The 144,179-nt window shown below is 37.8% G+C and overlaps 1 protein-coding gene across 2 annotated transcripts; it reads left to right on the plus strand.

Moving 5' to 3' along the window:
• Positions 1 to 23,052: 23,052 nt before the first annotated feature.
• On the plus strand, positions 23,053 to 106,817 carry PKP2 (plakophilin 2). 2 transcript variants are annotated; one of them, XM_061204150.1, is made up of 13 exons: positions 23,053 to 23,382; positions 35,504 to 35,616; positions 35,966 to 36,639; positions 43,810 to 43,945; positions 61,823 to 62,030; positions 69,867 to 70,044; positions 90,563 to 90,680; positions 91,545 to 91,709; positions 92,623 to 92,796; positions 97,887 to 98,040; positions 102,321 to 102,503; positions 105,168 to 105,255; positions 105,387 to 106,817. In XM_061204150.1, the coding sequence occupies exons 1-13, from the start codon at positions 23,169 to 23,171 to the stop codon at positions 105,445 to 105,447; spliced, it is 2,466 nt and encodes an 821-aa protein (XP_061060133.1). In that variant the 5' UTR covers positions 23,053 to 23,168; the 3' UTR covers positions 105,448 to 106,817. The 2 variants fall into 2 exon arrangements, with proteins under 2 accessions (XP_061060133.1, XP_061060132.1); XM_061204149.1 differs by having other exon boundaries at positions 23,054 to 23,382; positions 102,321 to 102,510; positions 105,387 to 106,816.
• Positions 106,818 to 144,179: the final 37,362 nt, after the last annotated feature.

Here is a 144,179-nt window from a genome sequence, read left to right on the forward strand (position 1 = left end):
TTGAACCATTGCTATAAAACTCCTTACCAAATCCTCCCAGGTGGGACACACAGTTTTCGAGGGCAGGAGCCCACCGTGTCCCCCTTTGCATGGCAAAGCACCCAAAACCCTGTTTCCAAGAATTGATTTGGCACTGGTGCACAGAGACCAAGTTTCAGCATCAGTAAGGATTGGAAATCTCTGTTCCACTTTGCCCTACACCTCTCCTAATTTATAACATTAGAGAACATAAGCTGACCTGATATTCTATTTAACTGAACAATTTTACGTTTTCACATCCTCATACATCACTCAAAAGGAACTTTTTGGTTGCACTCCACTTCTCATTCAACCTTCTCTAATCTTCTTTTTGTCATATTGTCTCTTTATTTTTCCTTTCTTTAAATATTACATAGCATACATTCCCTTAATAGCAATAATTTTATATTTTGCTTTACTGATATATCTATTTTTCAATTGAAGGAAAGCTGAGCTGTTGATCCTCCCTTTTATGACAAGCAATAAAAACAAACTCCCTTATTAAATTTACACAATGTTATATGTCAAATATATTTTTAAAGCAACAACAACAGTAACACTCCCTAAACTGGCCAATTACATACCTAATCCTAAATAAGACATTTTACATACATAGGTACATTCTCTCATAAAACATTGTGTGAATAGTACCATTAACATATCTTTACAAATGAAGAAACTGAAGCCAGAATATTGCTTCCTCCACCCCCACACCCTAATCTGAAGGTCAGAAATTCTAACTCAAACACCTTCTCAGGTTTTTGTACTCTCCTTTAGATGCTGCTTTGTCTTATCAGATATATGATCACCTTGCTACTGACCAACTTATTAAGTGCCCAGTGTGCAGACCTCAAGGAAAATTAGACTACAAGTTAAATACAAAGAGCCCTGCATAATGGTATAATATGCAATCTTCTTGATGAGTCGTATTGTTTCTGGTTACCAGGGAAGAAGGGCTGATGGCAAACCCGAGAACTGTGAGCTGAGAACTATCCAACTACTCAGAACTATTCTGAGTATAGGATATTTTTCAAAATTTTGCTAAGCGAAGGACAGAAGAACCTATCCCTTGGACAAAGAACCTAATTAGTAATCCCACCTTTGGCTGATAAAATGAAGATTATGTTTTCTTGTGTTCTTTCTGTAACACTCTGTAACACTCAGTGCATTTCTACAGCCCTCTTGTTAAAAAATGTCAGCAATATCAAGTTTCTTGCTTGCTTTTAGACTTCAAAGGAGATTTGTGACTAAAAACAGAGTTGCCCAAACCAATCATTTACATAAGAAATACTGATTTGATTTTAGCATACTGCCTAATTCTGCCTTTTTCCTGAAAAAACAACTAGGAAGAATATCAAAGAAAAAAATTGCACTGCTAATTCTGATAATAGCCAAAATACTGATTACACTAACACCAGATACTCGAAATACTGCCAACAGAAAGAAAACAGATATCATTAATTATGCTTACATGAGTAAAATTGAAAAAGAGATTCTGAATCTATGCCAAGTGCCAGGTTTTGTATCTGGTGATGACCCAGCCATGATTTTTTTCTTTTATTAAGGTGATATTCACATAACATAAAATTAACTATTTTAAAGTGAACAATTCAGTGGCATAAATTATATTCACAATGTTGTATAACCACCACCTCTAACTAGTTTCAAAACATTTCCATCACCCCAAAAAGAAACCTTGTACCCATTAAGCAGTTGGGTTGGCCAATAAGTGCCTTCGGTTTTTAAGTAAAAATAAAAGACACATTTATCATTTTCACCAAGAAGTTTATTGAACAACATATTCACCCTTTTGTTCCCTACCTTTTGCCATTTTTCAAGCAAATTCATAATTCCATCTTCCCAAAACTTTTTATCATTTTGAGCAAAGAACAATTCCAGGTGCCTTTTACAGTCTTCCAGGGAATTGAAATTTTTTCCATTAAGAGAATTTTGTAAAGATTGAAATAAATGGAAATCTGAAGGTACAATGTCTGGTGAATATGGCAGATGACTCAGAACTTCCCAGCCAAGCTGTAACAGTTTTTGCCTGGTCATCAAAGAAACATGCGGTCTTGCGTTATCCTGATGGAAGATTATGCGTTTTCTGTTGACAAATTCAGGACTCTTTTTGTTTAGTGCTGCTTTCAGTTGCTCTAATTGGGAGCAGTACTTGTTGGAATTAATCGTTTGGTTTTGCTGAAGGAGCTCATAATAGAGGACTCCCTTCCAATCCCACCATATACACAACATCACCTTCTTTGGATGAAGACTGGCCTTTGGTGTGGTTGGTGGTGGTTCATTTTGCTTGCCCCACGATCGCTTCCATTCCACATTGTTGTACAGTATCCACTTTTCATCACCCATTGCAATTTGTTTTTAAAATGGAGCATTTTCTTTATGTTTAAGTAGAGAATGGCATGTGGAAATACGGTCAAGAAGGTTTTTTTCACTTAACTTATCTGGAAACCAAACATCAAAGGGATTAACATAACCAAGCTGGTGCAAATGATTTTCAACACTTGATTTGGATATTTTGAGTATGTTGGCTATCTCCAGTGTGGTATAATGTTGATTGTTCTCAATTAATGTCTCAATTTGATCGCTATCAACTTCAACTGGTCCACCTGACTGTGGAGCAACATCCAGCGAGAAATCGCCAGCATGAAACTTTACAAACCTCTTTTGACACGTTCAGTCAATCACAGCACCTTCTCCATACACTGCACACATCTTTTTTTTTTTTTTTTTTTGCTTTTCAGTTGTGTTTTTACCTTTCTTGAAATAATAAAGCATAATATGCCAAAAACGTTGCTTTTTTTCTTCCACCTTCAATATTAAAATGACTATACAAAAATTCACCAATTTTGATGTTTTTTTTTAATGCACACTGATATGACAGCTGTCATAATACAATCAACAAAATTGTTTCAAATGAAGTTAAAGACAACTAAGTGCTACTAGAGCCATCTTACAGAAAAACCCGAACGAACCTTTTGGCCAACCCAATGCTCCCCATTTCCCTCTCTCCCAGGCCCTGCCAACCACCAGTCTGCTTTTTATCTCTATGGATTTACCTATTCCAGATATTTCATATAAACAGAATTATACAATATGTGACCTTTTGTGTCTGGCTTATTTCATTTAGCATAATGTTTTCAAGGTCTTATCTGTATTGCAGCATGTATTGGTACTTCATTCCTATTTATGACTGAATAACATTTCATTGTATGTCTATATCACAATTTGTTTATCCATTCATCTGTTGATAGGCATTTGGGTTATTTCCACCTTTTGGCTAATTTGAATAACACTGCTCTGCAATGAACATGTGTGTATTGATACATTTGTTTGAGTAGCAGTTTTTAATTCTTTTTGGTGTAGTTAGGAGTGGAATTGCTAGATCATATGGTAATTTTATGTTTAACTTTTTGAGGTACAGCTGTAATACTTCTTGTACCACATCCCTTCTCCTGCCATCAGCCTCCGTTAAGACAGAAAACTAAAGGAATTGGTGAGACTACTTCAATTAAACCAGCAGTTCTCAAACTTTTTGGTCTTCATAACTCTTTACACTCTCAAACATTTTTAAAGAACCCAAAGAGCTTTTGATTGTGTTGGCCATGTCTATCAATATTTATTGTATTAGAAATTAAAACTGAGAATTTTTTTAAAAAAATGGAGCCATTATATATTAACATAAATATGTCTTAGAAAGATAACTGTATTTTCCAAAATGAAAATATTTGGAGACAAGTGGAATTTTTATATAGTCTCAACTAATGTAAGACTGCTGGATTCTCATACCTGCTTCTACATTCAATCTGTTGTGACAAGTTGTTTTATTGAAGTATAGGAAGAAAATCTAGCTGCACACAGATATGTAGTTGAAAAGGGGTGGTGTGGTTTAATAGCTTTTTCAGATATTTATAGGCATTTTCTTTGATACTACATGAAAACGTAACAAATGGTAGAATCTTAAAGGTTAGTTATGATGTGGAATCCAAAACTATATTAATGAATTTTTCCTAGTTGGTAACATTAAAATCCATTTTTCTATTTAAGCACTTTGAATAGCTCTTTCATCCATGCATGATTTTAACATTATAAATGTTGGTTTACTGAGCTATATCTCCCCTCAAAATGTTGGTACATCAGATTACACAATAACAAAAAAATCATATTTGTTAATATCACCATAAATCTCATTAGAAAAATATGGGAAGCTTTCAAGGTCACAATGGTGGCAGATACATGTTTTCTAAAATTCTAAGTTTTGCTTAAAAGCTTGAATCTTTGCAACAAATACTTGTAGCTGGTATCCTTGAATTGGCAGACTTACTCCACTTATTTTCAAGAAAATACCTGCCAATTACCAAACCTGAATAATTATTTTGTCAATCCACTTCTTACAAGTTGGTGGCAGTTTTCTATGATTTTCCACAGTTTTCTATGATTCTATGACTCCTGCAGTTTTATCATAGAGTCCCCAAGGATATTCTTTCCTTTTAAAAATATCCATACATTACTAAATTTGAGAAGTGCTGTTACATAAAGGGCAAAACCTACTCTTAATATTCAAGGCCTTTGGAATTTGGACCTCAACTAAATTTCTTGCTTTATGGTTCACTAATCCTTCTTACTTGTGGTTCCCAAACCTAGCTGTTCATCACAATCACCTTGAAAGTTTTTTCAAGCTACAGATTCCAGATGCCACACCTCAGAGATTCTGATTTAATTGGTATTCTAAAAGATTAAATTTTAATTGGAATCTGTATAATTTTTAAAGTCCCCTCTTTGATTATAATGCCCAACTGGATCTGGGAACATGAGCTGAAGTTACTCTGGTTCAGACTACTTTCCTAGTCAGGCTTCCAACTATCACACTTTTCTACCTCCAAACATCTGCTGCCCACTTTCTTATACCCTCTGCCCACTTCCCACCTAATCAAATCCTACCCGCCCTCAAGATGTGGCTCAGTTAATACCTAGTCACAGTCTCTACAAATATCCTTCTTGATTGCACCAACTGGAAAGCAATCTCTTACTCTTGGGACTTCAGGAATACTGTTTATCTTTCCAATTTATTTGGGACATCATACTGTACCACCTCCTTTATTGTTGCCTTGAATAACTTTTGACATGCTATTGTTATTTAAATTTTGACATATTTTTGTTTTATCTTCCTATCTACAATAGAAAGGCCTCCAGCACAAGAATGTGCCTTATTCTTTTGGATACCAAGTTCCCAGTTACTGTCTTGCATATTGTTAGCTTTAACACAATCTGTTACTTTGATGGCACATATCAAACATTCTAAAATACGCAAGATAATATTTAACATTCACATAATGCTTTATGATTTATAAAGAATTTTTATATCTGTTATTTCACTTGTCACATTAGCCCTGTTAAATGTGGTATTATTTATTACCCCTATCTTCAAGCCAGAAACTAAGGCTTAGAGAAGTTTAACAATCTGACCAAGATTAAATAAGTATAATGTGTCAGAGTATGAAAAATAATCCAGGTTTATATAATTCCAGAGGCTAAGTTCTGAATTATTATGGTATATTTCTTTATATATCATACACTTGCTGGTTATTTTTTTATCCCTTAATTTTTATCTTAAGTATATTACATAAGCAAACAAACATAAAACTGTCATCTTTATTCAGGAACGCGTCTGAACTCTTAAAAATGCCATCTCGTTTAACTCCCAGGAGCAAAAATAAATGAATCTAAGGAGTCTGGAGGGTGGGGCAAGGGGAAACCCATGAGGGCAAATGAAATCAGCTTTACTAAGGAGAGGAAGCATGAATTGGACCTTAAAAGATGGTTAGAAATAAACTAGGCAGCCACTGAAAATCAGAGGAAATGAGCACCAACAATTTTTAGGGTGTGATAAGAATTTGAGCCTGGCTAGTTCAGAATGTTTGTGCTGGAGAGTTCCATTCTGTGAGGTAAAGTCAGCTTGGTACAGTGAGGTTGATGAAAAAGATCTTAGAATGCCATGAAATTAATGCTCTCTTGATCCCTTATGCAACCAATCGTTAATGGGGTCATTTCCTCACTTAAGTGCTTTCCTGATAACATTTTTGAAATTTCACTTGAGTCAACTATTGCCTTGTTATTTATGGCCCCAAAGCTTAACATTTCTGCTGAAATTTACAACATTGAAATATTAGCAGGGTCAGTCAAAACACCCAGCAAATCATTCTGAACCATTTTATCAGAAGCTGTTGCCACAATCACAACTTCAGAAGGACTACTTTCTTACCCCTTCTTCTGTCTCACAGGGCAATCACTAGGATTCCTATGTGACTTTGGTTCTATGGCCAGAATATTTCTTCAAAATGTTTCCTGCTATCTAAGATACAACACTTAAAGCTTAAAAAGAGCAGACCTGGACATGTTCTAAATTTGGACTAGTTTAGTTCAATCCAGTGAAATAAAATTAGTATCAATAAATAAGTCTAGAATCCCATCTTCCCTTATAAACCTTTTTTTTTTTCAGAAAAACACAAAAACATTTGACCCAACACTTAAACTCTATTAAAGAGTGAAGAACTAAAATTAAAATGTATTTCTATTATGCATTCATTTAACAAATCCCATGAGCTTACTATATATTGGATTCTAAGAACTTCAGATGAATTGGCGAACAAGAAAAACTTTCTGCTTCCATGAATCTTACATTTTAGTAGGGAAATAGCACATATGAATACATATACTTCTGTAAATAAGAAAACTATCAGGTCCTGTAAGTGCTTTGTACAGAGTGATAGGATAGGTACTTCAGACTGGTTGGCCAGGAAAATTCTTTCTGGGGAGGAGATATTTAAACAAATCTGAATGACAAGAAGTCAATCCCATGAAAATGTGGGGAAAGCATCTTCCAGGAAGAGGAAAGAACTAAGGCACAAGTGTATTTCATCAAGAAATTAAAAAGGTTACTACCCCCATTGCTCAACCTCACCTGGACAATTTTTAAACTGGGGTCCATTCTTCAGACCTAATAAAAGCGAACAGAACAGAATTGCTTTTGTCTGAATGTTTGTGTCCCCCTAAAATTCATATGTTGAAACCTAATGCCCAATGTGATGGTATTAGGAGGTGAGGCCTTCGGGAGATGCATAGGTCATGGAGGTAGAGCCTTCATGAATGGGATTAGTACTTTTATAAAACAGACCCCAGAGAGATCCTTTCCCTATCTGCCATGTGAGGACACAGTGAAAAGATGCCTTCTGTGATCCGGGAAGTGGGCTCTCACCAATCACTGAATCTACTGGTGTCTTGATCTTGGATTTCTCAGACCCCAGAACTTAAGAAATAGACGTTTATTGTTATTAAGCTACTCAGTTCATGATATTTTGTGTAGCAGCATGCATGGACTACGACAATAGTGGAAAAGCAATGTGAAATAATGGGGTTGCACTAACAATTGTCTACTTTTTCTCATCCACATGTTCTCTTGGTAATTGCTCTTCTTTTGGACTACAGCAACGATATTCCAAGTGAACAGTACACTGTCCTTCTTATTATTGTAAAGATGTCATGTATTCTTCTTTTATCATTATAAGTAGGAATGCCACAATAAAATTATACTACTAATCACTTTTGAGGTTCAAATTTGCATTTTTAATAATTTTTAAAATTATTAATAAGTATATATAAATATAATCCAAGATGACGATCATTGGAGCACCAGTGACATCACTGAGATGATGAAAATACTGGAAGTCCATACACTTTTGAACCAGTAGAGGACCAGCAGGGAATCCTTTACATCGAGTGAAATATGTCTGGATTAACTGCACTTGATTTCTAAGGGTATCCAAGCTTCCTCTGAATAGAGTTTAAACTGCTTTGATGTAACAGGCAGAGAGTTACATGTATCCACTATCTTGGGTAAATCAAGACTGCTTTCCTTTAGATTCATTCCTCCAGCCATCAAAAGGTAATAACAACAATCCTGCCAACCTTCGAGAGATAAGCCAATTCTGAATAATAATGATAATAATAACAGCTACCATTTATTGAGCAGTAAGTATGTTAGACAGTTTGCAAAGATGGCCACAAAAAACTTTGTGATCACTCCCTTAAGAAGTGGCTCTTTCACTGCCCTTTGAATCTAGGCTGGTCTTGTGACTTGCTTTAACAGACTGTGGTCAAATGACATTGGGCAAGTGTCAGAGCCTAGGCCTACAAGGTCTATTGCCTCTGTTCTTGCTCTCTTAGAATGCTGCTCAAGAACACTCTGTAAAGAAGCCGAAACTAGCCTACTGGAGAACGCGAGGCCACATGGAAAGAGAGGGTCAACCGTCTTAGCTGTTCCAGCCATACAAGTTGAGGCCCCGGATTCATGAGAATGGCTGTCCTAGACCATCCATCCGGCCCCAACCAAGCCATCAGCTGACCTCAGCCACATGAATGAACCCAGGCAAGACCCACAGAAGAATTGTGGAGTCAACCACAAAAATCATGAGAAAGAAATCATTGGGTTTTTTTTTTTTGAATTTTATTTTTTTTATACAGCAGGTTCTTATCAGTTATGTATTATTATACAAATTAGCATATATATGTCAATCCCAATATCCCAGTTCATCCCACCACCACAAACCCCTACTCCGCTTTCCCCCCTTGGTGTCCATAAGTTTGTTCTCTACATCTGTGTCTTTATTTCTGCCTTGTAAAGTGGTTCAACTGTACCATTTTTTTAGAGTCCACATATATGCCTTAATATACGATATTTGTTTTTCTCTTTCTTTTTATTTATTTATTATTTTTTTAACGTCTTTATTGGAGTATAATTGCTTTACAATGGTGTGATAGTTTCTACTCTATAACAAAGTGAATCAGTTGTACATATACATATGTTCCCATATCTCTTCCCTCTTGCATCTCCCTCCCTCCCACCCTCCCTATCCCACCCCTCTAGGTGGTCACAGAGCACCGAGCTGATCTCCCTGTGCTATGCAGCTGCTTCCCACTAGCTATCTATTTTACGTTTGGTAGTGTATATATGTCCATGCCACTCTCTCACTTCGTCACAGCTTACCCTTCCCCCTCCCCATATCCTCAAGTCCATTCTCTAGTAGGTCTGTGTCTTTATTCCCGTATTGCCCCTAGGTTCTTCATGACATTTTTTTTTTTTCTTAGATTCCATATATATGTGTTAGTATACGGTATTTGTTTTTCTCTTTCTGACTTACTTCACTCTGTATGACAGACTCTAACTCCATCCACCTCACTACAAATAACTCCATTTCGTTTCTTTTTATGGCTGAGTAATATTCCATTGTATATATGTGCCACACCTTCTTTATCCATTCATCTGTTGATGGACACTTAGGTTGCTTCCATGTCCTGGTTATTGTAAATAGAGCTGCAATGAACATTTTGGTACATGACTCTTTTTGAATTATGGTTTTCTCAGGGTATATGCCCAGTAGTGGGATTGCTGGGTCGTATGGTAGTTCTATTTTTAGTTTTTGAAGGAACCTCCATACGGTTTTCCATAGTGACTGTATCAATTTACATTCCCACCAACAGTGCAAGAGTGTTCCCTTTTCTCCACATCCTCTCCAGAATTTATTGTTTGTAGATTTTTTGATGATGGCCATTCTGACCAGTGTGAGATGATATCTCATTGTAGTTTTGATTTGCATTTCTCTAATGATTAATGATGTTAAGCATTCTTTCATGTGTTTGTTGGCAATCCGTTTATCTTCTTTGGAGAAATGTCTATTTAGGTCTTCTGTCCATTTTTGGATTGGGTTTTTTTGATATTGAGCTGCATGGGCTGCTTGTAAATTTTGGAGATTAATCCTTTGTCAGTTGCTTCATTTGCAAATATTTTCTCCCATTCTGAGGGTTGTCTTTTGGTCTTGTTTATGGTTTCCTTTGCTGTGCTAAAGCTTTTAAGTTTCGTTAGGTCCCATTTGCTTAGTTTTGTTTTTATTTCCATTTCTCTAGGAGCTGGGTCAAAAAGGATCTTGCTGTGATTTATGTCATAGAGTGTTCTGCCTATGTTTTCCTCTAAGAGTTTGATAGTGTCAGCCCTTACATTTAGGTCTTTAATCCATTTTGAGTTTATTTTTGTATATGGTGTTAGGGAGTGTTCTAATTTCATACTTTTACATGTACCTGTCCAGTTTTCCCAGCACCACTTATTGAAGAGTCTGTCTTTCCTCCACTGTATATTCTTGCCTCCTTTATCAAAGATAAGGTAACCATATGTGCGTGGGTTTATCTCTGGGCTTTCTATCCTGTTCCATTGATGTATATTTCTGTTTTTGTGCCAGTACCATACTGTCTTGATTACTGTAGCTTTGTAGTATAGTCTGAAGTCAGGGAGCCTGATTCCTCCAGCTCCATTTTTCGTTCTCAAGATTGCTTTGGCTATTTGGGGTCTTTTGTGTTTCCATTCAAATTGTGAAATTTTTTGTTCTAGTTCTGTGAAAAATGCCAGTTGTAGTTTGTGTTTTTCTCTTTCTAACTTACTTCACTCTGTATGACAGACTCTAGGTCCATCCACATCTCTACAAATTACCTAATTTCGTTCCTTTTTAAGGTTGAGTAATATTCCATTGTATATATGTACCACTTCTTCTTTATCCATTAGTCTGTTCATGGGCATTTACGTTGCTTCTATGACCTGGTTATTGTAAATAGTGCTGCAATGAACATTGGGATGAATGTGTCTTTTTCAATTATGGTTTTCTCTGGTTATATACTCAGTAGTGGGTTTGCTGGGTCATATGGTAATTCTATTTTTAGTTTTTTAAGGAACATCCATACTGCCCTCCATAGTGGCTGTATCAATTTACATTCCCACCAGTAGGGCAAGAGGGTTCCCTTTTCTCCACGTCCTCTCAAACATTTGTTGTTTGTAGATTTTCTGATGATGCCCATTCTAACTGGTGTGAGGAGATACCTCATTGTAGTTTTGATTTGCATATCTCTGATAATTAGTGATGTTGAGCAACTTTTCATGTGCCTCTTGGCCATCTGTATGTCTTCTTTGGAGAAATGTCTATTTAGGTCTTCTGCCCATTTTTGGATTGGGTTGTTTGTTTTTTGATATTGAGCTGCATGAGCTGCTTGTAAATTTTGGAGATTAATCCTTTGTCAGTTGCTTCATTTGCAAATATTTTCTCCCATTCTGAGGGTTGTCTTTTGGTCTTGTTTATGGTTTCCTTTGCTGTGCAAAGCTTTTAAGTTTCATTAGGTCCCATTTGTTTATTTTTGTTTTTATTTCCATTTCTCTAGGAGGTGGGTCAAAAAAGATCTTGCTGTGATTTGTCAAAGAGTATTCTTCCTATCTTTTCTCTAAGAGTTTTATAGTGTCTGGTCTTACTTTTAGGTCTTTAATCCATTTTGAGTTTATTTTTGTGTAAGGTGTTAGGGAGTGTTCTAATTTCATTCTTGTACATGTAGCTGTCTGGTTTTCCCAGCACCACTTATTGAAGAGGCTGTCTTTTCTCCTCTGTATGTTCTTACTTCCTTTGTCATAGATTAGTTGACCATAGGTGCGTGGGTTTATCTCTGGGCTTTCTATCCTGTTCCATTGATCTATATTTCTCTTTTTTTTGCCAATACCATACTGTCTTGATTACTGTAGCTTTGTAGTATAGTCTGAAGTCTGGGAGCCTGATTCCTCTAGCTCCGTTTTTTTCCCTCAAGAGTGCTTTTGCTATTCGGGACTTTTGTGTCTCCATACAAATTTTAAGATTTTTTGTTCTAGTTCTGTAAAAAAAATGCCATTGGTAATTTGGTAGGGATGGCATTGAATCTGTAGATTGCTTTGGGTAGTATAGTCATTTTCACAGTATTGATCCTTCCAGTCCTAGAACTTGGTATATCTCTCCGTCTGTTTGTGTCATCTTTGATTTCTTTCAACAGTGTCTTATAGTTTTCTGAGTGCAGGTCTTTTACCTCCTTAGGTAGGTTTACTCCTAGGTATTTTATTCTTTTTGTTGCAATGGTAATTTGGATTTTTTCCTTAATTTCTCTTTCTGATCTTTTGTTGTTAATGTATAGGAATGCAAGAGATTTCTATGCATTAATTTTGTATCCTGCTACTTTACCAAATTCATTGATTAGCTCTAGTAATTTTCTGGTGGCATCTTTCAGATTATCTATGTATAGTGTCATGTCATCCACAAACAGTGACAGTTTTACATCTTCTTTTCCAATTTGTATTCCTTTTATTTCTTTTTCTTCTCAGATTGCCATGACTAGGACTTCCAAAACTATGTTGAATAATAGTGGTGAGAGTAGACATCCTTGTCTTGTTCCTGATCTTAGAGGAAATGCTTTCAGTTTTTCACCGTTGAGAATGATGTTTGCTGTGGGTTTGTCATATATGGCCTTTATTATGTTGAGGTCGGTTCCCTCTATGCCCACTTTTTGGAGAGTTTTTATCATAAATGGGTGTTGAATTTTGTCAAAAGCTTTTTCTGCATCTATTGAGATGATCATATGGTTTTTATTCTTCAATTTCTTAATATGGGGTATCATATTGATTGATTTGCGTATATTGCAGAATACTTGCATCCCTTGCATAAATCCTACTTGATCATGGTATATGATCCTTTTAATGTGTTGTTGGATTATGTTTGCTAGTATTTTGTTGAGGATTTTTGCATCTATATTCATGAGTGATATTGGTCTGTAATTTTCTTTTTTTGTGGCATCTTTTTCTGGTTTTGGTATCAGGGTGATGGTGGCCTCATAGAATGAGTTTGGGAGTGTTGCTTCCTCTGCAAATTTTTGGAAGAGTTTCAGAAGGATGGGTGTTAGCTCTTCTCTAAATGTTTGATAGACTTCACCTGTGAAGCCATCTGGTCCTGGACTTTTGTTTTTTGGAAGAATTTTAATCACAGTTTCAACTTCATTACTTGTGATTGGTTTGTTCATATTTTCTATTTCTTCCTGGTTCAGTCTTGGGAGGTTATACCTTTCAAAGAATTTGTCAATTTCTTCCAGGTTGTCTATTTTATTGGCATCGAGTTGCTGGTAGTAGTTTCTTAGGATGCTTTGTATTTCTGCAGTGTCCATTGTAACTTCTCCTTTTTCATTTCTAATTTGATTGATTTGAGTCCTCTCCCTCTTTTTCTTGATGAGTCTAGCTAAAGGTTTATCAATTTTGTTTATCTTCTCAAAGAACCAGTTTTAGTTTTATTGATCTTTGCTATTGTTTCCTGCGTTTCTTTTTCATTTATTTCTGATCAGATTTTTATGATTTCGTTCCTTCTACTAACTTCTGGTTTTCTTTGTTCTTCTTTCTATAGTTCCTTTAGGTGTAAGGTTAGATTGTTTATTTGAGATTTTTCTTGTTTCTTGCGGTAGGATTGTATTGCTATAAACTTCCCTCTTAGAACTGCTTTTGCTGCATCCCATAGGTTTTCGGTTGTCGTGTTTTCATTGTCATTTGTCTCTAGGTATTTTTTGATTTCCTCTTTGATTTCTTCAGTGATTTCTTGGTTATTAATAACGTATTGTTTAGCCTCCATGTGTTTGTATTTTTTACATTTTTCTCCCTGTAATTTCTTTCTAATCTCATAGCATTGTGGTCAGAAAAGATGCTTGATATGATTTCAGTTTTATTAAATTTACTGAGGCTTGATTTGTGACCCATAATGTGATCTATCCTGGAGAAAGTTCTGTGTGCACTTGAGAAGAAACTGTAATCTGCTGTTTTCGGATGTTATGTCCTATAATTATCAATTAAATCTATCTGGTCTATTGTGTTGTTTAAAGCTTCTGTTTCCTTATTAATTTTCTGCCTAGATAATCTGTCCATTGATGTAAGTGAGGTGTTAAAGTCCCCCACTTTCATAGCTGTTAGCATTTGCCTTATGTATTGAGGTGTCCCCATGTTGGGTGCAAAAATATTTATAATTGTTATATCTTATTCTTGGACTGATCCCTTGATCATTATGTAGTGTCCTTCCTTGTGTCTTGTATCATTCTTTATTTTAAAGTCTATTTTATCTGATATGAGTATTGCTACTCCAGCCTTCTTCTGATTTCCATTTGCATGGAATATCTTTTTCCATCCCCTCACTTTCAGTCTCTATGTGTCCCTAGGTCTGAAGTAGGTCTTTTGTAGACAACATACATATGGGTCTTGTTTTTGTATCCATTCAGCAAGCCTGTGTCTTTCGGTTGGAGCGTTTAATCCATTCACATTTAAGGTAATCATTCATACGAATGTTCCTATTACCATTTTCTTAATTGTTTTGGGTTTGTTTCTGTAGGTCCTTTTCTTCTCTTGTGTTTCCCACTTAGAGAAGTTCCTTTAACATTTGTTGTAGAGCTGGTTTGGTGGTGCTGAATTCTCTTAGCTTTTGCTTGTGTAAAGCTTTTGATTTCTCTGTCGAATCTGAATGAGATCCTTGCTGGGTTGAGTAATCTTTGTTGTAGGTTCTTCCGTTTCATCACTTAAATATATCGTGACACTTCCTTCTGGCTTGCAGAGTTTCTGCTGAGAAATCAGCTGTTAACCTTATGTGAGTTCCCTTGTATGTTATTTGTCATTTTTCCCTTGTTGCTTTTAATAATTTTTCTTTGTCTTTAATTTTTGTCAGTTTGATTACTATGTGTCTCGGCATGTTTCTCCTTGTGTTTATCCTGCCTGGGACTCTCTGTGCTTCCTGGACATGGGTGGCTATTTCCTTTCTCATGTTAGGGAAGTTTTTGACTATAATCTCTTCAAATATTTTCTTGGGTCCTTCTCTCTCTCTTCTCCTTCTGGGATCCTTATAATGTGAATGTTATTGCGTTTAATGTTGTCCAAGAGGTCTCTTAGGCTGTCTTCATTTCTTTTCATTCTTTTTTCTTTATTCTGTTCCACAACAGTGAATTCCACCATTCTGTCTTCCAGATCACTTATCCGTTCTTCTGCCTCAGTTATTCTGCTATTGATTCCTTCTAGTATATTTTTCATTTCAGTTATTGTGTTGTTCATCTCTGTTTGTTTGTTCTTTAATTCTTCTAGGTGTTTGTTCTTTAATTCTTCTAGGTCTTTGTTAAACATTTCTTGCATCTTCTCAATCTTTGCCTCCATTCTTTTTCCAAGGTCCTGGATCATCTCCACTATCATTATTCTGAATTCTTTTTCTGGAAGGTTGCCTATCTCCATTTCATTTAGTTGTTTTCCTCAGGTTTTATCTTGTTCCTTCATCTGGTACATAGTCCTTTACCTTTTCATTTTGTCTGTCTTTCTGTGAATGTGGTTTTCATTCCACAGGCTGCAGGACTGTAGTTCTTCTTGCTTCGCTGTCTGCTCTCTGGTGGATGATGCTATCTAAGTGGTTTGTGCAAGCTTCCTGATGGGAGGGATTGGTGGTGGGTAGAGCTGGGTGTTGCTCTGGGGGGCAGAGCTCAGTAAAACTTTAATCTGCTTGTCTGATGATGGGTGAGGCTGGGTTCCCTCCCTGTTGGGTGTTTGGCCTGAGTTGACCAAGCACTGGAGGCTACAGGCTGTCTGGTGGGACTAATGGCAGACTCTCGGAGGGTTCATGCCAAGGAATACTTCCCAGAACTTCTGCTGCCAGTGTCCTTGTCCCAGCAGTGAACCGCAGCCACCCCCTGCCTCTGTAGGAGGCCCTCCAACACTAGCAGGTAGGTCTGGTTCAGTCTCCTATGGGGTCACTGCTCCTTCCCCCTGGGTCCTGATGCACACACTAATTTGTGTGTGCCCTCCAAGTGTGGAGTCTCTGTTTCCCCCAGTCCTGTCAAGTCCTGCAATCAAATCCCGCTAGCCTTCAAAGTCTGATTCTCTGGGAATTCTTCCTCCCATTGCCGGACCCCCAAGTTGGGAAGCCTGATGTGGGGCTCAGAACCTTCACTCCAGTGGGTGGACTTCTGTGGTATAACTGTTTTCCAGTTTGTGAGTCACCCACCCAGCGGTTGTGGGATTTGATTTTATTGCAATTGCACCCCTCTTACCATCTCACTGCTGCTTCTCCTTTGTCTTTGGATGTGGGGTATCTTTTTGGTGAGTTCCAGTGTCTTCCTCTTGATGACTGTTCAGTAGTTAGTTGTGATTCCAGTGCTCTCGCAAGAGGAAGTGAACGCACGTCCTTTACTCTGCCACCTTGAACCAATCTAAAAAATCGTTGTTTTAAGCTCTTAAACGTTGGGATGGATTTTTTGCAATTATAGATAAATGATATCCTTATTATGGACTAGGAGATCTAAGTGTTTTATATTTAGTATCTAAATGAATTTTCTTAACAATACTGTGAGGGCAATACTATTAAAGACACCACATTACAAGTAAAGAACTTGAAGCTCAGTGAATTTAAGTAACTTGCTCAAGGTAAAGCAACAAATTAAATCAAGCTCTGGCCTCAAGAAACTATTTATTTCACTCTACCATTCTATGAGGATGTTTTAAAGTATTGGGGTGGCCCAAAGTTTCATTCAGTTTTTTCCGTAAGATGGTTCTAGTAACACTTAGTTGTCTTTAACTTCATTGGAAACAATTTTGTTAGATTGTATATGACAGCTGTCATATCAGCGTGCATTTAAAAAAGACTTATCAAAATTGGTGGATTTTTGTGTAGCCATTTTAATATAGAAGATGGAAGGAGAAAAGCAATATTTTTGGCACATTATGCTTTATTATTGCAAGAAAGGTAAAAACACAACTGAAACTCAAAACAAGATTTGTGCAGTGTATGGAGAAGTGCTGTGACTGATCAAACATGTCAAAAGTGGTTTGTGAAGTTTCATTCTGGAGATTTCTTGCTGGATGATGCTCCACGGTCAGGTGGACCAGTTGAAATTGATAGCAATCAAATCGAGACATTAATTGAGAACAACATTATACCACACTGGAGATAGCCGACATACTCAAAATATCCAAATCAAGTGTTGAAAATCATTTGCACCAGCTTGGTTATGTTAATCCCTTTGATGTTTGGTTTCCAGATAATTAAGTGAAAGAAACCTTCTTGACCGTATTTCCACATGCTGTTCTCTACTTAAAGAAAACGTTCCATTTTTAAAACAAATTGCAATGGGCAATGAAAAGTGGATACGGTACAATAATGTGGAAAGGAAGAGATCGTGGGGCAAGCAAAATGAACCACCACCAACCACACCAAAGACCAGTCTTCATCCAAAGAAGATGATGTTGTGTATATGGTGGGATTGGAAGGGAGTCCTCTATTATGAGCTCCTTCAGGAAAACCAAACGATTAATTCCAACAAGTACTGCTCCCAATTAGAGCAACTGAAAGCAGCACTAAACAAAAAGAGTCCTGAATTTGTCAACAGAAAACGCATAATCTTCCATCAGGATAACGCAAGACCGCATGTTTCTTTGATGACCAGGCAAAAACTGTTACAGCTTGGCTGGGAAGTTCTGAGTCATCTGCCATATTCACCAGACATTGCACCTTCAGATTTCTATTTATTTCAATCTTTACAAAATTCTCTTAATGGAAGAAATTTCAATTCCCTGTAAAAGACTGTAAAAGGCACCTGGAATTGTTCTTTGCTCAAAAAGATAAAAAGTTTTGGGAAGATGGAATTATGAATTTGCTTGAAAAATGGCAAAAGGTAGGGAACAAAAGGGTGAATACGTTGTTCAATAAAGTTATTGGTGAAAATGATAAATGTGTCTTTTATTTTTACTTAAAAAACAAAGGCACTTTTTGGCCAGCCCAATATCATTCTATGATAATGTTTGTGAAGGAAAAAAGGTGGGTGATGAGGCCTTTAAAATCCAAGCCAGTATTATTTTTCTACATGGAATATAATACTTCAGTTTTTGGAATTGCAAAAAAATAATAGTATGTATGGAAAAAGGAGACAAATCTAAAATACAGATAATTTATTTGTCACTGAATATACATACACGTATATGAATCAGTATCATATATTCAAATAATTTCCAAACAATTCAAAAAGTGTATAGTGCAATAATTTTTAAAATTTAAACAATGCATGATGCTGAGGTGCTAGATCCTCTACAACAGTGGTCCCCAACCATGGTACCGGTCTGCCTCCTGTTAGGAACCGGGTCGCACAGCAGGAGGCGAGCGGCGTGCAAGAGAGCAAAGCTTCGTCTGCTGTTCCCCATCGCTCCCCATCCCTCAAATTACCACCTGAACCATGCCCCCCACACCGTGGAAAAATTGTCTTCCACGAAACCGGTTCCTGATGCCAAAAAGTTGGGGACCGCTGTTCTACAAAGTTACAAAAAATCAATTCTACCAACTTTCTCTGATACCGTCATAAACTTAAGCTTCATAGCTTCATAAGCTTAAAAAACACTAAACATTGTGCTCCCTTGGGCACTCAAGTCACTTTGAGATTTTTGTTCCAGGTCAAGCCACCACCTTCAGGATCCCCAGCTGCACCTGGGCCCCCTCTGAGGCAAGCTAATTAATCAAAATGCCCATAGGTGAGAGGTTACATTCAATTAACTATTTATTGAGCACCTGCTAGTAATCTCATTGCTAGGTTCTGTGGCAGAGACAAAGAAGTAAGAAACATGGTCTCACATGAAGCCAAAAATGTATGGTGGAAATCCACCAAGTTGTTCCCTCCCTTCAGCCTCTTCGGCCATGAGATGGAAGATCTGACAACCATTAATGTATCAGCTGTAGTCATCCACCCAGAAGGTAATCGTTTTAACTGATGTACCGAAAGCATACAGGCCCATGAGTCATGAAAGGAACTTTTGAAAGCCTCCGTATGAACAGATTGCTCATTGCCAGCCCTCATGGTTGCCCACCTGGTTTCCATCTCCCACATCATATTTGGGGTCTTTTAAAAAGAATAATTTTCAGACCTACACACTCACAATATATCCAAAATAGCAGATAAAACGAACGTCTGCATTAAAGATAAACACTTTGGGGCTTCCCTTGTGGTGCAGTGGTTGCGAGTCTGCCTGCCAATGCAGGGGACACGGGTTCGAGCCCTGGTCTGGGAGGATCCCACATGCCGCGGAGCAACTGGGCCCGTGAGCCACGGTTGCTGAGCCTGCGCGTCTGGAGCCTGTGCTCCGCAACGGGAGAGGCCGCGATGGTGAGAGGCCTGCGCACCGCGATGGGGAGTGGCCCCCGCTTGCCGCAACTGGAGGAAGCCCTCGCACAGAAACGAAGACCCAGCACAGCCATAAATAAATAAATAAATAAAATTAAAAAAAAAAAAAGGATAAACACTTTAACCCTCACTGCTGTTGAAAGTCCCCATCAGAGAGTGATGTTCAGCATCTACATGTTCAGAGCTTCCTTTTCCACTCCCGATCCAGCCTCATTATATGTGGCTAAAGATAAACCCGCTACCATTGCCTTGGCAACATATCCATTTGCTAAAACAGGAAATGAAGCCCGTGGTTTATATTAAATTTTCTATCTGCCAGGTCTCTTACACTAATTTAGGAAATACGTTTTATTTATTTATTTATTTATTTGTTTGTTTGTTTATTTATTTATTTATTTGCCCGGGCTGCGAGGCTTGCAGAGAATCTTAGTTCCCCAAGCAGGGATCAAACCCGGGCCCACTGCAGTGAAAGCACCAAGTCCTAACTACTGGACTGCCAGGGAATTGCCGGGAAATAGGTTTTAAAAGCAATAGATATTAGTAGCCTACAAATAGTAACAGGAAAATATTTCATAAGGGAAGATACTCATGAAAATGTTAGAGTTTATTTTTAAAATCTGAACCAAAGAGTTTTGGTGCCATTAATGTTCTTTAATGTTCCCTACTAAAATATTATTTCTGCTCTAAAATTTATACTATGTTTAGTCTTTTAGTGACTTCCCGGATTTTTCATATTGGAATTTATATATGGTTAAAGAAAGTAGAGATTATGCTGAGGAAGCCCTAACTAAAGATTTGAAAACAATAAAAGATTAGTGTTTTAAGGCTATAGTGTGTAAATCAGATAAAAATGCAAGTTTAAAACTCAAGAATTTTTGAATCCTTATTGTAGGTTTCCAGCAGAAGGAACTGTAGGCTCATAATTGTTGTCTGTTATTTACATTCCACTTCAATCTTCCTGTGATTTTACTTTTTTTTTCTTTTTATCAGATTCTGTTGGTAAATGAAAAAAAAAGAGATGGAAGAATTTTCAAAACTGAACCTAAACACTAAAAAGTAGCAGATTGTAGAACAGCAAAACACCACAAAAGTATTCATAGTGTTTAATTTCCATGCTTCAATTTGTTGGCTAGAAACTACGATTAGCAGTTATCTCACACGTATTGCTCACAGTTTACGAAATCGGCTAGGCAGCTTTCCCAGTAAATGCAGAGAAAATGACAAGCCTGCACTCTGTTGGAACAGAAGTACATCTAGACTATGTTTGGGGGCACAATGCCAGAATCTGCATTTCTTACCTTGTAAATAACCATTGCTATTGCAATAGGATTCTCACCTCCAAAGGTATTCTTCTAATTAATTTCTATGTTTATCTTATTTTCAAAGGGATTATTCTAATGAATCATCGAATCCTGAAAGCATTCAAAAATTACCTCAGTTTAGTTTGTTTTTTATTTACAGGGACTATTACATAGCTAATTAGTAGAATACCTAAATACTAACAGTTGTTGAGTACTCATGTAATGTATGTGTTTTTATATATGATTCATTCATTCATTCAACATATCTCTATCTTCTACTATGCGCCCTATTCTAGGTCCTAGAGACAGCTGTGAACAAAACAAAGTCCCTGCTTACATGGATTTTACAGTCCAGTAGGGAAACAACAAATAAATTAAATATAAAGCATGTGTATGAAAATAAGTCTATGAAGAAAAATGAAGCAGAGAAGGCAGATAGTGACTCTGTGTGTGTGTGTGAGAGAAAGAGAGAGAGAGAGAGAAAGCATCTCATCCAAATGATAAGTTGACATGTGAACAGAAACCTGAAGGAGGTGAGGAAATCCAAAACTGGATCTCAGGAGGATGTTTGTTAAAGAGTATTGAGCAGTTATTCATTGGATGTTTCTTATGAACCACTTATTTAATCCTCACAGCAGCACTTCATGGTAGGTATTTTTATTACTCCCATTTTACATTTAAGAGGATTGAGGCTTAAAAATGTAAAGAAACTTGCTTAAGGCCACACTGTATACAAAGGACAAGCTAAGATTTGAACCCAGATCTGCCTCATTCACAAGCTGTGCTTTTAACCATCCTGTCAAATCACACAACTACCCAATACCAAGATGTCTACGTGCTCAATAGGATATTAGGTTAGTCAGTTAAAACATCACACTTGGAAAAAAAATCAATTTGAGAGGAAAAAAGTAAATGAAGTTTGGCTCAATCAAATAAATAAATGAGAAACATTCCTCTCCACCCCCGTGGTGAAGGATCTAGATGGAAACAGAGCTGACCTTGTAAGTTATGGCTCTCCAGGCACAAAAAACAAAGAATGACCCAGCTGACCCTGTGGGGCAGGTACTGAAATTGTCTTTCAAAGCAGCATTCACAGAGCTGCCAGAGGAGGCCAGGAGTAGGGAGGGGGGAGAGGAAGAAGAAGGGAACAGGAATGGAGTTTGACGTTGGAAGTCTCTATATCACTTCCCCTTCAGTTCACCCTTCTCTTTTCAGTTGAATCTCAGCACCAGGTTTGGATGTTTACATCTGGCTATATAACTGAGTTCCTCACAAGGTATAATCTACCTCAAGACTGGTCCTGCAGGGATAGAAGGAATTGCATCCAAGATCCACCATCCACATGGCTTCACTTAAGCTGAGAAAGGGTGGCAGAGCTATCACCGCTCCAGCTGTCCAGGCTTTGGGCCCCTTGATTTCCACTTCACCCCCTGGAAGGCCTTATACCTGTGCATTAAGTGTGTGTGTGTAAAGATAGAAGGGTATGCTGTAGGAAAATGAGGACAGGGGAAGCTGTGTTCTCCAGCCACTGAATAAGTGGGGTTCTGCAATAATTGAGTGATTTTAGGGAAAGTGGACATACAATCCCAAGCAATCAAAGGGAAGATTATCTTAATACCAGGGGTAGATGTTTTTCTTTCTGCCTCTCAAGTCCAAAGAGGGAAAGCAGGACGAGTGGCTTGGTTGTAAACTTTAAGGTCAAGGACTCTTTCTGTTGAGCTTAGCTCTCAAGTTCTCAGAAGTCAACTAAGTGTGAAACATAACTAATAGCCGGGTAAGTATAAGTTGTGGAAGATAGGACTGAAAGTCAGAGGCTGCTTCCATGGGACCCCTACAAAGAGCCTATCATAAAGAGGACTTCATCATCGTTAGCAGGGCTGTTAGAAAGTATCACCTATAGAAAGTGTGCTCTCTTATTGGAGTTTCTCTGTGTGGGTGTGTTCCTAAGAGAGGAGTGGGTGAGCAAGAGTGTACTGGGTACAATTTGAGTATGTGCAAGAGAAAACAGAAACTCTCAGTGAGGAAGAACATAGGTTTCCGGGACTGCATCTGTGCAAAAAGGACACAGTCCCTGAAACTGTACTAAAGGAAAAACAAAACAAACAAACTATTTTAAAATGTCTTATTTTACACAAGACATCTTCTTGGCACATTTCCCTCCTACTTCCTTTTCCGCCTGACCAAATAGCCCCTTCTCACCCCAGGTCCACGAAATGTTTCGAACAGTCTGACAGAACCTAACCAGATAGACTACTCACTCCAGGATCCCAGAGGCAAACCCCAGCCCAAGAACAGAAGTGACTCTCCAGGGTGCACGTGCCTGGAGGTCGGCCCTTGAGCAATCAAGCGGAAATCACATCCTTTTCGAGGGCTGGGCCGAGGCCGGGCGAGGCAAAGAGAGCGGAGCGCGGCCCCGGCCCACAGGATCCGAGGTGACTCGGAGAGTGTGCACGCCCTGGGGCGGACTGCGCCCCTCTCCCGCTTCCCTGCAAGGAGTTCAACTCGTCAGGTGTCGGCGCGCGCGGCCCACCCGGCCCCGCTCCCTGGCGGATTGCGCTTGCCGCGCTGGAGCCGCGCCCCCTCTCCCGGGGTAAGGGCTGGCGCCGGGATTCCCGAGGCCTCGCTCGCCGCTGCTCTGGCCTCTCACCGGCGCGAAGGCGGGGCCAGAGGCGGGGCCGGCGCGGCGGGGCGGGGCTCGCACCAGTGCCCGGGGCTCCGCCGCAGCTTATCCCGCAGGTCTCGCGGCAGGAGCGTGGCTCTGTCGCCAGCTCCGGCCCCATGGCAGCTCCAGGCTCCTCGACTGAGTGCGGCTACATCCGTACAGTCCTGGGCCAGCAGATCCTGGGGCAGCTGGACAGCTCCAGCCTGGCCTTGCCCTCCGAGGCCAAGCTGAAGCTGGCGGGGAGCAGCGGCCAGGCGGTCAAGAGCCTGCGGATCCAGGAGCAGGTGCAGCAGACCCTGGCCCGGAAGGGCCGCAGTTTCGTGGGCAACGGTGAGTGGAGCCCCGCTGTGCCCTGCACCGCCCCCACCCTGCCCCTTATCCCTTCCCTCCCCCTCCCTCCCCCTCAGCGCCCAGTTGCTTCGACTCGCTTCTTCCTGAGGGTGCGGGACCTGGTGTTCTGCCCACCTGTGCGTCGCCGGCCCTTTGTACGATCTGTCGCGCCTCCGGACTCAGACCAGCTTACTTTGGGAAAGCACTGTTTTTAAAAACAACCTCTTACTCAGATGTGTCATATATGTATCTACGTATATTAAGTGCATATATATATATATGAAAAGAATTCAGTCCAAGATTCCCTTCCTTAACCTGTTCCCCTAGGCCCCCCGCCCCCACGCCCACCCCATGGGACTTCATCTGGAGGCTCCGGGAGTCTGTAAACACTTTGAAATTCTCTGCAGAAATTTGGTAAGATCATTTTTCTGGGAGAAAGCGCCCCTAGCTTTTACTAAAAATTTTAAAGGATCTATGACCTCCATAAATATTTTTAAAAAGAAAACCTGAAAGCACTGGCGCTCCTACAACCTGTAAATTGCGATTGTGGTGCCTTGCCCAGGTACTTCGGGACACTCCACCCAGTGTACTGAGCGAGTGGTTGATCTAGGAAGTGAAAAGATTGGGTAGGAGGCTTTAGGCTGGGGAACAATCACCCCACCCCGCGGGTGACAAGGAGGAGGAGAAAGAAGGGAACTTTGGCCCCGCCGGCAGCAGCCCCGCCCTCCTTGCTGCGCCCCGCCCGCCTTGCTGCGCCCCGCCGACGCACTCGTGAGCACAGCGCTGGTATCTACGAAAAATTAAACTTGGAGGTGAACAGAGTTAAAACAACACACACACACACACACACACACAGAACACTATATTAGTAACTGATAGTCAAAGGAGGTGGAAGGGGAAGAAGATGGCAAACCAGTTGTGAAAATTAGAGAACGTGAAATATCATTTCTCGCCTTCTAAAAGTCAGATGATCAGAGCCACTCAGTAATTCTTTTACTAGTTGTTTAATTTATTTTTTCATTATAAAAGTATTCTAGGCTTATTATGGAAACCAAAAGAAAGAAATTAAACTGTTAAGTTGGGTTATCAGTTGTTTCCTCCAATGTTGAACTGTTTCTCTAGGAAGTTAACTTGAGAAATGGCAAATGTAGAACCCATTAGGAAAAAGAAAAATGCTTGCAGACCAGATCAGAGATTTAAAACAGCAGACCCTGCGAAGCTGTATTGTTTTACATTTATGTAAAAGAATTTTAAAGGATCAGGCAATCAATATTTACATACTTGAAAGGTAAAGAGATGTTTAATAATTACAGTTGATGTAATTGTGTACCTACTATGTGCCAAGAATTGAACTCTGTGGTTTGCATTCATTATGTTACTTATGTTTCCAGAAAGAAAAAAAAAAAAAGCTTGTGAGGTAAGGTGCTTTAATCCCCATTGTACAGATGAGGAAACTAAGCAGTTAAGTAACACTCAATTTCCCACAGGTAGTAAGTAGCAGAACTGGTAGTACTTAAATTCCCAAGCCTGAATTTTTAAACCACTCATCAGTTATATTGTTAAGCTTTTTGGTAATTAATAGAAAGTGGGATTTTAATTAAACCTTAAGCCTCTCTAAGCCCCCATCCCATTTTCCTTTAAATAAAACTGAGATAATTCTGAGAGAGTGGGGAGGTCTCAGTGACACAGAACTGCCACAGCACATGGAAAAAAAATAACGTATATTTACATTTAGGAGTCTGACTAAAGACCCTAGGACAACTGAGGCCAATTTTTGACCAGTGGGGTCATTGTACCCCTTTAGTCTGTGCAGGTCCAGTGCCAAACTGGAATCAAACTAGCTGCTTCTGCATAGGGGAACACAAGGGATGCACCTGAAATATCCTTTCTTACCCTCTGAGAATGGCTGGCCAGGAAGAGCAACCAGACATCAACTATTCAATAAATGCAGGGAGTGAACAGACGGAAAGGGAGCATTGCCGAGCATCTGCTATGTGCCTAACCCTGTTCAAGAATATGTTTGCATTTTATTATATCCTTAAAACAATTATATGAGATAGATATGCAGATCCATTTCACATATGAAGAATGCATCAGTCTCTCAATATTTATTGGACACTTAGTCCCAAACCCACACATGATTTGTTCTCTTGACAATGGCACATTCATGTTGTTTGGTGAATTCAAGAACTATCAGGTGAGTCTGTTCTTCATGCAGGGCACTATGCAGGTACTGAATTAAACATTCACTCTCCTTGCTTTAAAGCAAGGAGTTCAAAGTCTGTAGAAGGAAAATGCTCTCTCTAAAAAAATGCGTTATCAAATAAAAAATGGTAAGCTACCCAAAGGAAGAACAGCCAACGAATTATGGAGTTTAGAAGAATGAGTTAGACTACTAGCTGAAGGGAATTTTGAAAAGCTTCTTGGAGGAATTGGGATTTTAGGTCTCAAAAATTCAGTAGGATTGGACAGAGGGAAGGGTTTGGAGGAAGAGCATTCTAGGAGGGAACAGCAGGAATATTACACAGTTCACAGAATTGATATGGTAGAACAAAGGGCACTGTCGTGATGCCTCTGCTCCAATGCTTAGGGCAACTGCTTGAGTCCAACTAAGGAACAAAGTGTTTGAAATATTTTTATTGCAACAGGAGCTTCCCAACAAGCTGAAATATACTCAGCCTACACAGAAGTGCAAGTCAGGCAGAGAGATAAGGCAACAAACAACACCTACTTACTCTAAACCTCAGCTTTCTGAGACTCAAAGAGGAAATCAGCTTCAAAGGAATTTAGCATTAACACACCATGGAACAATAACCAGGGGTGGTTTGTGTATGTTGTTTAATTAAAGTTCTTTGAAAAGGTTTGGGGGGTCCTTATGGTTGTGAGTATTGTTTTTATTATTTCCGTATTACTATCCTGTCTCTAAAGTTGAAACAGACAGGCAGTTGTTGAAACAGTGCTGGTCTGGAAAGAATCCTGTATCAACATAAATTCCGGGAAGAAATGACCCTGGTGTTAACTGCTGTTAGCTCCAGGGACCTGGAGAATTCTGAATTGTTGACATACCTGTACGATTGAGGCAGCAGATAATCTGCTGAAAACAGAGATGAGATAAATGTGACTGATTTGTTGATAAATACCCTGCAAGGGTCTTTAAGCTGTCAACTTCTCTCTAATGCCTTTATATAAGTGAGTGGTTTTCATTGTAAATTACTCTAACTTTTGTTATTTTAAATTGTGTTGAACATTTTAAAATTGGCTGTAACTCTTGGGGGCGGGGGGGGGGGGCAGTGTGGAACAGAGGTGTATAGCAACATTGTGAGATGAGTCTGTATTGTAGGAAATTTTAAAAATTCTTTTATAAAAGTCACATAGAAGACATTTAAGAATTGCAAGTTCAGTATTAGCAAAGGGAAGAATTTTAAGTTTCCATATCCTATTTATTACATTTACTTTGAAAGTACTACTACTTTACTTATTACAACAGTTCCCCCTTGGGTGCCTGGGTAAGGAAGAAAGTCATGTTTTAAATTGTTGTATGTATACAATACTTATAAAACACAATGAACAATATCCTAATAAAATTTGCAGCTTCTTTGGAAATCAGCCAAAGGCATGCTGTTTACTTAAATGGTTTTCCTGGCCAAGATGTTTTGAATATCTGTGATCAGAAGGAATTTTGGAGAAAGGACTGAAAATTGGCTAAGGTAGCAAAAAAGGCAATTAATAGGTATTATTTGTGGGGCAGAGGCCCGGGGCGGGGTGGGGGGGGGTTAGTTAGACATTGTTTAAATCCTGTATGAATTATTTGTTGCCAAAAAAAGGAATGCCAGGAATGAAGCAATTCTGGAAGTGAGGCGACTAGTCATTTAGAAAGTAGGAGAAATCAGGAGAGAAGGAAAAAAGGTTAGATGGTGGGGTGGCAGGGACATGGCCATGCTGCTGTGATTGTAAAATGTCAATAGTGCCACATGATTTAATGTACTTCCTTGTCTGCCAGTGTCTAGCAGATCAATTGCAATGACTTAAAAAAAAAAACTGCATTTTTTTTTTTTTTAGAAATTCTTCTGATTATAATAAGTCAAAGGAAATAGAATGTTAACAGCATGGTGATTATAAAAAAATTAACTCCCCTCCCCTAGAAATGGTGAAAACACATCTTTTATGGATAAGGTCTTGAGTGAAGGCGTGAGTAGAGGTGCTTCAGAATCAATGGAAGTACTAACAGTGTTTGATGATAAAAGTACATTGCTCTATGTGTCCCAGATAAGGTGCAAGAAATCTCCTTAAGAGAAAACAACTGTTCACTTAGGCTTTTTAAAAGACTGCATTAATGTTATTTATGCCCTGTGTTAGTAAGTTCCAATCATGGGAACAGCTCACTTGAATTAGATATTCTAGGTATTTGTTGTTCACATTGGCTTATTCTCCTAAAGTTTTGGATATCAGCTTTAAATTTTTTTCCTATGTGTTAAAATAAGGTCATACATATTTACTTTATCTTCAAATAGTTAACATTAATTTTACACTCATTGAGTTTCTGGTCTGATCAATAGAAATTATTAAAAGCTTTAGTTTTTTCTTTTCTGAGAGCAAGCATATATTATTGGCAACCTATCTATGATAATAATGTATAACAAATATGTTGCTAAAACCTCTGGAATTTATATATCAGACTTGATTAATATTGTCTGTAATAAGATCATTTGATACTATCTCAGATGACATTCAAGAATTTTAAGTCATACAGTTCTGAGGTAAATGTTGGACTCCAACTATTTTGTGCCTGTACACAAATGTATGAAGACATAAATATCATACTCCTTCTGGGGAAGTAAACAGTAAAAGGCGTGTTGCAAGTGGGAATAGACACAATTAGTAGAAAACTTAATCTTTGTGCTAGAATGAACCATCTCACTCCCCTGACTTATTAGGATAAGAACAATAAGCAGAATTTCAGGTCCTCTTATAATAGAATGATTGAAAAATCTATTGTGTATATTTTGTGTTATGCCATTAATGGTGATTGGATATAGGACATAAAAACAGTTGCTCTATTCTTAAGTAAAGTGCTTAAAGATGAGCTGGGGAGCCCAATCAATATGTAGACTTAAATGAAAAGGCATATTTAGAAAAAAGAATCTTGAGCATTTGAAAACACAGCTCACCATTACCATTAAAAGAATTCACATATTTGTTTTCGTGGAATAATCAGCTTTAGGCTTAACAATATTAATTGGCCAAAGCATCATAATCGAAGTTCTGCAATTCCTTGATATCCAGAAGAAAATACTGCTCATTAGAAGCTTAATAAATTATTCCCACTTTATCTTAAATCTCACTAATATGTTCACAGGATAGGGGTGAGGAGGATCACATCCGAATTATTGTATCTTGATTACCTTTTTCTTTGAAGGAGGAAAATAAATGGAAACTTTTCTTGACAGATCATAGGAACTTATTATAGAATACCAAAATATTGCAGATAAAACACAAGCCATACAGATAAGAGAATGACAGTAAATATATATTATGCAGATGTAGAATCAACCTTGCCACAACGAACATAGTCATCTTTTCTAATCACTTAGAGTCTGTCTGCATTTGGGGGAAAATTTTGTTTCTTTCTCTCTATATTCCCAGAATGACAGAGAAACAGTAGGAAGTATTTGAGCACCTTCCATCCACTCCAAGACAAAAGCATACATGCAACTATCATCTTCACATTTTTGCTCCACTGTGCTAATCCACAGGATAGATGTAGGCCTGAAGGATTAAGTGCAAACTGAATGTGTATAACTAGGATATTTTTAATGTACAAGGAAATATTGACTAATCAACCGTTAACTTGTCAAGCGCTGATGAAAGACTGTGCCAGAAATGGTAGTAAAAGATGTGATTCTTTATATCAAGAAGGTAAATCTGGCCTCACTCCAATTCATTCTTCACCTAGGTAGTAAACTTTCTAAAATCTCAGCACATCATTTCCTGATTTAAATTACTTCAGTTTCTTGCTGTTCTCTACAGGAGTGAAATCCTTATTCAGCATGGCATTCCAAGTTCTCCATGATCTGATGACTGCATCTTCTCAAACTTGGTCCTATCACCACTACTCCCACACCCAACCAAACACCAGCGATTTATCTTGCTCGATTCCTATCCCTACCCCCTACTGCCCTCACTCCTCTCTCCCTTCTTTTGGCTGGGTTAACTCTTACACGCCCCTCAAAACTCAGTTCAGTTGTGCGCCTGTATAGGCAGCCTTCCCTCATCCATCCTGATCCAAGTTAAAGATTTGAACACTGTGAGGCACACAAGATGTTTCAGTAGGGGAGAAACATGAAAAAATGCAGGGGTTTTCTGAAAATACATTTGGCAGATTTGGTGGATTTAAAGAAGGGACAGCAGTTATGAATCAGTTGGGAGAGAAGAGGTTAGTACTAGCAAGTGAGGAGCAGTGGAAATATCATGTCTTGAGTCATTACAAAAACCTATAGCAAGTTTTTTAAAGCAAAAAGTTCTTTAAATTCATCTTTTTGACTATTAGTTGCATCATTGTGAGTACAATGTGCTATTTGTCATTGTGGTTCTAAAGTTTTACAAGTGATCATTATGAGGTATCTCAGCAAATGAATTGGCAAGAATGCCAAAGTAAGGTGATAAATTACAGGAATTCATATAGATTTAGAAACCTCCAGGGTGTATCAACTTAGTGCTTTACTAGTGTGCTAAGTTACCAGTTTATAATCACAAATTTTATAATCACATATTCTGGCTACTCAAACAAAATACATGATATAGACACCTGCAGTGTAAAAGGGCCTTTTTTTTTTTTAAAGGGCCTTTTAAATATGTGTTTTGTGGTTATCTAGAGCAGTAATTTGAGGATTACCCCACAAATGTCATAAACTGATGTCTTAAACTGCGTAAGAGGCTCCTGAAAAATAAGGACTTCTGGTGGCTGGTTAGTATATTATTAGTGGGTGATAGCCATTGACTTAGTGACACAGTGGCACATGGAGTGTGTGGCCCTTTTGCTAGGATTGTTGGTCTGTCCCTGGCATATTCAACTTTGTTTGAAGCCAGCTCTGCTCACCACTGTACTACCAACACTGACTCCTGGCATATTCCACTTTGTAAGAACTCATAGCCAGTACTTTCCAACTGTACACTCAATACACTGAGTTGTTCCTCATGGTTGATTATGTGAGCTTTCTTAACTGGTAAGTTACAGCACTGCACACTTTCTGTTAATTTTTCAATAATGCAAAACACTATTAGGCTTTGGTCTGCTTTAAAACAATTTTTCACCATAGTTTTTTAAACCAACAAATTCCACTCCTCTTCCAGCCTGAGCAAGTGCTTACCTGAGTTGTATACAAGGTTGTAGAATTGCGGTTTGCATGAATATCTGATCATTTTTCTTAGAAAGTAAAAAACAGGAAGATAAAAGAAATAATTTTTTTTAATGTTAAGTCCAGGAAAATGAATTCTATGTTATATGCCCACACAGGCAAAGGAAAATCCTTCACCAACTCAGGAGTCCTGATGTATGGTTCTTGATGGGTCCTTACATATTTTGTGTTTTCTTTTAAGTACCTACTTTTGTTAGTAAATTATTTTAAGGACCCATTTAAATATGAATTGCTATACAAATTCCTTCTGATAAGTTTCAAGAGGTCATGTAGTTAAATCTTTTTAAGGTATAAGGAGAAAGAGAGCTGTTGTTACCCAGAGGTTGCTGTGAAAAGACCAAATACAAGAAAGTGAAAGCTTTTAGAGCTTTTAGACTTCCAGAATCTAATCTCTTTCCATCAAAAAGACCATTGTGAATCCACACAGTGAAGGCAACTGCTTGTGATTGTGAGCACAATAAATTGTATCATTTAAATCAGTACTGGTAGTGAACACATACTGATTTCTATGCATACCTGTTTTCATGGGAATTTCTTATACCTCCATCTCTACACATTCTCCTTTTAAAGCTCAGTGTGAACCAAATCAGTTTTTCACCTATGCTCAGAGAGTGCTAGACGCTTGAAAGAAAAGATGCTTCTCTGAATGTGAATGCTACTCTCTTCTCTCTAATATAAGCAGGTTATTTAAAGGTCTTGTTTGTTTGTTTAGCAACTCTCTATCATCTACTTACCATAAGGGAAGCTGTATTTTTAAACGTGCCCAGATACCGGTAATGGAGTCACAATAGAGGCTTGTCAATTTGATTTCATAACTATATTAAATTTAACCAATTGGGTAATAAAGCTGGTCACAAAATCTACAAAGAACTGATTATGGAAATTAATTTTCTATTTTTAACCCTAACAATATTTTATTATTTTGGACAACACTTGCATAGATGACCAGAAATCAAGATATTTTCCCACGAACAGCTGCTTAGGGATCACATCATTCAGATTAACATTCAGAATTGGAAAGAGAGAAAATTACATTTCCTGTGAGGTCTGCACCTCTGCAGTCTTCTGAGCAATTTGGAATCCTTCCATCAAAACCAACCCCCCTCGTTCTCACCCTCCCACCCTGCCCCCACAATTGCTTTGACCTGAATTGCTTGTTATTTGAGGAGGATGGAGTTCTGTAACTGCGTCCTTCATTTCCTTTAAAGTGGGCTCCATAGATGTCCACAGTGTTCTTAGAAGAAAAGGTTTGGATAACGTTGCCTGAGTCAGTATTATTAATAATTTGAAATAGTCCCTAGAAATCATTGCCTTCTTTAGGAAACAGCAAAAGCACATTATGCAGTGTGTAAGTGAAATGAATGACCAGTTAAAACCACAAAATGCCATCATGATCATCCTCAGTGGCTGGGTCAATCAAAAATAACCAGAAAAAGCCAAAATCAGTACCCGAATAAAAACTCTTAGATACAACACAGTGTAAATTAAAGCATGCAAACTAGTTTATCCCTCTTTCTACAACAGATTAATTCATGAAAATGTGTGAAAAACAAATTTTGTGACCCAAATTCTGTTTTTAAAACTGTATCTCATTTTTGCATGTTGCTTTACAATTTTAAAAGTACTTGAATGTATGCTTTCTCGGTAAACCTCTCTCTCAGCAACTCTGTTAGTAGGTGGAATTATGGGAAATAAATCTAGGTGATTTGTCCAGACACACGGAAAGGAGTAGAGTTGGAGGCTCCAGACCAAGTCTACAGATTTCTTCAGTTTAGGGAAGATACCTACATACTTCTGTGATGTAAGGAAGCCCTTTGAAATATAGTCATGCTCTAATTTTCCATGTTAGAAAATGTGGATTTTTATGTTGGATTTATTTAAAGCAGTATGTGCCTGTATGTATAATATGTTTTTGTTGCTTTCTTATTTCTGTTTTTGGAGAAGGGCATGGCTGAGTTATTTTATATGTTTAACTGTCATATTATTATGTGTTTTATTCTCCGATTGAACAGAAAATAATGACTTGCCTTAAAGAGATTAGTTTCCATTCTGATTAATATTTATTTTTTAATTCTACCATTCAAATTTTCTTTAAAATCTTAGAACACAGCTGCTAATTCATTAATCCACTATACTGATCTCAAACTCACGACTGCCTAGGCAAATTAATCTGCATTATTTGCTGTTTAAGATTGGCATTCCAGAGAAACCATCTATTGAGCCGTCCTGCAGGTTGACTATCAGGAGTCACAACTTTTCTTGAACAGGAGGAGAGTCTGTGGTTTAAAGATCTAATCTTATTTTATTCCCTGTTACCAACTACCTTGTAGTTATTTTGGGAACCAGTAAATCGGTCTCAATTCTTTCATCTGAAAACTGAAGGAGAAGCTTCCTTATAAGGATTTATGTCAGCAAATAAAGAACTTTTACAGAGTATTTGGAGTTGCCCAGGTAAAGGTTCTAGAGGAAAGAGAATGACTGTTTTTGGTTCTCATAAAAAAAACCTATGATAATAACAATCTCTCCAGGGTTTTGATAAATGGCAATTTCAGAAGAGCCACAGTGCAGTCAAATAGTAGAGATCAGTGGAAAGGATGAGCCCAGAGTTCAAACCCAATATTAAATCTCTTCACAATTTGAAGCAAGTAATTTGTTTCCCTCTTTTTTAAGGGACATGCTAATAGCTAACTCTGCATCACAAAGTATTGAAAAATAAAATAATTTGAGCTCCTTAAAGAAAAGTAGTATTGAAGTGTAAGGAGTTGCTTTAAAATGCTACCAGCCCCAGCAACAATGTGAGTTAAAGAATGTAAACTAAACATTTAGCCTCCCTTCCCACACCAGCAAGACCCTTGCAGCCCTGCCTCCCTGATAGCCTGGGGTGGGGGTGGGTGTGAGAGAAGGAACAGTGGGGCCCGAGTTGGGGACTACAGACAGCCTGGGCAGCCTCAGCAGGAGCCTCAGGCAGGCATTGAGAGCTAGTACTTAAGCCTCTCACAGCTTTTGCTCTGGGGTGGGACAGAAGATTCCTTTCCCTTATTCAATGTCCAGGTTCCAGGCATCCTCTGTCATTGAAGTTAAAAATTAAGGGGCTGCCTGACCTTTTGCTAAACCATGAGAAGAAATCAGGCCCCTGGAAACAGGAGATGACTGGCTTAGCTCAACTCTCGTGGTCTTTAGGGTGACAGTTACAAGCCTGCAGCTGCCTCCCCCAGGACCCCTTGAGGCCTGAAACTTGTTTACCAGCCAGATTATTTGGCTCCAGGAAATAAGACACATATACAAACATAATTTGGGATGGATTCATACTTTTTAGCTCTCTGGCAACAACACTCTCCATTCCCCCTCTCCCTCAAAATAACTTGTGAATCTATTGTCAGTTAGACTCTATAACAATTTATTGGAAAAGTATGTTGCTATGTTCCAATTGTACTGGAAAGGGTCTACCTGTGTTGTTTTATTCCCAACATCTTTCACGAGTCTCTCAAGCCTGCAAGAGTTAATTATTTTATTTTTTTCCTCTGATTTCTAAAAGAATGCTACGTGACACAGTAATTTTGGTTAAAGTTAGGGAACTAGAAATTACCTAGGTTTTAGAGATCTTTTATTATTTTGATTAGGCTTTTTTTTTTTTTGTAGGGCAGTGGGAGATCGAAAAAGAACAAACAAAAAGCTGGGAGCTTTTTAAGCTCAAAGAGGAGCATTTTAAGACTTGCCTCAGTTGAGAGTCCCTGCAGGCCCCACAGAACTGAGCAGGAAGGGCTGCCTCCTGTGCAGTGTCTGCAGAAAGGGCTGACTTGTTATACCCCAAACTAAGAACTAGCCGGCAATTCGTTTGTGGTGTAAAAGTTGATTCCCTCTTCTGCCTAACTCTCATGTTGCCAAATGCCTCAGGCCCAGGGTTGGCATTTTTCAAGCTGATCCATGTTTTCTTTGACCACACCAACCCATTATATTTATTGCCTTCACCTACATCCTCTCAGGAAGCTTCAGAGTTCCTGCCTTGGGTATTCCTCTGACTTACCGAACTGTTAACTGTAATTAACATTTTTAGATTTTTGTGAAAATCTCCTCTCTCCTTTCTTCCCTTTTCTCAAAAAAATATTTTTAAATAAATATTTTTAATTTTAATTCAACTTTTATTTTGAAAAGCTTGTGGAGAATGTTGTCATAACCTGCAATCATTTGCCATATCCAAGGGTCCTGTTAACCTAGCACTTAAAAAACACTAATGTAAATCTAGTACTTGTCATTGACCTTAATTTTTTTTTAATAAATATATTTATTTTTTTGGCTGTGTTGGGTCTTCGTTGCTGCGCATGGGCTTTCTCTAGTTGCGGCAAGTGGGGTCTACTCTTTGTTGTGGTGCGTGGGCTTCTCATTGCAGTGGCTTCTTTTGTTGCAGAGCATGGGCTCTAGACGCGAGGGCTTCAGTAGTTGTGGCACGTGGGCTCAGTAGTTGTGGCCCGCGGGCTCTAGAGCACAGGCTCAGTAGTTGTGGCACACAGGCTTAGTTGCTCTGCGGCATGTGGGATCTTCCCGGACCAGGGCTCAAACCCGTGTCCCCTGCATTGGCAGGTGGATTCTTAACCACTGTACCACCAGGGAAGTCCCGACCTTAACTACTTAAATTTAAAATATATTATTGTTATATAATCTTTACTGATTGGCCCACTTATATTATTTTAATATATGCTTGATTACAGGAAATCTTCACCGAACTAGCAGTGTTCCTGAATATGTCTACAATCTACACTTGGTTGAAAATGATTTTGCTGGGGGACGTTCCCCTGTTACTAAAACCTATGACATGCTAAAGGTAGGATACCAAAGAATATAACCCTAGTTACCAGGTTACCAAGAAAACATTTTTAAACTTCTGTAGGTTATTTTTTAATGTTTACCGTTCTCAAGTATTACCATTTCCTAAATGAATTATGAGAAGTGGACACCATGGAAAACTGGAAACTTTAAACAGTATTAAATCCTGGTGCAAATAACTAGACAACCAAGTCTTGTTTAAAAACAGATTTACCCAGAAAGGAGCTGACTTCTCCGTGTGATTCAGAGAAACCAACACCTTGTGTAATAGTCCTAGAATAGTTAATCTTCAACAAAGATGAAAACTGATTCATGCCTCATTTAAACTTTATTTCTCTCTTGTGCAGACAGGCACAGCTGCCACTTATGAAGGTCGCTGGGGGAGAGGAACTTCGCAGTACAGCTCTCAGAAGTCAGTGGAAGAAAGGCTCTTGAGGCAGCCTCTGAGGAGACTTGAGATTTCCCCGGACAGCAGCCCTGAGCGGGCTCAGTACGCACACAGCGAGCACCAGTCCAGCCAGAGAAGCCAGGCCGGGCACACCTTGCGGCAGCAGGAGAGCAGGAGGTCCACGCTTCTCGTGCCGCCTCGCTACGCCCGCTCAGAAATTGTGGGTTTCAGCCACTCCGGGGCGGTGGGCAGACAGCGCCACTACGACACGTACAGGCGCTACCAGTACCGGTCTGTGAACGACGCCGTCTTTGACGGCGCCCGGGTCCACCCGGTGGTGCTCACGTACCCCAGGCCTGGGACCAGCCACAGCCTGGGCAACCTCCTGGAGAAGGAGAACTACGTGACTGCGGGGCCTGCCGCGGGGCAGGCCAGGCCGCCGTCCGTGCAGCGGGGCACGCAGGGCCGGGCGGCGCGGTCGTCCTGGCATCAGAGCTCCTTCCACAGCACCCGCACACTGAGGGAGGCCGAGTTCGGCGGGAGGAGGACCCACATGACCGTGGGCCAAGTGGCAGCAGGAGGAAGTGGGAACGTGCTCGCGGAGAGAAGCACTTTCACCGACGCCCAGGCTGGGTGAGTCCCCTTCTCAATCTGCAGCACAGTCGGTGCCAGCACATTCTGTTCCCACAGCTCTTACCCGTGTGAGCTGGCGCTCCTGGTGCTGCAGAGAAAGGCTTCCAGAGATAAGTGATTAAAACAATGACTTCTCAGGCAGCTGCCTAATTGACAGATTAGCCTGTTTGCCTCAGGGGCAGGGGCCAAGCTACCTGCTTGTATGGCAGCTCTGTGGGGGAAATGTGACTTTTAATCCATCTGTTCCAAATTAGATGCTGGCTAAAGGGATGGCTGCCCCTTGGCTATATGAAAATCTACTTTGAATGAGAGCTAACTCGAGAGTAGACCAAGAAATGGATAATTGCATGCATCAGTTATTCTCAATCATTCCTTGAAATAAAGGAAGGAAAAAGGCAAAAGTGTTTATTCCTGCTGCTAAGAGTGAACCTCAAATGCTGTTTTGATAACACTACCACAAAAAGATGGAGCTAAGCAAAGGCAGCTAATTTCTAGATGTCTCTTTCCTTCCTTTTATACCTAATAATTTTACTTTTTGATTCTGGTATCAGTGATTGGAGGGGTTTTGTTTTGCAATACTGAATAATTAAAATAATTGAAGTTTCAAATTCATTCCTTTGCCTCTCCTATTTACTTTATACCTTGACTAATCTAGTTTTTGGAACTTTAACCTTTATTCAAGTTTGATGCTGGAGCACAAATTTCATAAACTGAGGAACTCACTAAGAGAAAGGTTAAGAAATGGATGGATGATTACATCAGTAACTCCCAAAATAATGATGTGGTATCATTATGGTAAAACATTAAGTACATGACTTTTAAAAATTTCTAATGGAAGTTGTTACCTTTAATCATCCCTTTAAGTGAAATTGTGCAGTATACTCATTGATTAGGTAGGCACCGGTGAGAAAAGATGTTAGGGCTAATCTAATCTTGAAGCAAGAAATATTTTTTATAAAGCAAAATTGAGCATCAGACTTCTAACATTTCTTGTAGAAAGCAGATCTTTGTCAATATGGACACACTTATAAAGAAGAAAAATACATGAGGTAATTATTTATGGAGGAAAAAGCTGATCAAGTCTTTTAAATGGATAATTCAAGATGTATTAAATGCCTACTGTATTCTAGGATTTGTGCCAAGCACAGTTTTTAACAAAATGATTCTAACAATAACAAAACTATTGTGCCACGTTCTCCAGCAACTGGCATTCTTCTCTTCCTACATCTCTGTGTCCCCACACTGCTTCCACCACCTTGTCACTTCCCAGCCTGTCATCAACCCACTGCAGTATGGCTTTAGTCCCCACCATTTCACTGAAATAGGCTCCCCACAGATCTACCAATGACTGCCTTAATGCTACATCTGAGCAGTCCTTATATTACTCAGTCTATGGATAGCATTTGACAACACTATCTGTGAAATTCTCCCTTCCCTGGGTTGTCGGGGCACCAGCTTCTCCTGGTTTTCTCTAGCCATGTCTTAGTCTTCTCTGAGAAGACTTTTCTGCATGCCCAAGGAAGTCATCTTCATCAACCCTTCTCTTCTGGTCTTGGTGCTCTTCTAAAGAGGCCCTGTGTACTGCACTTGTATCCTGTGATTCCCAGTGTTTTATTTTCAGCTCTGTCCTCCATCCTGAACTCTAGATCTGTATGTATTTCTAACAAAGTCATGGACTCAGTATGTTCAAAACTAAATTTATCAGCTCTTCCCTACCCTCTACTCCTATCTTCTCATACTAAAGTCCTATCTTTACAAACCTGGGAGTCACTCTTAGCTTTTCCCTCCATAGTCACATATCACCAAGCCACATTTTATTCTCCTTAATGGGTCTTAAATTTTTACCCTTCTTTCTGTCTCTATTGCATAGGTCTCTCTGCCTCTGGTCTTGCTCACTCAACCATTCTCTAGGACCATTAGAATGATCTTCCCAAATCTGATGATTCCTCTCTCCAATTTATAACCTTCCCATAATTCCACCATATTTTTGTGCTTTTTACCATGGCACACAAGGCCCATGTTTTCAGCTATGCTTATCACTCTAGTCTCATCTCTTTCTACTGTCCTCCACCCATCATCATCACCTTCCCCAAACACATCCCCAAACAGTCAAACTACCTCGAACCTCTTTTACTTCCCTTAATGGAAAATATTAATTCACATATTTTCTTTATTTTTCTCTTTCTGCCTTCCCTTCTTCTTTCCTTCCTTTCTTTCCTCCTTCCTTCCTTCCTTCTTTTCTTTGTCTGTGTGTCTGTCTATCCATCTATCTCCTCCCAGTAGCTTTGGCCGGCTACTCATGATTCTGTATTTATCTGTTACCACCCTTTCCCTGACCACTCCCCTCACAATCTAGTTTATGAGCCCCAGATAGCTGTACTGTGTGGGTGTCTCTACCAGAATAGTATATTGTGGTTATTGGTTTTCTTATCTGTTCCCCCTCTAAATTCGAGTTATTGTTTTAATAGGGTGGATTTTATTACAATAATTGATCATATTTCAAAGACTAGAAGGAATACTTAGGATCAAGAAATTTAAAATAAAGGGAAAGAAATCTATTCTTGATGATTCCCAAAGTTGCCATCCTAGAGACCAGAAATCATAGAAATGAACACTTCTTAAAAATTTTGCTATGTATGGAAAGGAAAGGGCGTCAGGGATATTTCCTATAATGATCAAGGTGGCATCCATATCTGATTCTCTTCCTCCTTTGGTGTGCCCCATGGCTCATTTCAGTTCCCCGGGCTGCCCCCTGAGAGCTCTGCCCTTGAGAACACACACTCTGCTCTCCTTTGCCTTGCAGTATCTCACATTTCAAACTCTATCCAGTCCCTATATTTGGAAACTGCTTTTTTATGTCTAGTGAAAGTCCCACAGGTAAAGAAGTGTTCTTTCACATTTGTGGAACACTCCTATAGAGTAGTTAGATAAAACTATCAACCTACATAATGACATAAGGTATTAAACAATGGATCTTTGTTTCTAAAAGAAGAATGGCTGGTCAGTTTCTAATGCAGCTGAAAATCAAAACATTGGAGTAAAGAGAGATAGTGAACAGCTGTTCTAAATCAGACTAATGAAAAAGGTTTAAGAAATCACCAAGTAAAACACTGTAGATCAGTTTTACTGAAAATATGATTTCTGTACCTATGGAAGACTGGTGGTTCAGCAAATGAATATTAGGTTGCTCCAGTGTACCCAGCACTGCAGTAAGCACCATAGAGGATCCGTAAAAAAGAAAATAAGACACATCAAGTGCTAGATTGTACTATTGTCTATAGGAATTCAGAGAACAAAAGAGTGATGTATTAGTAGAGGGAGAGAAAAGTGAGAGACTTTATCTCTGGTAGGATCACCAGTCAACTTTGTGACATATAGCAGCACAGAGTAGAAAAGATGTCATAATAACTTCCCTTCACATCCTCTTAATTAGCAACCTCTTTAGTTCTTTGATTCCTCAGGTATCTTTTAATTATATCTTTCTTTCCATTTCCATTTTTAACAGCCCAGTTCACAACTTTATTGCTTCAGCTAAGACTCTTGTAGTGCCCTCAAAACTGTGTCTAGAGACACATACCCACTCCAAAGTCATCTTTCCAAAGCAGTGCTTTCATCACGCCTAAAATCTTTGTGAGGTAGGGCAATTTGTATTTCCTAAGCATCTGACAACACGAGGGAGCTCTTCATTCATCATCTGGTGTTTGCTTGGCCTTCAGAGCTGTTCTAATATCTGGGAACCAACCTAGGGCAGGGCTATATTGTTATTGGCAGGAATGCGGTTGCTAAGGGATTGCACACCTAAAAAAAAGGACCGTTTTTAATTTTTTCATATAATATCTCATATTCTGACCAGTGATATTTTACACTGCTTCCTCTTTACATTTTTGTAAAATATATATTGATATCATATTAACATATTAACTAAAGTTGTTGAAAAGACTCACTTCTGGAGAATATGCTCAGTGGATAATGGGGCCGAGGAACAACTGCTCATCCTGATGCTTCCCTCCCCAACCCCATCTCCCAAGCCACATTTCTACAGGCTTCAAGAAATGTTTTGTGAGTGAGCAGAAAGGGAAGAAAGAAGGAGGAAAGGGAAGCAGGGAAGGAAGTAGGGAGGAAGAGAGATTGAGGTGAAACCAAGCAGGACCCTGCAGTGCCTTGCCTGGGTGCAAAATTCCCTCCATATCCCAAGTTTCTTGTTTGAAGAAAGGCTTTTATCTCCTAGGCCCTCTCTGAGTTCCAAAGAGCAGGCTCAAGTAGTTAATGATTAGAACAATGGAGTCACAGGACTCCTAGTTCATCCTGAAGGGATATAGATAACAATCTAACACATATCTCTGAGTTGTTCTGCAGAAACTAGGACTGCCACTCATTGTGGATAGTGACTATATGCTGACCACCAACACCTAGACCCCATACTGATTGGAACCAGAGGTTGATTGTTGAGATTCCTGGAACATCATCCTGTTACCTCACCACCATCAGAAGAATGTCCACAAGCTGATCAGGCACCCTGCAACGCTCACTCTTAATTTTGCCTTTAAAAACGCTTCCCTGACAACCATCCGGTCTTCTGAGCATGAGCTGCCCATTCTCCTTGCTTGGGTGCCCTGAAGTAAATGCTGTACTTTCCTTCACCACAACCCTGTGTCATTAGATTGACTTTGCTGTGTGTTGCACTAGCAGACTCCAATTTTGTTGGGAAACAGGGGAGGAGTGCTGTGGGAGAATAGAGGAGGAAAACAATAGCTCTAGCTGGGGGTAGGGATGCAGGAAAGATTTCACAGAAATGATGATATTTGAATTGAGTCTTGAAGAATTAAGAATTAGGTAGAAGGGTGGGCTTTCTAGAAAAATCAGAGAGAGTGGCTTGTGAAGAGGCATGCAGTGTTTAGAGAAGGATTAAAAGTCTGGTGTGATTGGAGGATGGGTTAGTCCATCAGGGGAGGGAGAGGAGATGGGGTGGAGGATGGCAGGAGATGGAGTCAGACTGAGGTCAGAACATATGCCATGTTATAGAGTTGGACTTTACAGACAATAACAAAACAGGAAATTGATGCCCTGACAGCTGTGGCAGACCTTCTTGTTGAGGAGGTCTTCGTTATGTTTGGGAATTGTTTTTAATGATAAAGTGAAGTAGCATTAGGTTGGCTGGTAGTGAATGCAGAACTTCTTTGTGAATCATGTTCAGGAATGGAATTATTTGTTGGTGTTAGAGACTTGGGAATTCAGACTTTCCTGAGTCATTTATGACTTATGAAGTACATTAATGGCTGAATCTTAAAAAAAAGAAGTGTTAAACAGGAGGTTATTCTTAGGTTATGAATGATCTTTCATTAGTTTAAACACCTGTAGTGGTGGATGGTAAAAGACTTAAAACTAATTTCACTTTTGATTTTCCTGTAAAGGAATTGGAGTCCATGCATATGAAATATTTCCATCTCTTTTTTTTTTAAATAGATATTAATTGGAGTATAATTGCTTCACAGTACTGTGTTAGTTCCTGTTGTACACCAGAGTGAATCAGTGACTATGCATATACCTGTCCCCATATCCCCTCCCTCTTGAGCCTCCCTCCCGTCCTCCTTATCCCACCCCTCTAGTTCATCGCAAAGCACCTAGCTGATCTCCCTGTGCTATGCTGCTGCTTCCCACTAGCTAACTATTGGAAAACAGGATGGAGCTTCCATCTCTTTTTAAAAGGGTGTTTATATTAAATAAAAGTGATTCAAATTCTAGTTTTAGTGAAAATAGCCTACATTTTTACCAATTAACTTGATTGCTAAGTCCCAACAGTTTAAAATATGAGATCATTATATAATTCTCAGTATAGATGCCAGAAGTGCTTCATTTTTAATACCCTTATACTCATGAGGTAACACTTCTGTGTTTGAACATGTGTTTCAGAAGCAGTGGGAATTAGTTTTTAGTCATGAGGCCCATTACTCTTATCCCCTCACCTGTGCCACACCCACTCACACACAGCCATTCTTAACATACACATGTTCACCTCTGTACACAGGTGCATGTATTGGTGGGTTAGCCAGCTATAAGAGAGAATTTCCTCACTGTTCTTGCTAGCAGATACTGGAAAATTCCCTCCCATAATGTCTTAGGAGTCTCCATTACCTGAAATGAATCAGGTGTAACCTTCTTTGAAGCCAAAAAGAGTCCTAGGTTACCTTTAAAGCATGTCTTTAGCCACAGTCCTAACGTGTTGCCATCCTGAGTATGGTTTCTCTGAGGCGATACTTAAGGAAGTGCAAATGTGCAAATGTGCAAAAGAAAAAAAGGAAGTGCAAATCCACCTTGGTAATAGGCTGTCTAACCTAGTCACCTTCTAGGCAGAAGTAAAAGGGGAGGAAAAAAATGCCACTTCTGTGAGGCATTTGGGAGCTATTGTTTTACACATAGCAATTTTATTTGTTCTCTGTAAATTATCCTGTCAGTATCAAACTGAGTTGGATTTCATAACACTGTACACACCTGCAATTAGTAGAGGACAAAGTATGCTACTAAATAGACGTAAACTGAATGTCATTACAATGGCAAAGCAAATGGTAACAGAATGTTTATAAAATTGTCTTTAAAAAGGGCTTTTTATTGTTGCATGTAATCATTACCTTTCCTGATGGATTCTGTCACACTAGCATGACTTATTTTAACCAAACAAACTCAGTTTTCCTGGCTTGTACTGTTTACATACTACTATATTCATCAAATAAGAGCACTTTTAGAATGCTGCTTTTAAAGCTTATTTTCAGGTGAAATAACAGATTTTGAGCAGCTGTGAGAAAAATCTAATGATTTTTGAGGGAAGGTGTTTAACTTACAGGTGTGACATTACCAGGGTAGGAATAATTTTTAATTTCTGTGACCAAATTTCTTTTAAATTTCATGTAAGATATATACTTTTCTTAAACAGAGTTAAGTTTCTTCTCAATTCAGTGGTATCTTCAGAGGCTAGTCTGACCAGAGCTGGAGTGTTTCTGCTGCTAGCTTCCTATACCTTCTGGCCTCAGAGGCTGATTATTCCTCTGGCTGAAGAGGAGCCAAGGCTCAGACATTCTAGGTGCTTCCCGATAGTAGCCAAGTCATCTCTGGAGGATCAAGTTGACAGGAGAGGGCAGGTTTGGAATTTTGCTGAATCTGTGACTGTTTGTCTAGGAATGCAGACACGGAGATGACTCTGGAGCGAGCAGTGAGTATGCTTGAGGCAGACCACACACCGCCGTCCAGGATTTCTGCTGCAGCTACTTTCATACAGCATGAGTGCTTCCAGAAATCTGAAGCGCGGAAAAGGGTGAGCATATCATATTAAGTCTGATGTAAAACTAGCACACTTTCACATCTATTACGGTGATACTGCAAACTGAAACCAATTTTAATTTATTTTAATTTTTGAAAATCTTCATTGAGTTATGTCAATCATAGCTCAATTTTTTTAATTAATTAAATAAATAAATAAAAATAAATCTTTATTGAGACCTTTTAAGAGGAAATATACACTGATTGCCAAAAAAAATTTTCCTGCAATCCAGAACTTAGAATGTAAATCACTAATACATACCTCTCCCTTCTTTGTCTGACCCTTTAGAACCATCCCCAGAGATAATTGTTTGTATCAGTCTGTGTAGTTTCAGATTTTTCTGAGAGAGAAAGGCGGCGAGAGAGAGAAAATGAGTGTACATTTTAGGCTATTATTTTCTACGTTTAAAAAAACATATTAAATATAAGCAATGTGTTCCAATTTTTGTTTTCCTTAAACAATTTCTTTAACATATTACAACAGTGGTTCAATGGATAGCTTTGTACATGTATCTTTTGGCATTTCCACCAGTGTTGCTATAGGACAGATCCTCCAAAATGGAATCAATGTTCGTTTTAAAAAGTGGTACATTTGTGAGGGAAAAAAAATCATAGTTCAAAAAGGTATGCAGTGAAAAGTAAGTTTCTCTCCTACTCCAAACCCCAGTCTACCCCCCATTTCCCTCTTTCTCTATCAACCTCCCATTCTCACTCCTCCTCCCTCCCTCCCTCCTTCTCTCTTTGTCTCTCTCATCAATTTTGGGGTATCTTTCCAGAGATAGTTTATGCTTGTAGAAACAATTATTGGATGGGTTGGTTGAATATCCTTTTTTGTTTAAAATAAAATCACAAATGGTAACAGGTTATTTACAGTACTCAGTACTTTATGTTTTTATCTAACACTATATCTTGGAAATCTTCAGTATTTATTAGCCCTACTTCATTCTTTAAAACTGCTACATAGATTTCTCTTGTATAAGTGCACCAATTTTGTTTGTTCAGTTTTTTAACAGACTTATTAAGGTTCAAAATGACAAAGTTTTGACATATGTTTTGATACTGTGAAACCATCATCACAATCAATATAATGAGCATATCCATTACCTCCAAAGTTTCCTTGTGCCCCTTGGTAATCAATACATCCCACCCCTACACAACCCACTTCCAGTCCCCAGGCAACCAGTGATCTGCTTTCTGTTACTATAGGTAAGTTGAATTTTCTAGATTTGTATATAAATGGAATCATATAGTAAATATGCATTTTTTGTCTGGATTCTTTTACTCAGCTTAAATCTTTTAAGATCCATCTGTGTTGTATGTATCAAAAGATGTGTGTGTGTATGGCTGAGTAGTATTTTGTTGTATGGATACACCATAATGTGTTTATCCATTTACCTGTTGATGCACATTTGAGTTTTGGCTATTACAAATAAAGCTGCTATGAACATATGTATACAAACAAATGTTTTACTTTCTCTGGGGTAAATTCCTTAGAGTGGAATGCCTGGATGATATGGAAGTTGTATGGCTTTTTAAGGAGTTGCCAAACTGTTTTACAAAGTAGCTGTACCATTTTACATTCCCACCAGCAATGTATGAGAGTTCCAGTTCCTCGATATCCTAACACTTGACATGGTCAGTATTTATTAGAGCCTATAGGTTTGTAGTAGTATTTCATTGTAGTTTTAATTTGCATTTTCCTAATGACTAATGATGTTGAACATCTTTTCATTTGCTTATTTATTTATTTTTTTTAATTTTATTTTTATTTATTTTTATTTATTTATTTTTGGCTGTGTTGGGTCTTCGTTTCTGTGCGAGGACTTTCTCCAGTTGCAGCAAGCGGGGGCCACTCTTCATCGCCGTGCGCGGGCCTCTCACTGTCGCGGCCTCTCTTGTTGCGGAGCACAGGCTCCAGATGCGCAGGCTCAGTAGTTGTGGCTCACGGGCCTAGTTGCTCTGCGGCATGTGGGATCTTCCCAGACCAGGGCTCGAACCCGTGTCCCCTGCATTGGCAGGCAGATTCTCAACCACTGCGCCTCCAGGGAAGCCCCATTTGCTTATTTATTATCTGTATACCTTCTTTGGTGAAATGTGTTTCCAGATCTTTTGCCCATTTTTTTATTTGGGTCTTTTGTTTTCTTATTGAATTCTGATATTTCTTTATAGATTCTGGATATAAATCTTTTTTCATATATATGATTTGGAAATATTTTCTCTCAATTGTGTTTTGTTTTTTCATTCTCTTAACAGTTTTTAATTTTGATGGAGTCTAATTTATCAATTTTTTCCTTATGGGTCATACTTTTCATGGTGTATCCAAGAAATCTTTCTGTACTCCAAGGTCACAAAAATACTCTTCTATATTTTCTTCTAGAAGTTTTTTAAGTGTAATATTTTATAGTTGATCAGTAGTCCTTTGGGGGTTAATTTTTGCATATATTGCAAGATGTGGACCAAAATTCCTTTTGTTAAAATATATGTATATGCAATTGTTTAAGCAGGATTTGTTAAAAAGACTAGCCTTTTGGTACTGAGGTTTTTTTGCACTTTTGTTGAAAAGGAATTGATCATATACATATATGTGAGTTTATTTCTGGACTATGTATTCTATTCCATTGATCTCTGTCTATCTTTATACAAATACTGTACTGTCTTGATTACCATAGTTTTATATTAAGTCTTGAAATTAGGTAATGTTAGTCCTCTGACTTTGTTCTTTTTCAAGTTATTTTGGCTATTCTAGGTATTTTGCTGTTCCATTTGAATTTTAGAAATGAGCTTGTCAATTTCCATATTTTATAGAACTGCTGGGATTTTGTTTTGAGGTTGCATTGAATCTGTAGATCAATATGTGGAGAATTGACATCTAAACAAGTCTTCTGACCTCTGAACATGGTATACTGCACCACTTACTTAGGTCTTCTTTAATTTCTCTCAACAGTGTTTTGTAGTTTTTACTCTAGAGATCTTTCATTCTTTTGTCAGATCTTTCCCTAAAGATACCATATTTCTAGATGCTTTTATAAATGGTCAACTTTTTCTTTTCATTTTCAATTTTTGGTAGTTCAATGATAGTAGATAGAAATGCAGTTGATTTTTATATGTTGATTTTGTATCTGTGTTATTACCTACTTCACTTATTAGCTCTTGTAGCATATTTGTAGATTCATCACATTTCTACATAGAAGGTCATGCCAACTGTAAATAAAGACAGTTTTGTTTCTTCCTTTCTAATCTGGATGACTTATATGTCTTTTTTTTTTTTAATTTAGTACTGGCTAGAACCTCCAGTACAATGTTAAAAAGAAGTGAGAGTGGACATGTCCTGTTCCTGATTGTAGGGGAAAGCATTCAGTTGTGCTTACACTATTAAGTATGATGCTACCTGTAAGTTTTTGTTGTTGTTGTTGTTGTTTTTTGAGGAATTTAATCTGGGGTATTTTTGTGGTTTTTCTTTTTCTTTTTTCTTTTCTTGCTTGCTTTTTTTTTTTTTTTGGAAGAAAGGGAAAAGGCTTATACTTTAGTATTTTTAACAACAGTTTTTTCCAGCTTTTTGTTTTGTTTTTTTAATTGAGATGTAATTGACATATAACATTATATTAGTTTCAGGTATACAATATAATGGTATGATACATGTATATATTGTGCAGTGATCACCACAATAAATCTGGTTACCATTTATCACCACACACGGTTACAAAATTTTTTTTCTTGTCATGAGAAGTTTTAAGATCTACTGTCTTAGCAACTTTCAAATATACAATACAGTATTAGTAACTATAGTCATCATGCTGTACATTACATCCCCAGGACTTATTTATTTTATAGCTGGAAGTTTGTACCTTTTTTTTTTTAGTTTTTTTTTAGTTTGTACCTTTTGACCCCCTTCACCCATTGCACCCTGCCCCAAACCTCCTCCCCACCTCTGGCAACCACCATACTGTACTCTGTACCTATGATTTTGGGGTTTTTTTGTTTTATTTGTTTCTTAAATTCCAGATGTGAGTGAGGTCATAGGGTGTTTGTCTATCTCTGTCTGACTTATTTCACTTAGCATAATGCCTTTAAGGTCCATACATGTTGTTGCAGTGGCAGTAATTCCTTCTTTTTTATAGCTGAATAATAGTCCATATATATATATTTACACACACACACCACAAGTTCTTTATCTGTTCATCCGTCGATGGACACTTAGGTTGTTTCCATGTCTTAGCTATTATAAATAATGCTGCAGTCGAGCTTCCCTGGTGGCACAGTGGTTAAGAATCCGCCTGCCAATGCAGGGTACATGGGTTCGAGCCCTGGTCCGGGAAGATCCCACATGCCACAGAACAACTAAGCCCGTGCGCCACAAATGCTGAAGCCCGTGTGCCTAGAGCCCGTGCTCTGCAACAAGAAGCCACCGCAATGAGAAACCCACACACCGCAATGAAGAGTAGCCCCGGCTCACCGCAACTAGAGAAAGCCTGTGCACAGCAACGAAGACCCAATACAGCCAAAAATAAATAAATAAATAAAATAAATTTATTAAAAATAATAATAATAATGCTGCAGGGAACACGGGGGTTCGTATATCTTTTTGAGTTAGTGTTTTTGTTTCCTTCAGATAATACCTATAAGTAGAATTGCTGCATTATATGGTTGTTCTATTTTTCATTTTTTGAGGAACCTCCATACCATTTTCCACAGTGGCTGCTCCAATTTACATTCCCACCAACAGTACACAAGGGTTTCTTGTCTTTTTGGTAATAGCAATTCTAATAGGTGTGAGGTAATATCTCATTGTGGTTTTGATTTTCATTTCCTTGTTGATTAGTGATGCTGATTAGTGACACATCTTTTCATGTGTTTATTGGCAATCTGTCTGTTTTCTTTGGAAAAATGTCTATTCATGTCCTCCTCCCATTTTTTAATCAGGTTGTTTGTTTTGATGTTGAGTTGTATGAGTTCTTTGTATACTTTATATACATAAAGTATATAAAGTATATATATATATATATACTTTATATATATCCCTGATCAGGCATATGATTTGCAAATATTTTCTCCCATTGTATAGGTTGCCTTTTGTTGATCTATTCTTCTGCTGTGCAGAAGCTTTTTAGTTTGATATAGTCCTACTTGTTTATTTTTGCTTTTGTTGCCTTTCTTTGGATGTCAAATCCAAAAAATCATCACCAAGACCAACGTCAAGGAGCTTACAGCCTATGTTTCCTTCCAGGAGTTTTATGGTTTCAGGTCTTACGTTCAAGTCTTTAATCCATTTTCAGTTGATTTTTGTGTATGGTGTAAGATAGTGGTACAGTTACATTTTTTTGCATGTGGCTGTGCAGCTTCCCCAAAACCTTTTATTGTGTATTCTTGGCTTCTTTGTTGTAAATTGATCATAATGTGTGGGTTTATTTCTGGGCTCTCTAATCTGTTCCACTGATCTATATGTCTGTTTTTATTCTAAAATCATACTGGTTTGATTATTATAGCTTTTAAATATAGTTTGAAATCAAGGAAGCATGATGCCTCCAGCTTTGTTCTTTTTTCTCAAGATTCCTTTATCTATCAGGGTCTTTTGTGGTTCTATATAAATGTTAGGATTGCTTGTTCTACTTCCATGAAAAATACCGTTGGAATCTTGATGGGGATTTCATTGAATCTGGAGATTGCTTTGGGTAGTATAGACATTTTAATGATATTAATTCTTCCAATCTATGAGCATGGAATATATTTCCATTTACTTGTGTCTTCTTCAGTTTCTTTCTTCAATGTCGTATAATTTTCAGTGTACAGGTCTTTCACCTCATTGGTTAAATTTATTCCTAGGATTTTATTCTTTTTGCTGCAATTGTAAATGGGATTGTTTTCTTAATTTCTCTGTCTGATAGTTTGTTATTAAGTATAAAGAAATGCAACCGATTTTTGTATATTAGTTTGGTATCTTACAACTTTACTGAATTTGTTGATTAGTTCTAACAGTTTTCTGTGACGTCTTTAGGGTTTCCTGTACATAATATCATGTCATCTGCAAATAGTGACAATTTTACTTCTTCCTTTCTGATTTGATGCCTTTTATTTCTTTTTCTTGCCTAGTTGCTCTGGCTAGGACTTTCAATACTATGTTGAACAGAAGTGGTGAGAGTGGGCATCCTTGTTGCTTCTGATCTTTGAGGAAAAGCTTTCAGCTTTTTACCATTGAGTATGATGTTAGCTGTTGGTGTAGGTTTTTCATAAATCACCGAATCAAGTTGAATAACTTCCCTTCTGTCCCTAATTTAATAGATTTTTTTTCCCCCTCAGGAATGACTGTTAAATTTTATCAAATGCTTTTTATACATCTATTGAAATACTTCTCTGGTTTTTATTTTAATTTTGCTAATATGATATATTACTTTGATTTTTAAATGTTACCCCATTCCTATGATGAAACCCACTTGGTCATGATGTACTGTCACTTTTTATATTTTTGAATTAGATTTGCTAAAATTTTGTCAAGAACTTACAAAGCTAATTTACAAATGATATTGACCTGTAATTTTCTTTTCTTGTAATGTCTTTGTCCAGTTTTAGATTGAGGGTAATACTAGCCTCATAGAATGAATTGGAAAGTGTCCTCTTCTCTTCAATTTTCTGAAAGATTTTGATTGGACTTGGTATTATTTCTTCCTTAAATGTTTGGTGGAATTCACCAGTGAAGCTATTTTAACCTTAAGTCTTCATTGTGAGAAGGTTATTAACTATAAATTTAATTTCTTTAACTGATATGGGGCTATTTGGACTATCTATTTCTTCCTATTGAGCTTTGGTAGTTTATGTCATTCAAAGACCAAAGTCTTTGTTCATTTTATCTAAGTTGTTCCAGTGCTCTTCATTTCTTTTTGTAGGGGGTGTCATCTGATGTCATTTCCCTTTGCCTGAAGAATTTTTTAAAACATTTATTATAATGCAAATCTCTGATTAACTATTTCAGCTTTGAATATCTGAAAAAGAATTTCATCTTTGCTTTTGAAAGATATTTTCACTAGTAACAGAACCCTAGGTTGATGGTGTTTTAATTCCAATACTTGAAAGTTGTTGCTCCATTGTCTTGTCACCTGCATTGTTTCAGACAAGAAATGTCCTGTCCTCCTTATTTTTGTACTGTACATGATGTGTCTCTCCCTGCCTACCCAAGCTGCTTTTAAGATTTTATCTTTATCATTGGTGTTGAGCAGTTCGGTCACGATGTACCTTTGTGCAGTTTTCCGTAGGCTTCTTGAGTTCATTAGACTTCTCAAAATTGTTGATTTCTGCTTTTCATCAAATTTTGGAATTTTGTTTGGGAAATTTTCTTCTGTCCCACCTTTGGGAACTACGGTTACATATGTATTAGGCTGCTTGAAGTTGTCCCACAGCTCATGCATACTCTATTTTTCTTTTTTAGTTGGTTTCTTTTTTCTGTATGTTTCTTTTTGGATAAATTCATTTTCTATGCTTTAAATATACTAAAATTTTCTTCTGCAGTGTTTAATATGCCATTAATCTCATTCAGTGTACTTTTTATTTCATAAATTATAGTTTTCCTCTCTAGAAGTAAAATTTGAGTCTTTTTTATATCTTCTGTGTCCCTACCTAACATGTTTCATCTTTCCTCAAGATATCTGAACGTAGGGAAGACTGTTAAAATAGCTGCTTGAATGACCTTGTCTGTTAATTCTAACATCTGTGTCCATTCTAGGTGGGTTTCATTATTTTTTAATTTATTTTATTGAAGTATAGTTGATTTACAATGTTGTGTTAATTTCTGCTGTCCAGCAAAGTGATTCAGGTATACATATATGTATTCTTTTTCATATTCCTTTCTATTATGGTTTATTACAGAATATTGAATATAGTTCCCTGTGCTGTACAGTAGGATCTTGTTGTTTATCCATCCTATATATAATAGTTTGCATCTGCTAATCCCAAACTCCCAATCCTTCCCTCCCCTACCTTCCCCTCCCACTTGGCAACCACAAGTCTGTTCTCTATGTCGGTGAGTCCGTTTCTGTTTCATAGGTAAGTTCATCTGTGTCATATTTTAGGTTCCACATATAAGTGATATCATATGGTATTTATCTTTCTCTTTCTGACTTACTCACTTAGTATGATAACCTCTGGGTCCATCCATGTTGCTGCAACTGGCATTGTTTCATTCTTTTTTATGCCTGAGTAGTATTCCATTATATCTATCACATCATCTTTATCCATTCATCTGTCAGTTGTTTCCATGTCTTAGCTATTGTGAATAGTGCTGCTATGAACATAGGGGTGCATGTATCTTTTCAAATTATAGTTCTGTCCAGATATATGCCCAGGACAGAAGTTGAGACACAGATGTAGAGAACAAACGTATGGACACCAAGGGGGGAAAACTGCAGTGGGGTGGGGATGGTGGTGTGCTGAATTGGGCGATTGGGATTGACATGTATACGGTGATGTGTATAAAATTGATGACAGATTAAAAAAAAAAAAAAAAAAGAACAGGTATATGCCCAGGAGTGGGATTGCTGAATCATATGGCAACTCTATTTTCAGTTATTTGAGGAACCTCCATACTGTTTTCCATAGTGGCTGCACCAATTTACATTCTGAGTGGGTTTCATTTGATTGTTTTTACTCCTCATTATGGATAATATTTTTCTTCTTTGCATGCCTGGAAATTTTTTATCGAATGCCAGGTATTATGAATTTTATCTTGTTGGATGCTGGACATTTTTATATTTGTAGATATTCTTGAGTTTTCTTCACAAACTCAAGGATAACAATTAAATTACTTGAAAACAGTTTGACTCTTTCAAATCTTGCTTTTAAGATTTGTTGGTGGGACCAGAGTAGCATTTATTCTAGAACTAATTAGTCCCCACTTCTTAAGGCAAGACACTTCTGAGAACTCTACCCAATGTACTATGAATTATGAGGCTTTCTGGCTGGCTAGTGAGAATAGGCCCTGTTCACGGGCCTGTGTGAGCATGAGGAGCAGTAACTTTTTTAGGCAGTTACTTCCGTGGCCTCAGGCAACTTCCTCACAAAGATGAACTGATTAATACTCTACTGAATACTAAATGGGGACCCTCTGCAGATCTCAGGAGTTCTCTTTCTGTGCAGCTCTTTTCTTACTGTTACTCCTCCCTGCAAACATTAGCCTCTTTGTTCTTCTTGGATTCTTCACTCTTTCTCCTCAGCTCTGCTTGTTGAATTCCACTTAGGTTTTCCCGCATCGCACCACAGCCTGGGAACTCTCTCAAGACTGTGATCTGAGGCAGCAGTAGGGCTGTCCTTGCTTGTTCTCCATCTCTTAGGGATCACTGTCCATCATTGCCTCACGTCCAGTTATTGAAACTATTGTATGTTTTGTCTGGTTTTTTTTTTTTTTTAAATACTGTATGTCTCTGTAGCTTTTTCTCTTTTTTTTAATTTTTATTTATTTATTTATTTATTTTTGGCTGTGTTGGGTCTTCGTTTCTGTGCGAGGACTTTCTCCAGTTGCAGCAAGTGGGGGCCACTCTTCATCGTGGTGTGCGGGCCTCTCTTGTTGCGGAGCATAGGCTCCAGACGTGCAGGCGCAGTAGTTGTGGCTCACGGGCCTAGTTGCTCCACGGCATGTGGGATCTTCCCAGACCAGGGCTCGAACCCGTGTCCCCTGCATTGGCAGGCAGATTCTCAACCACTGCGCCACCAGGGAAGCCTTGTCTGGTTTTTAAAATTGTTCAAATGGTAGGTAAATCCAGTCCTCATTACTAGTTAGTCACTTTTAATTTTGATAAATAACCTCCTATAAATCTTCCCCCAAATTATACAAATTTACACTCCCACCAGCATGGTGTCAAAGTGCCTATTTACATGTACCATTACTACCACAACATATTATTCTTTTTTGTTCATTTTTGTTAATCTGATAAGGAGAAAGAAAGGTATCTCTTTATAGAAGAAATTCTCCATTTCTGGAAATCAAGACGAATAACTGATCAGGTAATCAGAGTTACAGAGAAATTCTTTTAAAAAATTATACACACACACACACACACACACACACAGAATTTGTCATTGTCTTTCATACATAAACTATGCCGATTATGTTTCATTTGCCATTTTTAGTTTTTTTGGAGTGAGATGGGAACTTAGTGGCGCTTATTCATCTGAGTTCGTATCCTTCTAGATTCTTATATTTTTACCTAGTCTTTTAGGTTAATTTCTTCCACAACCAATTACAGAGCTTTTTAAAGCTCTTCACCTTTCTCTAGTCTTTCTAAAGCATTCAAATTAGTTTTCAGAGACACAGAGCTTTTTCAGAATAGGTAAATAAATTACATAATTACAATAACAAGTATAACTGACATAAATGCATTGGGTAAGAAACCTAAGTTATTCTTGGTAAACTAGAAGAAATAAGAATGCAAAGGCCAACATATACTAACCTACAGCTTTGATAGTACTCAAAATCTGTGGATGTCACAGAGGGAAAAGAGAATGTGATTAATCCTGCAGATCAGTTAGTAAGTCAGACAAATGAGCTTCCACTGATTTTTTTTTTCACTTGCATTTCATTAATTATTCATGAAGATGAGCATTTTTTGATATTTTTTTGACTTTGTATTTATTCAGTCAATTGTCATTTTTTAATTCATTGGCTATTTTTTCGAAGACGTGTGTCTGTTTCTTTTTTTTTTAATATTTTATTTATTTATTTATTCATTTATTTTGGTTACACTGAGTCTTAGTTGTGGCAGGCAGGCTCCCCAGTTGCAGCTCTCGGGCTCCTTAGTTGCAGCTTGCTGGCTCCTTAGTTGTGGCATGCGAACTCTTAGTTGCGGCATGCATGTGGGATCCAGTTCCCTGACCAGGGATCGAACCTGGGCCCCCTGCATTGGGAACGCAGAGTCTTACCCGCTGTGCCACCAGGGAAGTCCCAAGACGTGTGTCTGTTTCTTAATTATTTGTAGGAGTTCTTTACCTATTCACGTTAATCCATTGCTACATATGTGACAGTGTCGTTTCCTAACTTTGCTTATGATATCTTTCATTGTGCATGATTTTAAATTCTTTTTTTTCTTAATTAATTAATTTATTTATTTTTGGCTGCGTTGGGTCTTTGTTGCTGAGTGCAGGCTTTCTCTAGTTGCGGCAAGTGGGGGCCACTCTTCGTTGTGGTGTGCGGGCTTCTCATCGCCATGGCTTCTCTTGTTGCGGAGCACAGGCTCTAGGCGCGCGGGCTTCAGTAGTTGTGGCACATGGGCTCAGTAGTTGTGGCTCGCGGGCTCTAGAGCACTGGCTCAGTAGTTGTGGCACACGGGCCTAGTTGCTCCGCAGCATGTGGGATCCTCCCGGACCAGGACTCGAACCCGTGTCCCCTGCACTGGCAGGTGGATTCTTAACCACTGTGCCACCAGGGAAGTCCCTAATTTTAAATTCTTATGAAGTAAATTTGTCAGTATTTTTCTTCATGATATCTATTTTATGTATTGCTTCAAAAGACCTATCCCATCTATTTTTACTTTTAAAAGTTACGTAAGTCTTGGGTATTTCTCACTGACCCTTTGCCTATGTTTATTCCATGGAAAAAATAAGTAAGCATTTTTTAAAATAATACATTAGCTAGTAATAAACCTTCTTTATACACAAATCTTTTTTTATTCCCAATTTTGAAAACTCAGCATTTTTATACATGCTTTCATTTTATAATGTGGAATTACATGAAATTTTCTCTTGTTACCCAAGTTGGGCTAGATTTCCACTATCTCTTAAATTACTAATTTGATTGTAAATATCATTTTGCTTGCATATAGGATTAAACCTATGCTTGCCTTCTTAGCTCTTATTCATTGTAATAAAGCTAGAACAAAGACTGGTTTTAAAAGTGATGAAACATGAAAACTGTATGAAACCTATACACGTATATGCTTGGTAGAAAATCTAAGAAATGAAAATATAACCCAAGGGCATTAACAAAATCCCATTAATATTAAGAATGGTACTATAGTTTTTTAATGTTATTTACAAAAAACAGTTACAGTTTGAATATAAAGATCAAAATTTTAAATCATAAACTTCAATGGCAACTTTTCAGTTATTATTTTATTTGATTAAGACTCAGCATTTAACACTGTCAATCCCTCATTCCTTTTTGAAACTTTCTTCTTTTGGCCCAGAGTCTCCTGGCTCTTTTTCCATTTCTCTGACTCCTTCAGGTTTCTTCTGTTAAAAAAAAAAAAAATTATCTGCAACCTGTACCTTAAATGTTTATGTTCCCTAGATGCTTTCCTGGGACTTTTCTTATTTGACACCATCTCCTGACCCACCTCATCTACTCCTCTGGCTTCCACTAATGTGTGATCTGAGTGCTAATGACACAGCATCTCCAGACCTTATCTTTCCCTGGGTTCCAAACCACATGTCCGTCTATTTGCTAGACATCCCACTGAACTCAATATCAACTTATCTAAAAATGAACACATTATCTTCATTGCTGTTTTTTCTCTACTGTTCAGTCAGTTCTCCTTCTAAACTTGTTCTTTCTGCTGGGTTGGCAGGTAGGGTATGTGGTGGTTTAAGCATTGACTCTCAAGAGTAGCCAGGGGCTGGGTGTGAATCCCAGCAACCTAATTACCTGGGTGACCTTGGGCAAGATATTTTACCACTCTAAACCTCAGCTTTCCTTTAAACTGGAACTAATAGTCCTACTACAAAGAGTTGTTGTGAGAATGCAATCAGATAATCATACTATGCTTGCCCTGAAATAATAACTCACTCCTCTGTGAGTGGTAGTTCACCCAGGTAGTTTGACACCAAAATAGGAACAGAGACTTTGAACCTTCTTTCTTCCTTACTTCTCATGTTCATGCAGTCTTCAAGTCCTATTAATGCTGCTCTTAAAAGTGTCCTGGGGACTTCCCTGGTGGTCCAGTGGTAAAGAATCTGCCTTTCAATGCAGGGGACACAGGTTCAATCCCTGGTTGGGGCACTAAGATCCCACATGCCACGGGGCAACTAAGCCCGCATGCCACAACTACTGAGCTCATGCACCTCAACGAGAGAGTCCGCGTGCCACAAACTACAGAGCCCATGTGCTCTGGAGCCCGCGTGCCGCAACTGGAGAAGAGAAAACCTGCATGCCACAACTAAAGAGCAGCCCGTGCACCACAACGAAGAGCCAGAGCGCCACAACACAAGATCCCACATGCCTCAACGAAGATCCCGCGTGCCACAACTAAGACCCAACACAGCCAAAAAATAAATAAATAAATAAATATTTTTTTAAAAAAGTGTCCTGAATCTGCCTACATCTTGCTCTCCCTAATCATGATGCTGATCCCTGTCACCATCATCCTTTTAATCCAGCTGCCTCCTAATTAATCTCTCTGCCTCCATTCTTATCCACTCCTAATCCCAGTCTCTTCACAGCATCCAGCAAGACCTTTCCAATATCTGCCCTGCTTGCCTGCAGTATAAAGGACAAATCCCTTAATTTAATCTGCAAGACCCTTCTTAAGCTGGTTTTGTTTCTATGCCTGCTTCAAATCTCATCACCGAAGCAGTGACTGCCATAACTGTCTTGCAAAATCTTACTGTAAAACTAATACAAACTCATTATAAGAAATTTGAGAAATTAAGAAAGAAAAAAGGAAAAAAGCCCACAGTCCCTCTATTGTTATCATTTGGTTTTACTCTCTGATTTTTTTAATGCATACATGTACATAGCTGTCATCAAATTGAATATGTAGCTTTATGGGGATGTTTTGTTTTTAAAAAGCATGCCTAAATACATGCTTGTTGTTTAAAAAAATACAAAGTGGCATGCCCCATTCATACATTATAACCCCACCATTTCTCCCAAACCCCCTAGTTTCATTCCCTTCTTTATGTCTGTGAGCAGAAATGCATTAGATATTTTATTCAACTTTTTCAATAACATTGCCTCAAGCATTTTCTCATAACATTAAAAATATTTTGTAAACGGAACTCCCTGGTGGTCCAGTGGTTAGGACTCCACGCTTCCACTGCAGGGGCACGGGTTTGATTCCTGGTCGTGCCACTGCATGGCCAAAAAAAAAAAAAAAAAATATATATATATATATATATATATACATATTTTGTAAACTTCATTTTAATGGTGGCGTATTAATGGTCACAGTAGTAGCTATCATGTGTGGAATAACTACTCTGGGCCTAGCACACTGCTAATCTTGCACAATCCCCATTTGACTGATGAGGGAACTATATGACAAATAAAATGTCAGTTCAAACATTGCTGTGCCTCTCCTGTGGACACCTCAGTATATGGATATGTGACAATTAATCATTAACCAGTCTTCCCCCATCTTTGGACATTTATGGTTTCTTATTTTTCCATATTATAAATAATGTGGTTACTATTATCATGTTAGTTTGTGTCTGCATTTCAAATTATTTCCTAATGAAGTTTACTAAAAGTGAATATGTTTGAAGTTTTTGACACATATTGACAATTGCCTTCCTGAAAGGTTATACCAATTTGCAAGGAGAGATTAATTCTAATGGGAGGGAAGGGAGAGAAAGAAGGTGACACTTCACAGAGGAGGTGACATTTGAGCTGGCTTATGCAGGATGAGTAGGACTTTGCCAGAAGAAAAGCAGAGTGAGCAGAGCATTCCAGATAGGAAAGGAACTGAGAGCAAAGGCACCAGGCATGAGGGGGCCAACAGAGTTTGTTCCCTCAACTTATTTGCCACCAGAAACCCTCATCATTTAATTCTTTTAGAGTTGGCAGGGAAAAGAATCAGAACAGTCAAGGAGAAAGTTAAAATTCTAATATACGATTTTCCCCTTTCACATATTTAGAAACCATCTCAAATGAAGCTTTTTTAAAGTTCTGAGATGTTCGTGTTAGTCTGGTTGTTTCCTTTCCCAAAGGGGGAACAAATCCCCTGAGGATTCAGTATAACAAACATATGCAACCTCTCTGGTCCCACCTGTTTCCCTGAATTCAGAGGGGCAAGAACAGTGCATTTAACGTTGGACCTAATGTGAATAGGAGTCACTACCAACTGCCCTAGTTATAGGCAATGAGCAGAATATTATCACCTTCTTGTATTTGATATGATATATATCTATTTGATAAAATGGATAAAGGTAACTAAAATCTATTTTTAAATATGAGGTAGGTGCCAGATACTAGGGGGTCACATTCTACAATGAGCAGAGCCGTAGCTGGATTTCAGCATTTATCTGAGTATCAGGTGTCTGCAGTTCCTTCTTTCCAGACTGGAGCAAGTGCTGAAAGCCAAGGGGATAAAGGTGACAGGGTAAGGGAATGGGTTAGAGGGCTGTTAGCAGAAGACAGCCATTCATGCCACCCAGGCAGGGCAGTGGAGGCTTCCACTAGCCACTTCTCACTCATGCTATCATCACAGCTGGAAATGCAATTTAGCCAGGAGGCCATTTCACATCATATTTTGAAGAAGGCAACTTATTAGTTGTAAATTAAGTAATAAAATATTTCTATCGTCTAGCTGCCATTTATGAAGTCTAGAGCGTACGAATTCAACCATCATAAAACCTAACTATGAAATAGAAATTGACAGAATTAGTGAAACACATGAGTTACAGGCTGTTTTCAAATAAGTTGTGCCTTTCTGCTTTTAAGGAAGTGTAATAATAGGAATAGATGAAGTGATCAAATAGATGATCTGCTGGACCAGATCTTATTGGTAGCTATCATTATTAGCATTTTCATACAAATACATTAGAATGGCTTTAGACATAGCCCAACAAAATTGGGATAGCCAGTCTCCCAGTTGTTTCCTGTTCTGCAAATGTCTCCTCTGAAGGGAGCCAAAAGTGGAAGTATTCTTCCTTACTGCTGCCACTGAAGCCTTAAAGGGACCAAAAGAGTACTTTCCTCTTAAGGTTCTTGCAAGTTATTGATTAGAGAATGTACATAAAATTCTTAACACTATGCCTATACCTCCTAATGATAGAAGTGGGAGGAAGAGTTGTTATTTTGTTATTATTGTGGTTATTATTATGTTTATTATTTTTACTAGATTATTTTACAACCTTGACTTTTATTCCTGACTTGCTAGTCTACTCCCCAGTCCTAACAAAGGAAGATGTAAGATTGGAAGACAGTGTCTTAAATTCCATTTGTCTGTCTATGAGAGACATAGAAAATGTGAAATGTGCCACTGGACCAGGTGTGCAGCTCTCTCCTGAGTGGGAACTGTTGTGCAGTTAGGGCATCATTCATAAGTGATGAACATCATCTGAATGGGAAACTTATGTTCATTCACAGCAACTTAATTCCTAAAAATTTCTGCATTAAGATGGTGAAAATGACTGAGATCTTTACCAAAAGCTCTTACCAACTTAAAATTTTAATCAGATGCTAGTGGAACCCTCTGAGAAAGAAAGCCCTCAGTCTGCAACTTAACATTTCTCTTCAGCAGTGCTGCATCCTCCTCCTGATTTCTTTAGGTAACATTTGCAGCCTAAAACACAAAGTCACTTTATTCAGACTCATTATTTGGCCTCTTCTTAAACAGCCTTAGGTTTCAGAATCAAAACCTTCTATTTTTCTTTTTTATTCCTAGTTCTGACCCTCTGGTTCTTTCTCCAATATCATGCCCTTTCTTGCATATGTGTATAGAAGAAATATTTTTAAAATAGCACATTAAAAAGTGTAAAGTTATGTTATTTACCTAAAATGCTTGCATAATTTATTTCAATGTTTTTAAATACTGAAAGCAATTGATCATAAAAATAGCTTGCACTCTTCCAATTATAAAATAAATAAGTCATGGGAATGTAATGTACAGCATGGTGACTGTAAAAAGTTGCTAAGAGAATAGATCTTAAGAGTTCTTATCACAAGAAAAAAAATTAACTATGTGTGGTGATGGATGTTAAATAGACTTATGATCATTTTACGATATATACAGATATCGAATCATTATGTTCTGCACCTGAAACTAATACGTTATATGTCATTTATACCTCGATAAAAAAAAAAAATAGCTTGCATTTAAGGTTAGTTTTGCATTGCTACTACAGTTGCCATGGTAAATGAATTTTTATTTCTACTACTGATGGGAGTGATTTCTATTATTTATATTGACTGTATAGGACTTCCCTGGTGGCGCAGTGGTTAAGAATCCACCTGCCAATGCAGGGGACACGGGTTCAAGCCCTGGTCTGGGATGATCCCACATGCCGTGGAGCAACTAAACCCGTGTGCCACAATTACTGAGCCTGCACTCTAGAGCCCACGAGCCACAACTGCTGAGCCCATGTGCTGCAATTACTGAAGCCCGCGTGCCTAGAGCCTACGCTCTGCAATAAGAGAAGCCACCGCAATGGGAAGCTCACGCACTGCAACGAAGAATAGCCCCTGCTCGCTGCAACTAGAGAAAGCCTATGCGCAGCAACAAAGACCCAATCCAGCCAAAAATAAATAAATAAATAAAATATTATATTGACTGTATAGTTCTGTCCTGGAAAAAAATTCATGTAATGTAGTATTCTTCCATAAAACTTTATTTCTCTGATTCCCAGTTCTCTTCATCTTCATTATGATTAAGGCTTTTATTATTCAACTCTTTCTATCCACTTATCACTTATTCACCCTTTATCACTTAACTTTGCCCTTTAATTTTTTCATAGGTTTCAGTCTTAATTTCGCAGATTTATTCTAAGCTCCTTGATGAGAGATACTGCCTTAGAGCAGGGGTATATTGAACACTGGAGTCCCAGGTTGTGCCACACATTGATTGGTGGAAGTTATCAACGAAGTCGGTGAACTTCATCTGTTCATATTACGTTGAAGATTTTTAATGCCACATCAAAATTAATAAATATCTGAAATATGCATCTACTTCTTCCCCAGGTTAATCAGCTTCATGGCATCCCCAAGCTTCTACAGCTCCTAAAAATTCAGAATGAAGATATCCAGCGAGCTGTGTGTGGGGCCTTGAGAAACTTGGTGTTTGAAGATAATGACAACAAATTGGAGGTAGCTGAACTCAATGGAGTACCGCGGCTGGTCCAGGTGCTGAAGCAAACCAGAGACTTGGAGACTAAGAAACAAATAACAGGTAGTGCTTACTGACTATTACAGGAGGTAACGCAGTGCACCCCAGCCAGATGTGTTAATATCATCTGTTTTTTCTGAAGTTTCCTGGAACAAATGATTGATGGGCTCATTGTTATCTGAGAGGGCTTTCAAGGAACATTATTACTGCTGGCTTAGACCCCAGATTCGAGTCAAGTTTGAATTCCTTTTTTCTGAAGGGGAAATTATTCTGAGGCTTTTGGTTAATATTTTTAATTAGAAATTCTATGCAGCTTCCATCACCTGGACCTCTCTCAATACGAGCTTCCTAGCTTACCTGTCCCTCTACACCCCCAAAAAAGAAAAAAGCATGACTGGATATGTTTTTCAGTTCTCCATTTTATATTTCTACTCAAATACTGATTTGGAAAAATAAATATCTCCCTTCTGTGCATGGATTGGAAAACTAAAATAATCAGATAGAACTAAACTAATGGTTTTGATAATTCTTGAAGCATGGAGAAAGGAGGCCTAGTTTCATTTAAATGAATAGTACGTATGATAGAAGAGAAAATAGTTCATTGAAAATGAAATGAAAATGGTTCATCAGCTCTCTGCTAAAGCTCCATGAACACATTACAAAGAGTGCAAGAAACATCACTGAGTGTAATCATCAGTAGTATTGCCTTGGGGAAACTTTTAAGTATCTTCAGTGTCCCAGGTAGTAGACATTTTTAATTTATTCTCACAAAAACCTTAGGTTTTGAGGTATTTTTAGGTATTATTGGATATTAAATCTCAGTTTTACAGATGAGGAAACTAAGGTCCAAAGAAGTTAACCCTTTCTAATATATCATATAAAAGTTTTTTTTAATGATAATAGTTGACAGTCTTCATACTTATTTAAAAGAGGTACTCTATAAATATTGTTTAAGTTGAACTGAATATATGTTGCACTTTTGCCATCCTTTATTATACAACAGTATTCTTTTTTTCTATAAAAATGTTGTCATTATATCCTCTCTATCCATTTATATCTCAAAATATCACATTTTTCTATCTCAATATATTTTAATTTTATAAAACTATATGAAGGGTTGCACCGTACTACCCTTCTGCCAGCATGCTGTCATGTCCCATGAGAGATTTCCTTTCATATCCACGACTTACATTAAAATACCTACAGAAATTAAGAGTGATATCACTTATTCATTCATTCATTCATTCATTCAGCCAACATTTAGAGGGCAGCCTTCAAGTGCCAACCAGGGTGAATCACAGTCTAGAGAGATTGTGAATTTTATTTTCCATCTACTAAAACGTGAACAATTATGTGATGGTTGGCATTAAAAAAAAAACAAAAACAAAAAAACAGCAACCAAACCTCATGTTTAGAACCTAACATTTTCTTTATTAAAAAACAGTTATGAACCACGAAAGAGAATCAAACAGATTATTCTGTTTTACACTCAGAAAAGACTTCATGAAGGAGATATATTTCACCGTGGACCTTAAAAGAGGGTTAGGCTTTGGACTAGTGTTTTGAAGGAGTATGAAAGTTATTCCCAGCAAAGTGAAAATCACTAGCAAAGCAAAGAAGCTGCTGGTCATTCAGAGGAAACTTGGGTAATAGAGTGATAGAGGTTAGGGTGCGTGGTAGTCAGAAAGCTTGGGAGGATGTGTGGCTGTGTGTCAAGGAAATAATCCATTGTTTATGAACTTCCTCTTCTTTTGTGTAGGAAGAAGGAAACTAAGGACAGAGAATGTTCTGTGGTATTGATGCCACAGAAACCATCCAGTCTTCTTTAGATAATCTACAGAGCTGACAAATGGAGTTTGATTGTGCAGTTCCCAGGATTTCTAGTATAAGCTAAACATCCCTACCAGAAGGTGTTCATTACATATTAATTGAATTGAGTTGATAGTTGAATGTTTGATACAAATCCTACTAAATAACTTCCTTTAGCTCTATTAATGGAAGTGCTAAATAAGTGCTTTTTGGGCCTCAAAAATAAATTGTTGACTGATTTAGACATGTTTATATCTTTGTTTAGAAACACAAAGCGATACAGTAGAAACTAACACAACATTGTAAAACAACTATACCCCAATTTAAAAAAAAAAAAAAACACAAAGCGAGTAACCATATATGTAAATCTTTTCTTGTCTATTTTGTAAACATCTTTTTATCGAGCCTCTATTACAGGCTAGTCATAAGCTTGGGCTTTCCATTTTTTATCTCTGTTCTTCCTGACAGCTCCATAAGGTATGGTATTATTGACTTTTTACATATGACCAGTGTGAGGCTCAGGGGGTTAAGTGAGTTGCCCAAGGTTGCACAGCTAGCAAAGAACAAGGCCAGATTTGAACCCAGTATTATCTGGGTGTTTTGGTATATCAAAGTGGCTCCCACCTACTGTTTTGGGGGCAAAGAGTGACTCATTTTTACACTTCTTTGGGAAGGGGCTTTGTCTTTGAGATCTTGGATCAGAGAGCTCTCCCTTGCTCCTTTTCGGCCCTTCCTCTCTCTCCTCTTGCCACTGCCTGGATTCAAACCCTCTTCATCTCTCTGGTCTACTCTTGCAGTAATCTTGTGCCTGGCCTCTATGATTCAGTATTGCGCATTCCCAGTCTGTCCACCACTCTGCTTCTAGTGATTTCTTTCTAAAATAAAAATATTGTCCCTTTATTTTCTCCATTACCTATGTTGAAGTCTGTACTCTGTAGCATCTCACACAAAGATTTTATGATGTGAGCCTGGTGACCATTGGCAGCAGTGTCTCTTTTCATACCCTTTTAGCCCAGGCTCCGAAATCCTAAAGAATTTGCTGCTCTGTTCCATGTCTCATCTGTCTCGATACCTTTGCTTCTGCTGTTGTCTTGGAGTGGAATCCTTTTTCATACCTAGACCACCTGGTATAAACCTTCTCATTCTTCAATAGCTACTCAAGTATCACTTCTCTCTCTGAAGCACTTTCAAATACCATCCTTCTGTACTTTACTCTCAGGCCCCTCCTTTCCTCTCCGCAGAGTTTTGAAGGAAGGGGCTTCTCTGAACTACCTTTGTGTCCTTTCATATTAAGTTGCCACTTATTTTGTGCCAGTATGTTATTGCAGTAACAACTGTGGTACTCATATAAGTTTCTCAACAGCTGTGGATGCCTGACCAAATATAAAAAAAGAGTTTTATGGCCTGGGAATATCTAGATTACACACAAATGAGAGAATCAGGTGTGTTTTCAGATAAGACCCTGACTTTTCTGGCCAGGATATAAAAAACTAAACCATCTTTTTCTATATATGCATGAGAAGTTCAGCACCAGAGCTTTGTTCGCTGGGAAAGAAAGTCAACTCACTTAACTTTTCTGGCATGTTCAGTACCAGCCTAGGAGGGAAGCTCTTCCCTCTTCTAAAGAAAAGACTTCAGGATCAAAGACTTTCCTCCCATGAGTGTGTTCCCCCTCCCTTACCAAGTGAGTGTGGTTGTGTATTTAGTTGAAATGAAAACAGTACATACTAGTCGCAAAAGTTCATCTTTAAGGTCACTGAATAATGAGCACTTAACTGGAGTGAGTAGGGCTCTGCCTTGGGTTAAAACAGGTCATGATAACAATGAAGTAGGGTATTGTCCCTCTTCTGCAAATTACATAAGGAAGAGTCAGGGGATGATTGTCAATGAAATATGTTGAAAATGCATATTGATCTCTGCAAATTTTATGAAAATATTTAATTGGATTTCTGTATTTTCATAAAATACGAAAACATTTTACTATATAAAATATTCATTATGCACGTTCTTTAAATGTATAATTATTTTATTCTGCATTTGTAATGGTGCAACAAGGTACCTTGGGTTTATTTATAGTTTTGAATAAATGACCTTTGCTATCATGTGATATTCCATGTAAGACTTACAGAAGTTAGGTGAAAGGAGGAGTAGATCCATGCAAGGGAAATTGCAAAAACGTATATTCCTCCTGCTCTGTGATAATTTTGAAAAACAAGTTTAAAAAGAACCACTTCTCCTCCTCCTGCTCCTCCTTGAAGATTTAATCTCAAAATTTACAAGTTTTGCTACTAAACATTATACAGATTTAGTTAAATAACTATATTTCCAGTCCTAAAGAGCAATATTAATAAAACATGGGTTTCAATATCTATTAAATCCCTTTACTAGGTAGCTGCATTTTGTAGATATCAATTGGCAATAAGTTTCTGGATAATGCAGTTATCATTATCTTTCTTATAATTGCTAATTATTCAAAGTATATCCCTTACCAGAATCCAGTTCCCCTTCTTTTTGGCTAGAATGAGAACTTAGTGATAGAAAATTACAGACAGAACAGCTACAACAAAGAACTATAATAATAGAAATTTAGGCACTATGATTAAATTGACCGGAAGTTAAAGGTGAAACAAATGAAAATCCAAACCCTAAATATAATACAGTATCAGGGAATATAGAATCTAATCATTGAAAGGGACATCTATTTAGGGTCATCTAAACCATTAATTTCCCAATGTGAGAAATTGGAATCATATTTAAAGTATAAATTCCTGGAATTCATCCTGTGAGTCAGGCTTAGTAAATTTGTGGTGTGGCCCAGGAATATGTGATTCTAATTTGTCACTGGGCTCATTTGGTGACTGTTAGTCTCTTCGAACACTCTAGTTTTAAGATTAAACCCCCTTGTCGATATTTTGATAAAGGATGAGCTCATTTTTTTTTATTGGCTCCAGTGATAGTGCTGGATCTTATAAGCAGATCTTTCTGTTTTCTTCAAAGCTCTCTTAGAAGTTTATACTTTCACTGAGCCAAAATCTCCTTCCTCAGAATTTCCGCTCATTGGTCTGGTTTTGTCTTCTATAGCCACAGAAAATGATATGTAGTTGTTGAATTTGCATTTCTTTAGTTACTAGAGAGCCTGCATTCCTATGTATATTAGACTCTTTTAGCTTTGGGTTAATTTTTCTACTAGTAATTGAATTTTTAATGATTTATAAGAACTCTGTATATTAATGGTATTTAACCCTTTGTCCCATATCGGCATGCACATTTTCCCAATTTGTAATTGGTCATTTATTGATTTTGTATGTATGTGTGTGAGGGTGTGTGTGTATAAGTACAATCCCGAATCTCTAGTGAACATTTAAGCTCTTCCTTAGCTTTGTACCATACAGAAATTTGGCAAGCATGGCATTTCTGTACAATATCCTACATTAAAAATTCAAAAATTATACTAAAACTCCCCAAACCTTATACTTCTGTAGAAATAGTACAGCATGACAAGCTACAAAGGACATTGACTGTTGGAGGAAAATTCCACTCCCTTTGTTCAAACTAATCCTCTCTGGTTTTTATTGTAAGGTGTACTTTTCCTTTGAGTGCTCTGTGTGGTCCTTTTTAAAGAGAGAAAATATCATTATGCTTCACATTTTTAAGCCTCTGACAGGCAGAGACTGTTAATTTGTTTGCTTATTTAGGACAGGAAGCTTGTTTTTTTCTTTTCTTTTTAGCTTTCTTTTGTTGCTTAGTAACCAAAACTCAACCTCAGACCTGCCTTTCAATTGTTTTCAACCACCTTAGGAGTTTTTGGAGTTTTAATCTGTCTGTCCCCCTCCAGGGCCTCTTAAGATGAGGTGTGACCCATGAAGTCATTGTGTTGCAAAACCTGTGGCGGAGGGACACTGCTCATGACTAACCCCAAATGCCAGTTTGATCAGGAAAAGACCTTCTCATCAACCAGAATTCTAGTCCTCACGAAGCACTAGACCCAGCATTGTTCTGTCTAATGGCAGCTAGATGTAAGCTATGGTGGAAATTTGGTTATTTAAAAAATTAGTTACTCGTACACAAAATAAACTGTTTAAGCCCAAAAGACTACATTAGGCCTAGGGTGTGCTAATTGATGGGCCAAATACAAGTATGGTTGATTAACTACTAAGCTTTAACCATACAGACTATTATTTCAGTCGTTAATATCAGGGGAGGTGATATCACCATGTAATTCTGGCAAGACCACCTTGTTTGCTTTTTTCATAAAGTGGACTGTCCTGTATATCTGTGCTTCCTCTGACCTTCATGCAGATGAAGCAGTAAATTTAAGAGGTAAGAATTAACTGACTGGGCGGTGGGGGCATAAATAGGAAGAAAATGAAGATCCCTCCTCTTTCTGTCCCCTCTCTGTTTCTCCTTTCCTGGATGATAGCGAGTTAGAGTAACTTACTGAAGAATGAATGATGGCAAAGCAACTTGACACCTGCTGGGAGTCACTGGAATAGCAAGCAATAGGGGTATAGTCCTTCCACTGAATCAGAGGTACTTGAGCACCAAATTTGTGAGAAAAACAAATCCTAAGTGTATATGCCACTTTGTATTCTCTCTCAGTACCCAGCTTCAGTCCCTGTCTCACAAATGCCCTGGGAAATACAGTATTCTGTTATCTTAATTTCTTCCTGAGTTGGCTTATATGGCCTTTCTTTTTAATTGTGGGTGGAGGGGATTCAAGAGGAATAGGAAAGTTAAGTGAGTAAATGTGGTACCAGTCTTAGACCAATGCTTAGGCCATGCAAGTTGGCAGGTAGATAAAATGCTTTTGTCTCTCCTTCTCTGCCAAACTGTAATATAAGAAGTAGATGAGGTAGAGCCAGCATAAATTCTGGGAGGACATAAAGTCTGCCATTGGGTAGGAGTTAATAAATATTAATTGGTGATGTTGAGCAGCCTACTGTTGACAGGCATAGGCAAAAGCTTTCTAGAGGCTCTTCCTGCTGTTATTGGAAGGCAGATGTCAGGTGGGAGTTGCAGGTAGTGGGGAGCAGGAGGCAGGCAGAGATGTCCTTAGATATGTATGTATCTAAGGGAGAAAACTATGACTTTTAAAATGCTGAACTCTTAATTACAACAGGATCATTTCAGACTTTCCTGTTGGTGAGCCCAGAATTTATTATACTAATAAGTCAGCTTTGTGGTAGGGTCTTTTAAGAGAAACAGCAATAAGGATTTTTGGCATTCATTTATGTTCTTGATTAAACATGTATAGTTTTACATTGTAAGTTCTCTTTCTTCCTCTCTCTCTCTATGTATATGTGTGTGTATACATATATATATATATATTTTAAACATCTTTATTACAGTATAATTGCTTTACAATGGTGTGTTAGTTTCTGCTTTATAACAAAGTGAATCAGTTATACATATACATATGTCCCCATATCTCTTCCTTCTTGCATCTCCCTCCCTCCCACCCTCCCTATCCCACCCCTCTAGGTGGTCACAAAGCACCAAGCTGACCTCCCTGTGCTATGTGGCTGCTTCCCACTAGCTATCTATTTTACGTTTGGTAGTGTATATAAGTCCATGCCACTCTCTCACTTTGTCCCCCAGCTTACCCTTCCCCCTCCCCGTGTCCTCAAGTCCATTCTCTAGGAGGTTTGTGTCTTTATTCCCGTCTTGCCCCTAGGTTCTTCATGACCTTTTTTTTTTTTTTTAGATTCCATATATATGTGTTAGCATACGGTATTCGTTTTTCTCTTTCTGACTTACTTCACTCTGTATGACAGACTCTAGGTCCATCCACCTCACTACAAATAACTCAATTTCATTTCTTTTTATGGCTGAGTAATATTCCATTGTCTCACCACTAGTATACATATATATATATTTTTAAATTATTCTTATGGAACAGCTTCCATTGCCATCTAATGAGGTCTAAACAGGTTCTTTCCCTTGGGAAAAGGGCTGTCTCCTCCTACCTTGTTGTTTTTTTTTCCTTTTATAACTAGCCATAGCTCTAGGGGTGATGGTCTTAACTGATCTTTTCAGCAGTCATTTTGACCCAACCCTGCACTGTTTTGATGGTACTCTTTGCTTTTCTAGGTTTGCTGTGGAATTTGTCCTCTAATGACAGACTTAAGAATCTCATGGTAATAGAAGCCTTGCTTATCCTGACTGAGAATATCATCATCCCCTTTTCGGGGTGGCCAGAAGGAGACTACCCCAAAGCGAATGGTTTGCTCGATTTTGATATATTCTACAATGTCACAGGATGCCTAAGGTAATACCACTCTACAACCGCCCTCAATCTTTTCTCTGTACACTTTAAATATTGCATCCAGATCTGTCTAAAACTCTACCAATTACCTGGAGATACGGTAAAAATTATAAAGATCACTCTAAATACTAGAAGCACAATGTAGAAAGAGTATTTTTTCCAGACATGTTTGATTCCAGAAGCTACCCACATTAGCTCATGAGAGAGAGCATGTCTTCCAATAAAGAAACTAGAAATCCAATCCGAACACCTAGAAGTCCAGGCACACTGGCCTTCCCTATCTCACAGGATTTAAGCCAGGCTCCATGGTGTATTTTTAGTTCACAAAAATATAATTTAATGACATGATTAAAAAAATAGTTTTGAACCTGCTGTTTTTAAATAGGCAACAAAGCCTAAAAGGATAGAATGTCTTGCCACAAGAATAGCTTACAAAAAACGTTAGTTTGATCAGCATTTCTAAATATTGGGATGAAAAACTGCTAGAAATGTTTTCTCCCCTGGGCTGTCAGATGCCAGCTAAACCAAGAGGAAATAGAAACACATGCAGGAGGAAGAAACGTTAGTCTCAACTTTTGTAGAAGTGTGCCTCTCAAGCTTTCTTATATATATTTGAAAATAATCATTGTCCTTTATGTCCAAGGATTAAAAGAAACCGGATAGATATGTAATTAAAATTAGGCAGCCCAGAATAAGTTCGGTCATATTCTGCCTTTTGATCTTTTCTCTAGTTTCACAGTTCACTTTTTGAGGGAATCTGTTTGGATGATAACAGAGGGAATTTATTATGGTAAGATGTTTATCTTATCTCCACAGTTAATCACACAGTAATGCATATCAAATGCCAGTTTTTTATAAAGAATTATGTTAGCGACTGAGAGTTTTACAAAGATGAATAAGAAAATTCTTGACTAACCTTTAATCTAGCAGGGGATGCAGATGAGCAAATAAACTAGAATGCAATGAAATATGTTAGAGCAGTGATTCTCAAAGCGTGGCCCCTGGACTAGTAGCATGTACATTACCTGGAACTTATTAGAATTCTCAGATTTCACCCCAGACCTACTAAATCAGAAGTTTCAGGAACACGTGTCAGGAACAAGTGAAGTGCTGCAGGAATGCAGAACAAAGGACTGTTCATGCCAGCTGAGTGGGATCAGAGCTGCCAAATGAGCTGGGCTTTGGTGGGCTATTTCAGTAGACAGAAATTCTCTAGGTAGTATCCCTTGAAATTTATCTGCTGTACAGTCCACTAGAACTGCTTTTCTCTTTTTTTAACGTCTTTATTGGAGTATAATTGCTTTACAATGTAGTTGGTTTCTGCTGTATAACAAAGTGAATCAGCTATATGCATACGTATATCCCCATATCCCCTCCCTCTTGCGTCTCCTTCCCACCCTCCTTATCTCACCCCTCTAGGTGGTCGCAAAGCACCGAGCCGATCTCCCTGTGCTATGCGGCTGCTTCCCACTAGCTATCTGTTTTACATTTGGTAGTGTCTATATGTCAGTGTTACTCTCTCACTTCATCCCAGCTTACCCTTCCCCCTCCCCGTGTCCTCAAGTCCATTCTCTACATCTGTGTCTTTATTGCTGTCCTGCCCCTAGGTTCATCAGAACAATTTTTTTTTTAGATTCCATATATATGTGATATGGTATTTGCTTTTCTTTTTCTGACTTACTTCACTCTGTATGACAGACTCTAGGTCCATCCACCTAACTACAAATAACTCAGTTTCGTTTCTTTTTATGGCTGAGTAATAGTCCATTGTATATATGTGCCACATCTTCTTTATCCATTCATCTGTCAATGGACACTTAGGTTGCTTCCATGTCCTGGGTATTGTAAATAGTGCTGCAGTGAACATTGTAGTACATGACTCTTTTTGAATGATGGTTTTCTCAGGGCATATGCCCAGTAGTGAGATTGCTGGGTCATATGGTAATTCTACTTTTAGTTTTTTAAGGAACCTCCATACTGTTCTCCATAGTGGCTATATCAATTTACATTCCCACCAACAGTGCAAGAGGGTTCCCTTTTCTCCACACCCTCTCCAGTGTTTATTGTGTGTAGATTTTTTGATCATGGCCATTCTGACCAGTGTGAGGTGATACCTCATGGTAGTTTTGATTTGCATTTCTCTAATGATTAGTGATGTTGAGCATCTTTTCATGAGTTTGTTGGCAATCTGTATATCTTCTTTGGAGAAATGTCTATTTAGGTCTTCTGCCCATTTTTGGATTGGGTTCTTTGTTTTTTTGATATTGAGCTGCATGAGCTGCTTGTATATTTTGGAGATTAATCCTTTGTCAGTTGCTTTGTTTCCAAATATGTTCTCCCATTCTGAGGGTTCTCTTTTCGCCTTGTCTGTGGTTTCCATTGCTGTGCAAAAGCTTTTAAGTTTCATTAGGTCCCATTTGTTTAGTTTTGTTTTCATTTCCATTTCTCTAGGAGGAGGTCAAAAAGGATCTTGCTGTGATTTATGTCATAGAGTGTTCTGCCTGTGTTTTCCTCTAAGAGTTTGATAGTGTCTGGCCTTACATTTAGGTCTTTAATCCATTTTGAGTTTATTTTAGTGTATGGTGTTAGGAAGTGTTCTAATTTCATTCTTTCAATGTAGCTGTCCAGTTTTCCCAGCACCACTTATTGAAGAGGCTATTTTTTCTCCATTGTATATTCTTGCCTCCTTTATCAAAGATAAGGTGACTATATGTGTGTGGGTTTATCTCTGGGCTTTCTATCCTGTTCCATTGATCTATATTTCTGTTTTTATGCCAGTACCGAACTGTCTTGATTACTGTAGCTTTGTAGTATAGTCTGAAGTCTGGGAGCCTGATTCCTCCAGCTCCATTTTTCTTCTCAAGATTGCTTTGGCTATTCGAGGTCTTTTGTGTTTCCATACATATTCTGAAATCTTTATTTCTAGTTCTGTGAAAAATGCCATTGGTAGTTTGATAGGGATTGCATTGAATCTGTAGATTGCTTTGGGTAGTACAGTCATTTTCACAATGTTGATTCTTCCAATCCAAGAACATGGTATATCTCTCCATCTGTTTGTATCATCTTTAATGTCTTTTATCAGTGTCTTATAGTTTTCTGCATACAGGTCTTTTGTCTCCTTAGGTAGGCTTATTCCTAGGTATTTTATTCTTTTTGTTGCAATGGTAAATGGGAGTGTTTCCTTAATTTCACTTTCAGATTTTTCATCATTAGTGTATAGGAATGCAAGAGATTTCTGTGCATTAATTTTGTATCCTGCTACTCTACCAAATTCATTGATTAGCTCTAGTAGTTTTCTGGTAGCATCTTTAGCGTTCTCTATGTATAGTATCATGCCATCTGCAAACAGTGACAGCTTTACTTCGTCTTTTCCGATTTGGATTCCTTTTATTTCTGTTTCTTCTCTGATTGCTGTGGGTAAAACTTCCACAACTGTATTGAATAATAGTGGTGAGAGTGGGCAACCTTTTCTTGTTCCTCATCTTAGTGGAAATGGTTTCAGTTTTCACCATTGAGGACAATGTTGGCTGTGGATTTGTCATATATGGCCTTTAGTATGTTGAGGTAAATTCCCTCTATGCCCTTTCTGGAGGGTTTTTATCATAAATGGATGTTGAATTTTGTTGAAAGCTTTTTCTGCATCTATTGAGATGATCATATGGTTTTTATTCCTCAATTTGTTAACACGGTGTATCACATTGATTGATTTGCATATACTGAAGAATCCTTGCATTCCTGGGATAAACCCCACTTGATCATGGTGTATGATCCTTTGAATGTGCTGGTGGATTCTGTTTGCTACTATTTTGTTGAGCATTTTTGCATCTGTGTTCATCAGAGATATTGGTCTGTAGTTTTCTTTTTTTGTGACGTCTTTGTCTGGTTTTGGTATCAGGGTGATGGTGGCCTCGTAGAATGAGTTTGTGCGTATTCCTCCCTCTTCTATATTTTGAAAGAGTTTGAGAAGGACAGGTGTTAGCTCTTCTCTAAATGTTTGATAGAATTCGCTTGTGAAGCCATCTTCTCCTGGACTTCTGTTTATTGGAAGATTTTTAATCACAGTTTCAATTTCAGTGCTTATGATTGGTCTGTTTATATTTTCTATTTCTTCCTGGTTCAGTCTCAGAAGGTTGTGCTTTTCTAAGAATTTGTCCATTTCTTACAGGTTGTCCATTTTATTGGCATATAGTTGCTTGTAGAAATCTCTCATGATCCTTTGTATTTCTGCAGTGTCAGTTGTTACTTCTCCTTTTTCATTTCTAATTCTGTTGATTTGAGTCTTCTCCCTTTTTTTCTTGATGAGTGTGGCTAGTGGTTTATCAATTTTCTTTTATTTCTCAAAGAATCAGCTTTTAGTTTTATTGGTCTTTGCTACTGTTTCCTTCATTTCTTTTTCATTCATTTCTGATCTGATCTTAATGATTTCTTTCCTTCTGCTAACTTTGGGGTTTTTTTGTTCTTCTTTCTCTAATTGCTTTAGGTGTAAGGTTAGGTTGTTTATTTGAGATGTTTCTTGTTTCTTGAGGTAGGATTGTATTGCTATAAATTTCCCTCTTAGAACTGCTTTTGCTGCATCCCATAGGTTTTGGGTCATCGTGTTTTCATTGTCATTTGTTTCTAGGTATTTTTTGATTTCCTCTTTGATTTCTTCAGTGATCTCTTGGTTATTTAATACTGTATTGTTTAGCCTCCATGTGTTTGTATTTTTTACAGTTTTTTTCCTGTGATTGATATCTAGTCTCATAGCATTGTGGTCAGAAAAGATACTTGATAACGATTTCAATTTTCTTAAATTAACCAAGACTTGATTTGTGACCCAAGATATGATCTATCCTGGAGAATGTTCCATGAGCACTTGAGAAGAAAGTGTATTCTGTTGTTTTTTGATGGAATGTCCTATAAATGTCAATTAAGTCCATCTTGTTTAATGTGTCATTTAAAGCATGTGTTTCCTCATTTATTTTCATTTTGGATGATCTGTCCTTTGGTGAAAGTGGGGTGTTAAAGTCCTCTACTATTTTTGTGTTACTGTTGATTTCCTCTTTTGTTGCTGTTAGTATTTGCCTTATGTACTGAGGTGCTCCTATGTTGGGTGCATAAATATTTACAATTGTTATATCTTCTTCTTGACTGATCCCTTGATCATTATGTAGTGTCCTTCTTTGTCTCTTGTAATAGTCTTTATTTTATAGTCTACTTTGTCTGATATGAGAATTGCTACCCCAGCTTTCTTTTGATTTCCATTTGCATGGAATATCTTTTTCCATCCCCTCACTTTCAGTCTGTATGTGTCCCTAGGTCTGAAGTGGGTCTCTTGTAGACAGCATATATATCGGTCTTGTTTTTGTATCCATTCAGCCAGTCTGTGTCTTTTGGTTGGAGCATTTACTCTAGTTACATTTAAGGTAATTATCGATATGTATGTTCCTATTACCATTTTCTTAATTGTTTTGGGTTTGTTTTTGTAGGTCTTTTCCTTCTCTTGTGTTTCCTGCCTTGAGAAGTTCCGTTAGCATTTGTTGTAAAGCTGGTTTGGTGGTGCTGAATTCTCTTAACTATTACTTGTTTGTAAAGCTTTGGATTTCTCTCTCAAATATGAATGAGATCCTTACTGGGTAGATTACTCTTGGTTGTAGGTTTTTCCCTTTCATCACTTTAAATATGTCCTGCCACTCCCTTCTGGCTCTCAGAGTTTCTGCTGAAAGCAGCTGTTAACCTTATGGGGATTCCCTTGTATGTTATTTGTTGTTTTTCCCTTGTGCTTTTAATATTTTTTCTTTGTATTTAATTTTTGGTAGTTTGATTAATATGTGTCTCGGCATGTTTCTCTTTGGGTTTATCCTATATGGTGCTCTCTGTGCTTCCTGGACCTGATTGACTATTTCCTTTCCCATGTTAGGGAAGTTTTCGACGATAATCTCTTCAAATATTTTCTCATACCCTTTCTTTTTCTCTTCTTCTGGGACCCCTATAATTTGAATGTTGGTGCGGTTAGTGTTGTCCCAGAGGTCTCTGAGACTGTCCTCAATTCTTTTCATTCTTTTTTCTTTTTTCTGCTCCCTGGCAGTATTTCCACCATTTTATCTTCCAGCTCACTTATCTGTTCTTCTGCCTCAGTTATTCTGCTATTAATGCCTTCTAGAGTCTTTTTAATTCAGTAATTGTGTTGTTCATCACTGTTTGTTTGCTCTTTAGTTCTTCTAGGTACTTGTTTTTTGTATTTTCTCCATTCTGTTTCTGAGATTTTGGATCATCTTTGCTGTCATTACTCTGAATTCTTTTTCAGGTAGTTTCCCTATTTCGTCTTCATTTTTTTGGTCTTGTAGGTTTTTACCTTGCTCCTTCATCTGTAAGATATTTTTTTGTCGTTTCTTTTTTTTTTTTTTGATGGGTGGTGCTGTATTCCTGTCTTACTGGTTGTTTGGCCTCAGACGTCCAGCACTGGAGTTTGCAGGCAGTTGGATAGAGCTGGGTCTTGGTGCTGAGATGAGGACCTCCAGGAGACCTCACTCCGATTGATATTCTCTGGGGTCTGAGGTTCTCTGTTAGTCCAGGGGCTTGGACTCGGAGCTCCCACCACATGAGCTCAGGCCCAACCTCTGGCCTGGAAACCAAGATCCCGCAAGCTTTGTGGTGCAGTAAAAAAAAAAAAAAGAAAGAAAGAAAGAAAAAAAGAAGCAGTACAATATCAAGAATAAAAAACAAAATAAAATTAGAAAGATAAAAAATATATTAGGAAAAATAAAACTATAATTAACAACCGATCGCTGGGGGTTCCTCCTGTCCCCTTAGATGTCCATGTGCCCCCACCAGTGCCTGGTAAGTGCCCTAGTTTTGTGGAGACGTGAATTCCACGTCCTCCTAGTATGCCATCTTGACTCCACCTACTTGGAACCGCTTTTTAATGTATTTTTTATTCATTAAAACATTTTGATTCATTTAAAAACATTTTGCATCTTATAATTTTTCTGTCGCTCCCATTGCCTTACCATGTGCAACAGAGTTCTTAGCATGGCAGACTCTGGACTCTTTCAATTGAATATGGCAGATACACAATTCAGAGTTCCTTAAATCAAGTGGCTCATTTGGCTGAGATGTTGATGGTCACTTGTGGAAGTGAAAGAAGTGCACCAGCAACCATGGCCTCAAGGACTGGGACAGAAATTCAGCATCTCTAGGACTCAGTCTCCTATTTACAGGCATACCTCGGAGATATGGATTCGGTTCTAAACCACCGCAATAAAGTGAATATTGCAATGAAGGAAGTCACACGATTTTTTCGGTTTCCCAGTGCTTATTTAAGTATGTTTACATTATGCTACAGTCTATTAAGTGTGCAATGGCATTATGTCTTAAAGAAATCAATATACATACCTTAATTTAAAAATACTTTATTACTAAAAAATGCTAACCATCATCTAACAACACAGGGTTGCCACAAACCTTCAATTTGTTAAAAAAAAAAAATGCAATGTCTGTGAAGCTCAATAAAGCAAAGCACAATAAAACGAGGTATGCCTATATATCTCATCTCTGCTTACTCGTCCTCTTTGGAGACTACTGGGCTCATTCTCTAAAAATGCAAACAAGCCTTCTCCACGTAGCTGATCCCTAAATCACAGGCAGCCCTTGCTTAGCCACCCAGCAGAAAAAGTGCACTTCTTTCTTTAAATGTCAATCCCCTGGAAGGTTTAACCCTGACCCTGCTTCTGAAAGTTGTGTATCGTTTGAGCCTCTGTCCCCTAGATTGACCAGACCTGGATCAGATACTTGCTTCATGGCAACAATGGCAACAAGGTCTGTTAAAGTAGCAAGAGGGAGGGGAACACTTGCTGGACAAACAAAACAAAAATAGTAGAAGACACCTTCCTCAATTACAGCATATGCAACCTTTCTCAGTCTATCCACAACCTTCTTTACAATCTTACTTCCCATTTTCCCGCAAACATACTCCAAAGTACAAGCAAGCTACAAAGTACTTGCTTTCCTTAGATATTGTAGGTAATTTCATATAGCCAAGGCTTTATTCAATTTTGCTGCCTGGTAAACATTTTCTATTATCTGCCTACTGATTACTTAATCTCCTAATCATATAATAGCAAAGATAAAGTTCATCTTTTATGTAAAACATTTTCCTGCCTCAGGCAAAAGCCATTACTTGTTTTTAAGAATTCAAACAGGACTTTTTACAGGTAAGTCACCTCTGTACAGACTTTGTATTACATTACTATTTTTATGGGAAGTTGTTTACATACCTTTTTTATTAGATTGTGAACTCTAAGAGCTAAGCCTATGCATTTTTCTAATCTCTAATTCCTAGCACATAGCAAGGTTTCTGACATATAGTAAGCAAGTATAAAGTATTTGAGTGAAATGAGTAATGAACGAGTGAGCAAATGAAAATCCATTACGAATTAGGTGGATAATCATGTCTGGCAAGGTATCAAATTTGTGATGGAAAGTAATCAAACAGAAGTTGGAAACATTAGCTAAAGCCAGACTGAGGGGGCCTTATAAATCATGTTAAGGAGTTAATATTTTTCTTCTGTAAGCAAAGTTAGTAGCGTGGGGAGGATAGAAATATAAGTTCTGCATGAAGAAGAAAAATTATAATATCAACATGAAAGGTGTATTGGGAAGGTGGAAATCTAAAAGTAAAGATGTTGGTTACAGTTCTTTTCCTGTAGTCTCCTTTTATGAACAAGGAATAACAGACTTGCATGGTTTGGGTGAAGCAGTGCCCTCGTTGGCACACATTTTTCAGGTATGTTATTGCCTGAATCCACTCCCATCATAATGACACCATTTTAAACAGTGTTTGCAAAGTCAATCCAAACCACTGATTTGAACTACTTTCAGAAGCAGACTATTGCAAAATATTTGGGAAATTGAGCATCATAGTATTTGCTTACTAAAATATCTATTCTTATTTCATCTGTATATCTAATTTATAATAATAATAGCTAATATTTACGTTGTAAAAACTGTTCAGAATGCTTTATGAGGATTTCCTCAGTTTATTCTCAGAGCAACCCTTGTAAAGTAGGCCTTCCCATTTTTATAGATAAGGAAACTGGAGCTCAGAGAGGTTAAGAGATTTTCCCAACATCATACAGCTAGTAAGAGACAAAGCTGGAATTCTAATCCAGGAAGGCTGTCTCCAGGGCCAAGCTCTTCATCAGTGTGCTGGATACATTGATATTAGTCACATGTCTACAGACTGCTCTGCTGTGGATTAAGCCTCTGCCCTTCACAGTCTCGCAACCTTGCAGGGTCAGGTAGGCCAGTGTATAGTCACGTTCAGGTCTCATTATGGGCATTGTGTCTGCATTTCAGTGTTGTCTTTTTTTAGGAGTCCTATGCAGGTGGAACTCTGCACTACATTTCCTATTAACAGAGAAGATAGAAAGCATAAGAACTGGGAGATCTTTCCAAGAGAGGAGATGGCTTTGTAGACAACTTTGGGTAGATGTTGTCACAATGAGTATAAAAGTCAGTAAGGAGATGTGAGTTAGAAAGGGACCTGTAGGGAACCTGTAATCAAATAGTCTCAATTTTCACGACAATAGAGCTGTCTTCTGAATAGTTGCTTATTTCTGACTCCAAGTTACTCTAAAAAGATTTTAGGACAGGTGTTGACTAGCTCTAATAAGAGTGAATCTTAACTGCATAAAAATAAATGTTAGCAAATATTGTAACTGCTACAAGTTCATTGGAGGTATGGCCTCCCCCACTGGGTGTAGAGCCAACAGTGAACTGGCCACATGAGTAGTATTTTGGGCATTGTGGTTGACTTAGGTTAGTGTAGCTAAATTCCTTCAGTCTACTTTGAAGTAGAACTTCTGCATAGACCAGTGACTTTGTCCCTTTACTAACTTGACAGTGAGATCAGTTCTGAGAGGGACTTCCCTGGTCTTTATATAGCAGTGGTGCAGAGTGAATCTGCTCAGCAGGTAAAATCTTTGCTTCATTAATGAACTTGTGACAGTGACTCCAGTTCTGCCCACCTGGAGCTGCTACAGTGCGATCGCATTCAGACAGGAGAACATGCACAGCTTATCCTTCGAAAACTGTCGGATACACCATATCTGTCAGGTATCAGGTCATTTTTCTACAGAATACGCATCTGCCTGCCACAGCATTTACCGTGGGCCTTGGTGCTTTCTGTAGGTAATTCCTTTGGAATTACATACTTTTCATGACTAAAGTTACTCACTGACAGGTGATACAAATTTTGCAATAGGGAAAACAATGTTCATTGCAAGTTTCAATTTTTTTCTTAAACACTATGCTAGCATAATGAATAATAAAATCCAAGTTAGGAGAGGAAAAATAAATTGATACATTCCAATTTGTGCTACAGCTGTCAAGAGCAGTTGTCAGGATCTTCTCATACCTCCACATTCAGTGATATCATGTTGGTAGCTTGAAATCAGCCATGGTGGGAGTATTTACATTATAGAAATTGGCAAATGCTACAAATCAGAGCTCTCCCCACTCCACCACCCCAGAAAGCTGGTTGTTAAACTGGCATACCGCTGGCACTGAATTTCCATTAGTTGATTAACATCAAGATGTGGGTAATTAGGGTAAAGGCATATTTCTCCTTACATATCTCTTTTCAAAGAAGAATTATTTCCTTTGTTTTCTTGGAAGGTATTATGAAGCATCAGCATTACCCACCCCGCCCTTTTTTTTGAGTGGAGAAAACCTACTAAAATGCCCCATTCTTTTTTTCAAAATTATTTTTATTTACTTAGGACAAGAAATATAACAGTTAAAATATTTAATAATTTATTTTGATTAGTAGGATACTCTTCCAAACATTTCAAACTGCAAAAGACTTATGTGACAACCATAGAATTGTAAATTACCAAAGAGCATTAGCTGCCTTCTTTGATTGTACACCCCTCCTACACATACTTATTGCGAGCCCCTGTTTGTCAATTTAGTATGGGTAACTCATTGGGAATTGGTGTGACATGGCTGTCAGTTCTCTATGTTCCACCTCACTGATTGCCACACTTTTGGGACACCTTTGGATGTGACATAAATAAAACCAATGGTCATTATCAGGGTGTATGTTCAAAATTCCTACCAAAGATTTATCATTATTTCTCCATTCTTCCATTTGGTTCTCACGATTTCTTTCCTTCTCTTAACCTTCTTTCCTTCTTTCCTTTCTTACCTCAGTCTTCTTTGTTCTCTTAAAAGGGAAGAGGTGAAAACAATTTAGAGGTCAGAAATTAAAATGCCTCCAGGGGTCAGACAGGCACTTAAGTGGACAGTTGTGAGACTATGGGCTGCTATCAGACTAGAGGATGGAAAAAAATGCCTACCTCAGGAGCAGTGACATTCAAAGTTCTGGAAAACACTTCAGGCCAAACACAGACTCTTCTGAGAAAGCCTCTGTTAGCAGTCTCATTCTTCAGTTGAAGAAATTAAGTACTAGTGACCCTTCCACAATAATAGAAGCAGTTATCAGAAATTTGAGAAAAGCAACTAATCCAGCCTTCTTGGGATTTTACCACTTGGTCTGTCTTTCCTCTTTTGCTCTTATCCAATCCTTCCCAGTACTTGAGTGCCTGCTGTATCCAAAGCACTGTTTAAATTTCTGAAATTTCAAAGGGGAATGGGACCTATCTTTGCCCTGGAGGAACTCCAGTTTTAGTGGGGGAAAGGCACCAGAAGAGATTATCACAGTCCATTTGATAAGAAGTGGAGAAGAGGTTTGAAAAGACTGTTATGCAGGCATTGAGTTGCTTAACTGATGTTGCCTAGGGATTGGGAAAAAATGTTGACTCGAGAGTCACATTTAAGGAGCTGGTAAAGGAAGAGTAGCTGTTTGAATGTCCCTCTCAATCTTCAGCTCATCATGCTATCACTAGTTCATCTCTATCCTTTTTCAATATAGTCATTAAAAATATGAATTCACAAAACTCTGAAAAGTTGTTTTCCTAAACTCCTATTATTTGTTAACCATTTGCTTATGAGAAAGCCTTATAAACTTGCTGCCTTAATCTTATCGCCACAATCTGATTAACAACTGTTTCTCAGACTCACAGACTTAGAGAACCAATTTATGGTTGTGGGAGAAAGGGTGGAGGGGAGGGATAGATTGGGAGTTTGGGATTGACACTGCTATATTTAAGGTAGATAACCAACAAGGACCTACTATATAGCACAGGGAATTCTCAATATTCTGTAATAACCTAAATGGAAAAAGAATTTGAAAAAGACTAGATACGTGTATATGTATAACTGAATCACTTTGCTGTACACCTAAAACTAACACAACGTTTTTAATCAACTATGCTCCAATATAAATTAAAAGTTAAAAAACACACAACTGTTTCTGCATTGTAAAGGCCACCCCAGAATTTGCCATTTTGTTTAGGATAATAGGACAAAATGACAAAACATTACTATAAAACATTATGAAATATACTCCTTTTTCTTAATTATATTTTATGCCAGTTGAAGAGGAAAAGCAATTGGTAATACATTTCTCCTGCAAGTGACTTAAACTTCACTCTTTCCTATATGTGTCATAGTGTAGTAAATGTATTTTAATGAATGTGTAATATAGTTATTTGTACTAAAATTTATGATGTCTTAAAAGAAACTTCCATTGTCACTTATGATAAATCTAGCTAAGGTGGGGAGGGGTCAGAGGAAGCAAACTGTACATTTAGAAAGAAAAGCTATGATTATCAGCCTTAATCCTGTTGAGCCTCTGGGTTAAGGGCAAGTTTTTTGGTAATATCAATACCAACTACTTTCTGAAAAAATAATATCTCCATGTAAATTTTTAATATATTCAATTATATCTATCTACTCCTGCACAATAAAACATGTCATTGTGTTCCTGAATTTCATTTTTTATGTATATCTGGATATCAAACTTCAGAACTTTGCTGAATCTGAATTTCCTTAATTATGCTTTTCATTCTATTTACCTTTGCTCAGTTATCCCTTATTCTAAATATTCCTAACAGAAAAGGATTTATCTGGTCTATGTCTGTGCATAATCCTATTTAGTTATTTAAATAATTAAGAATTAAATAATTAAATGAGAGTCTAATTTCCCTTATTATCAAATAAGTATTTTCCTTTTTTGTAAGACTATAGATTTAAAAGCAGGCCAGAACTTATTTTTTAAAACCATAATCTAAATGTGTGGTTATTTACTTCTAGAAAATAGTTTAACATAAACTAGAAGAATGTTAGCTGAGACAGTGTAAACAACACAGAAACCTGATAGAAGTATCCAGATAGTTCAGTCTGGAGAATGACTTTTCCAGAAATAAAAAGTTGAATTATCAACTTCAGCCTCAGTTATTTGGTTAATTATTTAAACTCTTCACATTTGATGTATAAACATAACCAATATGAAGTCCATAAATAATGGAATTGGCAGTATTTCTAGTCATATTACTCTGTTGGTCATAATCACATTTTATACGTTGAATATTTTAGATGTACAAACAAACGTGGCTTAATGAGTTAAATTATTGTGTAAGTTTCTCTTTAAGTAATTTTAAAAGGTATAAGTGATTTTTTAAAATAACTGTTTTATAAACTAAGCCTCGGGTTTTAGGTCATTATTTTTAAATCTCTCAACAATAATTAAGTTGTTAAAGCAGACAAATCAAACAAACAAAGCAAATATGGCCATGATTACCTGGTCACCCCCCTCTGGTCTCCCTGAATCCAATGTTTTAAAGAATATTTGTCTCATTAGAAATGTTAAGCAGCCCCCTTGCAAAGGTCCCCACTCTTCAGAGTAAATTTTCCACTATCTTATTCGTGTCCTTAGCAGGTGGGCCCAGATTAAAAGTTGTACTTCACAGAAATTATATGACATTTCAGTTTGCCAAAGAAATTCTTCATTCTTACCAACCAGTTCATAAATATCATTTGTCTACTTTGGGTCCAGCCCCCCTGGGATAATTGTTAAAAGAAAACACATGAATAGGGATAATATGGAGGAAGAAGAATCAGTGAAGGAAACAGAAGAATAATTTTTATTATACCAAGAGGACTGTATTTGCTTGTTTTTCTGCATCAGTTAGTTTATGAGATGAGTCTTGAACAGAAAACGAAATTCCCAAGAATGTCTTTGTCAGAGATTTTTTTTTTTAGACTGTATCAGTATGGGTTTATTGAATTGTTTCTTCATGATTAGATTCAAGTCAAACTTTTTAGTAAGAAAAGTCGGGGGTGATGCTGTGTACTTCTGTTGGGTGGCATGGTATCCTTTTGGCCTATTATCCATGATGTCAAGCTTGATCACTTGGTCAAGGGTGATCTGGCAGTTCTCTCCACAAAGGTCCTGTCTCCCTCTGCAACAGATAATATCTGCAGCGCTAGGCTGAAACCAAGTGTGTATTTTTGTCAGAGATTTTTTTTAAAGCATCCTCATGTTTAAAAATTCTGTGTGTATCTTAAATTGAAGGTAGTGTCTTATTAACTGTATCTTATGACACTCGAAGTCATTTTCCAAAAAAATTAATACTGTCATAGAACTACTATTAAATTTTTTAAAATTCTTCATCAAAAAAAAGTAGTTGATATATTTGGATAAAGCCACTGATGACTTTGTTGCTATCCTGTGGTTAAAGTATATGCCGTCATGGACCTTGAGGGTATTACACTAAGTGAAATAAGTCAGATGGAGAAAGACAAATACTGTATGATTTCACTCCTATAAAAAAACAGTGAAAAAATCAAAATAAGTAAACAAACCAAACCTAACAAAAATAAACACATAGATACAAAGAACAGAGTAGTGCTTACAAGAGGGGAAGGGGGCAGGGGAGGGTTAAATGGATAAAGGGGATCAACTGTATGGTGAAGGATGAAAACAGTTCTTGGTGGTGAGCACGCTGTAGTGTTACAGAAGTAGAAATATCAGGCTGTACACATGAAACTTGTATAATATAAACCAATGTTACCGCAATAAAAAATAAATTTTAAAAAACATATGCCTATCTTGGAGGTACAGGCTGTCTGAGCACCATATTATTCTACTCTAGATCTTAAGCATCTTCATCTGTCCTAGTCTGGCATCCCAAACTTCTCCTTTAGGTGTTAAGAATGTCTACTCAAGTTCCCGTAGCTCCTGGGCATATTTTTAAAATTAGTTTGCTGTTATAATTCATTTAAAATAGAATTTGACATTCTACCTTGAACAGCCTGCTAAGTCAAGGGGAAATGACTCTTGCTGATCAACCAGATGATTTCTGGCTGAACTGACTCTTCAGAATACTTTTGGAAGACCTGAAAATGTAGGAAAGCAGAACTAAAGGATTTTTAAGGATAGATTTTCTCTACCTACACCTTCTAGTTTCTTGATGTGTAATAGATGCTAACACATCTTTATTAAGTTGATGTTCCTTGTCCTGGAAGGAACAAGACGTGTAGGTTGTACAGCTTTGTTCTATTCCCAATGTTGCTTCCTTTTGCAGAATGAACAGCTGACTTTGGCTGATGTTTGCGGATACCTGCAGGATCTGATGTTGACTCAGAATAACAGACAAACCCTTCTTTTGACATAGAGTTTTTGTTCCTCTGCCAGTTCAAATGAGGCTCCCCTTTTGTTTTGTGCAACCACAAACTGCCTCTGCTTCTTTCTCTAGGTTAATCACAGACAAGGCCCAACTGTTTGATATGTATCAGCTGAGAGTTAAACAAAAGCCCAGACCTAAATCTCAAATAACCAGAGGAAGAGGGATGCCTCCTTATCAGCCAATGTCTTATCAAGTACCTATTGAGTCTTTGAATGGACTTGGACCAAGCACTTAATTGACTGGTACCCCTTGGGATATAATTTATAACACATGGTATTAGGAAGCCTATAATTATTGATGAAAATGAAGATACAGCCACAATTTTTTAAAAACCACTGTGGTGATCACTATCTCAGTATGCTGGTTAGACCTTTAAGACAGGTCACATTAATACACATGTAAATTGTATATTAGTTGGAAACCACCTATTATCAGTAGAAATAGCCCCATTTTTTAAAAAAAATCTCTGTATCTTAGAATTACTTGTTGGTGAAATGTCTTGAAAAGATTCACTCCTGCCTTATTATTGCCTGCCATTCTCATGCCCTGGTAACTAACTATAGCCTTTTACTTTAAACATTTCATATTAGCTCATCATTTCGCCAGGCCAGTTGTCCATACCCCAAGTTTGGACATTCTGTGTTGTAACAAACTTCCTTCCAGTGCTGGCAGACTAGCTGTATTTGACAACATGCCTGCACGTAGCCCCACACAGATAACTTTTTATGGAAGAGCCATTAAAAATCCCATTAGAAGCAGGTAATTCTGATTTTAAACAACAGTCATAGGTCAGGGTTCTGAATGAGATTCTAGCACACCCTAATTTAAGGAATTTTGTAAAAACATAATATTTGCAAAGTATCTATAATAATGTCTAGCACACACACTAAATTTCAGTTATTCTTATCATTTGACACTGTTCACTCTTTGGTTTGCCATACAAATTTAAGATTTAGTCACACTGTCATTAATCTTAACAAACACAATTCTTTATTTTAATTCTAGCAAGGTCCAGGGTGTTTGGTTTTCTTTTCTCCTTTTCATTGTGGCACTCAGGAATGTGTGAGATAAATGGTCCTGGAGAGAGTCAGGAATCACTGATTTGCTTTCAGATAAATCACCTGAAGCCTCCTAAATATGTGAAGTTTTGTTCAGAGACATACAGAGGTTCAGATTCTATTTTTTCTCACCCTTTATAAGTCATATTAGCAGAAAAATTCTTCTTAATATCAAACACAAGCCACAGTTCGTGCTGGTATCCTCCCACTCAGGCCCAGTGAAGGTGAAGAGCTCTGAAACAGTCCTGTTTTTATATTTAGAGTAGTTCACATCCTTCTCTACCCACCTCCTCCTGAGCCCCCAACCCCTAGCCCCAAGGACCGGGTATTTAAATTTCAATATACAACAGTGTGCAGTTCTAATTTCCTAAAAGGTACTCACATATTTACTCAGACTTCTGCTAGATTATACCAGGGGAAATAAACTCATCATTTAATCAAATTCAAACCATGGACACTGAATTAAACATTTCCAGTATGTTCATTGGTAACTCTGACAATCAATTTTATTGAGTAACTACTGTGGTTTTTATGCTCTTTCTTTTTTACTTTTCAACAAGATCATTGTTTTGATATATTTCATGTATAGTTTTGAGATAGTTTTCCAGATTAAACCTCTATTGGGCTGCATATAGGAAACAGTGATAGATAAATGTTTCTCGGGACTCAGGAGATGCAGTGTAAAAGGATCAATTCTGCCTAAGATTAGCCATGTTAATTCTCTGATTCCAAAAAACTTATGTATTAGCTGTTAAAAAATACTTTAAGATGAATATATCATTTTCTAATAATTTCTGATTATTTTCAGAGTGGTACAATAACAAATTCCTTTCTGACTAGTGACCTCTATTCATGGATGTATTGCTATAAAATAATCCACCCTTATCATTCGTATTTCTGGGTAGTTGAGTAAGGTAGGAACTATTTTTGATATGCAAGAGCAAATACTGAAGCAGTGGGGTTCCATGCACTTTCTGTCAGCAAAGGTATCAACTGTCAGGAACCACTGATAAGTCCCATTTCAAGCCAGTAGAGTCTGGATAATACCAAACTACAAGACAACAGTTAGTGTGTGTGAACTGGCAGTACTGCCAAATTGAATTACCATTCTCACCCAAAATAAACAGACTTGAAGTTAAACAAAGCTGAATCATCCATCTGCAAGGTATGTAGTGGGCTTAGCTAGGGAGAGAGACCTTTTGATTTGTTAAAGCAATTTTAAAACTACTGCCATTTCTCCAAGCCAGATGTTGAAAAGGTCAAAGGGAGCTTTAAAATATGATAACGTTGTGTTGGAGTTGGAGGACATATGGTACTTGCTAAACAAATGGCATACTGAATGAATGTTAGGTAAGGTTTGCTCTACTCTGGAGCCGCCCTTAGCACAGAATAAAGAACAGCTCTCCTATCCTGACTTCACCAGTAATTTAATCTCACCAGGAAAAGTAACTTAAACTCTTTGGTCCTCAGTTTCTCCATGTGTAAAATAAGGAGACCGTAAAAGATGCTTTTTCAGTTTTGTCAAGCTTCTTAAGATCCCATGACCTTAAAGGGCTCAGAGAGTAGATAGAGGATCTTGGTTCAAATAATCATTTCTTGAAAAAAAAACTATAGGAAAAATGGTTTTATTTACAGTTTATGAGCCCATTCATTATCTTCCTTTTTAATGGACTAAGTGTTAAAGTCTTTCAGGTACAGTGAAAAATAAGGACGTGAATAATTACATTAGAAACCTCAAATGAGAACCAAAGTCACAGAAGGGATTTTGTTAAAATCAAAAACTCATTGTATCAATTCATTAGCCACTAAATTATTAGTATATCCTTAGTTTTAGGTGTATTTGTCTTATCTCCTCAACTATTAGGTTGAATTATGAAATTGCATTTTCATGGGTTAAAAACAGTCGAGTATTATAGATGTGATCTCCCTGGGATCAGGGTGCAATGCTGGATACTCCTCCCTTGTTTCCTGCAGTTCTTGATATAATGCTGGGCACATTTGTTCTTTGACAAAATGTATTGAAAACAGTATTTGGGAACAGAAAGGCTTTTTTAAATCACTTAGTGCAATATATTATTTTAAAGAAGAAGAAAATACTACCCAAAAATTTCTCAGAATTGTAGTTCTTTTGATGTTCAGAATCACGCTGAGACATTATACACAAAAAAAGTATGCTTTGTGAGCCACAGAACTTCAGTTGAAAATTTTCACTTTTTAGCATGCTAACTATATATCTAGGTTAAATATCCTGTTTAATGGCCATTTATAAATTCAAACACTACCACTGGTCAGTTTTGTAAAATAGAATAAAAGGATGTTATCTGCAGTGTAAGTACAGCACACTGTCGAATTCTTTTCCTTAAGGTGCATAGTAAATGTACAGATAGTCATAGGCAACTGTTTTGTAATGTATTACATTTCTAATCTGTTATTCCTAACCTATTATAAATGTTTGCAGAGACAGAAGAATTGAATTTTTCTAATGATCTGTAAAATGATGCTAACTTCAACAAGTAGGCATTCTAAATAAAATTTTTAAAAAGGAGCAAACTGAAAAATAAAAAAGAATATGCTTTGGATGCTCTACCTACCAGTGAAAGGAACTGGTCTGATAAAATTTATAGGAATAATTCTTAGCAAGTGAAGTTAGCAAAAGGGAATAAGGGTGGTTCTCAAAATTCTAAAAACCTGAAGGCATTGTTCTTTTGCCATTCTTGTTGATGGAGCTGTTAACATTTTTGGGAAAAAAATTTTTTTAAATAGTTAATGCCGACAAGAAGAACTTAATGCAAAGGAACATAGTAACAGTAATACCAGAATATAAACATGATCTGAATCTGAAACATAATCCCTAAATGTATTACTTTGCTGTGTTTGATAAGCTTCAATCTCTATAAGGAAGCAACTTGCACTTGTAGATTTAGTCACTGTTTATAGAAAGGTGTCATGGCTTAGCCAGATTAGAAATAGAGGGCTTCCCTCGTGGCGCAGTGGTTAGGAATCTGCCTGCCAATGCAGGGGACACGGGTTCAATCCCTGGTCCAGGAAGATCCCACATGCTGCGGAGCAGCTAGGCCCGTGGAGCAGCTAGGCCCATGCACCACAACTACTGAAGCCCGTGCTCCACTACAAGAGAAGCCACCTCAGTGAGAAGCCCGCACACCACAGCGAAGACCCAATGCAGCCAAAAATAAAATAAATAAATAAATAAATTTATTAAAAAAAAAAGAAATAAACTAATTGCAAAGATGTTTATAGGTCATGCTTTTAACTTAGGTCTTACACAGTGTAAAACTGCATTTTTCGTGACATCTCTCTGCCATTTTAATTATAGAATTATCATATTTTAGATCATTTGGTTTAATATTTGTCAATAACAGTTTATGCTGAAACCTATAAAACCTCCAAATAATATAGTCTAACACCCTGTATTTACAAATGAGGAAACTGAAGCCCAGAGAATTTAAGTAGCTTTAAGTTACTTAGAATTAAGGCATGGCACAGTTGGGACTTGGACATGTATATTGCTATGGCTAATGTGCCATTTGTTCTCCTTTTAACTGCAAAATGTTTTCCTCATATATTTATACCCTCTCCAAAATGGTGTAAAGATTAAGTAAATAATGCTCTGACCTTGGTGCCTGGAATGAAGTAGACAGAAGACTTTTATTGACATAATAATGTGTTATGAATATATTTACAAGTTGTGTCCAGATTTGATGACCATAGGCAGTTGATGATTTATTGACCCCAGGACAAGTCTGTCATACTTTGACAAATTTGCCAGTTTTCCGAACCCTTGGAAGAAACTTTGAAACAAAAACCTATTAGATACACAGCCTGTCTTATGATTGATCATTTGTTTGTTTGTTTGTTTGTTTTTCCTGATAGAAACATGAGTTCAGCTGGCCCTGAAGGGAGGAAAGTGATGAGAAGGTGTGATGGACTGATTGACTCACTGGTCCATTATGTCAGAGGAACCATTGCAGATTACCAGCCAGATGACAAGGTGGTACAAGAATTAGATGTCTCTCATATTGAATTACTTATTTTGTCTTACTAAGACTCTTCAGAGTATTCTTGAAGTAGCTGTTTGGGTTTGGCCTTATTTATTAACTCATTTGCTGAGCTTAAGATTTCCCATACATGCTCATAAATGTTAATATCTATCTAGCCCCATTTTTTTTCTACTTTCCAGACCCAAATTTCTAACTGTTTAACAACTCTGGATATTTGAAAGGAGCCCAAATGCTACATATTCAGCAATGAAATTCATCTCTTCCCTCATCTCCGAACTTACTCCTCTGTATAAGCCTTCTTAATAATTATTACCGTCTACCAAATGAAAATAGAAACCTGAGTAATGTTGGACTTCCTCTCTTCCCTCACATCCCACATCCACTGGACAACAAATCTTGTGCATTTTACTTCTGAAATGCTCTTTAGTTTAACCAGTCCTCTTTAATGCTACTACTGCTGTCATAGTTTGTGCATCTTTTATACTGATTATTGTAGTCGACTGGTCTCTACAAGCAATATCTCCTCCTATTTTCCAAGTCCACGTGGCTACTAAACAATGTACCTAAAATCTAAAATCATTCTGAACACTCTTTAAAAGTAAACTAGAACTGCTCCCCAATGTTTTAAAAAATTCAGCCTCTACTTCTTAGCATTGTGCTCATGACCATTTATGATTTAGCCCTAGCCTTTCTAGCTGTACTCATTTCACTCCCCCAGCCACCCTGCAGTCCAAGAGCACCCTGTTGCGTCCAGTTAACCTTGTAAGATCTAAAGCCTAAGAGGTCCTGTGGTATAACACTTGCAAAGGGATATCTATATGTATATGATCAATATTCATGTCCTATTTTCTCAGGCCACAGAGAACTCTGTGTGCATTCTTCATAACCTCTCCTACCAGCTGGAGGCAGAGCTCCCAGAGAAATATTCCCAGAGTATCTATATTCAAAGCCGGAATATCCAGGCTGACAACAACAAAAGTATTGGGTGTTTTGGCAGTAGAAGCAGGAAAGTAAAAGAGGTATGTCGGGAGGCCTTTGAAAGAATAAGTGTGTGTGTGTGTTTCTGAGTACTTAGTATATGTCAGGCTCTATTTTAACTTTTTTTAATCCTTATATCTACCCTATGAGGTATGTATTATTAATACCCTCATTTACTGATGAGGAAACAGAGGTACAGAAAGGTTAATTCAGAATAATTCAGCAAATTAGTGGAGGAGATGGAATTCAATCCCAGGCAATCTGGCCCCAGATTTACACTATTAACCATCAAACCATACTGCTCTATGCCCTACAGGTTAGGAAGTAAGCTTAATGCCACATGGCCAGTGGCATAGCATTGTTTTAACATTAAAAGCAGCCCTGACATTCAGCTTTAAACATTCTAAAAACAAACTTAGACATCCTAAAAGCAAACCCCATACATAGGAAGGACTGCTCCAGACTGGCATTTCATGAAATAGAAGGAATGTGATCTCTCCTACTCCTCAGAGTAGCACAGTATATGTGAACTTGGAGAACAACTGGTAAATTTAGAATCCTGATGCTATCCTGGACAACTTCACAAGACTCTGAGGGAAGAGGCCTGTTTTTCTTATCTTCAGAGTGGATGTGACTAATTTAGCTTTTAGCTTAACAGCAGCCTGAAAACTATTCTAGAACAGTCAATGCTTAATTCTCTGCATTCTCTCTCGCTGTGAAATGTAAAGTTGTGAGTATGCGGTATTGTGAGGGAGAAATAGTCACCATGGGCTAAAAGTTAAATGATTGTAAATCATACATATCTGCTTTTTCATTTTTATTTTAAGGGCTTCTTATTATGCTAATTATTAGTCTCCCTAGACAAGACAGTACTTCTGATCTCTTGGTTTGGGTGTGGAATTGTAGAAATCACTTGAAGGCATTAATTTGGGATTTCATCGTGTGTGTGGTTAGCAATACCAGGACATGCCAATGCCAGAGGAAAAGAGCAACCCCAAGGGCGTGGAGTGGCTGTGGCACTCCATCGTGATACGGATGTATTTGTCCTTGATCGCCAAGAGTGTCCGAAACTACACTCAAGAAGCATCTTTGGGAGCTCTCCAGAATCTCACGGCAGGAAGTGGACCAGTGAGTATCATGCTTACTTTTTAAAATAATGGCATTGTAGACACACCTACATTAAGCTCAGAAATGACAGTGAAGTAAGAACATAAGTTTTCTCGCTTCAATCAAGACAGTTCTCAGGAATTGCCAGAGAGAGTTCGGCTTTGCAGGAATTTCAGCCTCAGCTTCTGCAAACCCAGGTCAGACTGTGAGTGAAAGACTCGTTGGTATTTATGAGTATCAGTCAGAACTCTTTCTGTTACAAGTCTCAGAGTCCTACCTGAACTGGCTTAGGCAAAAGAGAGGAATCTCTTGACTCATATAACTGAAAAGTCCAGGGTGGGTTTTCCTTCTGTCATGGTGGGACATAGGTGCCCAGCAATTATATTTGTGATTCTCTATCTCTGGACTCTGTTTTCCTCTGTTGGTTTCATTCTCAAAGGCTAGCCTCGTATTACAGCAAAGATAGCCACCAGTGATTTCAGGCTTACCTCTTATCCAGCTCAATGTCTCCACAGGAAAAGAAACTACTACTATTTCCCAATAGCTCTGTTAAGAACTTGGGGAATGAGTCTCACTTGCCCATTTCCAAACCAGTACCTGTGGCCAGGAGCCTGTGATGTTCTAATTGGCCAAGTCTGGGTTATGTGCTCACATGTGAATTTCAGGGGCAGGGGTTTCAGTGAGCGAGGGTCACTACCACTTGTACCACATGGAGTGGCTCCCTAAGGGAAAGTCAGAGTGTTGTTACCAAAAGGAAGGATGAATGCTAGAAGGCAGAGACAACACATGTCCACTGCAGTTGGAAAGGCTATCTGTGCTTTTGTGTCCCAGAAAGTCAACTATAAAATAGTTACTTCTCTTTCCAGATGTACTTTATACCAGCAAAATCAAAATATTAAAAAGAGTAAAAACTTACAAGGTCCTGTGATAAACCATAATGGAAAAAAATATGAAAAAGAATGTATATATATGTATAACTGAATCACTTTGCTGTACAGAAATTAATACAACATTATAAATCAACTATACTCCAATAAAATTAATTTTTTTTAATTACTTTAAAAAAAGAGTAAAAAGTTGTTCCTTTCCCCATGTATTTTACAGCTTGCAACATAGTAAAGGATTCTATAAATATTTAATTATTTGAACTAAGCTTGTATTCTTTGCCTTGATCATAAAATGATTAAACTCTCCCCAAGTAGTTCACTCTATGGCCAGTCTAATTATCCATCATCATAGAGGAAAGCACTCTTGTTGATAACAAAAATATTATTTATTCCTTACTTGAGAAACCATGTTCATTCTTTAATGAACCATGTTCATTCTTTGCTCAGTTTTGAATAAAATTGTGAAATACTAAAACCAGTATTTCTCTAATTTTAGCACCATGGTTAAGAATACAACCCAATTTTAATCTCTTTGAAATTCTTCAGAATGTACTTGTGCACAAAGAGAAGGAAATGGGGAGTGACCAGGGAGCCCTGACAGACAAAAAGACATAATTTACTGTCTTATCTTCCCATTTCCCCATGCTTTGTTTCCCAAAACCATTTCTTTCATTTTCCCAAACTACGGAAGCCCTCTTATTAACTGACTACCAGCCAACTTAATAGAAAAGGTCAGAAATTCAATTGCTGTGTCTGTATGTATTTAAGCTCACTATGCTCTGAGGATGGTTCAATATGAGCTAACCCTTTAAGCTTGGATTTTAGCCTCTTCCACTCCAAAATCTTTCATGGAATCCAAACTATCCAGAGGTGTTTCCATGTTTCTGTCAATACAGGAATATTTGCCACCCAACATACAAGAATATGCCATTCTGAATATGTAGTTTATTCAGACTACATAATTCCTTTATTCATTTATCAAACAAACAGTATTTGAGCACCTTCTACATAAAAGGCACTAGCCTAGTGCTAAGTATATAGTGGTGAATAAGACAAAATCCCTGTGTTTGGTAATAATCTAGCTGGGAAAAAGAAATAAACAAACAGAAATCTAAGAGTTCCACGTCCAAAAGGAATCCAAGCAATGGATTTTAAATCATACCTAACCTTAGACCAGTCCAGTCCCCTGAAAGGAGACCTACACTAAACTGGTATTAATCCATACTCAAGGCTATTAGAGTTAAACTTGACTAGAGATTTATAGGAGAAAATCATTAGCAGCATGGGACAATGATATGAGGACCCTTTGTTCTTTTAAGTTACAAGATGCTTTTTATTAAAATTTTGACTTACATGTATATTTTTTCTAATTATTACTTTCCCTAATTTTGCTATGTTTAGATGGTGTGATAAAAAAATGCTTGGCTTTGTAATTTCTAAAAGGAATCACTGAATAGAAAAACATGAAAAGCAGACCATTAAACATAGTTCCAGAAAATACCCAGTCCATTCACCTGTGTTCATAACTGAGACAGCACTGAGCATTGATGGCCATGTGCCTTAGATGGCAAAGAACCTGAACTGGACTGAATAGCTTCTAAAAGATAAATTCTATAATTTTAGTATAAAATTATGGCAGTAATTTCTTGCCAGTAAGAATACCTTAATGTAAACTTTATTAGTTCAGGTATAATGGTCATTATTTATTAAATGATGCAAAAAAAACCCAAAATAATAAATAAGGAAAGGGGATGGGTTGATAAAATTTAGCAAATTCTCTAAGGATAGTGTAAAGTATAAAGTACAGTATAAATAACTCCTGGGTGTGTAATGTACAGCATGGTGACTATAGTTAACAATATTGTATTGTATATTTGAAAGTTGCTAAAAGAGTGAATCTTAAAAGGTCTCATCACAAGAAGGAAAAACAATTTGTGACTATGTGTGATGATGGATGTTATCTAAACTTATTGTGATAATTATTTTACAGTATATCAACTCATTATGTTGTATACACATGTAAAATTAAACATTCATTGTACAAGTTAAAAATCATTGAAATAAACAGTTTTCAAGTTTCTAAAACACTTTAAAGGCACTTAATTTGATGTCCAATGGAAAAAAAAAAAATGTGTTCCCTGTCTCACACCTTACACACAAATCAGTTCCAACAGCAATGAGATTTAAATGTGGAAGGTAAAACAATAAAGCTTCTAAATGATAACATAGAATATCTTCGTGACCTGGAATAGGGAAAGATTTCTTAACAGTAGACATAAAAAGCACATAAAGTCAATATTTTATAAATTTACTACATTAAAATTAATAACTTAAGCTATCAAAAGACAGTAAAAAGGCAAAGCACAGAGGAGGAAAAGATTTTTGTAACATATATAAGTAACAAAGGTTGGTATCTAGGAAATTAAAAAAACTCATCGATTTAACAATAAAAAGATAGACAAACCAATAGAAAAATGGACAAGAGATTTGAGCAGGCACTTCACAAAACATGATGTATAAATGGCCATTAAACATTTGAAAAGGTGCTCAACCTCATTAGTAATCAGGGCAATATGAACTAGAAGTGCTTTTTGTAAATAATTGACTAACAGTCATTCTCACAAATTCCCTAAAGCTGGAATATGAAATCTCTATTTGGTAAATCTGATTGTTTATTTTCCTTAATGAGCAAGTTCTAAAGACCATTCCACATCAGCCTCTCCCATTTCCCTCAATGAATCAGAATTCTGTGATCATTTTTATATACTAGGCCTTGAGATGACAAAGAAAACACTATGAGAGATAGAGCTGGACGGCATTGACTCGGAAGAGCAGAGCTTTTGCATATGAGGAAAGATGTAATTACTTAGATGGGCCATTGGGAAGAGAGAGGGATGCTAAGTCTACCTCCATGTCCAAGTAGTTGTACAGAATGGCTGCAGGTGAAGGATTCTTCCCAGAGGAAAGAAAAGAGTCTAATGGAATGTTCTGCAAATTAGTGAAAGACAAAGTGTAACTTTGGAACAAACATTGCAAAATAGTGGTTATTAAACTTCTTTGAGTCATGGGCACTTTGAGTATCAAATAAAAGTTATGGACTCTTTCCCTGAAAAAGATTACTATAAACACAAAAATAATTTTAAGGACCTCCTGTTCCCTCCCTGAAACCTATCCTGGATCCTATATTAAGAACCCCTTTTTTAGATGGTACAGTGGAGAATGTAAGGAGGGCACTGTGCAGGAGGTAGGGGAAGCAAGCAGAGTTTAGATAGATAAACAGAGAAGATAGACACCCTGAAGAATGGTCAAGAATACACGGATTTTTGGCATGGTAGCCTCATGTTAGCTTCAAATAAAAATATATAAAGTTGCAGACACAAGCTAAGGTCTTAGTATTGTTGGAGGTTTGCTGATGCTAGGAAGGGCCTAGTTGGTACTCAGACCCTGTGAAAGTAGGTGACCAGCCTAATTCCAAATAAGATTTGCCTCTGGTGGACCTAGACCTGGACCAGCAACTTGCCCATGCAGCCTCTGATACAGAGAATAGAGTTACAGGTAATCTGACTAGCCATACATTCCTTTCTTTAAAAGCCCAATATCTCTTTCAGAATAAACTAGCTTTTTAGAAATGAATACGTTTATTAAAATATGTAAAATGCCAAAATTTGAACAAGACAAACAGAAAAGATGAATAAGCCAACAACCAGTAAATACATTGAAATAGTAATCAGACATCTCCCTTTAAAATTTTTCTCAGCTCAGTTGTCTTTACAGCTAAGTTCTACCAGACCCACAAAGTTGAAATTATTCTTATATTACACAAATAGTTCAAGAAAATAGAAAAAGGGAAAAAAACTTACCCACTAAATTTTATGACATTAGTGTAACTTTGATTCTAAAACGTCCTTTTCTTTTCACAATGATGAACTGAAAATGTGAATAAAAAGAATATGATAAAAAAGAAAGGAAAGGGAAGGACAGACCCATTTTATTTATAACCAGATGCAAAAAACATAATAGCTAACCAAATCCAGTATTTTATTTAAAAATACTGAATAAACTGTCTTTATCCAGTAATTAAATTGAAAACCTAATAAGAATTTAAAGAAAGTATCTCTAGCTTTTAAAACATCTCACTCAATCTCTAGTAATCTACAGAAATTAAGAAATTTTAACCATGAAGTAAAATACAATAGTATTTATAGAACATGTCTCACAAAACAGATGCCAACATCAGTAGCTCAAACAGTTGTCCAGAAAGAAAATGGCCTTCAGCACACACGAAAGATGCTGCATGTTGGTGATCCAAGTGTGAAAAAGACTGCCGTCTCTCTGCTGAGGAATTTGTCTCGGAATCTTTCTCTGCAGAATGAAATTGGTAAGTCAGTGTAAGTCTCTAGATGTAAAGTGTATATATTGAAAATACAAATGCAATAAAACATTGTCCTTATCACATTCTTTTTACAATGATGAGCTGAAAGTGTGAATAAAGAGCAAAATGTGATAAATAGAACTGGTTTTTGTGTACCCAGACATCAAGCGTAGGCTTTCGCACTGGTCTCAAATATGATTTTTCTTAATATCCAGCTTTGTTTGTTTGTTTGTTTGTTTTAAAGTTTTTTCTTTTACACTTACACGGGACTAGGTAACCCACCAAAGGGCTCCCATCTTTTTTTTTTTTTTTTTTTTGTAATTTATTTATTTATTTATTTTTGGCTGTGTTGGGTCTTCGTTTCTGTGCGAGGGCTTTCTCTAGTTGTGGCAAGCGGGGGCCACTCTTCATCGCGTTGTGCGGGCCTCTCACTATCGCGGCCTCTCTTGTTGCGGAGCACAGGCTCCAGACACGCAGGCTCAGTAGTTGTGGCTCACGGGCCTAGTTGCTCTGCGGCATGTGGGATCTTCCCAGACCAGGGCTCAAACCCGTGTCCCCTGCATTGGCAGGCAGATTCTTAACCACTGCGCCACCAGGGAAGCCCTCCAGCTTTGTTTTTGTTCTAATTACTACCAAAGAGAAATTTTAGACCATACTAATAATTAATGAGATAGGTAATATATTTGATATTTCTCAGCCCTCAGCTATGACATCCAGTGAAGTCTTTTTAACCCATGTCTTTCAGAATGTTCTCTGTGTGGCCTGCTTAAGCACCACTCTTCTGAAACATTAAACAAACACACACACAGTGGTTGTTCACCTCAGAAGCTTGGCCATTGTTGTACTAGAAAAAAATGGTTGGACAGATAATCACAAAAAGAAGGAATCATGAATATAACAGATTTGGCATAGGTTTTAGAATAAATACGATGAAACACATTTGCTCCTTTTTTTGTAAGTCCATATTATTGACAAAGATGATAACTATGTTACACTTTCAAATAACATTTTTCATTCATTTTCTTTATACCTGAAAATGTAAATGTTTGTGAATTAAGTCATAAACTATAAAATTAGATAATAGGAAGATAATGCTAAAATTAATCATGCTTTCTAATGCTCCATAAATTAGTCATTTCTGACAATTTAAAACTCAGTTTTTCAAAAATTCCACTAATTTTTTTTTTGTTTTTTTAATGGATTAGATTATTTTGAAATCTACACACACACACACACACACACACACACACACACGCACACACACACTCACACAGTGCCAGAAGTCTGTGGTTATGTTTTAACAATGTCATTTTCAAAGATAGCCAATAGCACAACATTAAACAGGAGGTTTCATACAATGCTTTTGTGCCCGTTATGAATGTAGAGAGCCTGGAAATTTTTCAGTGAATCTGAAAGAAACCTTGCCAAAGGCACTGTCTCAAAATTATGAAAGTGTTCTTCTCATTGTCTTTCATGGACTTTTGTGCTGCACTTCAATCCAGTGTATTATCCTTTGACTTTTTTTTTCTCAAATGAAATGTTAAGTCCATCTTTAGAGCATAGCTGATGAGAAGAACTGCGCTCTGCACACTGTGCCTGTGCCTTCAGGGCAGAAATGCTGTTGTCTCAAGTTCCACAGTCCTCCAGCTGTTGGAACAGTACAGCTGTAGCCCCACAATTTATATAAGGTGATTTCACTGATCAACCTCCCCTCGTTTTAAGGACAATCGTGAGGAGAGGCTTCAGCAAGACAAATGCAATTTTTGAATGCCAAATTGGCTTTATGTCAAATATGTAATTTGAGTAGAAGTACTTGTGTTGATTCAGGGTATTAATAGCCAGGAATAAATGAAAATCAGTTTGAAATACAAGCTTTGTGTTTTTCATGAGAGATTTCTAGGCCAAGTAAAACTTTCCATGGGCTGACCTGGAATGAAGTCATCACATTTCACTTAGATTTACAGAAATAAACTTGAAACATATTTTCTTAAAAACTTGAAGATAGGCAACTTAGCATGGTGACAGAATAACAGGTCTCATGCAGAAGACATTGGTCTGCATCCTATAATGTTACTTTGCCACATGTCACCTTGGATAGTCATTTAGCTGCCCTAAATAGAATGAAATTAGTAATCACTACAAAACAGTGTTTTTCCAGGGATCAGATAACATAATGTATGTGCAAGCACCAGCATTAACTAAAATCTCCTTCAATAATATGACATTGAGCTATAACCCTCCAATATCATGATAGGGCCTTTGATTTTATATTTCACTATTAAAGATCTAACTTTGTCTCAAAGTGAATGTATTTACTCAGGCCCACAGGGGGTGTGTGTGTGTGTGTGTGTGTGAGTAGAGAGACGGAATGACCCCTCCTTTACTGTACTGTAGTGTTGAACTTTGTCGATGTAAACAGTTATACTACTTTTCTAAGAAAAACAAACATGATATAAAATGTTAAAGACTCTAACTTCTCTTAATTCTCACTCCTCCTCAGACATAACCCAAAGTTTAAACCTTAAAATTGATCTGTAGAATTGGACGTTCTTGTTGGTCATACTGAGGGAGGAGAGGTGGAACTCTCTCAGCAGGGATCAGTCTCAGTGTGGGGAGCCTGGTCTCAGCCAGCCATTGATGCACCCTGCAGAGAGATCAGTTGTACATTTTCTATTGTGATTGTCTCACACTTGTTTTCATGCTGTCGACCTAAATTCAGCAAAAGAAAAATTCAGTTTCTCAAGGCCTTTCATTCTGTGGTTTAACTTACTAAAAGGAGGAAGCCTTCTGGTAGTTACTCACATCTGTGGAGAGCTTACTATGCAGGGAACTGTGATACAGTTAGCACATGGTAACTCATTTAATCCCTCAAAACAGTCCTGTGAAGTAAATACTATTATTATTCCATTTTACAAATTGGGAAAATGCAGCATAAAGAGGTTAAGTAACTTACCCAGACCACACAGCCATGAAGTGGCAGAGACAAGACTAAAACTAAAAAAATGTAGCTTCAGAGACTGAGCTCTGAGCTCCTAACACTATGCCAAGATGCTTAGACAACAGTGAAAAAGGAAGTGTTCAGGCCTTTGAGCAGAAGGTATGTCTTTCCTGTCAATCAGGTCCATGTGTTATCAAAGGAAGACATATGGTTCTGTTCCTTTTATTGAGTACCTCTCTATTTTAGGCATAGTGATCGATGCTGGAAATCCAAAAATGAATACAGTAATTGTCCTCAAGCAACTCATGGCTCCATTTGGAATTCAGACAGGCACATAACTAATTACAGTCCGGTATCAGAGAGAGAAGTGCAGTTCAAGGTGTCACATAAACTCAGATGAAGAAAATAAAATTAGGCAGAAGTATTTGTACAAAGCAATAGAAGCATGCTCTCTATCTTTCAACGAGAGTCCAAAGTAGTTACAGGAAAAAAAAAATACATGGAAAGAATTTTTGCAAAATATCAAGTATAAATTCATATTACCCGAAATATATACCATAAGACAAGGTATAATGACATCATCAAATATTAATACCTCTCTTGTTACTACAGAAAAAGCTAAACGAAAACCCTATAACCAAGATTTTATATATGTAGTGAAAAAATAAATTTTAAATAGTTTATCTTTTTTTAATAATGGTTATTTACATATTAAAGAAACTTTGGGCAGTACAGATATTTTTTTAATATTTTTAAGTCACCATTAATACTATTGTAGAAAAACAAGGGCTGTTACTGTTTTAGTGTATTTCTTCTCAGGTTTCTTGTATATGTGTTTGTCCTTTAAGTATACCAGTTATTTTCACATAGAATATTAACAAATATTTTTTTGTTATTATACATGCTTCATAGATATGTTTTGGGATGCATAATATTCTTTGCAGATGTGCTTTAGTTAATCATATTCATATTATTGGGATGTTTAGGCTTTGTAAAATTTTTCATGATATATATAATACTATAATAAAGATCTCTGCTTTTTCCATTTTTAAAGTGATGTCTTCAGGATGAATTCTCAAAAGTGGAAATACTGAATCAAAAAATGTGAAAATTTAAAAATTTTTTGACATTTCTGTCAAATTACTTTCTGGAAAGATCTCCAGTGCACTGAGCACAAAGTATCATCTTTCTTAAAATCTTTTTTTTTTTTTGTGGTAATTTGAGTATTAAAGTGGTTACATCCTTCCATATGTTTGTTAACCAAATGTTTCTTCTTAAATGTTACTGGGATCTTGAGGTTAAGAAACAATCTTTTTAATCAAGTGTTCTTTTTTTCTTTCATTTGTAGCCAGAGAAACTCTACCTGATTTGGTTTCCATAATTCCCAACACAGTCCCAAGTACTGATCTTCTCATTGAAACTACAGCCTCTGCCTGTTACACATTGAACAATATAATCCAAAATAGTTACCAGAATGCACGGGATCTTCTAAACACTGGGGGCCTGCAGAAAATTATGACCATAAGTGCAGGTGACACGTAAGTCCTTTAGCATCTGCCTGTCAGCGTCTCCCCTTTCCCCACCACCACTCCCATATGTAAATAATGCAGTTGTGAATGTCCAGGCATTGAGTACCATGGGCTACATGGCCAAAAAATAAGATTGTACAGCCGGACCAGATCATCTGGTCCAGTCCTTGGTGATCAGGCAAGTGAAAGCTGAATCCTCTAAGCCAAGTAGTTGCTCATTCTCTTCTAAAATATCCAGAAATAGTAAAACTCCATAGCTTATCTGGGTCGTGCATTCCAGCATTTTATTGACCTAATGAATTGTTTCCCAGAGCCACAGCTGTGATTTAAAAAGAGAAGAAAGTAGGCAAATTGGAGTCCTATGGACAAGGAATGCCCTTTTCCTCACTTAAATATGTGAAGCCGGTGTCACCCATAATAGCATGAGGAGGGGAAGTAGGAGGCAGCATAACAAGAAACTCTTGCTTTCTCAGTTTTCTTTACCACATCTCTTCCATCTCTTATTCTCTTTTGAAGTAGAAGGTTTAATACATGTAAGTCATCCCACATCCTTGTGTCTGTGTCTTCAAATATTCCCCATTTTAAAAAAAAAGGTGGAGAATGAAAAACATTGTGTAACCAAATTATTACTGTTAATTAACTCAGAGTGATGGGATCCCAAGGGGGTATGAAGATTATTATTTTTTTCTCTTTATATGACTCTGAATTGTTTGACTTGTTAAATAAAGTTAGTTTTGTAAGTAACCAAAAAAGAAAACAAATGTTATTTTAGGCCAGTTCTAATGAGTTGCAAAGCAAACGGACTTGACCTGTAGTAGACAAATGTGTGCTTGGCTGCACAGAGGCTAGCATAGGGATCTGTGGTACCCCAAATGAGCACAACCCTTCCCCCCACAGCCCCGCCCAATTTAGGCCCCTTGTGCTCTTCAGTTCCCCTCTGGCAAAGCTCACATGGAAGGAGGACTACATTCAGAGTCACATGATTAAAAGGAGCCCTAGTTAGAATGTCCATTTCCCAAAAGCAGGGAATATTTACCTGCTCCCAAGTAGCAGTTGCTCAGCCTTTGTGGAAAGTATGAACTATTGCTGCAAAGCAGAAACGACTATTCCAAGTAGTCATCCAAATTTCTAACCAAATCTCTATAAGACAGTATGACTTTAATTATTTGAGTATTCAGACGTAAGAAGCACATGTGAATACACCATCACTTTTGGAAATTTCTTGTAGCTTAGCAAATTACAGGGTGTGCTATTCTGATATTTTTCGTTGCACTGAGTGTCCCATTTGTGAGCCAGTCCTCACATGCGCTGTCTCCAAAAAGAAAAATAAATATTCAACAAGGAACTCCTACCAGTTGGGTCTACTGTCTCTTCCTTGTTAGAGTGTTGTATAGCTAACCCATAATTTATGGGCTAGCCTGATAACCAATCACCATTTACATTTCATCTTTGAATAATGAGTTCCAAGTGCCAAGCAACCAACTTATGAACAAACTTCATGACTATAACACCCGTGCAACTTAAGAACTTCCAATTTTAAATATTAGAGATCCACAACTTTCATGGATTTATTAGTACTTCAGTTATTAGCAAGAGACTCTGAAAAGTCCCTGAGGTACTAAAAAAAATCTGTAAGGTGCTAATTTAACTTACCCTCCCTACACTGCTGGTATGAAAGAGGTCTTTTAGCTATTAAATGAACCCAGCATGGGCTTCTTCATACAGCTTTGCATTCTCTATTCTTGGTTGCATGCTTACAAACTCCTATGATAGGAAAAATAAAATCTTTGTTTCTTTGTTAAAAGAAAAAATGCAGCCATGTGCTAATTCAAGTGATGAAAGAGAGAGAGACCTAAGAAAGCACTGATCCTTAGCCAGAAACAAGAAGTTTGAGACAAATTTAAAAGCAGAACATCAAAAACTAAGTACATATAAAAATAATAATAATAAAGTTTAAAAAAAAAGTAAGGGGACTTCTCTGGTAGTCCAGTGCAGGGGGCACATGTTCGATCCCTGTTCGGGGAACTAAGATCCCACATGCCACGCAGCGTGGCCAAAAAAAAAAGTAAGTGCAATGTCAAATTCAGTGCAGACTTGGATTTATAACAGTAACACACTTTCCATTTGCTATATACAAAGACATAAATTTTGAAACTGTATTAAAATAACAGTTGCTCCAGTAAGAATTTATTAATTTGAAAAAGGTACATAACCCATACATTCATGGAGTCACTAAGTCTAAGAGTTATACATATTTTTCAATCATACTTTCATGCGTTTGTACTCTATAAATATGCGTTATAAATATACAAGTATTTTCTAAAAATATAAATGAACAAATATAAATTTTATTCTATAAATAAATTCAAGGAATTATAAAAATCTAAGAATATATGCCTTATAAATATCAGGAATTTGCTTTATAAACTATTTGTTAGCACTTTGCTAGTGGTTTAAAAAGATTTTTAAAAAAACAAAAGCACCAACGTGGCCCCTGGCCTCCTAAAGCTCACCATCTAATCGCTTGTCATGGTGAGTGGCCTGACTTAATGGATGGCTCCTGAGTGACAGCAATTAAAGAAGATTTACAGAACGTCCAAAGGCAGCATCCAGAAGCCTCATACTTTCTCACTGATCTCCAAAAAATGTCCTTTTCTTCTTTTCAGCTATGCTTCCAATAAAGCAAGTAAAGCTGCTTCTGTTCTCCTATATTCTCTGTGGACCCACACGGAGCTCCATAATGCCTACAAGAAGGTAAGAATGCTAAAAAGAGCCAGATAATAATGTCCTGCTTGACTTGACCCTGGTGAGAAGTCACTAAAAACTGCATTTTCTTGTGTGAAAATGTTGTTAACCTTTCACATTTCTGTTTGCTTATTCCAAAGGCTCAGTTTAAGAAGACAGATTTTGTCAACAGCCGGACTGCCAAAGCCTACCACTCCCTGAAAGACTGAGGAACATGAAGAAGTGCTCTCAGAAAGATGAACCTCATCATTCTCAGTCACAAAAAGCCCCAAAGGAAAACACCTATTTTTCTACTTCCCAGCCCAAGAAACTTCAAAAAACCATGTCCTGTTTCTATCCTTTTCTATTTCCATGGTCCCCAGGATCCAGAAAACAAATAATCAAACTATAATTTTATTAGTTTTCCAGAGGACATTTGCAGGTTTGCCACCAGTAGATACTGGCAACAGGCTGGATTTTACCCTCTACAAACAGTGGTCTTTTTGATCAGGGCTGACGGTGTATGTCCTACTGGAATCAAAATGTGAGTTCATGTGGAATGGACATTAACAGAATAAATAAGGAAGGAAGCTGCTGTATTACTAGGATTTTAAAAGTTTGATTTACATTTATAGTCCTTTTCTGGTTTCCATGTTTTGTCACTCACATGCACGTTGCTTCACCATTGAGCCATGAGTGTATTGTTCTGCAGTGTTGAAACAGAATGGAAACAACAAGAAATATTTGTGGGGTTATCCAGGTGAAAATGTAATGACAAAATTACTTGTTTGTTTACTTTGTGCTTGTTTTTATCGTCTTGAATTTTTTCTCTGATTTTCAATGAACTTAAGAAATTTAGATCACAGAACATGCATGACTATACGGAAAAGAAATTGAAAGGAAGTGATCATAGCAAATTTAAAAATCTTTTCTACAGAGAAAGTCAACTATGGTTATGAAATTCAGTGTTCCCTCAAAATACTGAATAAGTAGGATTTTTACTCAAGGAAATATTTCACCTATAATAACACCATTAAATGTAAATCTCTTCTGACAGTAGCATTCAGTGTAATCTATTTCCTGGACTTCTTCAGCCACTGCAGTGGGCTGGTGGAAGAATGGACTCTACTGTTTGGCTACAAAAGAAACCTAGGCCTCTCAGACTACTGGACCAGCCAGGGCCCTGAAAACACAGCTTATTTTAATGAAGTACATTATCAACCAGCCCTACTTTGCCCAACATTTTAAAAATAGAACCACTAAACTCATGTGACCTTCCTTAGGCCATTATTTTAAGTCAAGGAAAAGCTAGGAAAAAAATGAAGTTATGTTGAGGAAAAATGTGTCTAGGCCATCCAGAAATGATATGAGAAATACTAATGTTTTAAAGTTGACAACATCATCTATTGAAGTGAGTCTATATTAAGTGTTATTTTAACTGGGCTGTGATTAATACCATTCAGATAGAATTAGTCTTCTTAACTATAATTCTGTTATATTTTGCTTTTTAAAAAAAAATCTGACAATATCTGTTGTAAGAAAGTAAGAAGGAAAAAAATCCTTCAGCTCCTTTTGGCCAGAAAAGTGTAATAGGAAATAAATTGCCACTTTCAATTTGAATGTGTACTTAAGTGTTTATTATATTTGTTTTGTTTTGTTTTTTTGGCCACACAGCTTGTGGGATCTTAGCTCCCCAACCAGGGATCGAACCCGAGCCTACAGCAGTGAAAGCACCAAGTCTTAACTACTGGACCACCAGGGAATTCCCAAAGTCTTTATTATATTTGGAACTTAAAATTTTTTCAATTTCAAAAGCTCAATGAAGAAGACTTAGGTTACTAACCTAGTTCAAAATGAAATTATTTAGATACCAATTTTTAAAATACTGAAGAGAGAAATTATATCCCTTTTATCAGAATTCTGATGATAAGCATTTGGAGTATATTTATTCCTCCAGAGAATTAATGTATATTCAAGAAGTTTCTGTGTTTTTAAGACATTAGTAGAGCCTTCAATAATATTAAACACAAAATGAGGCAAAAATAACATTGCCTGCCTTGGTATCTGTGTATATCTGACTTATTTGTGTATCTTGGTGTATGTGGTATGATTGACATGACATAAATTCAACTTTAATTACTAAAGGTTTAATACTTTGTAATTGCTGTATTTCTTCCCTAATTAGTCCTAAATTCTTTACCAAGAAACACTTCCTATAAGAAAGATGGGACTAGCTAGTGACTAAAACATGTAAAAATGGAGAGACATACAAATCTAGGTATTGCTAGCTTTCAGTAAATTGAGTGGGTCTGTGACCATGAAAAGATAGACTATGCTTGATCCCCATGTCCTGCTTTGTCCCTTTGTTTACAAAAACCTCACTTCTTTACTTTCTATGAACACTTCTGAGGGAGGTCCTTATGCAGTTGAATATCACTTTTGATCACAGGTCTATACACAAAGCTTTTTTTCTTTTCTATGTGTCCCAGACTGTACCCATGTCATCAAAGGAACAAAGGGACTGAGCTGGGACTCTGCATGCATTTGTGTTAAGAGATCTAAAGGCCTTGCTGCCTTGTCAAGAATTCTTAATGATCTTCTGGAATATGGGAGGTTGCTGCCCTGGATTTCTATCAAATGAAAAACATTTTATACCAGATGGAAAAAAACCAAAGGGTTATCTGATAAGATAAAGAGGGGATTAACATTCAAATGGGAAAATAAGCAGCATGAGTAGATAAACCACTTTAAAACCAATTTTATCACCCTATGAAGAAACAATTCCTTAGAAGAAAGAAGGAAATGCTGGGGGAGAAATATATATATACACACACATATATATATGTTTAAATATATAAATAATATGTATATATATTTTTAATATATATTGGAACATATATGTGTATATATATGTAATTTATATACTATAGTTACAAATGAATAAATAAAATATATAATGAAGGCACTGCATTGGAATGAGGAGGACTTCAGTATGTGTGTACTTTGAACAAAATTGCAGAAACCTTGAATCACAGAATCTGAGGATTAGGAGGGAATTTAGAGGGCATTTGGTCAAGTCCCCTTTAGAGTATCTTCTTGTATCATAAAAGACTCAGTTCTTATTAAAGTAACAGAGAAGAAAAACATGCAATCATTCATTCAACTAATGCCTAACATGACCCTGTAACTGGCCTATCTCAGATTCAGTAACTTTTGCATTTTAAAGTATTCCTTGTGGAAGTGAAAATAGATTAAAAAGGAAACAAACTCTTCAAAACTCAGCTTTAGATTTAATGTTTTATTTATAGTGGAAATGACAGTTTCATCTCTTATGAAATAAACTTCAACCCTTTAAGAACTGTAACTAAAAGGAAAACTCTCTTTTTATGATCTATTCAGAAAGAGAGACCAAAATGCCACACATTGGCATAGAAGTTGTTTAAAATATGTTAAGGGAAAGCATTTTGAAAGTCATAGGGAGACACAAAGAACCCAGCAATATCCAGCCTGGAAGAAGGGTGTTGTGTTATCTGTCTTTAAATATCTGAGAGACCACAGTGTAGAAGATGACATAGTCTTCCTCTAACAGAGTAGAGGACAGACCAGGGTCAGTAGGCAGAGGCTTGTGTGACTGGCTTTGACTGAACAAGAGTGGACATATGTTGAGCACTTCTCACAGCCTCCTCATGAAGTATGTACTTTTTCTTTTTTTTTTTTTTTAATACATTTTACACATGAAAATAACCTGAAGCAGAGAAAGGTTAGGTCACATTCCAAAACTGCATAGCTAGAAAGTGCAGAGGGGCCATGTAAGCCCAGGTGGGTTGGCTTCTCTCTGGGTTCCCTGGGAGCCAAGAATGCAAGACTCAGGTCTCCGTGCTGGGGAAACGTGGGGCTCTCTTTGGCTTGTCTCTTGGCGAGTTAAGAGGATAGTCTGACATAATGGTTAAGAGGATTGATTCTAGGACCAGCCAGCCTGAACTCAAATTGTGACTGTTCTACTTACTGGGAGGGTAAGGTTTAGGGTTAAGGTTAGAGTTAGTTGGGGGAAGTTTTCAGTCTCCCTGATCCTCAGTTTTCTTTATTTGTTATATGTGAATGATAGGAGTAGTTACCTCATGGGATTGTTTTATGGATTGAATGTTTTCATAATTATAAAGCACTTAAAACAGTGCCTGACAGTATATACTGAATTTCTCTTCTCAGATAGGTTGGTTCAATTAAAAGCCCGACCTTCCCCCCAGCCATGCATTTTGTACACCCACACATACACATACTGATTCATCCCTCAGAATGCCAAGTAGAAATGAGGAAAATAAATATGGCCCAGACAAGTGTTCCTGAAAGTCTGTTCTTCAGAACACAAGTTCTTTGGGAGTATTTATAAGTGTTATGGGAAAAGAAATATCCCATACTTTAAGTCTGAAAAGGGCTGAGTTATACAAATATTGAAAGAATCTGGATTACAAGACTTCTCAGAGCCCCTAATATGCAGCGTACATTGTGAAATCTCCAAGAAGGGCTAGAGTATGCTGCATGTCACAAACCTTTGGTTGAATCAATAAACCCCTTTTTTCCTAGATGATTCTTGAAGCTGTGCTTCTGTTGTAAACACTGTGACCAGCAGTGATCTGAGCCATAGTCAAGAGGAAAAAAGGCATTTATCTTGTTCACAGTCTAGCCCAGTTCATCTTGCTAAAGCCTGGACTACTAGTAAACCATACCTGGGCTTAGTCATGATTTAGTAAAATCTGAAAATCAGCGATTTCAATAGATTTAGGACTAGTTCCTGAACATTTTATCTCATTCCCACCTGGAGTGCTGCATCTGTGGATGGGAAGGTAACTCAGGAGGTACATATTAGCCCAGAGAAGCAGGTTGAGACAGTGACAGACATTCTTACATCTGGCTGATCAGACCTCCTCATAAATCCCACTTCAAGAAGCAGTTAAATCTCTCAGAAGCCTGAATTTTGCTTGTAAAATTTTTTCAATTTCAAAAGCTCAATGAAGAAGACTTAGGTTACTAACCTAGTTCAAAATGAAATTATTTAGATACCAATTTTTAAAATACTGAAGAGAGAAATTATATCCCTTTTATCAGAATTCTGATGATAAGCATTTGGAGTATATTTATTCCTCCAGAGAATTAATGTATATTCAAGAAGTTTCTGTGTTTTTAAGACATTAGTAGAGCCTTCAATAATATTAAACACAAAATGAGGCAAAAATATTCCTTTCTCTTTTTTTATAAATTTATTATTTTTTAAAATATTTATTTATTTATTTATTTGGCTGTGCCAGGTCTTAGTTGCAGCACACATGATCTTTTTTGTGGCGTGCCAGATCTTTAGTTCTGGCACGTGGGATCTTTTAGTTGCGGCATGTGGGATCTAGTTCCCTGACCAGGGATGGAACCCGGGCCCCCTGCATTGGGAGAGCGGAGTCTTAACCGCTGGATCACCAGGGAAGTCCCTACTATTCCTTTCTTAAACCAATCATATTTCACTGAAGGCAGGGGCTACCTTCCCTGAGACTCATGAATGGTGAATACTTGAACAAAGTCAGTGTATAATTGAGCAAGGAAAAAGGGGGCTGCAGAATAGTCAACCAACATTGCCTGCCCTATGTAGAGACACTCAAAGAAAAAAGAATTAAACATTTTTTAGCAAACTGATTTCATTTAACTTATAAGACAACTCTTTCAAATGCTGCAGATAAAAGAGCAAGTTTATCTACTATGGCTGTTGCATTGCATTTAGGACAAAGTCCTTGAAAGTTTATGGTTAAAGAATGATAGGAGAGCTAGGAACTGCAGTTAAGCGAATAATCATGATTTCAAGGAGAACAATAAAAGAAAATGATGCTCAATTGAACTGTAGAGGTAGAATAAAATCATTTCAGAAACTACTGTGCCTCTTTTTCATTCTCTCCTTTTTTTTTTTCATTCTCTCTTTTTCTTGACATCTACCATTCCTCACCTTTAACTGCTAATTATGGAACAGAAGTTGTACCTTCATTGACCAAATTACCTTGGAAGAAAGTTGGCTTGAGCTTGAGGTGTTTGGATAATCTCCAGTTACTTCAATGAAACATTAGTTTAGCTGAGTAGAAAGAATTGGGTTTGGATTCTGACTTTACTTCTCAATGGCTGTGTGACTCTGGGGAGTTACTTTAACTTCCTGAGTGTCAATTTTACCTCATTGGTAAATGGAGTTGAAAATTATTGATTATAGGATTGTTGAGGGAATAAACTGAGATGATGTTTTCAAAATGCCTGGCTCCTAGTGATTACTTCCTTTTTGTAGATCTGGCTGCTGCCCAGAGGTCCCCAGTCTTCAGTTTCTGCCTTCAGTTTTATTTCTCTGCTTTTCAGTGTCCCAGGGATCATCTTAAAGCAGAAAGCAAACTCCATAGTGGTAAAACAGGAAGTGATAGAGGAGGGAAAACCTGTGTGTTGAATTTTCTTGCCCCCTCCAGCCCTTCCTCATGCCACCAGGTTTCACTTACTGTTCTTCTGCTGACCTGAGATCCACAACCCCACAGTCCCTTATCCTGCCTATTTTTACACCAAAATCCATCCTCCTGAAGAATTCAAATCAGGGGAAACTTCGAGGGTGACAAAGTGAAACAACTCCCCTTCTTGCTGCTTAGGGGTGCAGCAGGAGACAATGTGTTCTCGCTAACCTAGGTGGAAATATTGAGTATGTTTTTCTATTAAAATAATAATAACAAATTATTTTAATAGAAAACAATAATGTGTCAGGTCAGCCAAACAGTAAAACTTAATTTCCTTTTCTGAAAAAAGTGATTTTGGGGGAGAGTATTCAGATAACCTTCAAGAGTAAATGTTTGTATGAAAGTTGGGTATGGCATAGACTTGACTTTTAACAGGGCACATGGTGCCCAGCATAAAGACTACATTTCTCTGCCTCACTTGCAACTGAGTAAAGTCATATGACTAAGTGCTAGCCAGTGGGATGTAGGTGCAGTGTAACCCAACAGCTCCTCAAAATCTTCCTTAAGAGACAGTGGGCATGTGCCCTTTGCTCTGTCTCCTTTATCCATTCTTCCTGGAATGCTGATGATACCCACCTGGACCACGGGATGAAGGCCACGCTCTGGTATGGCAGCACGGTGACCTGAGTGGAACCTGGTCACACTAGCTCTAGACCACTTATTTCAGACATTGCACACAAGAGAGAGAAATAAAATTTTATTGGGTTTATGCTATTATTATCTTAGTTTTTATAACTCACGATCAAACTTAATCCTAACTATTGCTTCTTGACACAATTATCTAGCACAAAATCAAATTTAAAAAAAATTTCAAACTAGAAGATATCAATACAATGCCTCTGTCCTAGATCAAAATGCAAACTACACAGTTAAACTGTTAGCAAGAATACAGAGAAAGGGAAGTTAATTCAGTGAGTTAATTTTGGACCTCAGATCCCTTTAACCTGTTGATAACGTTCTTTACAAAGCAGTCTTCAGCCGTGTTGTGGAATGAATTCTACTCAATGGAAAAATAAATAATGGTATCAGATTTCCTCAGAGAAGCATGCTCTGGAGCATATTGCCTGGAGGGAGAAAAAGTAGTAGCTGAAATACAGTACATAAAGCTATGTGACTATAAAAGCTTATTTTCTACGATATATTTGCTGACAAATGTCAAGAGAAAATAGTTTCTATGCAATGAAAAGAGACTTAAGTAGACACCTAACTTAGGTCATAAACATTTTTAAAAGGTCAACTGGAAAACCATCTACAGTTGTCTAATACCATGTGTCTCACAGGGGCTCTGTTTGACAAAAGGCATCCAATATCTGACCTACATATCATGGTATTTAGAAACATTACCAAGTCATGATAAATCGACCTATATAGATTTGTGGAATTTTTGCTTCATGGATCTTGTCTTTGGGCACTTAGCACCCACTCCCACCTCTTCTGAATTCCCTCCTGTGCCATAGGGGCTAGAAGGCAAAAAACTACATTTTTCAGACTGTCTTACAGCTGGGGTTTTAGATGCAGCTTAGTTTCCTTAAGGATGACACAGTTGGGTATGAATGTGGAGGCCATTTTCCAGCTGCTGTTGTGTTTGGGAAGAGAGTCCCAACAGATATAAGTGTGCCAGTGTCCAGTTACCAACTTTGTGAGTTGTCAGCCATGACAGCGACACATGTGACGGCAGGAATAGCAGCAGCTGGCCTCCTGATTTCTGCTCCTCCAGCTCTTCACAAGTGTGTAAACACCCAAATTCCTGTGTTAAGTCCTCTCTACTCAAATATCTAGAGTGAATTCTGTTTTCTTCACTGAACCCCGATATGGTATTCCAGTCGCTTATGTTTTCTAGGAATTAGGGAAATTAGTTTCCCAGAAGAGCCTAATTTTGTTTGTTAACTGAGTTGTTTAATGTTAAAAAGGGATCTTTGGCATATCATAAATATTTGTATTTCTTCAACATAAGCGTAATTTAAATATCTGGTCATTTTCAATATAAATCTAATAATTTTTCTAAAAACCTTTTACTTGATCTTTGATTACTATTTTAATAACTGATAAGTTTAACAGAATAATTAACCCCAAATAATTAACACCATCATTAATTATAAGCAGTTTAAACTACAATCACAAAATTTCAATGTATCTCAGGGCCTTCATAGATCTAACAGGGTAGACCTAGACATTTAGCAAACTAAAAGCTATTGATTTGTTCTGTCTTTAGCTACTGGAAATTACATTGAAGGTCAAGGTTTCCTGTAGGAACTTCTTCTGTGTCAGGAAAACCATTAGAGAAAGGCCATTTCCAGAAATGTTGTGCTTGGCAAATTAATCTTTTTTGAAAAGCTATTCACCACATTAGTACAATATGAAAACCCAAGCAATTAGCAGAATTCTTCATTCTTAGAGTTGCGGGCTTAAGTTCAACATTTCTTGATTCATTGTCCATGATTCATTATTTTGAATAGCTGTTTTCCAGGCTAAGACCCCATGTTTGGCAATCACAGCAATAAAACTCAGAAATGATGTTCAGTATTATTCATGAGGTGCCCATACACAAAATTTGTTTCCATATACCACAGTTATTTACTGACGCCTGGTTAACCTTTCGATCTCATTTTTCAAAATGAGACGTCTTTTTTAAAGACGGTATTCCTGAATATAGTCTTTCAACTGTACAGTCAGAAAATGTTGAATTTTATAATGTTAACTGTGCCCTGACAAAAATCAACCATCCTTTGTGGGCCAACAGAGTCTGATTAGGTGGTATAAGGAAGATATTTCTATCAAAATAAAAGGTCCCTACTTGAATAAGATATTTACAACTAGTTTGTCACAGTACTTGGAAGTCAACAATTAGAGATTAAGGCTTTGGTTAAATTAGAAGCTCTTAAAATACAAATTCTCATAGGAAAGGTAGCACCAATAAAAAAAATTTTTTAATTTAAAAAAATTTTTAAATTAAAAAGGAAAAAAATTTAAAAAGGATGTCTATATGTGGATAACTGAGTCACTTTGCTGTACAGCAGAGATTGCCACAACATTGTAAATCAACTATACTTCCATTAAAATTTAAAAAAAGAAAGGAAAGGTAGCACCAAAAGTCCAACCAACAACAGAAGACCATATTAAAAAAATCAGTGGCATTACATGATAAATCATCATACAATGAGATGATATACAGTAAAGAAGAATGAGCTACAGCTACAAGCATCCATAAAAATAAACATAAATTAGATCATGTTAAGCAGAAAAAGGCAATATAAAATGGGGTGATTCCATTTATATAAAGTTCAAAAACAAAACTAAACTAAAAAATATATTGATTAGGAATAGATACTTATATGGCTTTAAAAAGCTATAAAAAAGAGAATGGACTTGAGGATACAGGGAGGGGGAAGGGTAAGCTGGGACAAAGTGAGAGAGGGGCACTGACATATATACACTACCAAATGTAAAACTGATAGCTAGTGGGAAAAGCTGCATAGCATGGGGAGATCAGTTCAGTGCTTTGTGACCACCTAGGGGGGTGGGATAGGGAGGGTGGGAGGGAGGGAGACACAAGAGGGAAGAGATATGGGGCTATATGTATATGTATAGCTGATTCACTTTGTTATAAAGCAGAAATTAACACATCATTGTAAAGCAGTTATACTCCAATAAAAATGTTAAATAAATAAATAGAGTAGTGAAAACCAAAAAAAAAAAAGCTATGAAAAGAAAGCATGCAGAGAAGTGTTTAAGAACACATATAAGAAAGATGCTTGTAAGAGTGCTTCTTGCTTGCCATGTTGAGAACAATCAGTACTATATCAGTGAATGCATAAGATAGCCTTTCTGTAATGCATGTACAGAAGTGCTTAAGAACATATGTGGACTTCCCTGGTGGCACAGTGGTTAAGAATCTGCCTGCCAATGCAGGGGACACAGGTTCTATCCCTGGTCTGGGAAGATCCCACATGCCACGGAACAACTAAGCCCATTCACCACAACTACTGAGTCCACATGCCACAACTAGTGAAGCCCGCGCACCTAGAGTGTGTGCTCTTCAACAAGAAAAGCCACCGCAATGAGAAGCCCGTCCACCACAATGAAGAGTAGCCCTCTTCACTGCAACTAGAGAAAGCCCATGCGCAGCAAAAAGACCCAATGCAGCCAAAAAGGAAGGAAGGAAGGAAGGAAGGAAGGAAGGAAAGGAAGGAGGGAGGGAAGGAGGGAGGGAAGGAGGGAGGGAAGGAGGGAGGGAGGGAAGAAGGAAGGATTATTTAAAAAAAAAAAAGAACACTTGTAATAAAGATGTTTGTAAGGAAAAAACAATCTTATTATAGACTGAACTGTGTACCCTAACCCAATCTGCCTGATGTTCTTATTAAGAAAAAAAAAAAAAGCTGTGAAGAGTAGTCAGTAAATGATAAACACTAAACTTAGGTCAGCAGTTACCTCTGGAGAGAATACAATTAAGGAGATTCGTGTGGGGGCTTCCAAGTTATTGAAAATAGTCTATTTGTAATACATGTATTATAAGTTCTCTAGTATGATATATGTCATGATTTAAAAGTTTAAAACTAATTTTAAAGTTAAATATGGGCTTCCATGATTAAAAAATGGAGGGAGCCCTAGCTATGGGCAGTCACACACACTTTTTGCACCTCCATCTCTAGCAGAGGCCATTGTATACCACCAAGATCCCTTCCTTACCCTGGGTCTGAAGCACACACCCCCAGCTCCTAGGAGTGTTGGCGACCACCATTTCTCAGCTGAGTCCCTCTTTGGGACTTGACTTTGGCTGGAGACAGCCATAAACCCCCTTCCTAGGGAAAGCCTATAGCCACAGATCGGTTAAATTGAGATTATAAACGTCTAGCTCCTTTTTTCCTCAGAAAATTTAAATGTGATGACATAAACATGCTCTAAATCGTTATGTAAAATATTAGAAATATTTGAGGTTCATTGAGAAAATATGCCAGTTATATATTATTGAAAACAGGTATCATTCTATAAAATGACAAGTTATCAAAATTGCATACTGTCCAGAACCTCTTTAACCTGAGGAGGTGTTTTTCATCAGAAACCTCTTACAGTAACAAAGGTGCTGTACCATTTTGAATACAAAACTCCAAAATGGAATTTCCAGTTTTACTTTATATGGATGTGAGACATTCTTTCTTAAATGTAATGAAAACAAAATATAAAAGCCTAATTTTGCCTTCTAAAGAAATATTACCAATGTAAATAATCCCACGTTAGTTATCACCATGCTGGTGTTGAAAGGCTGATATATTTAGAGACAGGAATTCGAGGGACAATGCATCTTGAACATGATACCAGCATTTGTCTTTCAGCCCTGTTTGAGAATCAGGCAGTAACTTCTAAGGTCTGCATTAAACAGAAAAGCATCACCTTTGGTCAGTTCTGCTTAACAACAAGGTAAGCTCTGAAGGGGCCTCCTAAATGACACAACAAGTGGGAAATTTTGAGAGAGGCAGAAATAATCTATTGTGGCTTAAAATGCAAAAGAGTACAGAAATCATCTGAAGGCTCCTAGGTTTCAGGTTAAAAGTGGAATGTAAAAACTTCATTAACGTTTGATTCCTTTCTTCAGTCTGTTTGTATAACAATGTCCATTCAGATATGAACTCTCTAAACCTACCCACCTGGAATTCTCAAGAACTTCATCTGCTCAAGGATTCATCCAGTGAAATATTCTCTCTCTGAAAATGGTACTAAGGAATATTTACTGGGATAGTATGACAGTTATTACATCAGTGTCAACATAAACAAGCCAGTATACCCAAAAAATACTTATCAACTTTCCCTCGGATTATGCTAAGGCTCTGCCATCTTTGGGCATACCTAAACCTTTTCAATACTATTCATCCTTCATTCATTTATTCAACAGATATTTATTTGGTGCCTGTGATGTGTCAGATACAGTGCTCAGCACTAGGGATATGATGACAAGATGAAGATGACCCAGCTCTTGTGGGGCTTACAACGGTCTGTGATTTCACTGAGAATTGGCAGTCACCATATAACATTAACTGGTAAAAAGCTTCACATAGTTATCATTTGCCGACTGTGTAAAGTAGAATATCCTTTTCTTTGTTCTAAAACTATTTCAATGAAAAACTCTCTCTTAAGCCTTTAAAGTGGGCCCAGCATTCTTCTTAGTTTCTACCTGGAGAACCTGGCAGCACAGCTGCAGAAGCAGAATGTACACTTATGACCAGTCCAAGAAAGCTATAAATCCATATATTTGCTATTTGGCCTAGAGTGCTACAAAAATTTAAAAAAAGAAAATCTACTCTCAAAAGTACTCTGAAAGAAGGATTTGGACTGACAAGGATGGTTCCATGTGGCTCAATATCACCCACAAAAGTGAAGTACAAATATTTTCTCCCATTCCCAAACAAAACAAAAGTTGTCTTTTCATTTTGTTTACGGTTTCCTTTGTTTTGCAAAAGCTCTTAAGTTTAATTAGGTCCCATTTGTTTATTTTTGCATTTATTTCCATTACTCTAGGAGACAAATCAAAAAAAAAGTTGCTGTGATTTATGTCAAAGAGTGTTCTGCCTGTGTTTTCCTCTAGGAGTTTTTTATAGTATCTGGTCTTACATTATGTCTTTAATCCGTTTTGAGTTTATTTTTGTATATGGTTTTAGAGAATGTTCTAGTTTCATTCTTCTATATGTAACTGTCTGGCACCACTTATTGGCAACAAGAAGACAACCTATGGAACAAGGGAAAATATTTGCCAATGATGCTACCAACAAGAGATTGATTTCCAAAAAAAAAAACACAATGCAATCAAAAAAGGGGCAGACGACCTAAATAGACATTTCTCCAAAGAAGACATACAGATGGCCAACATGCACATGAAAAGATGCTCAACATTGCTAATCATTAGAGAGATGCAAAGCAAAACTACAATGAGGTATCACCTCACACTCGTCAGAATGACCATCATCAAAAAGTCTGCAAATAATAAATGTTGGAGATGGTGTGGAGAAAAGGGAACCCTCCTACACTGTTGGTGGGAATGTAAATTACTGCAGCCACTATGGAGAACAGTAAGGAGGTTTCTCAAAAAACTAAAAATAAAGTTACCATATGATCCAGTAATCCCACTCCTGGGCATATATCCAGAAAAGACGAAAACTGTAACATGAAGAGATACATGCTACACACCAAGGATCTCATTCAGATTTGACAGAGAAATTAAAACATTTACAGACAAGCAAAAGCTAAGAGAATTCAGCACCACCAAATCAGCTTTACAACAAATGCTAAAAGAACATCTCTAGGCAGGAAACACAAGAGAAGGAAAAGACCTACAATAACAAACACAAAACAATGAAGAAAACGGTAATAGGAACATATATATCGATAATTACCTTAAATGTAAATGGATTAAATGCTCCAACCAAAAGAAATACACTGGCTGAATGGATACAAAAACAAGACCCATATATATGCTGTCTACAAGAGACCCACTTCAGACCTAGGCACACATACAGACTGAAAGTGAGGGGATGGAAAAAGATATTCCATGCAAATGGAAATCAAAAGAAAGCTAGAGTGGCAGTTCTCATATCAGACAAAATAGACTTTAAAATAAAGACTATTAAAAGAGACAAAGAAGGACACTACATAATGATCAACGGATCAATCCAAGAAGAAGATATAACAATGGTAAATATTTATGCACCCAACATAGGAGCACCTCAATCATAAGGCAAATACTAGTAGCCATAAAAGGGGAAATCGACAGTAACACAATCATAGCAGGGGACTTTAACACCCCACTTTTACCAGTGCACAGATCATCCAAAATGAAAATAAATAAGGAAACACAAGCTTTAAATGATACATTAAACAAGATGGACTTAATTGATATTTACAGGAAATTCCATCCAAAAACAACAGAATACACTTTCTTCTCAAGAGCTCATGGAACATTCTCCAGGATAGATCATATCTTGGGTCACAAATCAAGCCTTGGTAAATTTAAGAAAATTGAAATTGTATCAAGTATCTTTTCCAACCACAATGATATGAGACTAGATATCAATTACAGGAAAAAATCTGTAAAAAATACAAACACTTGGAGGGTAAACAATGCAGTATTAAATAACCAAGAGATCACTAAGAAATCAAAGAGGAAATCAAAAAATACCTAGAAACAAATGACAATGAAAGCACGATGACCCAAAAATTACGCGATGCAGCAAAAGCAGTTCTAAGAGGGAAGTTTATAGCAATACAATCCTACCTTAAGAAACAAGAAACATCTCAAATAAACAACCTAACCTTATACCTAAAGCACATAGAGAAAGAAGAACAAAAAAAACCCCTAAGTTAGCAGAAGGAAAGAAATCATAAAGATCAGATCAGAAATAAATGAAAAAGAAATGAAGGAAACGATAGCAAAGATCAATAGAACTAAAAGCTGGTTCTTTGAGAAAATAAACAAACTTGATAAATTATTAGCCAGACTCATCAAGAAAAAAAGGGAGAAGACTCAAATCAATAGAATTAGAAATGAAAAAGGAGAAGTAACCACTGACACTGCAGAAATACAAACGATCATGAGAGATTACTACATGCAACTCTATGCCAATAAAATGAACAACCTGGAAGAAATGGAAAAATTCTTAGAAATGCACAACGTGCCAAGACTGAACCAGGAAGAAATAGAAAATATGAACAGACCAATCACAAGCACTGAAATTGAAACTGTGATTAAAAATCTTCCAACAAACAAAAGCCCAGGACCAGATGGCTTCACAGGCGAATTCTATCAAACATTTAGAGAAGAGCTAACACCTATCCTTCTCAAACTCTTCCAAAATATAGCACAGGGAGGAACACTCCCCAACTCATTCTACGAGGCCACCATCACCCTGATACCAAAACCAGACAAAGATGTCACAAAGAAAGAAAACTACAGGCCAATATCACTGATGAACATAGATGCAAAACTCCTCAACAAAATACTAGCAAACAGAATCCAATAGCACATTAAAAGGATCATACACCATGATCAAGTGTGGTTTATCCCAAGAATACAAGGATTCTTCAATATACACAAATCAAACAATGTGATACACCATATTAAAAAATTGAAGGAGAAAAACCATATGATCATCTCAATAGATGCAGAGAAAGCTTTCAACAAAATTCAACACCGATTTATGATAAAAACCCTCCAGAAAGTAGGTATAGAGAGAACTTCCCTAAACATAATAAAGGCCATATATGACAAACCCACAGCCAACATCATCCTCAATGCTGAAAAACTGAAACCATTTCCACTAAGACCAGGAACAAGACAAGGTTGCCCACTCTCACCACTATTATTCAACATAGTTTTGGAAGTTTTGGCCACAGGAATCAGAGAAGAAAAAGAAATAAAAGGAATCCAATTTGGAAAACACGAAGTAAAGCTGTCACCTTTTGCAGATGACATGATAATATACATAGAGAATACTAAAGATACTACCAGAAAACAAGTAGAGGTAATCAAGGAATTTGGTAAAGTAGCAGGATACAAAATTAATGCACAGAAATCTCTTGCATTCCTATACACTAGTGATGAAATATCTGAGAATGAAATTAAGAAAACACTCCCATTTACCGTTGCAACAAAAAGAATAAAATATCTAGGAATAAACCTACCTAAGGAGACAAAAGACCTGTATGCAGAAAACTATAAGACACTGATGAAAGAAATTAAAGATGATACAAACAGATGGAGAGATATACCATGTTCTTGGATTGCAAGAATCAACATTGTGAAAATGACTCTACTACCCAAAGCAATCTACAGAGTCAATGCAATCCCTATCAAACTACCACTGACATTTTTCACAGAACTAGAACAAAAAATTTCACAATTTGTATGGAAACACAAAAGACCCCAAATAGCCAAAGCAATCTTGAGAAAGAAAAATGGAGCTGGAGGAATCAGGCTCCCAGACTTCAGACTATACTATAAAGCTACAGTAATCAAGACAGTATGGTACTGGCACAAAAACAGAAATATAGAGCAATGGAACAGGACAGAGAGCCCAGAGTTAAACCCACGCACATATGGTCACCTTATCTTTGATAAAGGAGGCAAAAATATACAATGGAGAAAAGACAGCCTCTTCAATAAGTGGTGCTGGGAAAACTGGACAGCTACATATAAAAGAATGAAATTAGAACACTCCCTAACACCATACACTAAAATAAACTCAAAATGGATTAAAGACCTAAATGTAAGGTCAGACACTATCAAACTCTTAGAGGAAAACAAAGGCAGAACACTCTATGACATAAATCACAGCGAGATCCTTTTTGAGCCACTTCATACAGAAATGGAATTAAAAACAAAAATAAACAAATGGGACCTAAAGAAACTTAAAAGCTTTTGCACAGCAAAGGAAACCATAAACAAGACCAAAAGACAACCCTCAGAATGGGAGAAAATATTTGCAAATGAAGCAACTGACAAAGGATTAATCTCCAAAATTTACAAGCAGCTCATGCAACTCAATATCAAAAAAACAAACAACCCTCTCCACAAATGGGCAGAAGACCTAAATAGACATTTCTCCAAAGAAGATATACAGATTGCCAACAAATACATGAAAGAATGCTCAACATCATTAATCATTAGAGAAATGCAAATCAAAACTACAACGAGATATCATCTCACACTGGTCAGAATGGCCATCATCAAAACATCTACAAACAATAAATGCTGGAGAGGGTGTGGAGGAAAGGGAACACTCTTGCACTGTTGGCGGGAATGTAAACTGATACAGCCACTATGGAGAACAGTATGGAGGTTCCTTAAAAAACTAAAAATAGAACTACCATACGACACAGCAATCCCATTACTGGGCATATACCCTGAGAAAACCATAATTCAAAAAGTGTCATGTACCAATATGTTCATTGCAGCTCTATTTACAATACAGGACATGGAAGCTACCTAACTGTCCATCAACAGATGAATGGATAAAGAAGATGTGGCACATATATACAATGGGATATTACTCAGCCATAAAAAGAAAAGAAATTGAATTATTTGTAGTGAGGTGGATGGACCTAGAGTATGTCATACAGAGTGAAGTAAGTCAGAAAGAGAAAAACAAATACCGTATGCTAACACATATATATGGAATCTAAGAAAAAAAAAAAGGTCATGAAGAACCTAGAGGCAAGATGGGAATAAAGACACAGACCTGCTAGAGAATGGACTTGAGGATATGGGGAGGGGGAAGGGTAAGCTGTGACAAAGTGAGAGAGTGGCATGGACATATATACACTACCAAATGTAAAATAGATAGCTAGTGGGAAGCAGTCACATAGCACAGGGAGGTCAGCTTGGTGCTTTATGACCACCTAGAGGGGTGGGATAGGGAGGGTGGGAGATGCAAGAAGGAAGAGATATGGGGACATATGTATATGTATAACTGATTCACTTTGTTATAAAGCAGAAACTAACACACAATTGTAAAGCTATTATACTCCAACAAAGATGTTTAAATAAATAAATAAATAAATAAAAGAAAAGAAAAACAAAAAACAAAGAAATGGTCATGAAGAACCTGGGGGCAAGACGGGAATAAAGACGCAGACCTACTAGAGAATGGACCTGAAGATACGGGGAGGGGGAAGGGTAAGCTGGGACAAAGTGAGAGAGTGGCATGGACATATATACACTATCAAACGTAAAATAGATAGCTAGTGGGAAGCAACCACATAGCACAGGGAGATCAGCTCGGTGCTTTGTGACCACCTAGAGGTGTGGGATATGGAGGGAGGGAGATGCAAGAAGGAAGAGATATGGGGACATATGTATATGTATAACTGATTCACTTTGTTATAAAGCAGAAACTAACACACCATTTTAAAGCAATTATACCCTAATAAAGATGTTTAAAAAAAAAAAAGAGAGAGATACATGCACCCCAATGTTCATAGTAGCACTATTTACCCTAGCCAAGACATGGAAGCAACCTAAATGTCCATGGAAAGATGAATGGATAGAAAAAGACGTGGTTTATATATACAATGGAATATTAATCAGCCATAAAAAAAGAATGAAGTAATGTCATTTGTAGCAACGTTGGTGGGCCTAGAGAATATCATACTAAGTGAAATAAGTCAGAGAAAGATAAATATCATGTGCTATCACTTATAAGTGGAATCTAAAAAAAATATACAAAGGAACTTACTTACAAAACATAAATAGACTCACAGACATAGAAAACAAACTTATGGTTACCAAAGGGGAAATGGGGAGCAGATAAATTAGGAGTTTGGGATTAACAGATACACACTACTACAGTTAAAATTGATAAGCAACGTGGACCTACTGTATAGCACAGGGAACTATATTCAATATCTTGTAATAAGCTATAATAGAAAAGAATTTGAAAAAGAATATGTATATTCTTTTTCATATATATATGAAAAAGAATATATATATATTTGTATATATGTATACATATATATATATACAACTTTGCTGTACACCTGAAACTAACAGAACATTGTCAATCAACTTTACTTCAATTTTTTAAAATATATGTATATTTATTTATTTGGTTGTACCAGGTCTTAGTTTTGCAGCACCCGGGTTCCTTAGTTGTGGCTCGAGGGCTCCTTAGTTGTGGCATGTGAAATCTTTGTTGTGGCAAGCATATGGGATCTAGTTCCCTGACCAGCGATCGAACCCAGGCCCCCTGCATTGGGAGTGCAGAGTCTTAACAACTGGGCCACCAGGGAGGTCCCAACTTTACTTCAATTTTTTTTTAAAAAAGTGAAGTACAAACAAATACTTGTAGAGACCTTAGGTCAAAGCATTAATCGACACTGAACCTCAATTTTCAACACATGTATTCATCCCAAGTTCATTCATAGTTTCTCACCTATCCACAGATATATACTCAACAAATACAACCTTCTGACACAGATGTTTCATGGTAAATATAGCTTATTCCAAAGGGTTTACTCTAGAGTTTTTTGAAGGAGGCAGCAACTTCAGTTATGCCAAAGCAATACCCCTGAGATCACAGCAATAATAACGCTCATGTTGGGAGTTCACAGTGTGTGCCAAGCACTGTGCTACGTCTTTCACTGCATTATCTCTGCAAGGCACCTCTTCTTTTTTTTTTAATATCTTTATTGGAGTATAATTGCTTTACAAGGTGTGTTAGTTACTGCTTTATAACAAAGTGAAGCAGCTCTACATATACATATATCCCCATATCACTTCCCTCTTGCCTCTCCCTCCCTCTGACCCTCCCTATTCCACCCCTCTAGGTGGTCACAAAGCACCGAGCTCATCTCCCTGTGCTATGCGGCTGCTTCCCACTAGCCATCGGTTTTATATTTGGTAGTGTATATATGTCCATGCCATTGGGTTCTTCCAATCCAAGAACATGGTATATCCCTCCACCTATTTGTATCATCTTTAATTTCTTTCATCAGTGTCTTATAGTTTTCTTCATACAGGTCTTTTGTCTCCTTAGGTAGGTTTATTACTAGGTATTTTATTCTTTTTGTTGCAATGGTAAATGGGACTGTTTTCTTAATTTCACTTTCAGACTTTTCAGCATTAGTGTATAGGAATGCAAGAGATTTCTGTGCATTAATTTTGTATCCTGCTACTTTACCAAATTCATTGATTAGCTCTAGTAGTTTTCTGGTGACATCTTTAGGATTCTCCATGTACAGTATCATGTCATCTGCAAACAGTGACAGCTTTAGTCTTCTTTTCCAATTTGGATTCATTTTGTTACTTTTTCTTCTCTGATTGCAGTGGCTAAAACTTCCAAAACAATGTTGAATAATAGCGCTGAGAGTGGGCAACCTTTTCTTGTGCCTGATTGTAGTGGAAATGGTTTCAGTTTTTCACCATTGAGGATGATGTTGGCTGTGGGTTTGTCATATATGGCCTATTGAATTTTGTTGAAAGCTTTTTCAGCTACTATTGAGATGATCATATGGTTTTTCTTCTTCAATTTGTTAATATGATGTATCACATTGATTGATTTGCATATATTGAAGAATCCTTGTGTTCCTGGGATAAACCCCACTTGATCATGGTGTATGATCCTTTTAATGTGCTGTTGGATTCTGTTTGCTAGTATTTTGTTGAGGAGTTTTTGCATCTATGTTCATCAGTGATATTGGCCTGTAGTTTTCTTTCTTTGTGACATCTTTGGTTTTGCTAACAGGTTGATGGTGGCCTCATAGAATGAGTTTGGAAGTGTTCCTCCCTGTGCTATATTTTGGAAGAGTTTGAGAAGGATAGGTGTTAGCTCTTCTCTAAATGTTTGATAGAATTCGCCTGTGAAGCCATCTGGTCCTGGGCTATTGTTTGCTGGAAGATTTTTAATCACAGTTTCAATTTCAGTGCTTGTGATTGGTCTGTTTATATTTTCTCTTTCTTCCTGGTTCAGTCTCAGAAGGTCGTGCTTTTCTAAGAATTTTTCCATTTCTTCCAGGTTGTCCATTTTATTGGCATAGAGTTGCTTGTAGTAATCTCTCATGATCCTTTGTATTTCTTCATTGTCAATTGTGACTTCTCCATTTTCATTTCTAATTCTATTGATTTGAGTCTTCTCCCTTTTTTTCTTCATGAATCTGCCTAATGGTTTATCAATTTTGTTTATCTTCTCAAAGAACCAGCTTTTAGTTCTATTGATCTTTGCTATCATTTCCTTCATTTCTTTTTCATTTATTTCTGATCTGATCTTTATGATTTCTTTCCTTCTGCTAACTTTGGGGTTTTTTTGTTCTTCTTTCTCTAATTGTTTTAGGTGTAAGGCTAAGTTGTTTATTTGAGATGTTTCCTGTTTCTTAAGGTAGGATTGTATTGCTATAGACTTCCCTCTTAGAACTGCTTTTGCTGCATCCCATAATTTTTGGGTCATCGTGTTTTCATTGTCATTTGTTTCTAGGTATTTTTTGATTTCCTCTTTGATTTCTTCAGTGATCTTGGTTATTAAGTAGTGTATTGTTTAGCCTCCATGTGTTTGTATTTTTTACAGATTTTTTCCTGAAATTGATATCTAGTCTCATAGCATTATGGTCAGAAAAGATATTTGATAACGATTTCAATTTTCTTAAATTAACCAACACTTGATTTGTGACCCAAGATATGATCTATCCTGGAGAATATTCCATGAGCACTTGAGAAGAAACTGTATTCTGTTGTTTTTGGATGGAATGTTCTATAAATATCAATTAAGTTCATCTTGTCTAATGTGTCATTTAAAGCTTGTGTTGCCTTATTTATTTTCATTTTGGATGATCTTTCTTTTGGTGAAAGTGAGGTGTTAAAGTCCCCTACTATGATTGTGTTACTGTCGATTTCCCCTTTTATGGCTGTTAGCATTTGCCTTATGTTTTTAGGTGCTCCTATGTTGGGTGCATAAATATTTACAATTGTTATATCTTCTTCTTGGATTGATCCCTTGATCATTATGTAGTGTCCTTCTTTGTCTCTTGTAATAGTCTTTGTTTTAAAGTCTATTTTGTCTAATATGAGAATTGTTACTCCAGCTTTCTTTTGATTTCCATTTTCATGGAATATCTTTTTCCATCTGCTCAATTTTAGTCTGTATGTGTCCCTAGGTCTGAAATGGGTCTCTTGTAGACAGCATATATACGGGTCTTATTTTTGTATCCATTCAGCCAGTCTGTGTCTTTTGGTTGGAGCATTTAATCCATTTACATTTTAGGTAATTATTGATATGTATGTTCCCATTACAATTTTCTTAACTGTTTTGTATTTGTTATTGTAGGTCTTTTCCTCCTCTTGTGTTTCCTGCCTAGAGAAGTTCCTTTAGCATTTGTTGTAAAGCTGATTTGGTGGTGCTGAATTCTCTTAGCTTTTGAAATTAAAGGTCTTAATTTCTCTGTCCAATCTGAATGAGATCCTTGCTAGGTAGAATAATCTTGGTTGTAGGTTTTTCCCTTTCATCACTTTAAATATGTCCTGTCACTCCCTTCTGGCTTGCAGAGTTTCTGCTGAAAGATCAGCTGTTAACCTTATGGGGATTCCCTTGTATGTTATTTGTTCTTTTTCCCTTGTTGCTTTTAATATTTTTTCTTTGTATTTAATTTTTGATAGTTTGATTAATATGTGTCTTGGCATGTTTCTCCTTGGATTTATCCTGTATGGGACTCTCTGTGCTTCCTGGACTTGATTAACTATTTCGTTTCCCATATTAGGGAAGTTTTCAATTGTAATCTCTTCAAATATTTTCTCAGTCCCTTTCTTTTTCTCTTCTTCTTCTGGGACCCCTACAATTTGAATGTTGGTGCGTTTAATGTTGTCCCAGAGGTCTCTGAGACTGTCCTCAATTCTTTTCATTCTTTTTTCTTTATTCTGCTCTGCGGTAGTTATTTCCACTATTTTATTTTCCAGGTCACCTATCTGTTCTCCTGCCTCAGTTATTCTGCTATTGATTCCCTTCTAGAGAACTTTCAATTCCATTTATTGTGCTGTTCATCATTGTTTTTTTGCTCTTTAGTTCTTCCAGGTCCTTGTTAAAGTTTCTTGTGTTTTCTTCATTCTATTTCCAAGATTTTGGTTCATCTTTACTATCATTATTCTGAATTCTTTTTCAGGTAGACTGCCTATTTCCTCTTCATTTGTTAGGTATGGTGGGTTTTTACCTTGTTCCTTCATCTGCTGTGTGTTTCTCTGTCTTCTCATTTTGCTTAACTTACTGTTTTTGGAGTCTCCTTTTCACACGCTGCAGGTTTGTAGTTTCCGTTGTTTTTGGTGTCTGCCCCCAGTGGCTAAGGTTGGTTAAGTGTGTTGTGTAAGCTTCCTGGTTGAGGGGACTAGTGCCTGTGTTCTGGTGGATGAGGCTGGATCTTGCCTTTCTGGTGGGCAGGTCCGCATCTTGTGGTGTATTTTGGGCTCTCTGTGACCTTATTATGATTTTAGGCAACCTCTCTGCTAATGGATGGGGTTGTGTTCCTGTCTTGCTAGTTGTTTGGCATAGGGTGTCCTGCACTGTAGCTTGCTGCTCGTTGAGTGGAGCTTGGTCTTGGTGTTGAGATGGAGATCTCTGGGAGATTTTTGCCATTTGATATTATGTAGAGCTGGGAGGTCTCTGCTGGACCAATGTCCTGAACTCGGCTCTCCTGCCTCAGAGGCACAAGCCTGACACGCGGCCAGAGCACCAAGACCCTGTCATCCACATGGCTCAGAATAAAAGGGAGAAAAAAAGAAAGAAAGAAAGAAAAATAAAATAAAATAAAGTTATTAAAATAGAAAATAATTATTAAAAATAAAAAAGTAATTTAAATAAAGAAAGAAAGAAGAAAGCAAACAAACCAAAACACAAATCCACCAGTGATAACAAGTGCTAAAAACTATACTAAAAAAAAAGAAAAGGACAGATAGAACCCTAGGATAAATGGTAAAAGCAAAGCTATACAGACAAAATCACACACAGAAGCATACACATACACACTGACAAAAAGAGAAAAGGGGGGGAAATATATATATATCGCTGTTCCCAAAGTCCACCGCCTCAATTTGGGATGATTTGTTGTCTATTCAGGTATTCCACAGATACAGGTACATCAAGTTGATTGTGGAGATTTAATCTGCTGCTCCTGAGGCTGCTGGGAGAGATTTCCCTTTCTCTTCTTTGTTTGCACAGCTCCCGGGGTTCAGCTTTGGATTTGGACCCGCCCCTGCGTTTAGGTCACCTGAGGGTGTCTGTTCCTGCTCAGACAGGATGGGGTTAAAGGAGCAGCTGATTCGGGGGCTCTGGCTCACTCAGGCGGGGGGAGGGAGGGGTACGGAATGCTGGGCGAGCCTGCAGCGGCAGAGACCGGCGTGACGTTACACCAGCCTGAGGCGCGCCGTGCGTTCTCCCAAGGAAGTTGTCCGTGGATCACGGGACCCTGGCAGTGGCGGGCTGCGCAGGCTTCCGGGAGGGGCGGTGTGGATAGTGACCTGTGCTTGCACACAGGCTTCTTGGTGGCGTCAGCAGCAGCCTTAGCGTCTAATGCCCGTCTCTGGGGTCCGCGCTGATAGCCGCGGCTCGCTCCCGTCTCTGGAGCTCGTTGAGGCAGTGCTCTGAATCCCCTCTCCTCACGCACCACGAAACAATGGTCTCTTGCCTCTTCGGCAGCTCCAGACTTTTTCCCGGACTCCCTCCCAGCTAGCTGTGGCACACTAACCCCCTTCAGGCTGTGTTCACGCTGCCAACCCCAGTCCTCTCCCTGCGATCCGACCGAAGCCGAGCCTCAGCTCCCAGCCCCCGCCCGCCCCAGCGGGTGAGCAGACAAGCCTCTCGGACTGGTGAGTGCTGGGCGGCACCGATCCTCTGTGCGGGAATCTCTCCGCTTTGCCCTCCGCACCCCTGTGGCTGCGCTCTCCTCCCTGGCTCTGAAGCTTCCCCCGCCCCCGCCCCGCCACCCGCAGTTTCTGCCGCCGAAGGAGCTTCCTAGTGTGTGGAAACCTTTCCTCCTTCACAGCTCTCTCCCACAGGTCCCGGCCCTATTCTTTTGTCTCTGTTTTTTCTTTTGCCCTACCCAGGTACGTGGGGAGTTTCTTGCCTTTTGGGAGGTCTGAGGTCTTCTGCCAGGGTTCAGTAGGTGTTCTGTAGGAGTTGTTCCACATGTAGATGTCAAGGCACCTCTTAAATTTCCATTTTCCACATGAAGTAGTTGAGGCTTCCTGAGGTAAGATGTCCGCAGCAATAAAGCCAGTATATGACAGAGCCAGAATTCAAAACCCCAGATTCTCAGACTCCAAATGCCATATTCTTTTCCCTAGACATGTACTTTAAAAGAAAATCCAAGAGGATGGCTAGAGATTTGCTCCCTGGTGTCTTCAGAGGCTCTCAAGACAGCTCCGCAGTAGATGCTAGGAATCTTCAGTTCTCATCACCTTTGACAGAGGTCTCCCTTCATATGAACTAATTAGCTCTTTGGTTCCATTACCTTGCCTCACTCGGTCTCCATAGAGGAAAATGGCATTTTAAAAATGTGATGGAAAGCCATTTCCTCCAGCTGTGGTCACAGGGTTAATTATTATCTCTGTGCTGGATGAGGCAAGTCTTTTGGAATATTTGGTGTATCTGTGATGACAACAAGCCCAGCAGACACTTGAGGGAGGGTCAGTGTCTTCACTCAAGCAAGGAAAGTGTCTTTTCAATAATAACCCCTAATCATTGTCACCTGTCTCCGCTGAGACCTGGTGTGGGCAGGGATGGGTGGAAGAGGCACAGATTCAGAGCTACCACAATTTTTTGTGTTTGAGAGTCATGCCCAGGAATGAGAAGCCAGAAAAGGAGAAGGCTGTACATCTTCCTTTTTTCTCTTTTTACCTGTATGACATATGGTAAATTGCCTATCTTTACAGAGTCTCAGGATCTTGGTAAACTAGAAATTCATAGCATGCAGTAAGCACTGAAACATGCATTTTTTTTTAATCGAAGTGAAATTCTGACAATTAACCTTTTTAAAGTGCACGATTCAGTGGCATCAAATGTATTCACAATGCTGTGTAACCATCACCTCTCTCTAGCTTCAAAACATTTTCATCACCTCAGAAGAACATGGGTACCCATTAGCACTCGCTCCCCAGTCACCCCTCCCCTACCCCCTGACCAACACTAATCTACTTTCTGTCTCTATGGATTTGCTTATTGTGGGTATTTCATATAAAAAGAATCATACAGGGACTTCCCTGGTGGTCCAGTGGTTAAGACTCTGCACTTCCACTGCAGGGGGGCACGGGTTCAATCCCTGGTTAGGGAACTAAGATCCCACAAGCCACGTGGTGTGGCCAAAAAATAAATAAATAAATAATAAATAATAAATAAAAAGAATCATACAATATGTGACATTTACATATGGTTTCTTTTACCTACGGTAATGATTTTGAGGTTCATCCATCTTGTAACATGTAGCAGTTTTTCAATCCTTTTTACAACTGGATAAAATTCCATTGTATGGATTTACCACACTTTGTTTTTCCACTCATCAGTTGATGGACATTTTGGTTGTTTCCACCCTTTGGCTACTGTGAATGGTGCTGCTGTGAGCATTCATGATCAAATATTTACATTTTAATGATGATTATGATGAATAGTATTATTAATCATGTATATTAATTATATAATTAAGTAAATACTATTTATTTAATACTATTAAATTATATTTTTAAATACAGTTGACCCTTGAACAACACGGGCAAACTGTGAAGGCCCACTTGTACATGGATTATTTTCAATAGTAATACTACAGTGCTACACGATCCACATTTGGTTGAAACTGAGAATTCAGATCCTCAGATTAGGAGGAACAACTGATATGGAAGGCAGACTCTAGGTTATATCTGGATTTTCAACTGTGTGGGGGTCAGTGCCCCAACCTCTGCATTGTTCAAGGGTGGACTGTACTGTTATTAACTCTTTATATTAATACTAATTATCATAATATTAATATATGTTAATAGAATAATATTAATATTATTTATACTAATAAACATGTGACTTGCCCACAGAGCTAGTCAGACCCAGGCACAAGAGGACTGCTCACTCCTTAACTTCTCTCCATTAAAAAAAGAAACAGAAAAAGAAAAAAAGATGGGAATTCCCTGGTGGTCTAGTGGTTAGGATTTGGCCTTTCACTGCTGTGGCCCAGGTTCAGTCCCTGGTGGGAGAACTGAGATCCTGCGAGCCACGTGGTATGGCCAAAGAAAATAAAAAAGAAAATTCAAGAGTACTGCACAAATTTTTCTGTTTATTCATTCTGTTTATTCTATGATATTTTGCATCTGGTTTCTCCAAGTTTCATCTGGTCTTCAAGAAATGACTTACCACTGCTATCTCAGAGTTAAATAATCCATTTGGTTATCTCTTTGTTGAAGAGACTTCCTTAAACTCTGGAAATAATAAGCTTGGTTATATTGTCAGTCATTCTGATATTAAACTTCTCTTAATTTATCTTAATAACCTCTATCATATATAGAAATTTTCTCTCTCACTCTGTTAGACCGAGACTTTCTCAACCTACCTTCCAGTCTGGTTTTAGCATAAATGGAACTAACTTGTTATTATAACTATTAACAATTTCATTATGACTAGCTAATATAATAGTAGCCACCACCTTCAGTCCTATAACTACAGCCATATTAACTTCTCCAAACCTTCCATGCATGTCCTTTCATAATTCTATTTCTTTGCTCATGCAGTGCCACTCACCTGAAATACCTTTTCCTCCATTTCTTCACCTGACAAACTTCCTTTCATCCTTTAGGATGCAACTGAAAAGAAATTTTTGTGATGCTATCCCAGATACCTCAAGCTGAGTTGCTTGCTTAAATTGTTGTATTAAGGTTCTATGGTCCTACTGGGGAAGAGATCAAGATGATGGAGTAGGAGGAGGTGGAAATCACCTTACCCCATGAACACATCAAAAATACATCTACATGTGGGAAAATCCTCACTGAAAACTAACTGGAGACTGGCAGAAAGACTCCTGTACAACCAAGGCTGTAAGAAAGTTCCACACGGAATCAGGTAGTAAGGGAAGAGAAATAATCAGGTTGGGACCTGTGCCGCTGGAAGGAGACTCAGAAGAGGAGGGGGATTGCACAGGAAGAGATCCTCCCTGGGCAGTGAGTGGTTCAAGCCACATACTGGGCACCCCAGCCCTGGGATCTGACACGAGGAACACAAGTCTCCTTGGCTGGTTGGAGGGCCATTGAGACTAACAGGAAGGCTGTGGGAAGCCTGGACTCTGCTCGTGAGGAGCACACACATGCTTGCTTAATCCCAAAACAGGGCATAGAGGGCGGATTGAAAGTGCACAGGATGATAACCAGTTTCCTGCAGCCATGCCAGCACGTGCCACAGCCCAAGGCAAGTGCCTGCTCCAGCCCCACTTGCTTCACGACACAGCTCCACACTGAGGTAAGGGCTGCTGAGACTGAGAGGAGAGCTCAGCTCTGAGGGACAAAGGTGGCTCAGACCCAGAGCAGCATCTGACCAAGGCAGGGGCAGCCATTACTGGTGATTATGCAAGCAATACCTCAGAAGCAGTCCAAGTTTCTGACTGTTGCTGGGACTGCCACAGCCCACTCCAAGACCTACCTGAGCACATGAACCAGCCCCTCTTGCTCCAGCTCTGCTCCCCTCTGGGGCAAGGGTGCTACTGTGGGGTGGGGAAAGGAGCACACATTTAAATGGAATACAGCCAGCTGGGAAATAACCCTCAGGGCTTCTGCTTCAGCAACTTGGGACATGACCCCACCCCCAATAGGGTGGTGCTGGCCACTGAGAAGAGGAAAAGCCCCAGGTCACACGTGGCTCTGGCCCTGCCCCTCCATCTCCAGCCCCACATCCTACCAAGGTGATAGCTGCCAACACACCCTGGGGAAAGATGTGGCCTGTGCTCACTTCAGATCTAATTCTCCCACCAAAGCCACTGGGAGTGTGCAGACAGCATAGGGACACTCCCATATAAAGACAACCCTTCAAAACAGCAACAGGTAACTGTTTCACCTACTTTCATAGAGACAGAGAAAGTTAAGCAAAATGAGCAGACAGAGGAATTTGTTTCAATAAAAAAACAAAAGAAACCCGCCCCAAAAAACAATTAATGAAACAGAAATAAATAATTTACAAGAAAAAGAGTTCAGAACATTAGTAATAAGAATGCTAACTAAATTATGAAGAGGAATAGATGAACACACTGAGAAATTTAACAAAGAACTAGAAAATATAAAAAAGAACCAGTCAGAATGGAAGAATACAATAACTGAAATGAAAAACACACTAGAAGGAAGTAACAGCACACTAGGAGATACAAAAGAACAAATAAGTAACATGAAAGATAGAATAATGGAAATTACCCATTCAGAACAGAAAAAAAAATGAAAATAGTTTAAGGGACCTCTGAGACAACATCAAGTGTACCAGCATTCACATTATCAGGGTACCAGAAGAAGAAGAGAGAGAGAAGGGGGTCAAAATGTATTTGATGAAATTATGGCTGGAAACATCCCAAACATGAAGAAGAAAACAGATATCCAAGTACAGAAAACACAGAGAGTCCCAAATAAGATGAATCCAAACAGACCCACACCAAGACATATCACACTTAAAACGACAAAAGTTAGTTAAAGAGAGCATTCTAAAGGCAGTAAGAGAAAAACAAAGAGTCATATACAAGAGAATGCCCATAAGGTTGTAAGCTGATTTTTATGCAGAAAATTTGCAGACCAGAAGGGAGTGACATGATATATTCAAAGTGCTTAAAGCAAAAAACCTACAACCTAGGAACTCTAAACAGCAAGATTATCATTTAGAATTGAAGGAGAGATAAAGAACTTCTCAGACAAGCAAAAATTAAATGGTTCATCAATACTAAACCTACTCTAAAAGAAATGGTAAAGGGTCTTCTCTAAGTGGAAATGAAAATGTTATAATAAGAAGTAAGTATCTATAGGAAAGGAAAAATCCACTGGTAAAGACAAAAATATATAAAAAGGCTAAGGATCAACCTCTTAAGCTAGTACAAAGATTAAAAGACAAAAAAATCTAAAATCAACTATAACTACAATAATTAGTATAGGAATAAACATGAAGATGTAAAATATGACATCAAAAACATAAAATGTGGGGGAGGGAACTTAAAAGTGGAGATCTTTTAGAATGTGTTTAAACTTAAATGACTATCAGTTTAAAACAAGTAGATATCATTATTGGTAAAAATATATGAACCCCATGATAACCACAAATCAAAAACCTATAATAAGGGCTTCCCTGGTGGTGCAGTGGTTAAGAATCTGCCTGCCAATGCAGAGGACACTGGTTCGAGCCCTGGTCCGGGAAGATCTCACATGCCACAGGGCAACTAAGCCTGTACGCTACAACTACTGAGCCTGCGCTCTAGAGCCCACGAGCCACAGCTACTGAGCCCATGTGTCACAACTTCTGAAGTCCATGTGCCTAGAGCCTGTGCTCTGCAACAAGAGAAGCCACCACAATGAGAAGCCCGTGCACTGCAATGAAGAGTAGCCCCCACTCACCACAACTAGAGAAAGCCTGCTCACAGCAACAAAGACCCAATGCAGCCAAAAGTAAAATAAATAAAATAAATTTATTTTTTTAAAAAACTATAATAAATACACAAAAACTAGAGAGAAACAAACACAAGTACACCACTAAAGAAAAACATCAAACCATGAGGGAAGAAACTAAAACAAGAAAAGAACAGAGAAAAACTACAAAAACAACCAGAAAACAAGTAATAAAATTGCAATAAGTACACATCTATCAATAATCACTTAGATGTCAATGGACTAAATACTCCAACTGAAACACAGAGTGGCTGATTTGATTTTAAAAAAAAAAAGAGGGCTTCCCTGGTGGCGCAGTGTTTGAGAATCTGCCTGCCAATGCAGGGGACACGGGTTCGAGCCCTGGTCTGGGAAGATCCCACATGCCGCGGAGCAACTAGGCCCGTGAGCCACAACTACTGAGCCTGCGCGTCTGGAGCCTGTGCTCCGCAACAAGAGAGGCCGCGATGGTGAGAGGCCCGCGCACTGTGATGAAGAGTGGCCCCCACTTGCCACAACTAGAGAAAGCCCTCGCAAAAAAAATTAAAAAAAAAAGAAAACCAAGATTCACCTATATGCTGCTTACAAGAGACACTTCAGAGCTAAAAAAAACACAGAGACTGAAAGTGAAGGTATGGAAAAAGATATTTCACGCAAATGGAAATGACAAGAAAGCAGGGTAGCAATACTCATATCAGATCACAGACTTTAAAACAAAGTCTATAGCAAAAATAAAAAGAAGGGTATTATATAATGATAAAGGGATCAATACAAGAAGAGAATATAACACTCATTAACATCTATGCACCTAATACAGGATCATCTAAATATAGAAAGCAAATATTAACAGACACAAAGGGAAAATTTGACAATAATACAATAATAGTAAGGGATTTGAACACCCCAATTACATCAGTGGACAGAAAATCCAGAGAGAAAATCAATAAAGAAAAAGTGGTCTTAAATGACACATTAAACCAGTTGGACTTAATAGATATCCACAGGATATTCCATCCAAAAACAGCAGAATACACATTCTTTTCAAGTACACATGGAACATCTCCAGGATAAATCTCATGTTAGGCCACAAAACAAATCTCAACAAATTTAAGAGGATAGAAATTATATCAAGCATTTTTTTTTTTGAACCACAATGGTATAAAACCAGAAATCGATTACAGGAAGAAAAATGGGAAAAGCACAAACATGAACACTGAAAAATATGCTACTAAGAAACCAACAGGTCAATGAAGAAATCAAAAAGGAAATCAGAAAATACCTCCAGACAAACAAAGAAAACCCCACAAATTTCCAAAATCTTTGGGATGCAGCAAAAGCATCTAATAAACTTCTAATAAGGTAGTTTATAGCGATACAGGCCTAACTCAAGAAACAAGAAAAATCTCAAATAAACGACCTAACCTACCATCTACAGGAATTAGAAAAAGAAGAGCAAACAAGCTCAAAGTCAACAGAAGGCAGGAAATAATAAAGATCAGAGAGGAAATAAATAGTGATTAAAAACGAATAGGAAAAATACACTGAAAATAAGAACTTTTTTTTTTTTAAGATAAACAAAATTGATAAACATTTAGCCAGGTTCATCAAGAAAAAGAGAGAGGACCCAAATAAACAAAATGAGAAATGAAAGAGGAGAAATAACAACCAGTATCACAGAGATTTTTAAAAATCATAAGCGAATATTACAGTTACATGCCAACAAATTAGACAACCTAGGAGACATGGACAAATTTCTATAAATGTACAACCTTCCAAGACTGAATCAGGACAGTGAAAATGAACTTCTAACTTAAAAAAACTCCCAGCAAACAAAAGTCCAGGACTCAATGGCTTCACAGAGGAATTCTACCAAACATATGAAGAAGAGCTTTCCTTCTCAAACTATTCAAAAAATTGAAGAAGATGGAAAATTCCCAAATTCATTCAATGAGGCCACCATTACCCAGATACCAAAAAGAAACAAAGATACTACAAAAAAAGAAAATTACAGGCCAATATCTCTGATGAATACAAATGAAAATTTTTTTCTCAATAAAATATTAGCAATCTGAATTGACCAGTATATAAAAAGGATTATACAGCATGAACAAGCAGGATTTATCCCAGGGATGTAAGGATGGCTCAATATCCACAAATCCATCGATGTGATATGCCACATTAATAAACTGAAGCATAAAAACCATATGATCGGACAAGGAGGAGAAGATGGCGGAAGAGTAAGACGTGGAGATCACCTTCCTCCCCACAGATACATCAGAAATACATCTACACGTGGAACTGCTCCTACAGAACACCTACTGAATGCTAGCAGAAGACCTCAGACCTCCCAAAAGGCAACAAACTCCCCACGTACCTGGGTAGGGCAAAAGAAAAAAGAAAAAACAGAGACAAAAGAATAGGGAAGGGACCTGCACCAGTGGGAGGGAGCTGTGAAGGAGGAAAGGTTTCCACACACTAGGAAGCCCCTCCTCGGGCAGAGACTGCAGGTGGCGGAGGGGGGAAGCTTCGAAGCCATGGAGGAGAGCGCAGCAACCGGGGTGCGGAGGGCAAAGCGGAGAGATTCCCGCACAGAGGATCGGTGCCGACCAGCACTCACCAGCCCGAGAGGCTTGTCTGCTCGCCTGCCAGGACAGGCGGGGGCTGGGAGCTGAGACTCGGACTTCGGTCGGATGGCAGGGGGAGGACTGGGGTTGGCGGCATGAACACAGCCTGAAGGGGTTAGTGCACCACAGCTAGCCGGAGGGAGTCTGGGAAAAGTCTGGAGCTGCTGAAGAAACAACAGACTTTTTCTTGCCTCTTTGTTTCCTGGTGCACGAGGAGAGGGGATTAAGAGCGCTGCTTAAAGGAGCTCCAGAGACGGGCGCAAGCTGCGGCTATCAGTGTGGACCCCAGAGATGGGCATGGGATGCTAAGGCTGCTGCTGCCGCCACCAAGAAGCCTGTGTGCAAGCACAGGTCACTATCCACACCTCTCCCCCTGCCCCGGGAGCCTGTGCAGCCGGCCACTGCCAGGGTCCCATGATCCAGGGACAACGTCCCCGGGAGAACGCATGGCACGCCTCAGGCTGGTGCAATGTCATGCCGGCCTCTGCCGCCACAGGCTCGCCCCGCATCTGTACCTCTCCTTCCCCCCGGCCTGAGTGAGCCACAGCCCCCAAAGCAGCTACTCCTTTAACCCCGTCTTGTCTGAGCAAAGAACAGATGCCCTCAGGCGTCCTACACGCAGACGCGGGTCCAAATTCAAAGCTGAACCCCGGGAGCTGTGCGAACAAAGAAGAGAAAGGGAAATTTCTCCCAGCAGCCTCAGAAGCAGTGGATTAAAGCTCCACAATCAACTTGATGTACCCTGCTTCTGTGGAATACCTGAATACACAACGAATCATCCCATATTGAGGAGGTAGACTTTGGGAGCAAGATATATTATTTTTTCCCCTTTTCCTCTTTTTGTGAGTGTGTACGTGTATGCTTCTGTGTGAGATTTTGTCTGTATAGCTTTGCTTTCACCATTTGTCCTAGGGTTCTGTCCGTCCTTTTTTATTTTTCTTTTTTTTACTTAAAAAAATTTTTTTTCTTAATCATTATTCTTTATTTTTTATTTTAATAACTGTTTTATTTTATCGTACTTTTATTTTATTTTATTTTATCCTCTTTCTTTCTTCCTTTCTATTTTTTCTCCCTTTTAATCTGAACCGTGTGGATGAAAGGTTCTTGGTGCTCCAGCCAGGCATCAGGGCTGTGCCTCTGAGGTGGGAGAGCCAACTTCAGGACACTGGTCCACAAGAGACCTCCCAGCTCCACGTAACACCAAACAGCGAAAATCTCCCAGAGATCTCCATCTCAACACCAAGACCCAGATTCACTCAACGACCAGCAAGCTACAGTGCTGGACACCCTATGCCAAACAACTAGCAAGACAGGAACACAGCCCCATCCATTAGCAGAGAGGCTGCCTAAAATCATAATAAGGCCACAGACACCCCAAAACACACCACCAGACGTGGACCTGCCCACCAAAAGACAAGATCCTGCCTCATCCACCAGAACACAGGCACTAGGCCCCTCCACCAGGAAGCCTACACAACCCACTGAATCAACCTTAGCCACTGGGGACAGACACCAAAAACAACAGGAACTACGAATCTGCAGCCTGTGAAAAGGAGACCCCCAACACAGTAAGATAAGCAAAATGAGAAGACAGAAAAACACACAGCAGATGAAGGAGCAAGGTAAAAACACAACAGACCTAACAAATGAAGAGGAAATAGGCAGTCTGCCTGAAAAAGAATTCAGAATAATGATAGTGAAGATGATCCAAAATCTTGGAAATAGAATAGACAAAATGCAAGAAACATTTAACAAGGACCTAGAAGAACTAAAGAGGAACCAAGCAATGATGAACAAGACAATAAATGAAATTAAAAATACTCTAGAAGGGATCAATAGCAGAATAACTGAGGCAGAAGAACGGATAAGTGACCTGGAAGATAAAATAGTGGAAATAACTACTGCAGAGCAGAATAAAGAGAAAAGAATGAAAAGAACTGAGGACAGTCTCAGAGACCTCTGGGACAACATTAAACGCACCAACAATTGAATTACAGGGGTCCCAGAAGAAGAAGAGAAAAAGAAAGGGACTGAGAAAATACTTGAAGAGATTATAGTTGAAAACTTCCCTAATATGGGAAAGGAAATAGTTAATCAAGTCCTGGAAGCACAGAGAGTCCCATACAGGATAAATCCAAGGAGAAACACGCCAAGACACATATTAATCAAACTATCCAAAATTAAATATAAAAAAAAATATTAAAAGCAGCAAGGGAAAAACAACAAATAACACACAAGGGAATCCCCATAAGGTTAACAGCTGATCATTCAGCAGAAACTCTGCAAGCCAGAAGGGAGTGGCAGGATATACTTAAAGTGATGAAGGAGAAAAACCTACAACCAAGATTACTCTACCCAGCAAGGATCTCATTCAGATTTGATGAGGAAATTAAAACCTTTACAGACAAGCAAAAGCTGAGAGAGTTCAGCACCACCAAACCAGCTTTACAACAAATGCTAAAGGAACTTCTCTAGGCAAGAAACACAAGAGAAGGAAAACACCTACAATAACAAACCCAAAACATTTAAGAAAATGGGAATAGGAACATACATATCGATAATTACCTTAAATGTAACTGGATTAAGTCCTCCCACCAAAAGACATAGACTGGCTGAATGGATACAAAAACAAGACCCATATATATGCTGTCTACAAGAGACCCACTTCAGACCTAGGGACACATACAGACTGAAAGTGGGGGGATGGAAAAAGATATTCCATGCAAATGGAAATCAAAAGAAAGCTGGAGTAGCAATTCTCATATCAGACAAAATGGACTTTAAAATAAAGACTATTACAAGAGACAAAGAAGGACACTACATAATGATCAAGGGATCGATCCAAGAAGAAGATATAACAATTGTAAATATTTATGCACCCAACATAGGAGCACCTCAATACATAAGGCAAATACTAACAGCCATAAAAGGGGAAATCGACAGCAACACAATCATAGTAGGGGACTTTAACACCCCACTTTCACCAATGGACAGATCATCCAAAATGAAAATAAATAAGGAAACACAAGCTTTAAATGATACATTAAGCAAGATGGACTTAATTGATATTTATAGGACATTCCACCCAAAAACAACAGAATACATATTTTTCTCAAGTGCTCATGGAACATTCTCCAGGATAGATCATATCTTGGGTCACAAATCAAGCCTTGGTAAATTTAAGAAAATTGAAATCTTATCAAGTATCTTTTCCAAGCACAACGCTATGAGACTAGATATCAATTACAGGAAAAGATCTGTAAAAAATACAAACACATGGAGGCTAAACAATACACTACTTAATAACCAACTGATCACTAAGAAATCAAAAGAGAAATCAAAAAATACCTAGAAACAAATGACAATGGAGACACGACGACCCAAAACCTATGGGATGCAGCAAAAGCAGTTCTAAGAGGGAAGTTTATAGCAATACAATCCTACCTCAAGAAACAGGACACATCTCAAATAATCAACCTAACATTGCACCTAAAGCAATTAGAGAAAGAAGAACAAAAAAAACCCAAAGTTAGCAGAAGGAAAGAAATCATAAAGATCAGATCAGAAATAAATGAAAGAGAAATGAAGGAAACAATAGCAAAGATCAATAGAACTAAAAGCTGGTTCTTTGAGAAGATAAAGAAAATTGATAAACTATTAGCCAGACTCATCAAGAAAAAAAGGGAGAAGACTCAAATCAATAGAATTAGAAATGAAAAAGGAGAAGTAACAACTGATACTGCAGAAATGCAAACGATCATGAGAGATTACTACATGCAACTCTATGCCAATAAAATGGACAACCTGGAAGAAATGGACAGATTCTTAGAAATGCACAACCTGCCGAGACTGAACCAGGAAGAAATAGAAAATATGAACAGACCAATCACAAGCACTGAAATTGAAACTGTGATTAAAAATCTTCCAACAAACAAAAGCCCAGGACCAGATGGCTTCACAGGTGAATTCTATCAAACATTTAGAGAAGAGCTAACACGTATCCTTCTCAAACTCTTCCAAAATATTGCAGAGGGAGGAACACTCCCCAACTCATTCTACGAGGCCACCATCACCCTGATACCAAAACCAAACAAAGATGTCACAAAGAAAGAAAACTACAGGCCAATATCACTGATGAACATAGATGCAAAACTCCTCAACAAAATACTAGCAAACAGAATCCAACAGCACATTAAAAGGATCATACACCATGATCAAGTGGGGTTTATTCCAGGAATGCAAGGATTCTTCAATATACGCAAATCAATCAACGTGATACACCATATTAACAAATTGAAGAAGAAAAACCATATGATCATCTCAATAGATGCAGAGAAAGCTTTCAACAAAATTCAAAACCCATTTATGATAAAAACCCTGCAGAAAGTAGGCATAGAGGGAACTTTCCTCAACATAATAAAGGCCATATATGACAAACCCACAGCCAACATCATCCTCAATGGTGAAAAACTGAAACCATTTCCATTAAGATCAGGAACAAGACAAGGTTGCCCACTCTCACCACTATTATTCAACATAGTTTTGGAAGTGTTAGCCACAGCAATCAGAGAAGAAAAAGAAATAAAAGGAATCCAAATCGGAAAAGAAGAAGTAAAACTGTCACTGTTTGCAGATGACATGATACTATACATAGAGAATACCAAAGTTGCTACCAGAAAACTACTAGAGCTAATCAATGAATTTGGTAAAGTAGCAGGATACAAAATTAATGCACAGAAATCTCTTGCATTCCTACACACTAATGATGAAAAATCTGAAAGTGAAATTAAGAAAACACTCCTATTTACCTTTGCACCAAAAAGAATAAAATATCTAGGAATAAACCTACCTAAGGAGACAAAAGACCTGTATGCAGAAAACTATAAGACACTGATGAAAGGAATTAAAGATGATACAAACAGATGGAGAGATATACCATGTTCTTGGATTGGAAGAATCAACATTGTGAAAATGACTCTACTACCCAAAGCAATCTACAGATTCAATGCAATCCCTATCAAACTACCACTGACATTTTTCACAGAACTAGAACAAAAAATTTCACAATTTGTATGTAAACACAAAAGACCCTGAATAGCCAAAGCAATCTTGAGAACGAAAAATGGAGCTGGAGGAATCAGGCTCCCTGACTTCAGACTATACTACAAAGCTACAGTAATCAAGACAGTTTGGTACTGGCACAAAAACAGAAATATAGATCAATGGAACAGGATAGAAAGCCCAGAGATAAATGCACACACATATGGTCACCTTATCTTTGATAAAGGAGACAAGCATATACAGTGGAGAAAAGACAGCCTCTTCAATAAGTGGTGCTGGGAAAACTGGACAGGTACATGTAAAAGTATGAAATTAGAGCACTCCCTGACACCATACACAAAAATAAACTCAAAATGGATTAAAGACCTAAGTGTAAGGCCGGACACTATCAAACTCTTAGAGGAAAACATAGGCAGAACACTCTATGACATAAATCACAGCAAGATCCTTTTTGACCCAGCTCCTAGAGAAATGGAAATAAAAACACAAATAAACAAATGGGACCTAATGAAACTTAAAAGCTTTTGCACAGCAAAGGAAACCATAAACAAGACCAAAAGACAACCCTCAGAATGGGAGAAAATATTTGCAAATGAAGCAACTGACAAAGGATTAATCTCCAAGATTTACAAGCAGCTCATGCAGCTCAATAACAAA

Source organism: Eubalaena glacialis, chromosome 11 (assembly GCF_028564815.1).
Source record: "Eubalaena glacialis isolate mEubGla1 chromosome 11, mEubGla1.1.hap2.+ XY, whole genome shotgun sequence".
NCBI classification, from domain to species: Eukaryota; Metazoa; Chordata; class Mammalia; order Artiodactyla; family Balaenidae; genus Eubalaena; species Eubalaena glacialis.

Excerpts from the sequence above, each read along its gene's own strand:
- PKP2 (XM_061204149.1), top strand. The coding sequence starts at position 23,169 with ATGGCAGCTCCAGGCTCCTCGACTGAGTGCGGCTACATCCGTACAGTC. Across the intron at positions 92,797-97,886 it reads TCACGGCAGGAAGTGGACCA|ATGCCAACATCAGTAGCTCA; the intron begins GTGAGTATCATG and ends CTCACAAAACAG. Across the intron at positions 102,511-105,167 it reads ACCATAAGTGCAGGTGACAC|CTATGCTTCCAATAAAGCAA; the intron begins GTAAGTCCTTTA and ends TCTTCTTTTCAG.